Source organism: Taudactylus pleione, unplaced genomic scaffold (assembly GCF_031769625.1).
Source record: "Taudactylus pleione unplaced genomic scaffold, aTauple2 ptg000777l, whole genome shotgun sequence".
Taxonomy (NCBI): Eukaryota; Metazoa; Chordata; class Amphibia; order Anura; family Myobatrachidae; genus Taudactylus; species Taudactylus pleione.
This window is the reverse complement of record NW_028285179.1, coordinates 968,836-1,113,014: the sequence shown is the minus strand read 5'-3', so window position 1 is coordinate 1,113,014 and position 144,179 is coordinate 968,836. Positions and strand designations below refer to the sequence as shown.

The following is a 144,179-nucleotide window of genomic DNA, read 5'->3' as shown; positions in this document are numbered from 1 at the left end:
TCCCGCCTGTTCAAAAGATTGGTAAACAATGAGATAATCCGACGGATCTAACGCGTCATTGACCAACCCTCCATCCGGGTAAGAGAGATGCTGTATCAGCCTAAATTTACCCGATTCCTTCTTTGGCATGACCCCTAAAGGCAATATGCATAAACCCACCAAAGGGGAAGAAGAAAAAGGGCCGCACATCCGTCCCAACCAATCTTACCTCTAAAGACTTCTGGATGATCAGGTGCTGATTTAAGATTCCTCTTAGATACCACTGAGATCTCTGATGTCAAAGGAAAATGAAAGCCCTCACTAGAACCATGTAACAAAAGCGCTGCTTCCTCCCTGAGAGCATAACGTCCCAGCCATCTCTTCAAAACCCTTAAGTCAACTGGCAATGGTGTTTTACTTAACACCTCCATGCTGCTCATTGCACTGATCTCCTTGATCTGTCCGTGCACTGCAGATATATCTGTACCAACAGCCCATCCCTTTATTACACTATGCGTTTTTAAACACATGGCATTTGCCTCAGTCCACTCCTGCACCTTCGGGGTAGGCCAGAAAGGGCTGCTAATGTTCAGCTGGGGAGTCCGCAGGCACATGAGGCTGTTGGTTGACTTCAAGCCAAACCTCTACATCCTTGGACCTGAACTGAAATACCGCTTGCCCTTCCTGCTTTTTCCAAAATGTCTCATCATATTACCACCAAGCGGTACCCTTAGCTGACGAGTGCATGCTGTGTACCATGTGCATATATTTTAGCACATTCATATACTCCCCAGGCCTGGACTCAAGGTAGCATGCCGCAAACACATACATACCCACTAACCCAATTCTGGTACAAAATGTAGGCTTCCTCCACAACTACCCCAGCAGACTTAGCCTGATCCAAATCCTTTTTTGCATCGGCCGTAATCACAAACATATCCACAAATTTTCCATTCCTGGTCCGCTCCCTAACTTTAGATCTTAAACCCCTAAGGATGGCTGTATTCACACAGTGAACCATATATCCCACTGCATCTGGCACCTTATTTGCTGACACTGTGCTAGACCTCTTAGGGCTCCCCCACTGTCCCTTAGTTTTGTGTAATGCATGAGCTTGTGCAGCCTTTTAGATGAACTGGAAGAATCACTGGAATCATCAGAGGATGGGAAATGCTCCCTGCACGGGGTAACACCATGCTCAACAGATCCAGACACTGAAGGACCAGCCACTGCCTCCTGTGTGTCCACCAACTGTCCCTCGCTGTGTGGTGTGCCCACCATGACTTGACTCAACATCAGTAATGCACCTTCCACCCACGTGACCTTGAATTTGGTCCTGGAACAATCTGAAACTGTGACCTGGGGGCATGAAAAATGAACTGGTGAGTCAAGTGGAACAGAAAGTCCCTTAGCAGGAGGTGGAGCAGGGGATGCTGTAGACAGCGGAGGAAGGGAAGCAGGTGCTGGTGGCTGCAGGGGCAGAGGAAAGGAATGGGAAGAGGGTGTTGAAGCATGTGAGGGGATTGGAAATATGCAGATATGGAGGCGTGTGGCCAGTGGAGAGAAAGCTGATATGCCTGGTAGTAAGCCACCGACCCCTGTAAAAAAAAGGTCAGGGCCAGGGTACGTGGCAGGCTAAATGTACTGCACCAGAGTGGGGAGCGGTGGCTGGTGGTACAGGGGCGAAAAAGAAGGTACTGGGCAGAATGTGTGTGCGGCAGCCTGGTGGCAGAGAAATAAGGGGACCAGCCAGGCTGATGTTAAATTATAGAATTAAACAGGGCAGGATTAATCTGCTGTGCACTAAAGGCAAGGAGTTGTAACCCCCACTCATGGGTGCGGTGGAAACAGTGGGGTGAAAGTTGGGGCCCCGGTGATGCAGGAACCCCCAGAGGAGACTACACTAAGGGGGGAGTCCCTGGGGTTGAAAAGTAGTGGTGAGGACTGTGCAGGAAGTGGCCCTCCTGCTCGTAGAGCAGTGGGGTATGGGAGGGGTAAGCGGGGCTGTGCTGGGTGCCACAAGGTGGTTGAGGGACATCCAAAATGGCTGCAGCAACTATGTGGGCAGGGTTAACTGCTGATGCAGGGCACAGCCTGGCCTGGAGTGGTGGAAGCAGGGACGGGGAGCAAGGGCCATCTGGGCTGCTCGCTGCACCACCGGAGAGCCAGGCAGCCATGACAGAAGGGGAGCTGGTGGCAGGGGTGCCAGCAGGTGGGGAGTCAAGCCATGGAGGTAAGAGGCCTAGAAGCCTCTATCAAGCAGCGGGTGGGAGCTGAACGGTGGGGCTGGGGCATGCTGAAGGCACTGTTTATGGCACTGGCAGGGGAGAGCGGAGAAAGAGGAGCCGGGTGGTGAAGGGGGGCAATCAGAAAACAAGGAAGGCAGGAAAGGAAAAATAAAAGTCGACAGAAAGGATGAATGAAAGGGGAAAGAGATGATGAAGTGTGAAATTAGAATGAAAACAGACAGACAGATAAAGTAAAATGTTTCTGACACTTAGCCAGCCTGGTTGAATAAACTGGAAAGAGGAGGATGGCTCCTGTCACCAGGCTATTTATATGGGTACACTAAGCCCTCCCCTTGATGCCTACAATAAGCTTATACTCCTCAAGTGGCCAATACCTAACCACACATCCCCAGCTTTTAACCCTTAAACTACCTAACAAAATTACATATCATACAGGGTGTTTATCTATCCTCAAACTTATTCAAGTATTCAGATGCTTAATGTAGGCTTCAAAGATGCCTATATAACATTATAATGACCAGGCCATGGCAAAGATCTCAGAAGACACAACTCAATAATAAAAAGCCCAAAATAGGGCAACAATTACACTGAAATAACAGTAGGAAATGCATACATGCCCAAAGTTCAGGTAGGAGAAGCGTCCCAGTTTCGGGAGTGATGATGCATATCAGCAACAGCAAGCTTAAGTCTACTGTATGTACAGTAGCAGTTCTCTACCCTCCTCAGGGTCCGTCACCGACATAGAGCGATCTCCAACTTCCACACCCAGATGGAAGGGGAAGCCCCAGTAATATTTATAACCATTGTCATGTAGAGTCTTGGTAACCTCCCAAAGGTCACGGTGCTTAAGAATAGTAGAAAGTGCCAAGTCCTGAAAGGTCTGCTGGTGAGTGTTTAAAAAAAATATGAGGAGAATTTCTGCTAGCATTAACAATCAAATCTTTAGTGTAAAAGGATAAAAATTTCAAGACAACATCCCTAGGCGGGTCACTATCTTTTGGTTTGGGGGCATAGGGCTTTGTGGGCCCGGTCAATGAGCAGGGACTGTTCTGTAAGGGTGGGGACAAGCTTCATAAAAAGTCTCTGCAGATAAGGTTCCAATTGCCTGGGAGAAACAGAGTGCCTGATTCAGACCCGCTCGTGAGCGCTGAGCAAGTGGGTCGATGTTGGCCAAGGGCACATGCGCACGACGGAGGCTCCTCCGTCATGTGCATGCGCGAGACCCGGATAACGATGGCCAAGCCATCGTTAAGAGTCTCGCATCAAAGGGGGTGTGCTGTCGATGGTGATTGACAGCACGCCCCCTTTGGTGGGCGTGCCGGGGGTGTGGCTGCCCAGACGCAGGCATTCCCATGGGAATTCCTACCGTCTGGGTCCGGCCCCACTGACATCACTAGTGATGTCAGTGGGAGTGCTTTTGGCTCTGATAGAGCCAAAAGCACTCCTGGGCTTGCGGCAGCGAGACCCTACTGCAGGGTCTCGTCGCAAACCCGATGGTCGCGATGGTCTTGACCATTGCGACCATCATTTTGGCCGCTCGCTATAGCTGTGGGTGGTCACCCACAACTATGCAAGCGGCCAGGAGGCCGCTCCAAAAAGGAGCAGGGACGGCCCTGATTCAGAGCGAGCTCTCTGTCAGAGCGTCCGGCTCTGAATCAGGGCCTGATTCCGGAACATTACGGATCTGTAGGTTATTCCTCCATTCTCTATTCTCCAAGTCTTCATTCTTGTCGTGAAAGAAAGCAAGCTCTTTAAACAGAAAGTCTGTCTTGAGAGATCTCCCAAAGGCCTCTTGTATTGGATTCCAATGTAGTTTTCACTTCGGTAATGCGACCATTAAGTGTAGCAATCTAATTTTTAAGCTCAGCAGACAGATGTTGGAAGGTCGCAATAAGAGATTTATTAAGGTCAGCAATCATAGCTTGAATGTCTCCTTTAGTAGCAAAAGCATGGCCAGGGGAAAGTTATGGACAATTAGAACCCACTGGGGAGGCTGGCAGGAATCTGGATGAGAAAGATGTTGCATGAATGCCCTGTTGAGTTCTTTTTCTGCCTCCTCTAGCTGAGGATTTATGCATGGTAGAAAATTAAACATAATCTAATACAGTGCAGATATTTTCCGGGAGGGCAGGAGACTAAGAAAAAATAAAAACATGGTCTGGCATGCAGGCTCACTGAAAAAGTGTGTCAGGTGCATGTGAAATCCTGAGAATCCACAAGATGAAAGTATTACATCATAAAACTTAAAGAGCATTCGCTTAAAAAATATTTAGCCCTGTTATATCAAAGGCATAGGTCTGTCACCACAGTACCTCCAAAACCAATAAATATAAAAGTATTAAGCACCTAACTAAGGCTGAGGGTAGCAAGGGTTAGGAGCAGTTTATGCAGACCACAACCTGCTATTAGAGGGCAGCAGTAAAGCAGCGTACCTGGCATCCAGTCTGTGCTTAGTCCAGATATCAGCAGACAGGGTCAGCCAGGAAGGAAAGTCTCAAATTGCCAAAGCAGAACTGCACTTATGGGCATGAAGGAGAAAGGTCCCACACAGAAGTGCAGCATCAATGCACCATCGGAGAAGGTCGCTGTGCAGGGGCTCTAAATCGGCAATTAAGAAACCTCCACAGGGGAGTGTCATCGGTTGGGAGCCGCAGTAACAGAGCAACCCAGTTGGGAATCTCAGGCGCGGGCACCAATGGGAGCTGTGGTCAGCAGGTAAGGGACTGCTTGCGAACCAACAGCCTTGGAAAATGTAGAGACTGCGGAGTTCCGCTTGCATAGTAGGGAAGGAGGTGCCGCCAGTGACACTGCAGACCACCACAGCCAGTCCAGGGCAGAGCAGTAGGCCGTGAGCTGGGGGCCTGCCAGACAGGTACGAGGAGACCACCCAGGAATAGCACCACTGCGTGCAGGGATAGTTGACTAGTCCAAATATTGATAGGGGGGCCACAGGATCCAGGTAAAAAGCATTTTCTTAAAGGGTAGTGAGGCCGGAGTTAGCACGAGACATGTCCTCTCAAAATTGCTGCTATGCCATGCCCCCCATGGCAGGTATGGCCTCCTGCATGAGTGGATGCAGCCTCCTACAATGTCATGTCTGCATCTGCTTAGCCTCTTAACCTCTCAACAACACCAACTGAACTCCAGCACATGCTACACCCTCTGTGAAGACCACACTCCCACAATACTGGTTACACCTCCCAACAACTTATTACACCCCATGGCGATTGGTCAAACCTCTTGCAGCAGCACACAAAAGGCCCTTCATGAATTTCAGCTCCAGGTCCATATGGACCTTAATCTGGCACTGGAGCAATGGAAACTATAGGTTTAAGTGTGAACCAACATGTGTGTTCCATAATTTATAGGAGAGAGTCAACACATGACATTTGGATGGCCCTGAGAATACTACTGTAATTGAGTGAAATAGGGACATGAATGAGTATAAAAAATACATTTATTATACTACACATAAACAGAACTAAATGCTCCTGAGAGTAAATAAATATTAACACATAACAATCAGTAAAATTAGTGGTTTGAGAGCATAGTGACTGATACTAACTAGTAACAAAGAGCCTAGATTGTAACCTCAGTAATATTAATTGCAGAAATGATAAATAGGTAACAGTCTCAAATTTAAACTAGGTGGCCAGTTATTTGTAGCCAAAAAGTATGGTTTAAATCAGTCTTCCACAAGTATTGAATTGATAAAGCGCAGGTGAGCTGGAGTAATGATCCTTATTTATAGGTAAATGTAATACAACAGCGCATAGGAGAAATCCTTTGGTACTCACTGCAGTACAATCCTCTTGATCAGACTCCGGTCTGAGAGTTTAGCATGGTGGTGCACACTGCTGGGTGAAATGCCGTGCCGTGGATAGAGGACCAATGGAGCCAACTCAGGGCGATCGTTCCAAGCTTTTAACAAATTTTGGTTTGTTACAGTGTTCATGATGTTTTAAGCGCCTTTGCAGTATATCCCTGTTTAGCTCTCTTTTTGTATTGGAGACAGGCAATCTCCAATTCTGCAAGTTGGCAGCTACATCCTCTAAGCCACACTCACCACAGGCCCCCATCAGGCACCAAGGTTAATTTGTGATTACTCTACATGGATGAGTATATTGATAAGATGCTGTCCATATCTTAGCAATTGATATCTGTAGCAGTCCAAGTCAATGAAAGGGAAGTCACAATGGAGATGCTACAGAATTTAATGCCTGAATTTGGTTTCTTAGTAGTGGCTTTATAATCAAGTGTAACTAAGCTATCAACAGTGATAGCTTAGTGTTGCAGTTCCAGGAGCCCTTACCAGTTGAAACAAATGCTCAAAGTTCTGCATTACACTCAAGGAATACCAAGCCCAAAAGGCCAAGTACAGATGTTTCATATATCACAAAGTAGGACACAATGGGGTATATTTACTAAAGTTTTGTGGTTTTGGTAAATTTTCCATCAAAAATGACAAACTGACCAAAACTGCATATTTACTAAAGGCAAAACCAATGTAAAACTGACCAAAAACCTGACTATAGAACACTATAGAACATCGGACCAACAATTGATACTTTTACATATATATGACTATACAAACCGGAGATTTATTAAATGTAATTTTGTAAATTGACCGAAAAACCAACGGATAACCGGACCAAATAATAGACCATATCTATGGCAGGCAAGTTGGGGAGAAGCACTGTACAGATCAGTCATAAGATTGAATGGGGGAAAGTGCTGATTGGCTGAGAGCATCAGAGCACCGGTCTCAGCCAATTAGCACTTACCAGATTAACTCCTATGACAGTGACTGCACTGTACTGAGGACCTGATTCAGAGCTCGTTCTGAATCAGTGCCCTCCTCCCTGAAAATGGAGCGGCCTCCTGGCCGCTCGCATAGCTGTGGGTGACCACCCACAGCATATGCGAGCGGCCAAAAAGATGGTCGCGATGGTCTAGACCATCACGACCATCGGGCTTGCGACGAGACCCTGCGGTAGGGTCTCGCTGCCGCAAGCCCAGGAGTGATTTTGGCTCTATCAGAGCCAAAATCACTCCCACTGACATCATTACTGATGTCAGTGGGGCCGGCTTGAAACGGTAGGCGTTCCCATGGGAACGCCTCCGTCTGGCAGCCACGCCCCCGGCATGCCCACCAAAGGGGGCGTGCTGTCAATCAACATCGACAGCACGCCCCCTTTGGTGTGAGACCTGGAGCGACGGAGAGCCCGTCGTTATCCGGGTCTCGCGCATGCGCACGACGGAGCTCCCTCCGTCGTGCGCATGCGCAGTGGGGCAACATCGACCTGCTTGCGAGCGTCCTGCGCTCGCGAGCGGGTCTGAATGACCCCCTGAGTGTACTGTACAGTCTGCTTGGGCTTGGGATTTGAGATTTTATTTGTTTTCCGAAGACAAGTGGACTATTACATGGACCAAAGAGGAGCTGATGCAATAGGTTTGGTTATTATGAATTTTATTTTTTTTAAAGAACTTCCCCTTCATTGTGTGGGTACTGTCACTATTTTAATATATTCTTTACAGGCAGACTACAGGTGCCAGTGGGTCCTTATTGTCCAGTCATGCTGGCACTTGTTCCATGCCGAGGCAGGCTTGCTGGTACATGAAGTCTGCATGTGAAAAACAACATTATCTATTATTTCACCATTAACTCCACACCCACCGCCATCAGGGTTACAGGGAATATCCCTGGGCTTTCACATTGTGACCCCATACTTTGTGTCTTTTTGCTATGACATTAGTTCCCGGGTCCAGCCTGGTGCTTGTTATAAGGAAGAAGGGGGAACCCCACATCATTTTTCCCCCATTATCCCATACCAGCCCCTGTTGAGAGGCCATGGTTTTGGGGGAGACCCTATGCCTTTTTTTAACTTTTAACTTTCCTTTACATTATACACCTAAGAGATAATTCAGTACAGTGTTTCTGTTTGTTCAGGTTTGCTGTCATATTTGGACTTATAATTGCCATTGGTTTTGAACTGAAAAATCAAAACTGATGGCATATAAGCTGCTGCTTCCTGTTGGGTTGAAGTTGAAATTTTTAAACGCCACTTGCAGTCAGTGTAAAGCATGCCAGCTTTACACTGACTGCGGATGCCATTTTGACATCCTCTGACAGCCTCTGATTCAAAGAAATCTATGAAACTATGGCACAGGTGGCTATGCACCTCGGGAATGATAACATCTAAAAAAACTCCTTGATGGAATGGTGACAGGAACGAGCGATAGACAGACCGACTTTCAAAAGCTGTATAATGGGTAAGCAGGACCTTTGCACCTTTCCAAAATAAGCAACCAGAGCTGAAGCACCCTTATTATTAGTGTATACAAATGTGTGTGGCCCGATGGAGGTGAAATCCATAAATGGATACAGATACTTTCTAACATTCATCAATGAATTCACAAGAATGACACACATTTACTTAATCAAAGCAGCAAAGAAATAAAATTACAGATTATAATAGATCAGTAGAAGCTCAAACTTTTCAGAAGATAAAAGTCTTGAGATCTGACAATGGTGGAGAATATGAAAATAGGAGTATAACAACCTTTCTAAAGAAGTATGGAATTGAGCATCAACTAACAATTGCATACACGCCAATACAGAACAGAGTGTGTGCCAACCACACAATTGTGTAAAGAGCAGAAAATGCTTTGGGGCAGAAGCAGTGTCTACAGCAGTATATTAATTCTAATAAATTGTGCACACGCAGTTGCAGTACAGGGGATTAGACCATTAGATGTGTGGTCAGGAATAAGCAAAGCATCAATCATCTCAGAGTATTTGGATGGAAAGCATATGCCCAGAAACCTAAGGAGAAAAGAAGCAAACAAGCTGGATCTCAAATCAGTTGACTATATTATGCTTATATATTGAGAGCAAGAGATACAGATTTCAGACTTCACAAACAGAAAACACTATTCAAAGGTTTACTTATCAAGTACCCAGTGCCGGTACCTTACAGATTTTTCCACAGCATTCGCGCTATGGCCATGGCACAGTCTTGCTATACAAGCCAATCACTGCACAAATTGTAATTTGTGGCTCTGGGCACTTATCACAGAGCACTTTTGAATTTGCCACACATTTCATTGACTAATAGCCACTTCTAGCACCATACAAACCTTATTAAACTTCTAAATTAGAGCAGTGCCAGATCTAATAATCACACAGAGTGCTCCCCCTGTTGGAATATGTGTATACACATCTGGCAGTGGTTTGGCAGAATACACACCCTGACTCAACATACAGCCCAGTAAGGTATTTTATTGTACAGCAATGTAAATTGTACAGTCGTACAACCAGTGAATGTATGTGGGTAGCGGTGCAGGATGCAAGTGTTTCCAGTGTCTCTAGGTGTTGTGGATCAGTGCTAACACCAAGTCTCTCAGAGCTTAGTGGAAGATGTCCAACACAGTAACAAGATGGTGCCACATATGCACATAAGTAAGGTCAGTGGCCTTGTTGGTTAGGGACTTGAAGCCTCCCTGTAGGAACCAATATGATATATGTGCAGCTTAAACACCCTCCCTCAATACAATCTTCTTCATGTTACACAAACATTTACTTTCAGCTTCCTTGTAGCAACTTGTAAAATAAATTGGTTAGACAAGCAAGAAAATATTAACATTTCAAATGGTTCTAGTCCATTTTTCTTGGTACTGTAGATATATCAGCAAGGCTCTTCTCACTGAATACATGAACTATATAAACAGTCTCTTTCCTCATGAACTCAGGACTGCGGTCACTTCATGATTACTAATGTCTTCCACATTTATGACACTTGCACCAGTCCACTCAACGTTTGTTTTTGAGTCTTGAGGTTCACTGAATGGAATATTAATTCCTAATAACCTTTATACCCAAAATGTCGCTGTTTAGCGTAGCGTATGCATATGAAATAATCGCTTTCCAGACTTTGAGTATGGTTCCAAAGCACAAAAGTTATTATTCACATAAAAAGCATTTAGTTAAATGCTGTGATCTAAATACAATTAATGTAAAAGATGATACATTAACAGGGTACAAAACCAATACTTACACATGCGCACTGGCCCAGTATGCAGTATTTCAATCCTGAATCTGCGGTCACCGTCACCCAAGGATATGGAGGAAATGACTGCCTACTTCCCCAGCTCACAAGCCTATATTCGGTTTCAGAGACAACAAAGGCACAGAATAACAGATGCTCATTGGTTCTTGCTTCAGGTCACTCTGTTCATTGGTTAGTTCATATGGTGTCATCATAGCTATGGATCAGCTTTCCAACTGCTTCTTTGTGTAGGTTTCCCTCCGAAGAACTAATAAAGAAACACTACATACAGAGATATATTCTAACCTATAATTCATATCTTGTGAATGCCTGCTGCGTTCTCCTTGCCGATAGAACCAAAACTCTGCAAATAAACAGAGTTTTAGAATGGTACCAAACATGACATGTCTACTAGCTTCTATACCTTATATATCATATACATACATTTTACAACATAATTAGTCGCTAATAAAACCTCTAATGTTAAGCTTTTAATGTGGCAGAACCTTTTTATAAGTTTTGTTATGTGTAAGTGTGATAATATTGCGTAGTTTCGCTAAATTGTGTGGTGCGTTAATGTGTTTTGTGTTTTGATAAACATCGCAACTGTGCGCTGTGCGTCTTGTATATTTATATGTTTTATTTAATGTGTGTATGCATGTAAGTCTATGTGTGTGTTATGTAATTTAGGGTATTTGTGATGGATTAATATATATATATATATATATATATATATATATATATTATCAATTACTGACATATTTTAACATTTAAGCATTGCCTGGACCAATTCTAAGGTGTAAATGGAAGTTTATTTGTAAACAGGGGGGGAGAGACCCACAGCTGCTTGCAGGTGCCACATAGTCTGGTCAAGTAATTAAAATGTAGATGTTTGTTTCTATGGACCAAAGCAGCATTGAACAATTGATATACAACTGCTAATGATTTGCAGGTCCATGACAGTAATTCGTAACTTTACATTTAGACCACTTCCTTTGAGCATACTAGTCTCTGTGTACATTTTAATTAATTTGTTACAGACACAAATACACATTTGTGCTGCAATCAGACTGAGCTGAAGCAGAGCATCGTCCAACTCGCTCTTCAACAGACCATCGACGACCAGATCATCAGATAATAATTTGCACGATGATCATAACCAATTATTTGATTTTGACAGGAAAATTTCTAAACTCCTCATCATATCTTTTAGGAGGTTTTCCAAGTTATTTTCTGTCATTGTATTTTGCTAGCCTCTGGTTCAGATATGTCTCCAGCTGCTGGAAAACACAGTGACACATACTTTCTCTGCATTTAAAATACCAGATTTTCTGTAATTAATGTTGTTTCTTTAAATATAAGAGAAAAAAGTAGAAATAAGTTGTGCTGCTGTTACTGTGTAGTTAGGTGTGCCTGATTGATCTGCATAACAAGCTTCTCTGAATCATAAAAAACATTTATTGCACACACAATAAAAGTAAATAATGTCATAAAATGAAAGAGAATGTATTCAGCATATTGCTACAATTCCTGTAGCAACTTTTATTACTGACTGAAATGTTTCTATATAATGATATAATAGATCCCCATATATAAAGTCTTGGGTTGAGTCAAAATATAGACAATTGAGTTCAAATGCTCACCGCTTACTAACACATTTGATGTTCTGATATCCAGGTGACAGGCTGATGTATACCGGCGTTTTGCTGGTGCTTGTAGTGTGCCGGTAATTGTAGCAATGTGCTGAATACATTCTCTTCAGAGATCTATTTTATGACATTATGTATTTTATTGTGTGTGTAATAAATGTTTTTTATGATTCAGAGAAGCTTGTGATTTAGATCAATCAGGCACACAGTAAGAGCATTTCTTCTTTTTTCTCTTGTGTTTTCTGCTGTGCATGTCAGATTGGCAACTGACATTAAGTTCTGCAGTGCTGTGGACTGTGTAGGAGAACAGCAATTAGACATTTTCGATCTTTATATATATGTATTTTTTTCAAATCATCTCAATTGTGTTTCATGATGTGCCAGGTGTAAACTGAGGATTTCAGTTTCACTGATAAGCGTCAGTTTATTTATATAGAGTTTCTTTAAATATGACATATCCTGACTTGCCAAGCATTTTGGTATTTGAATTCCAGAGTTTATAGCCTTTACTTTCTTGGCAATAGCTAAGAATGATACATTTCAGGGACTTTGAATCCAGCATGCATCTTTTCTTTTATGTTATGTGCACATAGGCAGTACTCCCAAAAATACTAAAATGCTTTACATTTGGTGTTCTTCCTGACCACACTTCAATTGATGTTTTGTCTTGTAAGGCAACTGTAGGAGAATGATTATTCAGATAAACTGATGTATACACTGCTTCAGTTCAAAATTGCTTGTTTAAGCATGTGTCCTTTACCATGCATCTGGCTTTGTCCACTTGTATGCTGTTTGCTCATTCATTCATACCTTTTTGTTCAGAAATTCTGTATTTCTTTGGGATAAATGTTTGTTTAGATATTCTCCACCATTATCAGATCTCAGGGTTTTGAGTATGTGACCCACTTTATTCTCTACAAGTCTCTTGTAGTCTTCTATTTTCTTCACTACTTCAGGCTTCTCTTTGGAGATGTATATGTGTGTCAAGTTTTATTGCGAGTGTGTCTCCAACCCTGTGCCTGAGTCGTGTGGGGTAGGATTAGAGGAATGTGAGAAGCTGGATGGTCTAATATAGTTCCTTTGCATTAAATAAGATACTCTCAGCTGGGACCATTAAGGAGAATGCCAAGTAGATACAACAGAGTACTAAAACTAGCACCAAGGTGTTGGCAAAGATCCATAGCCTGAGCGTGGAATCTTACCCCACCAGTGGTCATTGCCAGGGATTTTCACAAGGGAATTTGGGCTCAGCTGTGGTCGTGGTCCCATGACTATGTTACCTGGGGTACCACTAGACAGATATGACTGAGGGGTATCGGCCTGGAACCAACAGCTATAGTATACTGGACTTGATCCTGATGGCTGAGGAATTCTGGACATTATCTGATGATTGTGGAATATCAGACTTGATCCAATGACTGTGGACTATCGGACTTGATATGATGGCTGCAGACTTTCGGACTTGATCCAATGACTATGGAATATCGGACTTGATCCAAGTACTGTGGACTATTGCACTTAATCAGATGACTGTGGACTATGGGACTTGGGAGCTGATTCCGACCTGCTCACTAGGATGTGTTCGCTCATAGCTGGCTGATTGTTGCTTTCTGCTCATGCATACGCATCACAGTGTACATGCGCGAACCAGGGCGAGAGATCGGGAATTGGTCGCTTGTTGCGTATAGACTGCCCACCAGAGTGAGTGACAGGATAAGCTGTTTATGTGTGGTGACAGGGGCTGGCCACTAGAAATGGGGGAGTGGAAGTGCGAACGAAGGTGTGCCTGAGCATCTCAAAGCAGTTTCAGAGGTGTCCATAATTAACAGGCAGCATCATAGTACACATCACCTGGTTGTATTTCACACTGAAGTGATTACAGTGCTTGCAGCAGGGTATAGTCAACCTCAAGCGCTGCGATCGTTTCCAATGGTGCTTGATGTACCAATGTTTTTATGCACTTCCAGGGATGATGTGCACAAGTGGGAGTCTTATGAATGGCTGGTGGGCACCTACATACACATAGTGATCACAATCCAAGACATAGTGGGCATGCTAATGCCTTTCCATGCGATTGCCTGCCTCACTGGGCGTGTGCTGGATTTGCATATGCTGGGTGCGAGTGAACGCATCTAGTGAGCGGGTCTGAATGAGCTCCTTGATCCTAAGAGTGTGAACTATCAAAGCTTGATCCGATGACTGTGGATTATCAGACTTGATCCGATGGTTGTAGCTAAGGAGCAAAGTCAGCATATACACCAGAGGGATCACTAAGAGATTCATGATGGCAGTCAGAACCCACTGGAACCATCTGGGAATATAGAGGAGCAAAAATTCAAAGCTTCTCTTCTCTTTGGAGATGTATATGTGTGTCAGGATTTCACACGCAGAGATGTGTGACTTATGGCACTGGCAACCAAGGCTCTGCTGACCTAGAAGCTTTATACCCATGGGAAGATCCAGATTGGCTGGGGATGTCAGCTGACTTCCTATCTGAACAGGATTGATCTGAATCCAATCACATGACACAAGGCAAGATGGTGCCATCTATGTTACTGATCCAGCTGGAACTATGCCATGAGGAACGCAAGCACTGCACCCCAAATCCTGCTCAGGGCTCACCTTCATGGCACTCATGGAGTCCGCCATGGGGACCACCATTTCCAATTTGGTCACGCATCCACTGACCACCAGACCAGTGTCTAACCAGTGGCCGAATAGGTAAGAATAGGGCCTGGTTTTGGCAACATTTCCCAGAGCCATAACAGTGTGCATCATTCATGTGAAGAAATCAATGAACGTTATGAAGTATCTGTAACCACTTATTGGTTTGATTTCTATTGGACCACACACTTCTGTATGTACTAACTCTAGTGGTGCTTCAGGTCTGCTTGCTGAATTTGGAAATGGCTGAAAGCTTTGTTTTTCTGTTGTACACCTTTTACATATGGGTTTCTCTGTATTAGTCACTGACATTTATGTGGCCATCCCATTCAGTATCTTTTGAACACTGTTATATCCAAGGTGACCAAATCTTCTGTGAGTTCTATAGGCTGTGACACAGTTGTCATCATTACGTAACACTGCTGTGTATCAAGGATGTACAATGTACTGCATCGGGTGCCTGTTGCTATTACAGTGCGTTTTCTGTTCCGTGCAATGCAATTTTCTTTTGCAATGTGAACTCTGTTATCGCTTTGTTCTAGGACACTGATGGCTATAAGATTTGATCCTGTCTCTGGTACATAAAACATATCTTGTATTTTTGTGACTTGTGGGCTGTAATTGTTCCAACTCTCATGGCTATAAGCAGTTTAGTCCCAATTTCTTTGGTTGTCATAGGATCACAGGCAGCTAATGTGGTGAACCACTCTTTATTGCAGCTGAAATGTCTGGTAGCACCTGAATCAATATACCAACAATCTTTATTGTGACTCATCTTTGTCACTGCATTTCTTGTTCTGCATAACATTTATGTTCTTTTGCTTACATCAAAATGCTTTGTGACCTATTTTCTGACATACAGTATATAACACTTGAACTTGAATTTATGAGCTTCTCACTTTTTGCTCTTTCTGTGCACATGAGTAACTTGGCTGTATTTGCTTCCAATGCTATGACTAGAAAGTCAAACTCATGCATTACATTTTGTAGCATTTCTGTGGTGATCTCTTTTATTATTACTATTATTCTTTATTTTTATATGGCACCACAAGTGTTCCACAGCACCTTGCAAAGTACATAAATAAGTGAACAAGAAACCTGAGACTTACAGTACAATACAATGCAGGACATGGTATATACACTTTGCTGCATTAGAGATTACAATACTCAAAATAAGAAGCAGGGAGTCAGCAACCAAGTGTTAGATGCACTGGTGAAGAGTAAGAGGTAGAAGAATGTACAAGTAAGGAAAAGCACATGAGGGAAGAGGGCCCTGCTGGAGAGCAAACATTCTAAAGGGGAGGGGCAGACAAACAGGCATGACACAGATGAGGTAGACAGGGAGGAAGGAGCATGTACTAGTGAGTAAGGATGAGAGCTGGAAGGCCATGATGAAGTAGTGGGCCTTGAGAGGTTTTTTTTGAAGATTTGTAGAGAGGTGGAGGGTCTGATAGGGAGAGGGATAGAGTTCCAGAGGTAGGAAGCAGCATGGGCAAAATCTTGAAGGTGGGATTGAGAGGAAGTAATCAGTTGGCAGGAGAGACAGTATGCATTTGTTGAGCAAAGTGGGCAGGCAGGAATGAAGGGAGATGAGGTCAGAGATGTAAATGAGGGAGGATTGGGTGAGGACTTTGTAAGTGTAAGAACCTTGAATTTGGTTCTAAAGGGAAGGGGGAGCCAGTGTAGGGCTTGAAGGAGAAGGGAGGCAGAAATAGAATGTTTGGAGAGGAAGATAAGCCGAGCAGCAGCATTGAGGAAAGATTGGAGTGGAGAGAGGTGAGAGTCCGGGAGCCAGATAGGAGAAGATTACAGTAGTCCAAACTGGAGATTAGCAGTGAGTGGATGAGGGTTTTAGTAGCATCCATGGTGAGAAAGGGCCTGATCCCAGAAATATTTTTTAGATTAACTCAAAGACAGCGTACTTTGGGGCTAGAGGAGAGAGTTGTGCCATCAAATGATAATTAAATTGTGGGAAGTGAGGTTATGCGGGAGGATGGGAAGATTATCAGTTTAGTCTTAGATATATTAAGTTTAACAAAGCACTGGGACATCCAGGAAGAGATAGCAGAGAAACAGTTGGAGATACAAATGAGGATAGACGGGGAGAAGTCATTGATCTGAGTATTATCAGCATATATATGATATTGGAGGTCAAAAGAGCTAAAGAGGACATATAGAAGGAGAAAAGGATAGGTCCAAGAAAATAACCTTGGAGAACAACTACTGTTAGTGGAAGTCGGGGGACTTTTCTGAGGGCAGTTATAGTGGAGTGGAGATAATGGAAGCCAGACTGAAATGATTCATGGAGAGATTTGGGAGAAAGAAAGGCAGTAAGGTGGTTGTAACCAACACACTCAAGGAGGTCCAAGATCCCCTGTCAAAGTAAGGGACTGGTGCCCCCTCCCCACATATTTCCGGAGAAGCAAAAAACTTAAAATAGATATTAATTTAATATTTAGAAAAGTATTTTAAGATGGATATAATTATTAATAATAAAAAACACTAACCCTTTTCCTGCTTTTCCCAGTTGGATTCCCCAGGGGCCTTTCTTCCAATACCAAGTTGCTGCTTCTGCTGTTGCCCCTCAGGATTCTCTTCTCTCCAGACTTCAGTGGGTATATTTACTAAAGGTCAATTTTAATCGATTTTGATTTATTTAAATTGATCAGATGCTACTGTACAAGACAAGAACATGCATGTGCATATGACAGAGTTGGAGGCACATGTTTGCACTCCAATAAAAAGCTACACTTGCAGCACATGATATACACAGCTCTCCTCACATGTTACCAGCTCCTCCTCTCTGTCAAGGCTGACAGCAGGAGGAGGACACAAATCATAGACTTCCCGGTGACGGACACTCACCTCTCAGGTTTACTGTCTGGTCCCCACTCACAGTCAGTCAGTGGTGTGTGAGGGAAAAGGGGCGATGCTGAGCTCTGGCTCTGCTGTTGCTAGACATCACACACTCTCACTTAATGGGAGTAAGAGGAGGGGCAGGACTGTACATGTGACTGGCACCTCTTCAATCCCACCAAATTCCATGAGTACAGCCAGCAACAGCAGCAACAGCATAGTGTGTACCTGGGCTTGCACCAGTGATGTGCGGTGAGGTAAATGGCTGGGGAGGCACTGGCTAGTATCAGAGCCAGCTTTACACATACATATATGATCCTGAGGTTATATGTGGGCATTATACAAAGCTGCAGCAGCACATAGTGCTGGAAATTTGGTGTGTTTTGATCAGGGATGTGCAGAAAAGGTGACCACCGCAATCATAGAACTACTTTGTGATTCTACCCTTGGCCAAGAATTGCATCGCAACCCATCATTGCCAGCCCCATAGCACCCCTGTGCCCTGTAATATCCACAACCTTTGCACTCCTCATAGTTATGCCACTGTTTTTACTAGAGATGAGTGGGTTCGGATCTCAGAGATCCGAACCCACTCAAACTTAGGGGATCTGAGTCAGATCCGAGCCAGCTCGGGTCTTCCTGCCTGACTTGGATCTGAAAACGAGGCAAAACGTCATCAGATTCTCGTGGGTTTTGGATAGTATAAAGGTCCCGCAATCACCACCATTATTCATTCCAGCTGTGGAGAGTGAAGAGGGGGGGGGCTGGGATCTGTGCTGCTCTGCATAATAGGGCTGGCTACAGTTGTGTTGTCATGCAGGGGCTGGCTGCTTAATGTCCATAGGGGCTGACTGTTTTCTATATAGGCGCTGGCTGTTGTGAGGTTGTCCTGTCCATATTGGCTGGCTGGCTGTTGTCCATAATCTATATAGGGGCTAGCTGGCTGTTTTGAGGTTGTCCTGTCCATAGGGCTGGCTGTTGTCCATAATCCATATAGGGGCTGGCTCTTGTCCTGTCCATAGGGGCTGGCTGTATTCCATAGGGCCTGGATGGCTGTTGTCCATAGGGGCTGGCTGGCTGTTCTACTATGTTGTCCAGGGGGTGCTCTGTCCATCAGGGGTACTCTTCTTCACCAACAGTGTGAAAAAAATAAAAACAATTTTTTGTGTGTGCATGTGAGAGACACTTATCAGCAATGTAGGTGCGCAGGGGTGCTGTGCTGCCTATGTCTCATTTATCAAGAGGCTACTGCCTCATTCAGGGATGCGCTTCCCCCCAGTTTGAAAAAAATAAAAACAATTATTTGTGTGTGCATGTTAGCCACACCCCCAGTGTGAAAATAAAAACAATTTTTTTGTGTGTGCGTGTTAGCCACACCACCAACATGAAAATAAAAGCAAGTTTTTGTGTATGTGTGTTAGCCACACCGCCAGTGTGAAAATAAAAACAATTTTTTTGTGTGTGTACATGTTAGCCACACCCCCAGTGTGAAAAAATAAAAACAATTTTTTTGTGTGCGCGTGTTAACCACACCACCAGTGTGCAAATAAAAATAATTTGTTTGTGTGTGCGTGTTAGCCACACTTGTCAGCAACATAGATGCACAGGGGTTCTGTGCTGCCTGTGTCTCCTTAATCAAGGGGCTGCTGCCTCATTCAGGGGTGTCCCCCCACAGTGTGAAAAAAATAAAAAAAAATTTTTGTGTGTGCGTGTTAGCCACACACCCAGTGTGAAAAAATAAAAACTATTTTTTTGTGTGCATGTTAGCCACACCCACAGTGTGAAAAAATAAAAACTATTTTTTTTGTGTGTGCGCGTTAGCCACACCACCAGTGTGAATATAAAAATATTTTTTTGTGTGTGCATGTTAGCCACATCCCCAGTGTGAAAATAAAAACTATTTTTGTGTGTGTTTTAGTGAAAATAAAAACTATTTTTGTGTGTGTTTTAGCCACACCCCCAGTGTGAAAAAAAAATTGTGTGCACTTGTTAACCACACCACCAGTGTGAAAATAAAAAAAAAAATTTGTGTGTGCGTGTTAGCCAGTGTGGCCAGTGTGAAAAAATAAAAACAACTTTTTTTAATGTGCATGTGTTAGTCACACCACCAGTATGAAAAAAAATAAAAATTTGAGTGTGCATGTTAGCCACTCCACCAGTGTAAAAATGAAAAAAAATTATTTTGTGTGTGCGTGTTAGCCACACCCCCAGTGTGAAAAAAGAAAAACTTTTTTTGTGTGTGTGGTTGGCTGTGTGCATTAGCCGCAACTTATCTGTACTATAATTGCTTGTTGACACTGCTGTAAAACCACAGTGAGTATGGAGGACAGTCACATGACAGGAGCGCAGGATCCACATAACAGTCTTGTAGCTGCCGGCAGCAGTCATGTTGATGGTGCAAGGCCGTCAACGTCATCTGTGAAGGCTAATGTACCAGGGCTTAAGTCTGGCCATGTAAAAAAATCTACTTTTACCCTGTTGAAGAAAATAAAATCTAAAGTGAAGTCAGCTTTAGAGAAACAAAGAATTGGCAATATGCCATTTACTATACAAAGTTGCAAGGAAAGGATAAGGCCTTGGCCTTTATTTATATCTGGCGGTTCTAATTTTGATGACTTCAGTCCTTCTACTTGTAGAAGAGGTACAAAGAAATGTAAATTGTCTCCGAAAAGTCACAGATCCCTGAGGAGAGTCTAAGTGTGTCCGCGGTTGCCATGTGTGAGCCTGACCTTTCTAATACTGTACTTGAAGAGGACCCTCCTTCCACCATTTGTGTGCCCTCTGCAAATGTGGGGATGAACAGCACAAGTCAACATGCTGATGTAGGAATCGAGAATGCTTCTGTGGAATTGCATGAGGAGAATGAGGATATTTATGTAGTTGGCGATAACAACAAGGATGATGATGATGAGGATGTTGATGCCGAGGGTGTTTGTGTAAAAAATGGGAATCAGCCAACAGTTGTTGCCCAAGGTGGGGAAAATCCCATTGTTGGCATGCCTGAGCAAAGGACCAAAAAATGCACATCTCATGTATGGAATCATTTCCACACAAATCCAGACAACCTTTGCCAAGCCATTTGTAACCATTGCCATGTAAAAGTGAGTAGAGGTAAGGACCTTAACCATCTTGGAATGTCCTCCCTGTTACATCACTTGCAGCGCATTCATCAAACTGGAAAGGGTATTGAAACTTTGGGGACAAAAAAACGAACAACAATCAGGCCAGTCTCACTTAGCTGCTCCCTTCTATCTGGATGCAAGCGCCTGCAATCTTCACCACCAACACTTGCATCATCATCAACATCCTCCTTCATGATCAGAAGTAGTCCTGCATGCAATTTCATAAGGACTGACTCCTCTCCTATCTGTTGTTCCTCAGAAGGATCCTTGAGTGCTATGCCTGCTGCTGTTGCTGTCCGTGGATCTTCATCCCAGAAGGGGAGCAGGAATAAGACAACTTTTAGTAGTTCAACCAAATCATTAACTGTCAAACAATCCTTTGCATTTGCGGGCAAGTATGACAGCAAACATCCAGTTGCACAGCAGATTACTGACACCATAACAGCTATGCTGGTATTAGATGTGCATCCAGTATCCGCCATTAATGCAGTGGGTTTTACCCAGTTAACGGAGGTCCTGTGTCCCCGCTACCATGTCCCTTCTAGATTCCACTTCTCTAGAATAGCAATTCCCAATCTGTACAAGGACATAAAAAAACATTATTCATTTCCTCTGGAATGCCATTGTGCCCACTGTCCACTTAACCACAGATATGTGGACAAGTGGAACAGGGCAAACTAAAGATTACATGACTGTGACAGCCCACTGGGTAGGTGCATTGCCTCCAACAGTGCACACAGCAGCAGCAGCATCTAACAAATGCCAGCTCATTCAGAGGCAGGCTACTCTGCATATCACCGGTTTCATTAAGAGGTATACCGCTGAGAACATTTTTGAAAAACTCAGGAAAATCATTATTTTTATTTATTTTTTATTAACAGTTTCTTATATAGCACAGCATATTCCATTGTGCTTTAAATCATTGCAAAATGGCTTACCCCACTTGGACTCCTCAGGATTTGTGATTTCTGACAATGCCAGCAATATTGTGTGAGCATTACATATGGGCCAATTTGAACACATCCCATGTTTTGCTCACACAATTAATTTGGTTGTGCAACATTTTTTTTAAAATGACAGGGGCATGTAGAAGATGCTCTCGGTGGCCTGTAAGATTTCTGGACATTTTTGCCATTCAGCAACTGTGTATCGAAGATTGCAGCACCAACAATAACTGTTGAATTTGCCCTGCCATCAGCTGATGCAAGAGGAAGTAACTAGGTGGAATTCTACCCTCTGTATGCTTCAGCGGATGGAGTAGCAGCAACACGCCATTCAAAGCTACACTATGGCCTATGACATAGAGAGAGGATCGAGAATGCACCTTAGTCAAGCGCAGTGGAGAATAGTTTCCATGTTGTGCAAGGTTCTCAAACCCTTTGAACTTGCCACATGAGAAGTTAGTTCAGACACTGCCAGCTTGAGTCAGGTCATTCCCCTAATCAGACTTTTGCAAAAGCAGCTGGAGAAACTGAAGGAGGAGCTGAAACTAGTGATTCCGCTAGGTATGCTGGACTGGTAGATCAAGCCCTTCACTCACTTTGCCAGGATCCAAGGGTCATCAATCTCTTGAAATCAGATCACTATATTTTGGCGACCATACTTGATCCTAGGTTTAAGTCATACCTTGTGTCTTTCTTTCCGACGGACATAAATCTGAAAAGATGCAAAGAGCTGTTGGTGAAAAAATTGTCAGCTCAAGCGGCACGTGACACAGCATCTGCTTCTCCTTTAGTTTCTGCAGTGGCCAGGAAAAAACTAAATTTTCCTAAGAGACCCACTTCTGGTGGTGATGCAGATCAGTCAGCAAAAACTAATGACATCTGGTTGGGTCTGAAAGAACTGCCTACAATGAGTGACATGTCTACGGTGACTTTGTCTGATACGGTCACCATTCAGAGAATGGTGGATGACTATATTAGGGATAGCATCCAAATAGTCATGTCAGACAGTCCGTTTCACTACTGGCAGGAAAAAGAGTCAATTTGGAGTCCCTTACACAACCTGGCTTTGCTGTACTTAAGTTGCCCACCCTCCAGTGTGTACTCTGAAAGAGTTTTCAGTGCAGCCGGGAACCTTGTCAGTGATCGGCGTAAGAGATTACATCCCCAGAATGTGGAAAAGATGTTATTCATCACAATGAATGACAAATTCCATGAGGAAGACCTTTACCAGCAATTAAGTAAAAAAACTACAGAAGTGTCTGTAATGGTGGATTCCAGCCAGGAAAAATTTATATTGTGTGAAGTAGAGGATGTACACACTGATGGGGATGATGATGACGATGATGACATCTGATCTTACCTATGTTGTAAAGCCAGATTGTGTATGGGATCATTGCCACCAATATCCACTGCGAATTGGCAGCTTGTTTTGTGGGGGGTCCAAACAAACTAAACATTGCAGCCACAAGTGGCGGTCCCTGTTGCTGAAGTGCTTAGTTTGTTAAACTGTGAATGTCCTGTTTCATATATACAACATAAGGGGGGGTTGGAGGGCCCAAGGACAATTCCATCTTGCACCTTTTTCCTTTCCATTATGTGCTGTTTGGGGCATTGCTGTCTGACATTTTTAATGTTATGGTTTATGAATGTCCAGAAATTGTAATGGCCAAAGATAGCATCTCCTGCATGCCCCTTCATTTTTTTTAAAGAAATTTTGAACCAACTGCTGCTTGTGTTAACCCGGCTGCACAAGTCGCACAATAGTGACATTCAACCAAGGGTTCTCAGCCCTCAAGGCTGCTACATGGCCCAAAGGCCACATCCTGCTGCACAGCAAGAAAAGGCCACCTGTCATCACTCCTCACCAGGCTGTACCGGTCGCAACTTGCCAAGTGTTCCAGCCCTCAAGGCTATTGCCGGACTGCTTCCTACTCATAGTTTTGTATTCCAGTACTACTCAGCCCAAAGGCTGCACCAACAATTAGCTGTCAACTATCAATTCTTACTTCAGCCAGTGGCTGCACCAATTATCAAGTATTAACTATTCTTACTTCAGCCAGTGGCTGCACCAATTATCAAGTATCAACTCTTCTTACTTCAGCCAGTGGCTGCGCCAACTATCAATTCTTCAGCCAGTGGCTGCACTAATTATCTAGTATCAACTCTTCTTACTTCAGCCAGTGGCTGCACCAATTATCAAGTATCAACTGTTCTTACTTAAGCCAGTGGCTGCGCCAACTATCAACTATCAATTCTTACTTCAACCAGTGGCTGCACCAATTATCAACTATCAATTCCTCCTTCAGTCAGTAACTGTATCAATTATCAATCCTTCAAACTCAAGGGGTACCCCAACCATAATCTTTGCACAGTCCTCAATTCTATTTATCAGTTTTGAGGAAGCTAGCTGGATGCAACCTTTTGGCCCTTAACTAGATGAAAAAAATCAATATTGGGAGCTGTGAGGTGGTCAAAATTGACTGGAAACGAGTGAAAATAAATGTTATTGAGGTTAATAATACTGTTGGAACAAAATCAGGCCAACTGTATGTGATTTTAGCTGTTTTTTTTATTTTTTAAGAAAAAATCCAGATCCAAAACCAAAGCCGAAAAAAAACCCACGGAAGTGAGGTTTTGGCAAAACCAATCCATATCAAAAACCAGGGGAGATCCAGATCCAAAACCAAAACCAAAACATGGGAGTCGGCGCACATCCCTAGTTTTTACCCTCTTCTGCACATGCTACAAAAAAGGTAATGTATAGATTTTTGAACAAGAGGTGGTGTCGATATAGATTTAGGGAGGTTTTAATCTTGTGAGTTTTTTCCCACAACACAGCTAAAACTGTTCATAAATAATCCAATACTTGTATTTGGAAATTGTATTGAAGTAATGCAAGAATTATTGTAAAGGGGGTAAAATAGAGCAAGAGAAAAAGAGAAAACACACAATGCAGTCTTGATTGAGAGGTCCCCATGATCACAGCTAAACTACCCTGCACAGACAGGGGCCATTTGAAAATGTCTGAGTTACCATCCAAAGTAGGAGATTAAAGTTCCCACTGCAAACTCCCAGGCCTTGATTTGCTAGCAACTGGATGGAAAAGAGGATGTCCCAGCTCACGGTTTTCCCAGCTAAGGCACATACCTGCCTGAACAATTGGAGGCAGACAGAGAATTGCACATCTTACAAACTGAGCACAACAGACTCATGAAAACTATACTCACAGAAACAGTCCAAATAAAATAGTAAACCCACTTTTCCTCCAAGGGAGTACCTGATGGTGTTGGGGAAATGGTATTGGAGAACTAGCTGTGACTGGGAACAGTGAACTGTGGGCCTGGACAGGACATAGCAAGACCTCTGGGGGCCCGATAGCAACATTTCTACAGTGCCACCCTCACCTTCGAGTCCTGTGTGCTACTGTAGGGAAGGACATCTGCTATATTGGGTCCAGCTGTTGTAATCTCAATCTCTACCCACTGATTTTTTTTTATTAGAAAAACTGTATTTATTTGCATAAAGATAGCAAAAAACACACACAAGACATTAACGTCAAGTGCACTTTGTCGCAGCACAGCTAGAACACAATACAGCACAAAGCTCAGTGGGTGTGGTGGGGGAAAAGGGTGAGGGAGTAAATCACATGCCCAAAGCTTTATGAAAGGACAGAAACATAATGTAAGAGTGCATAAATAGAAAATCACATCAACTAAACATCGAGCAATGTGAAATGGGTGTGGGATAGGAGATACAGACCCTGACCTTAGATTTGAAAAAAGTCACATATAGGGAGAAAGGAAGAAGAAGGGTGGTTTAAACTTCTTCTTCTTTAGGACTGTCTATAGTGGAAGAGTCTCTGAAGCAGGATGTTGATTAGCCTGCATCAATCCTGGATAGAAATCTTCTCCCTTTTCTTATTGAGATGATTCCTGGCAAGCCACAAAGCAACCTTAACACAGTTCATAAGTTGCCAGGCCTCCTGGATTGCCCCATGAGTATGGGTGCCAGTATATAGTCCATAAAATACAGAATGGTACGAAAGGATGTTCCTGGGCACACTGTCTCTGATTTCATGCTCCAGGGCATTAAACAATCCTTGTGCAGAGGGACAGAACCAAAAGAGGTGCATTGATATTTCCTCGTGGTGGATGCACATGGGGCACTGGCCCTGATTCAGAGCCAGACGCTCTGACAGAGCGCTCGCTCTGAATCAGGGCCGTCCCTCTGGTTTTTTTTGAGTGGCCTCTTGGCCACTTGCATAGCTGTGGGTGACAACCCACAGCTATAGCGAGCGGCCAAAAAGATGGTCGCGATGGTCAAGTCCATCGCGACCATCTGGTAGGGTCTCGTCTGCCGCAAGCCCTGAAGTGCTTTCGGCTCTATCAGTGGGGCCGGCCCCAGATGGTAGGCGTTCCCAGGGGAAAGCCTCCATCTGGCCAGCCACGCGTGCCGTCACTCACCATCGACAGCACGACCCCTTTGTAGCGAGACCCGGCTTGGCCGTCGCTATCCGGGTCTCAGTCATGCGCACGACGGAGCCGGCTCCCTCGTGCGCATGTGCATTGGGCCAACATCGACCCGATTGTGAGCGCTCAGCGCTTGTGAGCGGGTCTGAATCAGGCCCACTGTCTGTACCTGCACAGGTTATGGAACTAAATGAATGACCTGAGGGGCAAACCCTCCTGGATGGCCATCCAAGACAAGTCTTTGTGTTAATTTGTGAACCTCTTGGAGACCACATTCTCTCAAACTTGCTCTGCTGCTGCAGATGTGTGCCCTGGAATAGACTCCATCATATCCTTAGCAGTGATGAACTTAAAGTAAAGTCATAAAGTATAAAATCATTAAGTAAAAGCTTTAAAATTATTTGCATATATGCTAATTATTTTTCAGTTTATTAATTTTAACTGTAAACGATCTAATATTTGCACTATGTGCCTACTTAGCAAACAAGCAGGATTGAATGAATTGTGATTAAGTATTATAATGAGACTTACGGTGGGTGGCACATACAAAATGTGCCACATTTTAACTGATCTCCTCATTGGGCTGCTAAAATCCATTGCCATCCACCTGTTTTTAGTAGTTTGGTAGAGATCTCCCCACTTGGGACTGATCTCTGAAACATCTGGAGGGACACAGCCTGGCTTTGTAAAATGTTGGAGTTTGTTTACCCTCTTTTCCCCAGAGTCCGGCCCTCGTGGGGACCATCACATGGAGACAGCTGCATCTGACATAATGTGGGTATCCCTATTATAGCCTGCCTGTCTACCACTGGGGACCCGCTCCTGCTTGTGAGCCCACCCAAACACAGAGATACTCTGACTGGTGATAATCTGCCTACCCCAAAGGACTGGGAATGGTTGGTGTGCATTGGGCTATGTCGGTGATGCATCAGCGGGGCTCTGTGGGCTAGCTCTACCCTACAGTTACTCTCCTCCGCTTTCTCCTGGGCGTCCACCCCTTGAAGACCATCTGGTGGTGACACACTACGGAGGTGCCTCTGCCTGCTTGCTGCTGGATATCACTTGGAATTTGGGGAACCCCTCCATTAGTGAAACATCCTCCTGACGGAGAGAATTTGCCACTGGTTGGAGGGGCCGCCTGGTGCTGGATACCTTTTCTTTCTCTTTCTGGCTGTGACACCTGTGCAGGCAACCTTGGCAGTACTTGTCGCTGGAATGATTCCAGCATCCTAAATCAAGGATCAGAACACCCCTTTTGGTCACTGAAGATATCATATTGGAGTCTGCTGCCTGTGGTGGAGCTGATTTTCTGCAGGAAACAAGTAACCTAGGGGACTGTGGCCCTGATTCAGAGCCAGACGCTCTGACAGAGCGCTCGCTCTGAATCAGGGCGTCTTTTATTTTTTTATGGAGCTGCCTCCTACCACAAGGGTCTCATCGCAAGCCCGATGGTCGCGATGGTCTTGACCATCGTGACCACCATCCTGGCCACTCGCATTAATGCGAGCGGCCAGGATGATGGTCACGATAGTCAAGACCATCGCGTCCATCGGGCTTACGATGAGACCCTTGTGGTAGGGTCTTCTGGCCGCAAGCCCCAGAGAGCTTTCGGCTCTAACACTTGTGATGTCAGTGGGACCGCCCTCAGACGGTAGGCGTTTTCATGGGAACGCCTCTGGCTGGGCAGCCACCCCCCGGCACGCCCACCAAAGGGGGCGTGCTGTCACTCAACATCGACAGCATGCCCCCTTTGGTGCGAGACCCGGAGCGACGTATTGCCCGTCGCTATCTGGGTCTCGCGCATGCGCAGGAAGGAGCCGGCTCCGTCGTGTGCATGTGTTCTGGGCCACCATCGACCCGGTTGTGAGCGATCACAGCTTGCGGCCAGGTCTGAATCAGGCCCTGTTTCTATGGAGCATTCCTGCCTGGATAGCTGGACTCACCCATTGGAGCTGCTAGGGATCTCATTTAATTCACATCCAGGAATACTTTCTGCCTTTTGTATTTGCTCTGTTTGTGTCTACATCTATAGCAAGGGCATTCAATGGACTGCGGATTGGACACTTTGAGAGAATTACCTATTTTATTGTTGTGGGACTGGGACTTTCAATAGCTGTTTGCCCCATCTGTCATCTCATCTATATGTGGGACTCCAGTGGTTAACAGTGTGGTAACCTTTCGTATTTTATTAAATTTTTTTATGTTTCAAAATATGTCTGTATCTTTACATTGTTGGTTAATAAGGTGATTATCACATTTGTCATATGTGATACAGCTCTCATATTACTTTTTTGCTATAGCGTTTTCCATACTGCCTATTAGTTTGCATTTGCTGCCACCTAGTGGTGCTCTGTATTGTGGTACAAATGTTTCACTGATTATAAAAATGTTGCCATTCTTCAGAACTTTGGCCCTCATTCAGATCCACTCGCGAGCGGCTGTCCGCTCGCAAGTAGGTCGATGGTCTGCACTGCGCATGCGCACAACGGAGGGAGCTCCGTCGTGCGCATGCGCGAGACGCGACGAGCGAAGGACTTTCCTTCGCTCGTAGTGTCTGATCAAAGGGGGCGTGCTGTCGATGTTGACTGACAGCACGCCCCCTTTGGTGGGCGTGCCGGGGGCGTGCCTGCCAGACGGAGGCGTTCCCAAGGGAACGCCTACCGTCAGAAGCCGGCCCCACTGACATCACTAGTGATGTCAGTGGGAGTGATTTTGGCTCTGATAGAGCCAAAATCACTCCTGGCCTTGCGGTTGAGAAACTCAACCGCAGGCTTCTGCTCGCAGTGGCGATGGTCGCGATGGTCAAGACCATCGCGACCATCATCCTGCACGCTCATATATGCTGTGGGTGGTGACCCACAGCTATACGAGCATCCAGGAGGACGCTCCATATTTATGGTGGTGGGCCCTGATTCAGAGCGAGCGCTCTGGTCAGAGCGTCCGGCTCTGAATCAGGGCCTTTATCCAGTTTGAAGTGATTTGTTTGGTCATTGATAATATATTACTGAACTTTGCTATTAATGTGGTATATGATATTACCGTAAAATAATAATGTAAGTATCTTTAGTTATATGTGATATAATATTCACAGCACACTCTGGGCCTGATTTAGGCCCGGTCGCAGGCACTGAGCGCTCGCAACTGGGTCGATGGTGGCCCAGAGCGCATGCACACGACATCGTGCGCATGCGTGAGACTCGGATAGCGACTGGCAATCCATCGCTCCGGGTCTCGCACCAAAGGGGGCGTGCTGTCGATGAGAATGCCTACCGTCTGGGGGCGGCCCCACTGACATCACAAGTGATGTCAGTGGGAGAGCTTTCGGCTCTGTTAGAGCCGAAAGCTCTCTGGGGCTTGCAGCCATGAGACCCTACCACAAGGGTCTCGTCGCAAGCCCGATGGTCACGATGCTCTTGACCATCATCCTGGCCGCTCGCATTAGCTGTGGGTGGCAACCCACAGCAATGCGAGCGGCCAGGAGGCCGCTCCATAAAAAAAAAAAAGACTCCCTGATTCAGAGCAAGCGCTCTGTCAGAGCGTACGGCTCTGAATCAGGGCCTCTGTTCTTGTGTTTAAAACCACTTACAAGTTAGCTTGAATTTGCTGCCTCTTAGTGGTGTATTGGTTCATAACACAGATATAATTGGGTCAGGAGTGTCTTGCTTATTTTCTAATCGCTGATACTTATTGTATAATATTGTTTTTTAGTGGTAATTCAAATAATTTATATTGGTATCATATTAACATAACAGTTTGGTCACTTTTCTCCATTATGTAGCCCTCTATGTAACCTCCAGGAGAGTTCTCATTTTATTGGGGGTGTTACCTGTATTGAACTAGGACCAATTTTGATTGTTCCTTCCCCACAGTGTATGGATAAATTCCTTAGTAAATCTTTGCTGTCCTTACCATCCAGACTTATTACTCGCAATATGGTCACATCTAACACAACCCCTGCAAAAATGGGAATCTCCCGATCTTTGCCTCCAAGAGCCTCGTCATCAGAGGCATCTGACCTGGGAAAGGAATACCCCACTTCATCTAACCAATTTTTGCCCAAAATAGAAGAAACATTTGGCCAACTTGTGACCAAAATAGATTAAGAGATTAGCCAAGCTTCAATCCTCTATTGATTCCTAAGGTGCATACACGCACAACGATTTTGTTACCAACGATTTTATGAACGATTTTTTGTCAGATTATCTGTCAGATTTTTTAAAGTGTAATGAACGATTTTTTTTGAAGTACAAACGATTTTTGCATATTCCCTTAATGAAAATCGTTGAGTTGACAAGTCTGACTGAACTACAAACTACAAACGTGAACACGCATGAACGATTATCATTCATCGTTTGACTCAGAAAGTGAACGATTTTTTCAAATGATTATCGTTAAACTATATTATTTAACGATAATCGTTAAAAAAATAGTTGTGTGTGTATGCAGCTTTAGTGTTATTAAGGACAATCTGCATTCTGCAACAATGTCACATGCCTCTTCAGCAGCCTTTCATAAGTTGCTAGTCGACAAGATGGGTGATTGGGAAAATTGCCGCAGGCTTAATCATTTGCGATTTGTTGGCATTCCTGAGCAAAGCAAGGGGTCGGCCTTGTTTGACTATTTGGGAAAAACTCTTGTCTATATCCTCAATCTCCAAAGTGAATTGTGAATCCCACAAATTGAAAGGGCACATCGCCTGGGTCCAGAGAGGGAGGAAAGTAATGGCAGAACCTGTCCTGTTATAGCCAAGTTTTTGGACTATTAAGCTATAGAGAAACTCTTGACAACCGACAGTACAAGGACCAGAGAGAATAGATGGTTGATGACCATTGGATTCTCATTTTTCTGGACTTCACTGTGGAGGTAGCCCGAAAGCGTGAGGAGGTTTCCTCAATTTGTAAATTTCTGGTCGACAATAAAAGAGTTTTGCTTTATTGTATCCAACTAAACTGAAAGTTACTGACAGTAAGCAAACTCTTATTTTTGATAACCCAGATGATGCTCACATGAATTTCTTTCAAAATAGCCCATCTAGAGGGTCATCATCCTGAACACATATAAGCCCATTGTCTGGGTTATGACATAATATGGCTCTAGTTATATAACTGCTCTCCTGGTTATATTTATTTGCATTTGTATTTTGATATATGTACGCAAGGTTTCCATGTACCATTGTATTTTTGTTTCTTAACTTACTATGTTCTTTAATGAACCTGCAGATCCCTATGCTGCATACCAGGGCTCAGCTCTGTTTTTATTTAGAAGGAAAGAAATTTGAAAACATATTGAAGCATGTTTCTTTGTTATTATTTTCTTCATGTACATGTGACGGCATCAATACTAGAGATGAGCGGGCCTGGTTCTCAGTGAACCGAGCCCACTCGAACTTTGGGAATTCTAGGGGATCCAAGACACAGCTTGACTCTCCCCAGATCACAAATCGAAGCAAAACCTCGAGATCCCACTGCCGGATCTCGAGGTCTTGCCTCGAGCGGCCATTTTTAAAGTCCCATTGAATTTAATAGGCTTACCGCTGAATGGCAGAGAGAGACATCTGTCACAGCTCTCAGCCAATAAGCACTTGTCCATAGGCTTAAATAGGCACAGGAAAAGGAAGGAAGAAGCCACCCATCCACCCACACTGACACCGCTGCCCCCCAACTGCCGACACCACCGGCACCCAGCACTGAGGACACTGCCAGCCAGCGGCATAACCAGGGCAGGTCAGTCTGGGCTAGACGCGGGGGTTTGGCACAGCCGGCCGTGGTGCAGGTCCAGTAAAGTTAGTGTAGCGTGGACCGCAGTGAGTGCGGTCTGCACTACACAGTAACATACTACCGCCGGCACTGGGTAGTACACTCATACTACCCAGTGGTGGTGTGTGTGGGTTTCAGCAGCCAATGAGAATCTTGCAGTGGATGATGGAAAAGACATCATGATGTCTCTCCCATACTACTGAGCGGGAGTATGGAGGAGCTGACAGTGGCGGGTGCGGCAGGAACGGGGATTCAGGTAAGTGTTTTGTGTATGTATGTCATTTATGTGTGTTATATATGTAAGGGGCACTACTGGTCAGGGGCACTACTACTGGGGGCATTTTGGTGCATATGGAATGCAGATTGACGAGAAATGGGGGGGTGTCATATTGACACTCCCCCATTTTTCAGTGGCCATGCCCCTTGTGGCATGTGACCACGCCCACTTTTCAGCACATGCACATGGGGGGGGGCTCTGTTTTTCATCTTGGCCTGGGCTCTAAATACCCTAGTTATGCCACTGCTTCCAGCACCCTGCACTGCTGCCCCCGTACTGAGGACACCATCAGCACCCTCACACTGCCGGCACTCCTGCACGAAGGACACTCCGGGCACCCCCACACTGCCAGCACTCCCACACTGCTGACACTGCCAGCACCCCCTCACTTAGGGCACTGCTGGCACCCCCGCTCTGCTGACACTGCTGGCACCCCTGCACTGCCGACATCACCAGCACCCCTGCACTGAAGACACATCTGGCACCCCCACACTGCTGACACCAGTGGCACCCCCACACTGAGGACACCACTGGCACCCCCGCTCTGCCAACAATGTCGGCTTTCCCGCACTGAGGACACCGCTGGCACCCCCACACTGAGGACACCGCTGGCACCCCCACTCTGTTATCAACGCCAGCACCCCCACTTTGCTGACACCTGCCGGCACCCTGCTCTGAGGACACTGCCAGCACCCCCTAACTGCAAGCCCCTGTACTGAGGACACCGTCAGCCCCCCCTGCACTGCAGACGCTTCCACTCTGAGGACACCACCAACATCCCCACACTGTTGAAACAACCAGCACCCGCACATGAGGACGCTACTCACATTCTCTCTCTTAGGACACTGCCAGCATCCCCGCACTGATAACAACACTGTCAAAGTAAGTGCACTATTGGTATATCCAACCCTCTCTGTGTCCGATCTGCACTGTAACCTGCACTGTAACTGACCTGCACTGTATCCGACCCACACTGTATCCGACCTCCATTGTATCCAACCCACACTGTATCCAAACCATATTGTATCCGATCTGCACTGTATCCAACCACACTGTATCCTGGACTGTATCCAACCCGCACTGTATCCACCACTATATTTGATCTGCACTGTATCCAATTCATATTGTTTCCCACACTGTATCCAAACCACACTGTATCCAACCTACACTATAATCTGCACTTTATCAGACTTGCACTGTAACCGAATCACACTGTATCTGACCTGTACTGTATCCAACCCACAAAGTATACCACACTGTATCCGGCCTGTACTGTATCCAACCTGCACTGTAACCTGCACTGTGTCCGACCTGCACTGTGTCCAACCCACACTGTATACTGAACTGTGGAGGCGATTCAGACCCGAACGCAATGCAGCGCACTTTCGCCTCCGTCAGGGGCCGGGTATGCAAATTCCGCGATCGCACGGCCAGACTTAAGGAAGTCCTCTATGTCTTAGGGGCCTATTCATCAACACTAAAATAACATTTTTAAGGACATTTTCTTTAATTACTGTTATGTTAGTATTCATGAAGAGACATCACTGATATCTCATGGTTAAGTCCCCATGCGTTAATTTCCACACTCCCCATACATTAGTATGGGGATATGGAAATCATGGTATTCATCAAATTTCAAAAATTATGTATTTTCAGAATTTAATGGAGTTACTATCCGCCACTGTGAGGTGGCAAACAGCAGGTGACACTTACTTGTGTCAGCGTGTGCAGGTCCCCCGGCGTCTTCCTCCAGTGCTTTGTACCCTCCTCTGGCTCCGGTGTCTGCTTGGACACTGTGTTCTCCCAGCAGAACACAATAAAGTTCAGATAAAAAAAGTTTAAAAAAAAAAATTTTTTTAAACAGTACTGTGGTCTGCTGGGAGAACACGTGTGAGAGCAGACACCGGATCCAGAGGTGCTGCAAAGGCCAGGTAAGTGCGGGACAGGGGGGAGGTATGCGGAGGGGGCTGGGTGGTGTTGGGGACTCACACACACAAAATCACTGCAGTGTTGCGCATGCTCTGGTTTTATGAGTGTAACAGAGCATGTGCAGCACAGATTCCAGCTGCGGTAACTTAGAGTAGAGAGGGAAAACTATTTCCCGAAAAGCTGTCATTGCAAAAATGACAGCTTTTCGAAATAGTTAGGGAGAGGAGAAATTATGAATTTCTCCGGTAATTAGGTAGAACTCCATGTGAGTTCTAAACCTAATTACCTCCATCGAATTTTTAGTTATGATGAATAGGCCCCTTAGAGAGAGATGGCAGAGTGATCGCACGTCGGTGTAATGACGCCCACTTTTCTTTCTTAGCACACATCATCTCCAGGAAGTGTATGATTATTCAGTAACATCGAGAGCCATCGGAGCTGATCTCAGCCCTAGAGGTAGACCCTACCGCGTCACAAGCACTGCGATCCACTCCAAGCTGAAATACAACCTGGTGACGTTTACAGTGATGCCTCCATGCTAATTATGCACGCCCATGAAATGCTGTTAGAACACACCGGCATGCCTGCGTTCACACATCCACACCCCTGTTTCATAGACCATCCCCTGACACCACCCACAAATGGCACTGTCATTCAAATTAGCACTCAATCTGTGTACGATTCCCGATCGCAGTGACTGGCTCGCGCACTGTGACGCATACGCATGCACAGATGGGCAATTATCGGCCATACCGTGCGATCGCGGCTTTGCGTTCGGGTTTGAATCAGGCCCTGTATCCGATCTGCACTGTATCCAACTCACACTGTATCCCGGACTGTATGCAACCCACACTGTATCCAACACTATATCCGACCTGCACTGTATCTAACCAACAATTTATCCTCCACTGTATCCAACCCACACTGTATCCGACATGCACTATACAGTAAACTGCACAGTATCAGACATGCACTGTAACCAAATCACACTGTACCCCGCACTGTATCTGACCTGCACTGTATCCAACCCACAATGTATACCACACTGTATCCTGCCTGCTCAGATAAGTAAAGCACAGGAGGCGTGATGCCTCCTGCTGCATTACCATATCTGCAAGGATTGCAATTGCAAAGCTGTCTGCGTGCAGATTTGTAATTACGATCCTTGCAGAATCAGGACCTGTATCCGGCCTGCACTGTATCCAACCCACACTGTATGCCGCACTATATCAGACCCGCACTGTACCTGACTTGTACTGTATCCAACCCACACTGTATACCATACTGTATCTGTCCTGCACTGTATTAAACCCCAGCACCCCCACACTGAGGACACTGCTAACACCCCCGCTCTGCCGACACCACTGGCACTCTGCACACTGTATCCTGCCTTCTCGGATAAGTAATGAACATGAGGCGTGATGCCTCCTGCTGCATTACCATATCTGCAAGGATCGCAATTGCAAAGCTGCCTGTGTGCAGCTTTGCAATTACGATCCTTACAGAATCATACTGTATCCAATCCACACTGTATCCAACACTATCAGGGGTATTCAATACGGGAGCGATAACATCGTTTTTGCGTTAATATCGCACTTTTGACGTCATTATCGCAGGTTTGACTTTTACACCGTATTCAATTTCAAAGACTTATCGCAGTTTTGAAAAGTCTTTGATAAAAAAACAGGGATAACTTTTCACCATTGACTAGGTGTCGAAAAAAAGTGCAGAATTGGGGTTTAGGGGTGCGGGTTTAAAAAAAATAGCCTGCACCCCTGGGAATGACATTTAAAAAACGAACTGTGTCAAAAAAAGTTTAAAAAAAAAATAGGGACACCCCAAAAAATGTATTTAAAAATTGGGGTGAAAAAAAAAATGGGAAAAAATTGTTTAAGAATAGGGAAATAGGTTCAGGGCTATTCTGCAAGTATGCAGCAGGTGTTTTCTAGAATAGATTTATAGCGGCAGGTGCACAAATGCAGAATTTTTAAAAACTTACTTTAGGGACATTTTCATGTACCCCAAATTTGATGGGACCACTTAAAAAAATGAAAAAAATAACCTAAGTGCTCTTCTGCATCACTTCTTCAATGTCGGAAAAAAACACCTGCTGTGGCTATTTAAATCCCCGACTTTCAATTAAAGGCTAAAACGGGGGTACCCATAGTGATCCCCCATGTTTTTACAACTTTAGGGGGGTCTTACAATTTTTTTAAGGAAAAATTCGTAACTTTACGCAAATCCAACTTCGGAGTTTCCCGTTTTCGTTAATTTTATACTGAATACGGGTATAAGCGGGAGCGCGCCCGATACTTTAACGCAGGTAAAAACTCTGATATGAAACGTTAGCTTCAACAGTGAAGTTAACGTTTCATATTGAATACCCCTTTATATCTGACCTGCACTGTATCCAACCCACAATGTATCCTGCACTGTATCCAATGCACACAGTGCATGTATATCACCACGCACCAATCAAGTAGTACAATCACTACACTTGAATTTTAGAACCATCACAATCAGGCCAAGCGCTGCACCTACTTTAAATCTACTATATGCTATTCTGAGGCATACTTGCCTACTTTTGAAAAAGCATTTCAGGGAGATTGTGAAGGCAGCACCTATGAGCGCGTTACAGTGGGCGTGTACTGATAAATCTGAGAGGCGTGTCCTACACCTGACTTACATCCAAATGTAAACCAGCCCAAAAGCAGTTAGTAAGATCTGTTTGTTGATGAAAACACACTAATACTTTTCAGAAATTCATAGGGATCATTGGCCCTCATTCAGAGCCGTTCGCTATTTGTGGTCGCTCGTTTAAAAACAAGGGGTGGCTATTCAAATGATCCGTACGCACATTGCAGTCTGTTCACACCTCTAAGTCTGAACGAGCGAGCAAAACATACGCTCGTTTATTTGTTAAAAACGCCCCCTGGCCGCTCGCATCCTACGTCATGTCCGCTATTTATTAGATTAATCGAGTACATCGACCAGCGTATGAACTGCTCGCTATTCTTGTGGTTGGTGTTTGCTACCACAAATTTGCGAGCGGTTCTGGCTATAAAATAACCCAGTGACGTGGTCAATGACGCTGCTGTATTAATTATGCACACCCATAAAACGCCCGTTTTGACCTTTAAGCACGCCTGCGTTCGGATCTCCACTCCCCATTTTCAAGCACCTTCCCCTGTTACCACCCACATACGCCTCATTCTGTCACTCAAAATAGCAGGCCCTCGCTATATTGCGTACCAACGATTTTCGGCCGCACTGACTGGTTCGCGCATGCGTACTAAAAACCGTACGCATGCGCAGATGTGCAAACATCGCTCGGAACGAGCGTACTGCCGCTAACGAGCGGCTCTGAATGAGGGCCCTTGTGCCTTATAATAACCAATGCAAGGAAATGACACTAATGATCCCATTTGAATGTATATATCTCTGTTTTTTAATATAACAGCTTCATAATGGGGGTAAAGATTAAATGAGGGAGATTCCTAGAGTCTTCAGGGAGACAGGGAGATTGCTACTATTTCAGGGAGTCTCCCTGACAATGAGTGAGAGTTGGCAAGTATGTTCTGATGTTGTCTGGAAACCTTAAGGTTTGCTAGCAGGTGGCCATTAAACTACGAGCTCAGGAACTGATTCAGAGCCGCTCGCTCTGACAGAGCGCTCACTCTGAATCAGGGCCTGGATTTTTTTTTTTTTGGAGCAGCCTCTTGGCTGCTCGCATAGCTGTGGGTGACCACCCACAGCTATAGCGAGCGGCCATGAGGATGGTCACGATGGTCAAGACCATCGCGACCATCGGGCTTGCGATGAGACCCTTGTGGTAGGGTCTAATTTTTCGCAAGCCCCAGAGAGCTTTCGGCTCTGACAGAGCCGGAAGCTCTCCACTGACATCACTCGTGATGTCAGTGGGGTCGCCCCCAAACGGCAGGCGTTCTCATGGGAATGCCTCTGTTTGGGCAGCCACCCCCCTGGCCTGCCCACCAAAGGGGGCGAGCTGTCACTCAACATCGACAGCACGCCCCCTTTGGTGCGAGACCCAGAGCGACGGAGTGCCTATCACAAGCCGGGTCTCGCGCATGCGCACGACGGAGCCGGCTCTGTTGTGCGCATGCGCTGTGGGCCACCATTGACCCGGTTGCGAGCCCTCAGTACGCAGAAGATTTTCTACATTTTATATATTTCAATAGGATAACTGACCATGCAGAAATCATCACACCATGCGGTTATGGAATATGGGCCCTCATTCAGAGCCGCACGTTAACAACAGTACGCTCGTTGCGTTCCGATGTTGACTAACCGCGCATGCGTCGGTGTTACACTGCGCATGTGCGTACGGCAGATTGCGAGTTTTTTTTCTCTCGTTCCTAAAATAGCGTACAGGAAGTGACATGTCAAATGTGATTGACAGAACAGGGCGTTTTTGGGTGTTGACGGGGGTGGAGATGAAAAAACGCAGGCGTGGCGAGGCGTTTTTGGGGCGTACATACATTTGCAGATGCGAACGTCAAATGTGTTCGGACCGTCTCATACGTCACTGGAACATCCGCTTTCCCTTCAAAATGCTCGCACAGCTTAGGGTCAGGATTACTCGACCACATTGGCGATGGCCTTCTCCTCCGTCCCGGGACTCAAGGATGGTGCTGCGATTAATCGCGGCTGGTCAGTAAAGTAATTAGTGTTGGATTGAAAACTGGCTTGGTATGTGTTTGGAAAGCAGTTTATTGGGATAGCACAAAAGCGTACGCAGGTGGAAATCAGAGCTGCTAATGTCATGATTACACAATCAATTAGCGTACATTTTTGGTGTTTTCTTTTGGCCACAATTTGTTGGTTATGGCCTATTGTAACAATAATGTCATCATGTTTTAATTAGCTCCCCTTTTTTTTGGTTTACTGTGGAATTTGCATCGCTATGTGATTTTTTAAACGTTCCTTAAAGAGGCCTTTTTTTTTTTTTAAGAGGGTCAGTTTTTGCCTTTAGGGCCAGGATTAAATGTAACCCATTTGTACAATAATGTCACAATACAATGTCAGTTTTTTGTTTTAAATTTATTGTTTAAACACAAACAAATTGGCCTAATATTTTGTTGCCTTTTTTTTGTGGCAAAGACATTTGTTAAAAAAAAAAAAAAAAAGTCATAACTGGTAACATAAACGTAAATACCAAATTTAAAAAAATTTCACAAGAAAGGAGAGGGAAGTTTTGACCAGAAAGGAATATGAGCCAAGCACAGAAGGAGTGTGGGAAAAGTCGCCATTGCTGTCACCGTTTTCTCGCCCGTTTGGCTGGGTGAGGGTGGGCGCCAGACCGGGTCCGGGATGCCATCGGGCTGGCCTGTCCAGAGGCAGATGTTGTGGCCTCTGGACTAGGCACAGGGCTAGGCACATTTGGAGGATTGGCTGATGTTGTGCCAGAGGTGGAGGATCCGGATGTTCCGGCAGGAAGGGAGGTCGGCTCCACCATGTGCTGGCGAACGAGCTGCTCCAGGGCATCGGCGATGCGGATGTTGGCCCTGGTATTTTCCGCCAGGGCCTGAGCAATGGTCACGTTGGCCGCAGCATTTTGCTCCAGGGCCTCAGCCACCCGTATCAGACTGGCGTCCATCCTCTGCAGAATCTCCGTATGGAAATCCAATTTAAAATTGAGTTCTGTGAGGAGGCCCACTGCCTGCGAGGGGGCACGCCCTGGACTGGCTTCTGCAGGGTCCTCAGCCGGATGTACTGGTTCCTCCCCTGCAGAGCCAGCAGAAATTCTGCGGCCAAGGCTCCCCTCTGGAGCAGACTCATCCGCCTCTGTCTCTGTTAGGAAAAATGCGAAAAGACTCACATTAGAATCTACATATTGGCACAATAGCATTTCAGAGTTGGTGACATCACAAGACTTACCTTGGCCAACATGAGGAGCCGCAAAGTCTGGCATGTCCGTATCCATGTTGGACACGCCAAACACCTCCACAGCCTGCACACACCCCTGTGCCAGCTCTTCTAAGTCTGTCAACTCCAATGACACAGGGGTGGGACCCCCACCTGTCCCCCTTGCATGCCTAGCCCTGTCGGCAAGTTTTTGCTTGAGACGATATTTGAAGTCTGCCCATCTGTGGAATGAAATTGGAACCATTATCCTTTTTTTTACAATGGGGTTTGTTTATAGGATGGGAAAGTGTTTACTTACCGCCGTTTGACATCCCGGGCTAGACGGACATAATCACCCACCCTATTGACAGCAACGGCGACCTCCTCCCACATTCTCCACTTCTGGCTTTGACTCATATTCCTGGCTGCCTGGGGCAGGATGTCAACGCACTTCTGGATCAAAACCTCCATCTCCTTGCTTGTGAAATGTGGCTGCCTTTTTTTTTTGGCAGCTTTGGCGGGTTGACTGGGGCCAGCAGTCTCTTCCATGTCATCCTCCTCACCTATTTTTGTAAATATGCAGATTTAGCCACTTCACAACTTGCACAATATTATGTTTTAAAAGAATCATTGAGACAAAATGCATGAAGGCCTTACCGCCGGAATTTTGGCCATTGTTTCCCTGGTCTGAAGCCATGTCTCTGCTTCCAGAATGAAATCAACCAGAAATTAAATGTGATTTCGTGACGTATTTATACATGCGTCCTTAGTTTGCGGCCGCATCATTGATTGTGCGTCCCTATGATTCATCCTTAATTTGTGCGGGAAAATAAACACTATTTATGGCTTGGTGTGTGTGGAGTCGAGGTTGCGTTGTTGGATTGTTGGCGGTTAAGTTGGTTGGATTTGGTTGTTTGCGGTTGGAGGATTTGGCGGTGTTTGTATTTTTTTTGTTTTGCTACAGTTGTTTTGGTTTTCCGTTCGCATTTTTTTGGTTTATTTTTTGCCATCGTTTCCTGATTTGGTAAGTTTTGTGCAGTCTAATTTGTGGCCAATTGGTGTCTACTTCTGGTTTTTTGTTTTATATATTTTTTTTTACACTAATTTCATCTATTTTAGTTTGTTTTGGCTTTCGGACCCAAAGACCTTTTTGTTGGAAATCTTATATATTCGATTTTGGTAAGTCCATTATTTTTCTTGCATTTGCGAACTAATTAACGCATTTTTGACTGTTGGTGTAGTGACTTGCATTTGCGAACTAATTAACGCATTTTTGACTGTTGGTGTAGTGACTTGCATTTGCGAACTAATTAACGCATTTTTGACTGTTGGTGTAGTGACTTGCATTTGCGAACTAATTAACGCATTTTTGACTGTTGGTGTAGTGACTTGCATTTGCGAACTAATTAACGCATTTTTGACTGTTGGTGTAGTGACTTGCATTTGCGAACTAATTAACGCATTTTTGACTGTTGGTGTAGTGACTTGCATTTGCGAACTAATTAACGCATTTTTGACTGTTGGTGTAGTGACTTGCATTTGCGAACTAATTAACGCATTTTTCGAGGCTTATTCATCATGTAAACCAGTTTTGCTTTTCCCTTTTCCATTTTTGGGGTCCATTTGACCCCTATTTGACGTACGGTGTGCAATGTCGTTTTCATCGATGGCCAAATGTGTGTTTCACCTATTTTATGTGTTGGCTTGCACCAATTTGACAAACATAAAATCACCCTCTAAATTTTTGATGTCTCATTTTTGGCTTTTTTACAGTTTATACGTATCATGACAATACCCCGGCATGTAAGCAGCTATGGATGGTATCATAAAGCTAAGTTGTTTTATGTTACTTTTGGGGTGGCTCAAAAGCCTTACATTGTAAACTTTGAATTTCAGGTAGATCTGGGGTGAATTGTTCTGGCCCTGCTCCCGGAAGACGACCAACCTCAAACTCGTCCCAGGCGTAGGCATCGTAGGCATGCAAGGCCCCAGATATTTCGAACACGTGTCACCCTTTTTGGAATGCCCGATGATGAGGTTTTAAGACGCTACCGTCTACCTCCCAAAATCATCATAGACACTCTCTCATTAATAGAAAGTGATCTTGAGCGGCAAATTGACAGTCCAACAGCAATACCACCACTGACGCAATTTATGGCGGTGTTACATTTCTGTGCCTCAGGATCGTTTCAAACAACGGTGGGAATAGTGGCGGGCATCTCCCAATCCTCCTTTTCCCGGATCCTGAGGGCAGTGATGGAGGCACTTTTCAAGCACCTCCATCATTTTATTCAAATGCCTTTGGATATGGGTGCCCTTAGTGTGGCCAAGGCCAATTTTTACCAAATAGCTGGCTTCCCACACATCATAGGGGTTGTGGATGGTACTCACATACCACTTCAGCCTCCAGCACGGCTGGAGGCAATATTTAGAAACCGTAAACACTATCACTCCCTGAATGTAATGGTGATATGTGATGCCTCCCTCCAGATCCTGTCCCTGAATGCTAAATTACCAGGAAGTGCTCATGACTCCTTCGTCATCCGGCAATCAGGGATATGGCAGAAATTAACCAACCTACAAGCTGGTGATGCGTGGCTTCTGGGTAAGTGGAGACCTTTAGTACATAACAATGTTAAGCTTGATACACAGTGTTCCTGATGTTGTCTATTTTTTTTCACAGGAGACAGTGGATACCCTTGCATGTCCTGGCTGCTCACTCCTTATTTGGCTCCCACACCAGGGCCACAAAGTGCGTATAATTCCGCACTTACAGCCACCAGGCAAGTGGTGGAGCGCTGTATCGGCCTTTTAAAAGGCCGATTCAGATGCCTCCACCGCTCTGGTGGCAAGCTCATGTATGTGCCGGATATGGTGTCTAAAATTGTGGTCCTGTGTGGGATATTTCACAACATTGCCATAAGGAGTGGTGTCCCAATGCAGCCAGAGGATGCCTTACCTGAGGATGGCCCCCCCGAGGTTGGTCGGAGGTCAGTATGTGGGGGGGCCATACGCGATGATGTGGTGGCCAGATTTTTTAGGTAAGTTGTAACAAAACTAAAGTGTTTATACCTAATGTGTTTGTGTTTGTTTGCGAACATCTAATTTTGTGTTTTTTTTCTCACCATCTTCTGTTTGTTCACATAATCTTTGGCACTCCAACGCTCACTACTTCCTGCTACCCTTACCAAACCTGGATCTGGTCCTTTTGGGCATATATTCTGGAACCCATATTGCAACGCCATGTTTGTGGAATCATGTTGGCATGGTCCTTCGTCAACCAGTTCTTGATTTTTTGATTTTATTTAATTATTTCTTGGTATGTGTTGTATTTGAATTTATCACTGTGTTCTTTTTTTGGGAGTGACCACTTTGTTTTCTCTGTTATGTTGTGAATAAATGTTTGGAGAGTGAAATGGTCTTCCTTTTTTGGGACGTTAACAGCAAGTGTAACCAGGTTAACACAAGTTACATTTGACTAAGGGGTAATCCAGTACTGACGCCAGTTGAGCTAAACTGAAATATGTTTTCAGCTTCCCAACCCACACCAAAAGGAAGCCTGGCCCAACCTTGGGATTTGTAAGATTGGCCTAAGCAGCTTGCGCACCAACTAGGAACCTGTAAAATGTAGAAATATGTAATTGACACTACACCCAAAAAGGGAAATTACATTGTTACTGTTATGTGTTTCTTGTGTCTGTTTGACATACAAAGACAAAACACAATCTAACTTTTAAAAAAGGGAAATCCTTGCAGGAACAGTCTACTTATGTCATGCTAAACTATCTTGGTTTTGGATTTAAAAAATGAGCCAGAACGTATATTTGTCAGAAAAAATTTATTTTGAAAAGTGAACAAAAATAAAAAAACTACTGGGGAAGGAGGCCAGACAGCCGGTCGAGGGCCACCAGAATGCCAATTACATGTTGGCGCATCTGGCCAACACAATCCGCCACCTCTTGCCGACGCCTCTGTTCCTCTGTGGGTGAGAAAAGTGTGTGGGTTAATACAACAATAGGGAATCCACATTAAAAAAACAAAAACACAACGAAATCACTCCTAAACCTAAAAAAAAAAAAAAAAAGGGGGTGCTGCCAAAAATACAAGGCCTATGTACAAATTCCCACAGGTGTGATATGTGTATGTTGAAATCACCAGGAAGAGGTAAAGGCAAACTGCAAAATCACCAAAAGTCAAGCCACAAAAACACGAAGAAAGGCACGACACATGATTACATACAAACAGTTTGTGCTTTTAAAAAAAACAAAAAAAAAACATACCGGGAGCCAAAACGGGAGCTCCGGAAATGCCTCCATGATCCTCCTCGGAGGATCCGTCATTCCCCAAAGAATGGGGAGGAGTTATGATGGACTCCGGGGAGGGGGTAATTGGAAGAGGGGTGGGTGGAGGAGAGGGGGAAGTGGGACGGAGGGGAAGGAGGCCCGACATTTCCGGGAGAGGGTCTGGGAAGGATGGGGAGGAGTGGGGAATAGGGGAAAGATTTGGGGTGGAGTGTTGGCTGGGGGTTGGGGATAGTGGCCGGGAACGCCGTCTGGACGGACGGTGACGGCGGAGTCTTGGCTGTCCCCCTAAAATATGTCAAAGAAATTGCGGTTAGTTTATGGACAAATCCGGGGACCAAAACTAAAAAAAAAAAACAACCCAAAAAATAAGCCAAATAGGAGTAGAATGAATAAATCAGAAATAGAGGGAAAACATGCACACGCAGATATGAGTACAAATAATAAATAGGACAGACAGGAAAACATGCACACGCAGATATGAGTACAAATAATAAATAGGACAGACAGGAAAACATGCACACGCAGATATGAGTACAAATAATAAATAGGACAGACAGGAAAACATGCACACGCAGATATGAGTACAAATAATAAATAGGACAGACAGGAAAACATGCACACGCAGATATGAGTACAAATAATAAATAGGACAGACAGGAAAACATGCACACGCAGATATGAGTACAAATAATAAATAGGACAGACAGGAAAACATGCACACGCAGATATGAGTACAAATAATAAATAGGACAGACAGGAAAACATGCACACGCAGTTTGCCCCACAAACACAAACATTAAAACCACAATACATAACACTTACTTTCCTCGATCTGCATGCGAAAGCATGCCAGCAAGCGGGGCGTTCGCCGTTGCAGGTCGGACCACCTGCGCTCCAGCTGCCCGATGTTGCGGCGTGAGCCGAAGGACCGCAGGCGGGACCGTGCCTCCGCATACGCGGAGCGCTTCTGCCGGTTGGTGATGGGTTGAGGTTGGCTGGTGATCCGGCGATCCATGACCTCCGTAAGCACCAGCAGCTCGCGCCTGGTGAATGCGGAGGCTCTCATGATGGCAATGGTGTTTTTCTTAAAAATCATTTTTGATAAAGTGTGTAAAAATTTACTGATTGGCTAATGTATTTTGGAAATTAACAGGAGCAATTTTATTGGTTAGTGTATGAGTCATGTGTTCGACAGGGCCAGAAATCTCTGGAGAGTTATGATAGGCTTGATGCAGTGACATGCGTAAGCAAATTTAAATAAAGAAATGAACCCAGGGAAATATGCGGGGATCCACAGCAATAGAACAATTGTTTAATTGTGGTTCACATGTTTTTTGAACAATAAAAGCGAATGTTTCATCCGTACGTATTCTGCGGGTAAACACAAACACGGACAAGAGTAAAGTTTCTTGCATTGTGTTAAAAAAAACAAAACAATTAAGCTAATTGATACATTGATTGGCATGATACGATTGATGGAGGTAGGCAGAATAAAGGAGCAGGTAATCGACATCTGACAAGGCCACTTCCTGTTTATACTTGTGCGTGCGTTCCTTTCAAGCCATTTCGGGGATGTACGCTCGCTATTTCGTACGCTCGTTAGTTAGAGGAGGGGTCGTCATAGTTTAGGGAGGAATTTTAGATGCGAACGAAAATACGAGCGAGCCATTGAATTTAAATATTTTTGTACGTACGCCTAACGTACGTGCGCCCGCTTGCGAGTGGGTCTGAATGAGGGCCATGATTTGTACAAAGTTCTTACTTTAAATATAATTTAAGTGTAATTATAATTTTACATAACTGTGTAGTAATGTTTAGTCTTATTTTAATCAGCATTTATTATGTATTGCTTTATAGATATATACTGCATCTCTGTTGTAAATATAAATGTAATATTATTGATGTAATGTTTTAGATCCCTTTATTTGCAGTTAAGCAATGTAATGTGCTACCCTTAAAATTCAAATATTTCCTCTCACCCATGAGACTGTAAGACAAAGGAATTCCAGCATGGGATAGTCATCGGCGTGGCCCCCTGGCCTTATGAAGAACCGGCTGCACACACAAAGGAAAATGAACTGACCTATCCAACGCCGAGTATACACAGATCCCTGCCTGTACCCAATGATTTTATTTTCTAAGGACTATTTGAATGTGAACCTATAAATTGTACTGCAGTGACCGTTGGAAGTCAGTGCATTCAGAATTGAAGTCTTGTGTTGTGCCAACCGCGCATGCGCAGTGTAAGGGGCAGTACTCTATTTATTTCTTTGCAAATAAATATTTTGGACTTTGGAACTCCAAGTAAGCTGAGCGGACTTCACAATTATTTTAATTTAATACACTGTAACCGAATCACATTGTACCCTGCACTGTATCCACCCCACATTGTATCCGGCCTGCACTGTATCCAACCCACACTGTATACTGCACTGTACCTGGCCTGCACTGTATCCAACCCCAGGGCTGCCATCAGGGGGACTTCTGGGTCTGGAGTCCTGGGCCCGGCCAGAGAGAGGGCTTACCGGCGATGCAACAAGGGCCCCAGCGCATACCGGATCATGACTGTGTAATGCAGTGATTCCCAACCTCGGTCCTTAAGGCACACTAACAGTCCTGGTTTTAGTGATATCCAGGCTGGAGCACAGATGGTTAAATCAAAATAACTGAGGTACTAATTAAGTCACCTGTGCTCCAATATGGCTATCCTCAAAACCTGGACTGTTAGTGTGCCTTGAGGACCGAGGTTGGGAACCCCTGGTGTAATGGTTAGCATTACTGCCTCACAGCACTGAAGTCGTGGGTTCAATTCCCACCGCGACCCTACCTGTGTGGAGTTTGTATACTCCGGTTTTCTCCCACATTCCAAAAATATACTGGTAGGTTAATTGGCTCCCAACAAAAATTAACCCTAGTGTGTATGTGTGTTTGCATGTGATAAGGAATATAGATTGGAAGCTCCACTGGGGCAGGGACTGATGTGAATGGCCAACTATTCTCTGTAAAGCGCTGCGGAATATCTGTGCGCTATATAAATATCTGGTAATAATAATAATAATAATGACTGAAGATCCGAAGCGCTGGGCAGCAGTCACTGACAGCAGTCAGGTTTTCAGATAGTTCCCCTGCCTTTATACAGATCTACTTAGTGCTCAAAGTGTGCCGGTAAGACATACCAGCACTTTGGCACAGTGCAAATTAGAAGTGGACTGCACAGCAGTTTATAGTGTAGTCTCTGCCAGACATAAAATACTGAAACCGCTGACACTGATTCCCAAATCCTCACTGTGACAGCGCCGCTGTTCAGAGGAAAGGAGGCTTGTCAATGCTGCACCTCCCGAGGATCCATTTTGACTGTCTCTCTTTGCACTCCGATCCCCTCTGAGTAGTCCCTGTTCTCCTAGTACCTCACTCTCGTGTGTCACTGCATGCACTGCCCAGCATCTGTTTTCCCTCTGCATAATACCTGTCCTCCTAGTGACTCTCCCTCCTCATTATAATCCCTGTCCAATGTCCACAAAGTGCCTCTCTCCCCCGTGTGTGTCCCTGCACTGCCTGGCAGCTGTCTCCCCTCCTCCTTATAGTCCCTGTCTGTCCCTCAATTCCCTGTGTGTACCTACACTACCTTGGAGATGTCTCCTCTCCTCCTTATAGTCCCTGTCTGTCCCTCACTCCCCTGTGTGTACCTACACTACCTGGCAGCTGTCTCCTCTCCTCCTTATAGTCCCTGTCTGTCCCTCACTCCCCTGTGTACCTACACTGCCTGGCAGCTGTCTCCTCTCCTCCTTATAGTCCCCGTCTGTCCCTCACTCCACTGTGTGTACCTACACTGCCTGGCAGCTGTCTCCTCTCCTCCTTATAGTCCCCGTCTGTCCCTCACTCCCCTGTGTGTACCTACACTGCCTGGCAGCTGTCTCCTCTCCTCCTTATAGTCCCTGTCTGTCCCTCACTCCCCTGTGTGTACCTACACTGCCTAGCAGCTGTCTTCCCTCCTCCTTATAGTCCCCGTCTGTCCCTCACTCCCCTGTGTGTACACTGCCTGGCAGCTGTCTTCCCTCCTCCTTATAGTCCCCGTCTGTCCCTCACTCCCCTGTGTGTACACTGCCTGGCAGCTGTCTTCCCTCCTCCTTATAGTCCCTGTCTGTCCCTCACTCCCCTGTGTGTACCTACACTGCCTGGCAGCTGTCTTCCCTCCTCCTTATAGTCCCCGTCTGTCCCTCACTCCCCTGTGTGTACACTGCCTGGCAGATGTCTTCCCTCCTCCTTATAGTCCCTGTCTGTCCCTCACTCCCCTGTGTGTACCTACACTGCCTGGCAGCTGTCTCCTTTCCTCCTTATAGTCCCTGTCTGTCCCTCACTCCCCTGTGTGTACCTACACTGCCTGGCAGCTGTCTTCCCTCCTCCTTATAGTCCCCGTCTGTCCCTCACTCCCCTGTGTGTACCTACACTGCCAGGCAGCTGTCTCCCTCCTCCTCGTAGTCCCTGTCTGTCCCTCACTCCCCTGTGTGTACCTACCCTGCCTGGCAGCTGTCTCCTCTCCTCCTTATAGTCCCTGTCTGTCCCTCACTCCCCTGTGTGTACCTACACTGCCTGGCAGCTGTCTCCTCTCCTCCTTATAGTCCCCGTCTGTCCCTCACTCCCCTGTGTGTACACTGCCTGGCAGCTGTCTTCCCTCCTCCTTATAGTCCCCGTCTGTCCCTCACTCCCCTGTGTACCTACACTGCCTGGCAGCTGTCTCCCTCCCCCTCTTAGTTCCTGTCCACATAGTGCCCTCCACCCCACACCCTTGAAGTTCCTGTTTCCAAATTACCTCTCACCCCAGACTCCACTTGGAGGACACCTGAATACCACAGTCAAAGTAATTTTTCTTTTTCTTTTCATGTGAGGCCTTTTTAATTTTCTCTGGTGGGGGCTATTGCGTTTATTATTTTCTTATCAGTGCCAATGTGTATTTAGTTTTTCATTTTTTTATTCATGTTAAGCTAGGTGGTTTTATTTTTTAAGTACTGTGGGGGCCAATGTGTTTGGGGTTTTTTACCTGTCAGGAGCCATTGTGTTTGCTTTATTTTTTTTCATGTGAAGGCTATGTATTGTCATTTTTTTTGTGTGTGTATGGGGTTCACTGACAGGCAGAGGGGAATGTGTGTGGGGGGGTATCGCTGTGAGAGAGAGGTATGTGTAGGGGATCGCTGAGAGAGGGGAATGTGGATGGGATCGCTGAGAGAGAAGGGAATGTGGGTGGGTGATCGCCGAGAGAGAGAGGAGAATCTGGAGGGGATCGTTGAGACAGAGAGGGGAATGTATGGGGGTGTCTCTGAGACAAAGGGGAATTTGGGGGGAAAGCTGAGAGAGGGGAATGTAGGGGGGGATCACTGAGATAGAAATATGGGGGGGGATTGCGGCTGCCTGGTACAATCATTTTTTTTTCTTATTGAGACAAGGCGCACGTGACATCATGACATTAAGCGAGCAGAACCACCAACAAAGGAACCAGCTGCAGTGTGAAGAGGAGCAGCCAGAAGACACAGGAGGAGGTAAGTGTCTGTGGGCTGTATGGGGCTGGATGCAGGTGTTAGCTGGAGAGACGGAAGGGGTGCTGTCTAGAGAGAGAGAAGGGGTGCTGGTTTGAGAGACACTGTGGAGTTGGGGTTGCAGAAACACGGAGAGGGGGGCGCCTACCTATTTTGTCAGTCCCGGGCCCCACAATTTCTTATGGCAACCCTGTTTAACCCCACTGTATCCCGCATGATATCAGACCCGCACCGTATACCGCACTGTATCCGACCTGTACTGTATCCAACCCACACTGTATACCGCACTGTGGGCCTGAGAATACTGAACGCAGATTCCCCATGTTCAAGAATCTGCGCAGGCACAGGACACATTCTGCGAGTGTGCAGAATGGGTCCTGCTAACACGCTCGCAGACTGGCAGCAGACTGGCAGTGATTGACAGTCTGCTGCCGTTTGTGGGCGGGGGGGCGGGCGGCGATGCCCTCCGTTTCCAGAATGTAGGCGGGTCGCTGCCATTGTGGGGGAGGGAAGAAGCCAGGATCTCCGTCAGCTGATGGAGAATTTCTGGCCTCTTCCTCCAAACTGCGGCAGCTGGCTGCAGGACCCCATGGATCACTACAACCGGCAGCTGTTATGCAGATTATCCGATGCTGCGTTGGACAACGCAGCTCGGATAAGTAATGCACAGGTGTGCGCATATATTCTACTTCCTGTTTGGTCCAAACCACATCGTGAGGAAAAACAAATTGGTCTTGAACACGTAGATGTTGGTGGACCTGTTATTACTTGAGTGATCCTCCAGTTGTTTTGTCTGGCCGATATCTTTTTCCATCTGGATGTGTATAGCAACTTCATTTCCCAGGTAATTGGGGTTGCATCCTCTCTGCTGGCACACTGGATTGATGTTTTATCCATTTTTACATATTACTTTATGTGAACTCTCTGAATAAAAAACTTTTCATGAAACAAAACTCTACCTGTTTGAGGATTGAAGATTTCAGTGGAACAGAGGAGTTTAAAGAAACCTTTATGTGAACGAACCAAGGGGGACACTGGCGCGTACATGTCCATTTATTCATTGAAAAGGGGCTGATAGAAGTTATGCATGTTGGAGTGTAGGAATCAGTAGGAGTGTACGGGAAAGAAACCTTTCAATGAACCTTTACCTCTAATTTATGATGAGTGTGAACCATTATATAGATCGATGGTGAAAACCAAGAGGGAGGATCACTGACTGGAGAGAAGACTGTGTATTGGAGAAACTTTAATATCTATCTGTTGTGACAGCGCTTGTGGACTATTCCAAAAAACTTATTTTGTATAAATATGTTCAGATTTAAGATGCTAAATTACTTTGCGTAATGTACAGTATATGTGCCTAAAAGTGACTTGCAGACTCTCTATCAGAATAAATCCCAACTCTTACATAGTAGAGTGAATTATAATTTAATATTTGGTGGGGAATTTAACACAGTATAACTCCTCTATTGACAAGTTCCCAATACCGCCGAATACTACAGTGTCTTAGTGGAACTATATCTCCCAAGTATTTGTAAACAACTCTTGGTGGATCCCTGGAGACTTTTCAATCGCACTGATAGATCCTACACATTTCACTCGGGGGTCCATGGGTCCCTCTCTCTCTAATTGATTATATCCTGCTCTTTACACCACACCTATCAGATACTATAGCTACTTCCTTAGGTGACATAGCAGTATCTGATCACGCCCCAGTGTCGGTGACACTCACTATTCCTTCAGCTAGTTTATGCCCCTCTTTTTGGCAGGAGTTTCTCACAACAACCTTGAGCATTGTGACAAATCTGTCTTGATTTGGGAAACTTCTAAAGCTGTCATAAGGGGACATACAATGTTGTATGATGCAAAGTGAAATAATGAAATTAGGGCCCAGCATACTAAACTACTATGATCTTTGCAGGCTTGCTTGAGGGATTACATTTCAAACCCCAGTGATAGCACCCACACCATGTACAATCAATTTCGTATACTATTGGACAGTTTTCTCCTAGCACAGGCCCAATTGAAACTGGACTATACCAAACAAAAATATTTTCGTAGGCACCACATGACAGCCTTTCGGGACAGTCACTTCTCTACTTTTCTTACCAAAACTTCATACATTGCTAAGACATTTCAAATTATCATCATCTTATTTATGAAGCTACCCCGCATAAACATTTCTTATTGGCTATGCTGCTGGATGAGGCAAACCTCCCTTGTATCACCACCTCACAGAGGGAAGCATTGGTTGCTAAAATAACTGAAGAAGAAATTGCTGGTTCTATAGCGAATATGCATTTCAATAAATCACCAGGGCCCAATGGCTAGTCAGTAGAATATTACAAACTCCTAATGTACATCATTGTGCCAGCCTTTCAGATGCTTTTACGTAGCTTTAAAATAGCTGCCCCCTCCTATCCTAGGTTCAACCAAGCAACTTGGCCAAAATATTGGCAGACAGACTGCAGGTTTTCCATGCCTCTATACTTTCAGACCATTAGTTGTACCAGAGGTAGACACTCTGTGAAGGGCATTCGTACAGCCAATGCGGTGATGATGGTGGCTAGTCTCCAATCAGATGCTCCAGTTATTCTTTTGAGCATTGATTCCACAATGGCATTTTATAGTGGTATTGTCACCCTACTGTATCTTTATGACATTTAGATAGACAGGGATTTGGCCCTAGTTTTCAAGCTTTAATGATTTTTGTTTACACTATTCCTACCACTTCATCCTTATTTGATAGAACTGTGGGAGAAGACCTTGTGATGTCCAGGAGAACAAGACAGGGTTGTCCTTTTTCACCTTTGCTCTTTAATTTGGCTTTGGATCCCATGCTTAGAGTCTCACAAAATTAGTCACTGTTTCAATAAATAAACATTGGAAGGGAGGTTGTGAAGATATTGGCCTTTGTGGGTACCCTTGGGCCGTTAATGGTGTGAATCAAAGAATATGGATCGGTGTCAGTATTTGAGATTAATTTTGAAAAGTCTACTGCATTATACTTAAGACAGGGTTATGCATGTCCGGCATGGTTTAGAGAGATTCCTACCTATTTATGAGTGCTATCTTTCTTAACCTCATTTTTGCACCTATATGATAGTGAGATACCCAGTATTTTCTACCCATAATATAACATTTGGAATATTTGCACACATTGAACCCATATGTATCCCCATTTCTTTCAAAATTACATAATCTGAATTTTCAAAATGGGACTGCAGGCTGTCCTTTTACTTTACGGGACAGGCAGGGTATCACTTGTGTTCAACAACTTATTAATTGTGTGACGGGGAAGCCACTATTGTTTGCACAGACAGTGGAACAATATCCTATGCTTAGGCCTTTACCTCTAGCTTAGTTACAGGCCCAGCAATATGTGGCTGGTCTCTCAGGGTGTTCGCACCTGATTATTGCAACAACTCTTTAGATGACTTGTTAATGAAGGAAAACCCCTCATACAAAGTAATCTCACTAAATTATTCTTTCCTTCATACTCCTTTTCAGTATTATACACAGAAAACTGGGTTGGCACAATGGAGAGACCATTCCCATGTCTAACTACAGATAAGTTGTTATGAACACTTGAGACATCCATTAAACTAATCCATGCAGCATCCTATGCAGAACTATTCTTGAACATATTTCATAGGACATATCTTTCCCTTATCGTACACATACCTCATGGGGATGACGGACGGTCATTCATGCACTAGATGCAATTCTCAAAGGTCTGAATTATGGCACAGCTTATGGGAGTGTCCAGTAATACAGAGATTTTGGAATCAGGTACGGGGTTATCTCAATCATCATTAATTTAATTGCCTTCCCTTAGCTTCCAAATGGATGTCGGATTGCGGCCTAGGATCAGCCGTTGCTCACCTTTGCGTCGGCTTCCCTAGACGTCAGGTGCGGTGGAGGGTAACGCACTGAGAATTATACTTAGGGCCATGTGAACTGCCTTGGACTGCTCTGTGCCTTGTTTCTGCAGTTGCCGTCATGGATGCGGCCATGACAGTTTGCATCACCTGACGACTCCATACCCAATGGTAGAATGATGGTGGTCAGCTGACGCTGTCCACCAATGATCTGCTACTGCAAGGGATAAAGCCAGACTGCGGACCACAGGAAGTTGCATGAGTAATGATGTCATTTTCCACTGTCTGCTGAAGCTACTTCATTCCAGGTCTGTCCTTGTGTTACTCCTGTGATTACCAGTGCCGACTCGTGCTCCAGTGTGTTCAGAATATCTCTCCTGTGCTTGCAGCAATTACCAGATCATTGTGCTCCAGTGTGTTCAGAATATCTCTCCTGTGCTTGCAGCAATTACCAGATCATTGTGCTCCAGTGTGTTCAGAATATCTCTCCTGTGCTTGCAGCAATTACCAGATCATTGTGCTCCAGTGTGTTCAGAATATCTCTCCTGTGTTGCAGCAATTGCCAAATCATTGTGCTCCAGTGTGTTCAGAATCTCTCCTGTGTTGCAGCAATTACCTAATCATTGTGCTTCAGTGTGTTCAGAATCTCTCCTGTGTTGCAGCAATTACCTAATCATTGTGCTTCAGTGTGTTCAAAATCTCTCCTGTGTTGCAGCAATTACCTAATCATTGTGCTCCAGTGTGTTCAGAATCTCTCCTGTGTTGCAGCAATTACCTAATCATTGTGCTCCAGTGTGTTCAGAATATCTCTCATGTGTTGCAGCAATTACCTAATCATTGTGCTCCAGTGTGTTCAGAATATCTCTCCTGTGTTGCAGCAATTACCTAATCATTGTGCTCCAGTGTGTTCAGAATCTCTCCTGTGTTGCAGCAATTACCTAATCATTGTGCTCCAGTGTGTTCAGAATATCTCCTGTGTTGCAGCAATTACCTAATCATTGTGCTCCAGTGTGTTCAGAATATCTCTCCTGTGTTGCAGCAATTACCTAATCATTGTGCTCCAGTGTGTTCAGAATATCTCTCCTGTGTTGCAGCAATTACCTAATCATTGTGCTCCAGTGTGTTCAGAATCTCTCCTGTGTTGCAGCAATTACCAGATCATTGTGCTACAGTGTATTCAGAATCTCTCCTGTGTTTGCAGCAATTACCAGATCATTGTGCTCCAGTGTATTCAGAATTTCTCTCCTATGCTTACAGCAATTATCAAAGCATTGTGTGTTCAGAATCTCTCCTGTGTTGCAGCAAATTACCAAAGCATTGTTACTAGTGTGTCCAGCCTCAGTTCTGCTGTCATAACAGCATCCAGTCTCAGGACCACTGTCACTACAGCATCCAGCCTCTGTAACGCTGTCACCACAGCGTCCAGCCTCAGTACCGCTGTCACCACAGCCTCCAGCCTCAGTACCGCTGTCACCACAGCGTCCAGCCTCAGTACTACTGTCACCACAGCGTCCAGCCTCAGTACTGCTATCACCACAGCGTCCAGCCTCAGTACCGCTGTCACCACAGCGTCCAGTCCTCAGTACCATTGAGCTTCCTAGATCTTCCGGTGTATATATTGGAAGCTATACAAGGGTATAGCAAAAGTGCCAGATTAAAGTCCACATGGGCATGGAGCTGAAAGCTATGAAGGGCCTATTGTGTGCTGCTGCAGGGGGTGTGAACCAGCACAGCAACAGTGTGACTGGTGATGTGGAGTCATGACCAGTGTGGTGTAGGTGTGATTTACATAGGGGTGTGCAGGGGCGGAACTACCGCTGGTACAGCTGGTGCATTGCACTGGTGCCCACCGCAATAAAGTGGCCCGCAGCTGGCTGCATTATAATCAATCAGATTGACTCATTATACACCAACATGTGACGCCAACCCTTCCCAGTGGTAACACCATGGAATGATGCACTGCCTGTGGTCATGGATGTGATCCGACCTGCTTTTCCCCGACTGGCCTGGCTGTTACTCTCTGAGGTAGTCCTTGCAACTGGTGCCTGGGATCTGACGTCACAATCTCGTGACTGTCCCACTGTTAAGAGGAGGATCCACGAACTGCAGTTCTGGGGTCACGTAAGTAAATAGTAATAAGTAATGTATTTGTCACCCTCTCCCTGTTACACACTGCCTGTCGCCCACGTCACCCTCTACCTTTCCTTGTCACCCACGGCACTATGAACTTGGGGTGGGGCAGAGGAGGAGGCCGAAAACATTTCTGCACACGGGCCCACCAGTCACAAGTTCCGCCACTGGGGGTGTGGCCTGTGTTGTGGGTGTGTTTTTACTGTATACAGTGCCGTAACTACAGGCATGTAACTGGTGATGCTGCACAGAGCACAGGGCTCTGTTTGTAGCACCGTCGCTACCGCATGGCCCTTGTTATGGCTATCATGCTGTTTGCACCCTGCAGCCAGTTTCACTGCTGCAGTACTGCCCAGTCAGACACCCTGCAGTTTTTGCAGCATCCTCAGGATGCTCCAGGCAGTGTTGCAATTCCAGGCCCCTCTAAGTGACAGCATAACGTCATGCGCTTAGGGGGCAGTGCCGGCACAGGGCGGTCTGGAGCAAGCTGATTGTGTGTGTGTGTGTTGACCTCTTAAGCCAGCTGATTGTGTGTGTGTGTGTGTGTGTGTGTGTGTGTGAGACACTCTGAACGGCTTGTATAAAACACACTGACCCGTTTATGTAATCAACGTTTCAGAACTTGTATTTGTCCTTTTGATAATCCTGACTAAAGAATGAATGCAAGTTCTGTGACGTTGATTACTTAAATGGATTTTAGTGTGTTTTATACAAGCCGACAGTCATAATGTCAATATTCATCATGTTGACATGAAAATTAGTGAAAAAATTACTGTGTGTGAGTGTATGAGGGGGGAGGGGGGGTTAGGCCCTAGGGCAGTTGTGGGGAACTTTTTGATATATACTGTATATAATATTATTCATGGGCCCGATGCAGGCTACGCTCCCTTGATGTGACATCGCCGGTGATTACAGCAATGCCCGGAGCATCCTGAGGATTCTCTAGGGAGCTGTAAGGGCAGCAGTGTGACAGTCTGAAGCTCCTGGCGACACTGCTGCATAGATTCTGACTCCAGGGTGCCATTCTAGGCATCCTGTTAGCCAGATGAGGCTAGCAGAGAAAAGCTCAGAGGGCCAGACCAAATGACTGGGCGGGCCTTATATGGCCCGAGGCCTGAGGTTCTCCACCCCTGCCCTAGTGGAAGCTAGGCTGTGGGGGAGGGGGATAGGTTTAGACACTGCAGTGAGGATTAGGCGCTAGGGGAGGATAGTTAGATTGCGGAGGTTGGCTAGGGTTAGGCACTACAGGGAGGGTTAGAGGTAGGGATTAGGATTAGGCTGTGCAGGGAGGTTAGGTACAGGTCCAGCTCCAGGGGTAGCAGCCCCCTGTTCTACCCAGGTGACAGTTGCCACCTAATTACCATAGGCCATGCCCCCTAAACGACGTTATTTGGGGCGTGCCTGCATGGCACTCCTCCCATGTAACATCAGGCTGGGGGTAGCCCAGCACTTTGTAACAAGCTGGGCTTCCCCCAGCCCTCTCCCAGCACTGAATGGATGCTGCGTGCATGCGTACAGCATCCATTCAGAATATGGGGTCTGGCACAGCCGCACAGGTGCTGCAGTGGGTGTACCCGACCTCCAGACCATTCTACCCACGAGCCACTTCGGCCCACGGGTGGAACAGTGGGACAGTGCTGTCCCGCTGAAATTGGGATGTTGGGGAGGGGTGCGCCCTCTATGGGGTGGCTCCCCTATTCGACTGCACTGGTCGAACACCCCAAGAGCCGGCCCTGGTTAGGCACTAGGGGAAGGTTAGGGTTAGGCTGCAGGGGGAGGAGCAGGTTAGGCACTACAGGGAGGGGTAGGGCTTAGGTTTAGGGATAGGGGGCAATACTCAACGGAACGCAGGAGCAGCAGAGATCATAACTGTGCTGGAGCTGCCACAGCTGTCAGGAGCATGTAAGTGGGCCAACGCGGATGATAAGTCGGTACTCCATCACAGTCTACATGATGAATATCAACATATCATACCACACCCGCTTTAGTCCCCATAGTGTGCCTTCAGCTCCTGTACCCTCCCTATTTACCACTGTGTGTGTGTATATATATATATATATATATATATATATATATACATACACACACACACACTATATATTATATACACGCACACAGTGCATCCGTAAACTATTCACAACTCTTCACTTTCCACATTTGTTATTTTACAACCTTATTCGAAGATGGAATAATCTCATTTTTATCTTCAAAATTCTAAACACAATACCCCATGACGACAACGTGTAAAAAGTATTTTTTAGATTTTTGCAAATTTAATTAAAAAAAAACCTAAGAAATCACACATAGATAAGTATTCACAATGTTTGCTCAATACTTTGTTGATGCACCTTTGACAGCAATTACAGCCTCAAGTCTTTTTGAATATGATGCCACAAGCATGGCACACCTATCTTTGGGCAGTTTCACCCATTCCTCTTTGCAGCACATCTCAAGCGCCATCAGTTTGGATGAGAAGCGTTGGTGCACAGCCATTTTCAGATCTCTCCAGAGATGTTCAAATGGATTCAAGTCTGGGAACTGGCTGGGCCACTCAAGGACATTTACAGAGTTGTCTTGAAGTCACTCCTTTGATATCTTGGCTGTGTGCTTAGGGTCGTTGTCCTGCTGAAATATGAGCCATCACCCCAGTCTGAGGTCAAGAGCGCTCTGGAGCAGGTTTTCATCCAGGATGTCTCTGTACATTGCTGCATTCATCTTTCCCTCTATTCTGACTAGTCTCCCAGTTACTGCCGCTGAAAAACATCCCCACAGCATGATGCTGCCACCACCATGCTTCACTGTAGGGATGGTATTGGACTGGTGATGAGCGGTGCCTGGTTTTCTCCACACATAATGCCTGGCATTGACACCAAAGAGTTCAATTTTTGTCTCATCAGACCAGATAGTCCTTCAGGTGCATTTTGGCAAACTCCAGGTGGGCTGCCATGTGCTTTTTACTAAGGAGTGGCCACTTAATATACAGGCCTGATTGGTGGATTGCTGTACCCTTCCCCAGATTTGTGCATCGAGACAATCCTGTCTAGGAGGTCTACAGACAATTCCTTGGACTTCATGCTTGGTTTGTGCTCTGACAAGCACTGTCAAGTGTGGGACCTTATATAGACAGGTATATGCCTTTCACAATCATGTCCAATCAACTGAATTTACCACAGGTGGACTCCAGTTAAGCTGTAGGAACATCTGAAGGATGATCAGTGGAAACAGGATGCACCTAAGTTCAATTTTGAGCTTCAAGGCAAAGGACGTGAATACTTATGTACATGTGATTTCTTAGTGTTTTTTTTAATTAAATTTGCAAAAATCTCAAAAAACTTTTAACCATTGTCATTATGGGGTATTGTGTGAGGAATTTTGAGGACAAAAATAAAATTGTTCCATTTTGGAATAAGGCTGTAACAGAACAAAATGTGGAAAAAGTGAAGCGTTGTGAATACTTTCTGGATCCACTGTATATATATATGTTATATATATTACACAAGATACCAGAGGGCGAAACACAATCCAAATGGGTTTAATCGCACAAATATTTAATAAAATGTCCAAAGACAATGTTGTACTTTAGGGTCTGTATAAGGACTAAATTTGTAAAAATCCAACTGTATAGATAGGAAGTTCAGTCCATAATGTAGATTATAGAAAATTTGAGAATGGCGATCTCGTAGCTTCACTTCTCCAAGGAAGCCACTGGAATTGGAATTTTCTAAAGCAAAACCCTTCACCAAATAGACACTCAGAAAATGGCCAGTTGGCCAAACATTAGTAAATATCCAAAATTCGTATAACAAAATTTTTTTATTAAAAAGTTCTTAATACAAAATATTAAAATTCACTTACAGTATTTACATTGTATTCAGACATCCTGGATCATAACAGGAATGGAATGTTTTCCCTGCCTCCACTTTTAAAGTAGTTTGATCTTATTGACAGATCTTTAGAATATGATGGGTGACACCATCCTGACCAATACCCAATGCACTTTGTCAGTTAGGACTTCTTCAGGGGTAAAATATCTTAAACCTAAAACTTATGATAATCATAATATTAGTATTTTGGATTCATGTCTATAACATTAATTCGATGAGGGTTTGCAAAAAAATAAAGAATTACATACCCAGATTCTAAGTATATTCCAACATGGGGAGATTCAGATCAAACTTCAGATGGATAATTCACAGGAAATAAATGTCCTATGTATCCTAAAAACATAATACACTTTTTACCTCTACCTTTAATTGGTACCAGATTTTAAATAAAAATTTCCATTAATACTGCATGAGGTTTCATATAGTGGCTTCTTAGACGGAAAATACATTAATATAGGTTACATACCTAAATGAAGATGAATAACAGATTCAAATGATTCTGCAGAGAATTCAGTGGATCGCAAAACCTATATCATAAACATTACTTCAGTATTCACAAAATGCTAATAGACTTATTCATCTTAGAAACCAGTGTTCATACAATAATATTGCAAATAAACATATCGATCTTATAGTTGGTAATTTCCAATCAAAGTGTCCCCTAAACATATTAAACAAATTTATAACCACATGTTACAAAACATATACTTATAAAGTATCAGTAGTAAAACACGGTGGAAAAATTCCATATACATAGAACAGATGTTTCAAAAATAAAGGGCTAACATCAAAGAATCCCACAGACTTACTTAATCAGAAGAAATGGGATCATCACTTTGTGAGACTGCTGCCTGTTTCCAACTGCAATGTGAATGGATTCAATTCCCAACCCCCTCTTATACCCAGCGGTCATGACATCACATCCTCTTTGGGGAAAAAAAAATGGAACCTAAAAACCTCTTTCATTTTAGTTCCCCATTGGGATAAACATAATAGGGTGTGTTTAAAATAGCCATAGGAAGATATTAACTTAATTAAAACGAACACTCTCATTCCCACAATGCAATGGGGGTGGCCCAGTGTGTCATGGGATAACTCCCCTATATCCTAGCAACAGCTTTCTTGCGCTCCACTCGGAATGCAGCTTCCATGCTAAATAATTTCTGTTCCTAAAGTTACCATCTTTTCATTCCGCACTTCATTGTGCCTAGCCAATCCCGCAAGGTGATGCTGCCACTTCTCTCCAAACAAAAGAGACCCACCAGCTGCCCGATATAACTGGAAGTGAAACTAAAATGTGGTAGGAAGTGAAACTAAATGTGGTAGGAACACTAGCTAAGTGTTCCACCACATGCAGATGTCCTCATGTCTCAACACTGTCACGTCCTCTCTCCATCCTTAGCGGTGAATTGCTGGTCACATGTCTTCCCGGAAGATACTATAATTATGGTGGAACGCAAACCTAAGCATGCTTTCCAACCTATGATGGACAGCCCAACACAGATGTTTATACTAGTGGATTGCAAATCTATGCGTTCCAACCTATTTGACTCAGCAACCCATTTTTAATACCCATTGTGGTTAACTTTAATAATGTGATCTAACCTAAATCTTGTATTATCATATTTATATTAATAGTGTAGTGTATGTGCCCCAATTTAGATAATCAGGTGTTATTAACTTAATATTCTCAATTTACAATACATATACATTTCACATAACAAAATTTACATATGGTATATTTTCTCTAAAAAATATATACAGTATCTATACTTTCATTAAGACCATTGGGAACAAGGGAATTCAGGGTGTAAATCCAAAAAGTTTCTCTTTTAGAGAGAAGTAGCTCTCTATTTCCACCTCTAGGATAGCTTTTTTCCCATTCTAAAATTGTAAACGATAGCTCCTTAACATCTGACTAATACCCCTTTTCCACCTAAATTCCGGGTCTGACCTGGAGTTAGAACAAAGTTCCTATCCGGATCAGACCCGGAATTTTGCCGGCGCTGACTCGGGATATTCCCAAGTCAGCGCCGCTCACACCGCAGTCGGGTCTGCATAGACCCGGCTTTTGCGGAGTGAAAGTGGTCACTTGGAGACGACGTCATCTCCAAGCGCCACTGAAGCCGGACCAAGCGGCCGGCTAGCAGCGAACTCCAAGTCATCGTGACCCGGAGTGCACTGTTCTCACAGCAGAATTTCACGGGCTGCGCCCGTGTTAAACCCTGCTAGTTACCTGGGATGGATTGCCGAGTCACTCGACCCGGCGAGCCAACCCTCTCCCCTTTTACACCAGGGAGTTGCTCGGGTTAACCCTTCAAAAACCTGGGTTTTAGCTCCGGTGTAAAAGGGGTATTATGTACCTCAGAAAAATGTCTAGAGAGACTATGGGTTTTTATATTATGTTTAATATTACGCAAGTGTTCTTGAATGCGTATCTTCACACTTCTTTTGGTCTTCACTACATATATTAAATTGCAGCTACAAGTAATTCTATTACTACAAATTCTGAATTGCATGCGATGATATCTTTCAAGGTATAGGTGGTAGTATCCTCATTTCTCTAATTGAAACTCTTTTTTTCCATGTTTACAACAAATGCATTGGTTGCAAGGATAGCAACCAACTCTTTTACCCAAAATGCTACTAGTTTGTTGAACTAGTGGTTGTTTCCTTTTAGATTTCAATCTACTAGGGGCTAGGATACTCTTCAAATTAGTCGCCCCTTCGAAACACTAGATTAGGTTTCCTTGGCAAATGGGGGCATAAAATTGGGTCCTTTAAAAGGATTCCCCAATGTCGGTCCAGAATTTTTCTGATTAGAAAGCTCTCGATTGAATGGTGTTATAAAAGGTCTACTACGCCACTTGTTATCCCCTGTGGCCAACTTAAATTTATCTACTAATAGTTCTTCTCTATTCCTGGTTGATGCTTTAAAATCTAGCTTATCACTTGCAGCTATGGCTGATTGCTGTCTGATGCACAGCTGATTGAATCCCCGTATGGAGCTGCGTTCTCCCTGGTGGTAGGGGAGCCGGGTGCTGTGAGGGATTGATAGTTGCCGCAATGATCCTTAAGGAGTCTATTGCTAAGACTTTCATGCTACAGACCACTTGCTCTCACCGCTCCTGTATTGCAGTAGGGAAGTTACTTTGCCGCTCATCTCATCGCGGCTATTATCAATCCCTCACAGCACCTGGCTCCCCACCACCAGGGAGGACGCAGCTCCATATGGGGATTACATCAGCTGTGCATCAGACGGTAATCAGCCATAGCTGCAAGTGGTGATCACCGCAGCTCCCAACACACTGCGGAAGCCAGCCCGGCAAGCACACAACGCTGGATCTCTGCTGGGAACGGATCCCGGTGCTCCACAAGCACTGAGTGACTGTGCCTCTCATCAACACTGCAGCCACCCTCCGTCTCCCACAGCATTACAGTTTCTCCTGCAATCAGAGAAGAAAAAGCCCCACACGGAGATCACACAAGCTGTGCCCCTGAAGGTAAATATCTAAAGCCGCTTCATTTCAGCACGGCCTTCACCTCACTGTGTAAGTTAGCCTGGTAGTGCACAATGCCAGGTATCCATCGGGAATGGATCCAGGTGCCCGACAAGGTACGGGACTCTCATTTGTTACACAGTGACACATTTGAATTACAGCTCATAGGTGAATTACCATCTCCTCATTGTGGGTGCTACAGTGTATCAAATAGAACAGTAAAATAGAGAAAACACTGCAACTCACAATTTTTCATTAGCCTTAAGAATTGTGCAGATGGTATATTATTTTTCCAAGGTGGATAGTGACAGCTTTTAGATGGAATGAAACTATTAGCGTCGACTTCCTTAAAGAATGTATAAGTTTTTATCTCTTCATTTGATTTACTTTCCAAAACCAGGCCTGGATAATCAATCTTCCTATCTTTGTGATTATACGTAAATTTAAAATTAAAATTATTAGCATGGATATATTTAATAAACTGTTCAATTCTGAAGTCATCACCCTTCCAAATAAGTATTAAATCATTGATATAACGTCGATATAGTTGAATGTTTAACTCTTCATACATGGTGTTGTAATTGAAGAGCTCCTCCCATTCACCCATTAAGAGGTTGGCATACGATGGGGCAAATTTAGTCCCCATCGCAGTACCATGTTTTTGGAGGAAAAATTTATTTTCAAATTCAAAAAAATTGTGATCAAGTATGAACTTAATACTATTAATGATAAAACTTATCTCTGCTTGAGTTTTATCAGGGTCTCTTTCAAGTATGTTTCTCACTGACTCTATACCTTTAGAATGAGGAACGGATTAATACAGAGCCTGAACATTAATCGTGACCCAACTATATATAGGAGACCAAATATAACCCCTAAGGATTTTTAATAAACAAGAGGAGTCTTTCAAATTAGATTTTTGTTTTTTTGTGTATGGTTGAAGTTTTAAATTTATATAATGAGAGAGGTTTGCAGTGAGGGAGTTAATCTATGAAATTATGGGTCTTCCTGGGGGACTATTTTTGTCCTTGTGTACCTTCGGGATATGATAAAACACCAAAACTCCGGGGAACTTAACATATACATAATCATACTCTTCTTTACAGATTAGATTATCTTTTTTGGCATCATTTAAGAATTTAAATAACTTCCCGATATACTATAGTAGGGTCTTCAGCTAGCTTTACATATGTGGAAGTGTCATTCAATTCAATTCAGCTTTATTTGGCCAAGTATACATAAATATACAAGGAATTTGTTCCAGTATAACACACTCCCATAAAACTCACAACAAAAAATGCCATTCAACCATACCACAGTTACAGCCCACCCTACCACCTCAACTATTCAAATCAGCTATTTAACACCATAATAGACTGTGGGAAAAAGCTATTCAGATGTCTGGAAGTTCTCACCCGTTGTGACCTATACCGCCTACCAGAAGGTAACATTTGAAACAGATGACAGCCTGGATGTACATGATCTGCTACAATATTACCAGCTCACCTACTCATCCTGGCTAAATATAGATCTTGAGTCGGGGAGGTCAATACCAATGATTTTTTCGGCAGCCCTAACCACTCTCTGTAATCTGTTCTCCTCCCATTGTGTAATAGAGCTATACCAAACAATAATTGATGTACAAAGGACAGACTGTATTATTGTTGAATAAAAGAGGACTAACAATTCTTGTGTCAGATTAAATTTCCTAAGCTGCCGCAAGAAATACAGCCTCTGCTGAGCCTTCTTCACAATGGAGTCCACATTAGTTCCCCATTTTAGATCCTGTGAAAGCACTGACCCCAAAAACCTAAATGAATTCACCACAGACACCACCGTGTCACCAATAACAGGAGACATCGCAAGCAGCTGTCTTCTAAAGTCCACTATCATTTCCACTGTTTTCTGTGGGTTTAGCTCTAAATTATTGTCACCACACCAGATGGCCAACCGTTCAACCACTCTCCTTTAAGCGGACTCCTCACAATCACTAATAAGACCTACGATGGTAGTATCGTCCGCAAATTTCAATAGTTTTACAGACGGCTCACCAGAAGTGCAATCATTTGTGTACAATGAAAAGAGCAGTGGTGAAAGGACACATCCTTGAGGGGCACCTGTGCTGAATATTTGCCCACTAGATGTGAACCTACCCCACCTCACCTGCTGCTTCCTGTCCTATAAAAAATTAATGATCCAGCGACACATCGGACCAGGGACCCCCAAACTAACCAGCTTAGGGTAAAGTTTCCCCGGGACAATTGTGTTGAAAGCGGAGCTGAAATCAACAAATAAGACCCTTGCATATCTCCCTGGCAAGTCGAGATGTTACAGGATAAAATGCAGTCCTAAATTGACTGCATCCTTCACTGACCTATATGCCCCATAGGCAAACTGCATAGGGTCCAAAAAGGGGTACTACAGTATCCTTCAAATAGGTCAACACTAGTCATTCAAGTGTTTTCATGACCACCGAAGTCAAAGCGATTAGTCTATAGTCATTAAGACTCTTAACAGGGGATTTCTTAGGCACTGGGATAATTGTGGAACACTTAAAAACAGATGGAACTACACACAGTTCCAAAGATGCATTAAAAATCCCTGTAAAAACAGGGGCCAACTGTTCAGCACAGATCTTCAGACTAGTTGGTGACACCTCATCTGGGCCAGGTGCTTTACTGGTCCTCAGCCTCTTGAACTGTTTGGCCACCTCAATCTCCTCCACCCTCACAACAGGTGAACTATCTGTACCGCATGGCGGAGGAATACCAAAAGACCGCCTATTTGACCTCGATCAAAATTAGGGCGACACATTAAATCCAGTTTTTCAAACCTACAATAAAAATTATTTAGTTAGTCTGCCAATTCCTGGCTCATAGCAGAGTGGGGAGATATCTTCCTGTAGTTATTTTGTATGCTTCCTCCAACAAAGATCCCCTGTCCTGTATTACCACCCCCTTGTCTGCTGTCTTAATAATCAGACTGTCATCTTTTTAAAGTTGCTTCACTGCCTGTTTCTCACAGCCACTTAGATTACAATTACATTTATTAATTTGTGTTTTGATCTTTCTAAAGTCATCTCTAAAAGACTAATAAAAGATGTCTAAATGACTACCCCAGGATTCCACCGGATAGAATTTGAGGGGGGTGCTATTAAAGCTTTATTTTGTGAAGTATATGATAACTGGTATTGGATATTTAAAAAAATGTCTCTGGCCAGTCAAATTACGTATGTACTTATTGAGATCAACAAACAGACAAAATTTATCCAGATGTTGATCGGGTGCAAATTTAAGACCCTTACTTAGAACCACTGTCTGTGCAGTGGATAATTCCTTCTTAGTGTTGTTGATAATCCCTGTTTGGGTTTTACCTGAACAAACATCTTTGGTCTTTTTTTGGGGGACCTTTCTCCCACCTCTTTTTCCTCTTACATACAACTCCTCTTCTTCCTACTCTGTGTAAATGGGAGAGTATCTCCCTTTTTTTCCTCTAAAAAATTATTAGAGCGGTAAGCATTAGGGGAAGGGGACCTCATTACCTCATATCTATTATGGTGTGAGAGGTATCTTTCCCTTTTTGGTGAAACATTTGTTTATTGTAATGGGGTGATATTGTTTGAACTGCCCCTCTACCCCCCCTGAGACATCTGTCACGCATTATGTCATGCAGTTTGGAGAGAAGATGCAAACCTTGACAGGGTTTGCCTAGAGCAACCTTGAGGCTGACAGAAGCTCTGGGATGCCTGTAATGCCAGGGAGTGCTCTTTCACAGTGGGAAAAAAAAGTCCTGGTACTGATTCTAATGAGGCAGAACAAACTGCAGGTTGCGTGGGAAGGCCTGTACATGGTAGCCCAATGCATAAGAGACATGAACTAAGTCATTGCCAGAGAGGAGGGCAGAAAGACAGTATATCACATAAATATGCTCAAGGCCTACCAGGACAGGGACCCACGCGTACTAGCAGTTTGTAGCCTCCCGGAAGAGGAAAAGTAACCGGACCCACTGCTGGACCTCACTCAAGCAGCTGCGTCAGGTGGCACCCTGGCAGATGCCCAGTATGGGGAAGAATTAACAGAGGTGCAGTGGAGTCAGTTATCTGACACCATGCACCTCTACCAGGCCCACTTCACAGGAAAACCAGGGAGAACACACCTAGTCAAACATCACGTAGACACAGGCAACCAGACTCCCCTTAGACAGCCAGCATACAGATGCACCTTGGAAGTGTTGCAGGCAGAGGCGGGAGGTGTATGAGATGCTGAGTTTAGGGATAATACAGAAATCCTGTAGTTCATGGGCTGCGTCTGTAATGCTGGTCCCAAAGAAGTGTGGGGGCACTCAGTTCTGCATGGACTACCGAAGGCTAAACGAGGCCACGGTATTTGATGCATATCCCATGCCCAGGATGGATGACCTGTTAAGTCAGCTGGCCTCGGCATCACCATTATGGATCTCAGCTGAGTGTACTGGCAGATCCCTTTGTCACACGAGGCCCATGAGTGGTCTGCCTTTATCACTCAATTTGGGCTGTATTAATTCTTAGTCATGCCCTTTGGGATGAAAAATGCCACAGGCTCGTTCCAGTGCCTGGTTAATGACCTGCTGAAAGGCCGGGAAGGGCACGCGGTTGCATACCTGGATGACACTGCAGTGTTCAGTCAGACCTGGGAGGAACATTTGATCCATTTGGACGACGTATTAAAACAGATCACTGGGGCCAGCCTTACCATTAAGCCAGAGAAGTGCCAGCTGGGCATGCGAGAGGTGCAGTACCTAGGTCACAGAGTATGGGGCGGCAACCTCCGCACAGAGCCAGGGAAGGTGGAAACAATTGCTACCTGGCCTACCCTGAAAACCAAGAAACAGGTCATGTCTTTTTTGGGAACTGCAAGGTACTATCGCAAATTTGTGCCCCAGTACAGCACTATTGCGAAGCTTCTTACAGATCTCACAAAAAAGAAGCTTCCCCAATTGATACACTGGTCGGAGGCTTGTGAACAGGCCTTTTGCACCTTGAAAACAGCCCTATCAGAAGCACCAGTGCTACAGGCACCTGACTTCAGAAGCAGGTTCATAGTGCAAACAGACACCTCTAGGTTTGGGCTAGGGGCCATACTCAGTCAGGTTGATGACCAAGGTGGGGGAACACCCAGTTATGTTTCTGAGCCAGAAGCGGCTTCCTCGCAGGGTGGCATACGCAACCATGGAAAAGGAGTGCATCGCCACCGTCTGGGCCCTCCAGAAATTGCAGTTTTACCTGTACGGACATGATTTCACTGTGATAACGGACCACAATCTGTTAAGCTGGTTACAGCGCATCGCCGGTGACAACAGAAAGCTGCTCCGGTGGAGTATGCTGCTGCAGCAGTACAATTTCACCATCCAGCACCGAAAGGGGTCCCAGCATGGCAGCTGCAATGGTCTGTCTTAACAAGGAGATGACAGCAGCCCATCCAGGAAGGGTACGGACAGTCAGGTTACACCACGGGAGACCGAGGCATGCGGTCTCTGCCTCCATGCTGATCTTAAAGAGGGACTTGTAGCAAAAACTTATATTTTGCATCTGCATGGGCATAACTGTGTAGGATATTTTATTGGTATAAACATGTAACTTGCCTTTTTTTAACTATATATGTAATGTCCTTTGTATGTGGATAAGTGACAAAACTCCTCTGAACTAATTCCCTTTTGAAGATGAGCAAATAAGGTCAAAGGAAGGTCTGTCTTCCTGGGCAAGCCAAAGAACTGTCTGGATGTTTAGGGCATAAAGAGAAATGTTTGTGCAAAATCTAGCCAGGCCAGTGATAAGCCATCATTAAGAGCCCTGTGTCCTGTTCCTGAACAGAGATCAAAGCAGGACTGCTTATACAGAAGACAGAGTCTTCAAAAGGTGTGGATTCCCTCACCTAAGTCCAGGGGTATATTTAAGTCTTGGAGCTCAACTTCTAACAGAACTGAAGGAATAATAAAATAACCCCTGCCAAAATGACAGAGAAACCCTGTAGTCCAGCTAGAGGAACAATACACTCTGAGCTGAGAAGGGTTAAAATTACCCCAGGGAGGGGGGATGATGAGGGATGCTGGAAAAGCAGCATAAAGATGTGACACTCTGGTAGTTCAGTGTTCATTTCTGAGAGGCTATCGACCAGGTACAGATTGATCCAGAAGTTCGTCATAGAGACTGCCTCGTCTCACACCACTGACAGATAAACGTGGTTTGTTTATTCCCTTTTATTTTATTTCTGAAATTGTAAGTAACTTGTAAAAATCACGGGCGGGGATTCTCAGATTGGTGTATCTGGAGAGATCGGCCGGTGCTCCATGATAATTGGTTTGCAGCGGTGGGATAAGAGTTTTCTTTTTATAAAAATTTAAGTGAAGGAGGGAGTACTCAGAGAGAATCCCAAGTTCACCAGTTACCAGAACTCAAAGCTTATATTATTAAAAGATCACAATGTGAAAAAAAATTCTGTTTTCCCACCCCTGTTCTATTATTTTTATTTTGGAGATTAATGGTAAAATACAGAGAGCTCAAGAAGGAAGAGCTTGAGGCATGGTGTAGGCAGAAGGGTCTGCCCACTAAAGACCAATCCAGGCAACAGATAATCAAAGCCCTCATGGACGCAGCCCTGCAGCAAGAAGCTGAAGGGGATCAGGTGGATTCTGTGGCTATTGTTGAGGAGCAGATGACACTGGAAATTATGGGGCCCATTCGTCATAGATCGGACTCCCCTGATAATTCCAGTGGGGTTACTGCCCTGGAGTACCTGCAGGCAGCTCTGAAGTATGTGAAAGAGCCTGACCCAGCTATGGTACTGCAGCTTGTGGAGAAGTTTCATACTACAGAGACTGCAGAGTGTAAAGCTGCCATGGACCTGGAGGCTGCGGAACGCAAAGCTGCCATGGACCTAGAGGCTGCAGAACGCAAAGCTGCCATGGACCGAGAAGAAAAGGAGGCTGATTGCAGGCTCCAGTTGGAGTTAGCTAAATTCGCTCATCAGCCTGTAGCTGGCGATGCAAATGCCCATCGACCGCATCAAGATCAATTTCCAGTGATGGAAAAGGATGGTGAACTTGACACCTTTTTCAGGACTTTCTAAAAGACTTGCTGTCAATTTCAATTGGACTCAGATCTGTGGGCCAGTTATTTAACCCCTGGCATAAGAGGGCGAGCGCTCGATGTGTTTACTGACCTTCCGCGGGAGATGGATCGGAACTATGCCAAAATCAAAAAGGCATTGTTGGCCCAATTCAACATTACTTTGGAGGCTTACAGGCAGAAGTTCAGAGATCTAACCCGCAATGCCTCTGATACTTATGCAGAACTGTCTGCACAGCCAACAACCTTCCTGCAGCAATGGCTGGATGGAGTGCAGGTGAGCCATTAAGGACCTCATTCTGCAGGAGCAGTTCATCTCCCTGTGCCTAGCCGAAGCGGAGTGGGTCCTGGATCACGAACCAAAGACAACAAAAGAAGAGGCCAGCCAGGCAGATAATACGCTGCTACCCAGAATACCACCGCAAAGAAAAGCTGGGGGTCACCCAGGCAACCCACCTGGAAAAAGAAGCGACCCGGAGGAGCCATTCCATTGCCTTCCAACTGCGACTCCTGTTTCAGCACCAGTGAAGCGGGTGGGGGGAAAATCGGTTTGGGCCATGGGCTGCCGGTGTTATGTATGTGATGATCCTGGGTACCGCAGTGCCAGTTGTCCAGTAAAGAAGATGACAACCTCTCCTGCAGGGGCCTCACCAACAAAACCTGTGCACGCCATTTTTTATGCACAAGGGTCCCAGGAGGGTGCCAGTGAGAATCTGCAAGCCATGGTCATAGGAAAGCAGGTAACTGTGGGGCTACGTGACATTGGGGCAGATGTGACTTTAGAGCATCCCACAATAGTGGACCTGGAGAACTTTTTTCCCGAAAAGAAAATTGCAGTAGGAGGTGTCAGAGGAATCCACTCTGAAGTAGCCTTGGCCCGGGTATACTTGGACTGGGGGGTGGGCAGAGGTTTACGGGAGGTGGGTGCTTTACCTCATTTACCCACAAATGTGTTATTGTGGACTGACCTAGGTCATTTAAGAGCTACCTATGTGACAATCTGATGTATCAAATACAATGTTGTCAGTTTCCCCCACTAACATCATTCCTCCTCAAGTGGCAAGTGAGCCGGATAACGTACCAATGCCCAGGTGTAACACTGGGATGATGGTATCATGTAATGATGAAAATGCTTGTGTTTATTTGCAGGTACCCAAGGAGAATGCACTAAGCCAGGTTAATGTGGTTAATGCTGATACTGTAATTTTTTGCAACTGTAGCCAGTAACTTTACCAATGCATGCACTGGTGTGAAAAAAAGTGTCTATAATGTGGGAGTGACCAGGGAAAGGCTGTAGGGGTTACTAATGTCTGCTGAGGATGGTGCCATACATGTGTGCGCGATCACTATCCGCTCACAGAAAGTCCAGGCTGAGGAAGAGGAGAGACATGCTGCAGCATTTTGCCCCCCTGTGACAGTAATTCACACACACCAGAACACCCTCCCCATACTGTGAGTACACTAGGGAGTTTAGCCTTTCAAACAGAGCAGAGGACTGACCCCGCCTTCCTCCCCCTCAGAGCAGCAGCTGATAATTCTAACACTGCAAACGACACACACAGGGTATACTGGGAGGATGGTAACATATAGAAAATCCCCTAACCCTGATACCACACCAGGGCAAGTCACTGAGCAGCAGCTTGTAGAACCCCAAACTTATCAGGAGTCTGCTCAGGGTAGCCCATGAAATACCCCTGGCATGACATCTTGGCATTAAACGAACAAAGGCGTGCCTGATATCGAAGTTCTACTGGCCTGGCATGAGGAAGGACATATCACAGTACTGTCGGTCTTGTCATCCCTGCCAGTTAGTGGGGAAATCCCGGGATATAGGAAAAGCCCCCCCTTATTTCAGAACGATTTTAGCGAGTGGCCGTAGACCTTGTAGGGCCCCTTGTGAGACCCAGTAGCTCAGGGAAGGAAGACATCCCGATACCCATAAGCTGTGGCCCTCTCCTCAGTTAGAGCAGACACAGTAGCGGATGTCCTCATCACCATCTTCTCCCGGGTAGGGTTCCCAAAGGAGATGCTGACCAACCAGGGCCTGCAGTTCATGTCCAGCCTCATGCAGAGCTTCTGTAAAAGGATGCAGATGGATCACATGATTGCCTCCCCTTATCACCTGGCTGGGAATGGATTGGTGGAGAGGTTGAACAGTACCTTGAAGCAAATGCTCCATACATTTGTGGAGTCCCAGGGAAGAGACTGGGAGCAATTCCTGCTGCACCTCCTCTGCATACCGCGAGGTACCGTAGGAATCCACTGGCTTCTCACCCTTCGAACTCTTGTGTGGACACAAGGTGTGCGGTCCCTTGGATTTCATCCAAGAGGGCTGGGAAGGGACACTGCCCCCACCCTACCCAGAGACAGCTGTTGTGCATTATGTCATGCAGTTTAGGGAGAAGATGCAAACCTTGACAGAGTTGGTCTAGAGCAACCTTAAGGCTGCACAAACCAGACAGAAGCTCTGGTATGACCACAACGCCAGGGAACGCTCTTTTAAAGTGGGGACAAAAAGTCCTGGTACTGATTCCAAAGAGGCAGAACAAACTGCAGGTTGCATGGGAAGGCCCATACATGGTAGTCCAACGCATAAGAGATGTGAACTATGTCGTTGCCAGAGAGGAGGGCAGAAAGAGACAGTATATCACGTAAATATGCTCAAGGCCTACCAGGACAGGGGACCCACGCGTGCTAGCAGTTTGCAGCCTCCCGGAAGAGGAAAAGGAACCGGACCCACAGTTGGACCTCACTGCAGCAGCTGCGTCAGGTGGCACCCTGGCAGATGCCCAGTATGGGGAAGAATTAACAGAGGTGCAGTGGAGTCAGTTATCTGACACCATGCACCCCTATCAGGCCTAAGCCAGGTAGAACACACCTAGCCATGCATCATGTAGACACAGTCAACCAGACCCCACTTAGACAGCCAGCATACAGAAGCACCTTGGAAGTGTTGCAGGCAATGAGGAGGGAGGTGGATGAGATGCTGAGTTTAGGGATAATACAGAAATCCTGTAGTTCATGGGCTGCGCCCGTAGTGCTGGTCCCAAAGAAGTGTGGGGGCACTCTGTTCTACGTTGGCTACCGAAGGCTGAATGAGGTCACGGTATTTGACGCACATCCCATGCCCAGGATGGATGACCTGTTAAGTCAGGTGGCCTCGGCACGATATATCACCATTATGGATCTCAGATCCCTTTGTCCCTGACAGATCCCTTTGTCACCCGAGGCCCGTGAGCGTTCTGCATTTATCACTCCATTTAGGCTGTATGAATTCTTAGTCATGCCCTTTGCAATGAAAAATGCCCCAGTCTGGAAGGCTGGGAAGGGCACACAGTCGCATACCTGGATGACATTGCGGTTTTAAGTCAGACCTGAGAGGAACATTTGATCCATTTGGAAAATGTATTAAAACAGATCACTGGGGCCGCCCTTACCATTAAGCCAGAGAAGTGCCAGCTGGGCATGTGAGAGGTGCAGTACCTAGGGCACAGAGTAGGGGGTGGCAACCTCCGCCCAGAGCCAGGGAAGGTGGAAGCAATTGCTACCTTACCTACCCCGATAACCAAGAAACAGGTCATGTCTTTTATGGGAACTGCAGGGTATAATCGCAAATTTGTGACCCAGTACAGCACTATTGCGAAGCCCCAGACAGATCTTACAAAAAAGAAGCTTCCCCAATTGGTACACTGGTCGGAGGCTTGTGAACAGGCCTTTTGCACCTTGAAAACAGCCCTGTGAGAAGCACCGCTGCTACAGGCACCGGACTTCAGACGCAGGTACATAGTGCAAACAGACGCCTCTAACTTTGGGCTAGGGTCCGTATTCAGGTCAGGTTGATGACCAAGGCGAGGAACACCCCATTATGTTCCTGAGCCAGAAGCTGCTTCCTCGGGAGGTGGCATACGCAACCATCGAAAAGGAGTGCCTCGCCATCTTCTGGGCCCTCCAGAAACTGCAGTCCTACCTGTATGGAGGTGATTTCACGGTGATAACAGACCACAATCCATTAAGCTGGTTACATCGCGTCTCCAATGACAACAGAGAGCTGCTTTGGTGGAGTTTGCTGCTGCAGCAGTACAATTTCACCATCCAGCACCGAAAGGGGTCCCAGCATGGCAAATTCGATGGTCTGTCTCGACAAGATGACAGCAGCCCATGCAGGCAGGGTACAGACAGTCAGGTTACAGCACGGGAGACTGAGGCATGCTGTGCCTCCATGCTGATCTTAAAGGGGGAGGTGTAGCGAAAATGCATATTTTGCATCTGCATGGGCATAACTGCGCAGGATATTTTATTGGTATAAACATGTAACTTGCCTTTTTTAACTATATATGTAATGTATCTTGTATGTGGATAGGTTACAAAACTCTTCTGAACTAATTCCCTTTTGATCATGAGCAAATAAAGTCATAGGAAGGTCTGTCTTCCTGGGCCAGCCATAAAACTGTCTGGATGTTTAGGGCATAAAGACAAATGTTTGCACAACATCTAGCCAGGCCATTGATAAGCCATCATTAAGAGCCCTGTGTCCTGTTCCTGAACAGAGATCAAAGCAGGACTGCTTATACAGAAGACAGAGGGCCTGATTCAGACCCGCTCACAAGCGGGTCGATGTTGGCCAAGTGCGCATGCGCACGAGGGAGCCGGCTCCGTCGTGCCAAGTGCGCATGCGCACGAGGGAGCCGGCTCCGTCGTGCGTATGCGGGAGACCCGCATAAAGGGCAAGCCGTCGCTATGGGTCTCGCTACAAAGGGGGCATGCTGTCGATGTTGAGTGATAGCACGCCCCCTTTGGTGGGCGAGCCAGGGGCGTTGCTGCCCAGACGGTTGTATTCCCATGGGAATGCCTACCGTCTGGGGCCGGCCCCACTGACATCACAAATGATGTCAGTGGGAGTGCTTTTGGCTCTGATAGAGCCAAAAGCAGTCCAGGGCTTGCGGCAGATGAGACCCTACCACAAGGGTCTCATCGCATGCCCGATGGTCGCGATGGTCTTGACCATCGCGACCATCTTTTTGGCCGCTCTCTAAAGCTGTGGGTGGTCGCTCTAAAAAAAAAGACGGAGGGCACGGATTCAGAGGGAGCGCTCTGAAAGAGCATCCGGCTCTGAATCAGGCCCAGAGTCTTCAAAAGGTGTGGATTCCCTCACCTAAGTCCAGGGGTATATTTATTGAATTAAGTCTTGGACCTCAACTTCTAACAGAACTGAAGGTATAATAAAATAACCCCTGCCAATATGACAGAGAAACTCTGTAGTCCAGCTAGAGAAACAATACACTCTGAGCTGAGAAGGGTTAAAATTACCCCAGGGAGACGGGTTAACAAGGGATGCTGGAAAAGCAGCATAAAGATGTGACACTGGTAGTTCAGGGTTCATTTCTGAGATTGATCCAGAAGATTGTCAGAGACTGCCTCATCCCACACCACTGCCAGATAATGTGGTTTGTTTATTCCCTTTTATTTTATTTCAGAAATTGTAAGGGCCAGATCTTCATAGACTAACCTACAATTAGGACCAGATTTAGTTTTAGAGGCCTGGCTTTTCCCCTCTAACTCAAGCTCCACTCCCTGCACATCCTCTCCTGCTTCTGGCTCCCTATCTCCTTCTCTGCTTATTCTCCTCAATAAAAGTTAAGAAAGACAAGACAACACTAATGGTGCGTACACACGGTACAATATCTATGAACGATAACATTCAACGATATACAGGTTGAGTCTCCCATATCCAAATATTCCGAAATACGGAATAATTTCGGCATGACAGATAATGAAACCTTTGATTTTTGATGGTTAAATGTACACAAACTTTGTCTAAGGCACAAATTATTAAAGATATTGTATAATATTACCTTCAGGCTGTGTGTATAAGGTGTATATGAAACATAAATGAATTTCATGTATGGACACAAACTTTGCTTGAGCCACAATAATATTGAAAATATTGTATAAAATGACCTGCAGGCTTTGTGTATAAGGTGTATATAACACAAATTCATTCTGTGTGTATATTGGGGTCCCATTCCCAAGATATTTCATTATGAAATGTAATTATTCCAAAATACGGAATATTCCGTTATCCAAAATACCACTGGTCCCAAGCATTTTGGACATGGGAGACTCAACCTGTATATCATTCATTTTTATGCAGTGAATGACCAACGATGGAGCGTTCCTGCATGAACGATAACGATATATATGATCGTCCATACATGCAGGCCGACTTACACAATATCGTCAACTTTGCCTGTTCAGAGATGTGGCAGGATGACTTCACTGAAAGATATATTTCAAGTCGTTGGTGGTACAGATCGTACCGCGTGTATGCAGCTAAAAAAAGAAAACTTGCCCTAACACTCCACACAAATAAATACGGACAAGTCTAATATAATAACAGCAGACAAAAAAAAATATACAAACTTTTAAATGACACAAGACTACACAAAAAAAACACAACACAGTTTACAGCAGTCGTTGCTAATTTACACAGAAATCTTCTCCAAACTCCTTATTGACCAAAGTTAAAGGAAGTGCTCGCTTAGGTCAGAACTTTGGTTTATTACGTAGGATTTTCTGGTTCATTTGACAGAAAACAGTAACTGACAATATTTTAGGCTTCAATAACTGCTGGGCATCAACAGCAGATCTCTACTGATGGTCAATACAGAAGCTTAGTAAATTCAGATTTTTTTTTAGACACCAAACTGCCGCGAATGCTCATCGGTTTCCATATGACAGCAAATCCGACACATAGTTTAACGTCTTTCTCCATGGTACAGCTACAGAGTGCTTGTGTGCCATGCTGTGTTTGAGGACCATGCTGTTGGTGGAATGCCGGGTACGGAAGATGATCACATAGGTCACTGGAGCGGCGGCGTTCCTTCCATGGCATACTCACCAGCATCAGAAACACATGTCTTGAGAGAAGTAACAAATACCGAAGAAAGAAATATCGATCAGGGTGGCCACCCCAACAACCGTAATATCTGACATTTGCAGTGGAATTGAGAGATCTGTTTATTTTACACTCAATTACAATACATCACAAAACAGCAAAGTGCTGTTATAATCTAATGGACAAGGCTAAATACTTAAAGTGGTTCATACACCTGTGCAGGGCGCAAATTGAAAGACCTTTTTTACTAAACATTCTCAGCATTTTATCAGGGATATTGGACATGATCTTTATATGCTGAAGCTATTTTATCATAATAGGAAACAGGTCACCTTCTTGTGTTGAGGTTTGGTTATATCCTCACCAGTTTAACTACAATCACACTTTACTAGCACAAGGCTACATTGAACAACTCGGTTTCAAAGTAAAGGATACAAACTTACCATTGGAATCTTGCTCAGCATCATTTATTTCTACAGTGGTTGATGAAGATTACAGCTACTTCACTGACCACAATTTTAACTTTCATTGGTATACATCAGTGGTTCTCAAACTCAGTCCTCGGGACCCCACACAGGTCACGTTTTCCAGGTCACCGAGCAGGTGCAAAGGTGTATTAATTACTCACTGACACATTTTAAAAGATTTAGCTAATTATTTAATTTGCAATTCTGTGATGAGACCTGGAAAACATGCACTGTTTGGGGTCCTGAGCACAGAGTTTGAGAACCTGTGGTATACAGTACATTATCACATCCCTTTATCCGAAGAAAGTCCCTTTATTCATGTTTACTTTTAAAAGGTTTTTAGACTGTTTTTAATTTTTATTTTTTGTCATTTATATGAATAAATTCCAATGTGGTAACACATGCAGCACAATGTGTAATATTACTTTTAAACACTACACGTCAACGCTTATATTCTTTTGCTATTTATGGCAATAAGAAATTATAAGTACCACCATCATCGATCACATCCAGAGACGGGCTCTGATAGAAACCAATCCCTGTGATGTGTAAAAGGTTTAAAATGTATAATTAATTTGATCATAAGAGCCCTTTACAATATTATTTAATAGATTGTTAAAAACATCTGCCTAAAACTATGAACTTTTTAAGAGCTATCACAAGATTTTTCTGTGTGTCCATGTTTAAATAGATGTATATATATATATATATATATATATATATATATATATACATACACACACACAAAGCTATTAAACATATGTATATTTTTTACTATAATTGGCTCTTTTTTAGGCCTGTTACCATGCATATTAAGTTATTTGCCTAACAGGGTTCCTTTGTGGTAAATACACCATATGCACTTTTAGCACTTGCACTTTATATTGGTATACTGCACGGTATGGCACCACAGGCACTCTGATCCAATTCCATTTTTTCCATAATTTTCTTTAAGGGGCTTACCACCCCATTTTATTATTGGATTACGCGGACACCCCGATTATATCGGGGGGTGCCCTGCCTATAGTCTGATGCACTATTTTTAATTCTTTTTGCACTTGTGAATATATATAACTTAACACTAATAAGGACATAATATTAACTTTTATACACTTTATTGGTACATCACGTAGACCTGGCGCTCTAAGAATTCACTAGTTATATATATATATATATATATAATAATTTTTTTTTTTTAGAAATTCCAAATAGGTTTGAGTCATAGACAAATGGTAAAGGTGTAATGCTCTCAGCAGCAGAAAATGGGAGGATATATGTCAATCTCCAAAATACTACAAAAAGATAGCTGCACTCAAGCTAGTTTGAAGTAATAAAGTGCTCTTTCTGAACAACTAATGTAATAATAAATGGATATTCATAGAATTTAGAAGTTGTTCTCAAATTTAAATTTTTCGCTATTCACTTCTGACTATCTTCAGCACAGCTATAGTGTTTTGTTTGCATCATACTATAAAATAATTCTTCGTTAATAGATTTTAGAGGATGATAACCTTAAAAGGTGACTTCTAACAAAAGATAATATTCATGTTACAATGTACCAAAGTTCGTACCTTCACAATAGATATAATTCTTAAAAAGGAATGTCAAATAAACTCTCAATTGTTAGCACCGGCGGCGGTCAGTGCCAGGTGCCCGATGGAGCAATTAAATTTTTGCTCCAATCGTATGCAATCATCGGTCGGAGCCGGCATTTCTACTCGCCCCCCTCCTAAGGAGGTGAGTAGAAATGTGCCAGTCCTGATTATGGGCACTTTAGATGGGTCTAGTTGAGTCTAGCTGGTTTACACGGCTAAAGCCAGTGTAATTCGTCGCAACAAGCGTGATAATTATAAATAATAGAAAAAAAAATTGCAACATTGGGTGCCCATTAATTTGAGTGCATAAAAGACAATTGATTCGCCCCCTCAGAATCTCTAATTGTAACAAGGAAACCTGGTCTTTTAAGCTGTAGTTTCCAATGTAAGCGAAATGGACAGGGTATTGCTACAAAAATGTCAATTCTAGATATGGACTAATGTGCGCAAGTAAAATCCTTACCATCAAGCAAATTCTACCGTCAAAATCCATGTTATTTTGGGTCCTACTCTGTATAAATCTATATTACATAACTCATATCTCCCCTAAAATATTTTCTTAATATTTTTGTATGAGAGAAAAGATTATATGTTCCAAAAGTATTTCTAATTTATATGGTTACAACCATACAACCTATTAATATGAAAAGTGTAACATAATAGCTCAGTTTTGACAAACCTGCCACGTATTTATCCATTTACCCATATGCCTCTCTCTTTTTTCTAATGGCTAGAGAAATTTAAAAAAAAAAAAATGTACAAAAGTTTTTATAATTTTCTCTCATTAAGATGTGCGTCTAAAGGAAGGCAAATTTTGTTTAAGGGTTCAAAAGGTTTTAAAATATTTGTTCTCTAACAAATGGAATTTAGAACATTTACATTTCAAGAGGAAAAGTACCACCAATAAAATCTGGGATTGGGCACAGCAATAACTAATCACTTGTTGTATAAGATCAGAATAGAAAGACAGAAAAAAAGAAAGAAGCATAGAATACATCTGATTTCCACTCTTCATCAATAAAACATCATTTATTACACAATATACTAAACAGTAAAAACAGCAATCCCAGCTGAAATTATAGGACTACTGTAAGAAAAAAAAAACCAAGACACTTAAGAGAGAAATCCTAATAAAATGTATACAAGTGCCCAAGTCCCAATAAACAATTAAAAAAAATAAGGTGCAAAGTTCAAATGCCACATTTATTTGAGAATGCCATTTCATTATATTTTTGTCTATACATTGTGTTTCCTGAAGAGTATCTAGCCAATTATTATTTGTTAGCTGCAGAACAACAGTTATATACTATACATATTTTTTACATATCTTTTAAGCATTATCTTTTTTTTTTTTTTACTTCTAATGTGCAAGTTGGTTTTCTACAATTCGCCAACAATGGCTTTTAAAAAGTGCCTTAAGTTAGCTAGCGATGAAACAATTTAAAAGCTTGCACAGTTTGTGTGTGGCCATTTTGGGAATACATATCTGGAATATAGTGCGTTATTTGACAACACAAAGACATATTGGATTTAAAAATAATGAATGTAGTCATCGACCTCAACACAGGATCTATAGAGGTAGTCAGATGACATGGCTACAGAAATGACTGGAATTATGGGGTGAAAGGTTTAATATGTCATTTAGCCATTAACAAGTAAGACACCAAGTGGCAAATGTACTGAACAGCCATTGAACAAAATCGCAGATGTTTTTCAGCAATTTTTGCAGCTGGATTTAAAACATTTTTTTTTTTTAAATGCAAAAATCTGTTCTTAACATTCCCTCACCCCTCCATAGTGCACTTCTAATCTTAACATATGTATACCATAAAACACAAAACTACCTTTCAAAAGTCTGGGCAGTAACATACAATAAAAATTGACAGCTGTAAAATCATGAGAAAAAGTTTAAAAAAACAAAAGTAAGTCAGTTAATTAGCTCTGGAAGAAACGAAAAATGGCAAATCATGACACAATCATTACTTTGTATAAAGAATTCTAAAATACAAATCTTCTGTGTGTGTATATAGGTGCAATAAGTACCATACAATCACATAATAAAGATTGTATAAGTAATATGAATTAAGAATCATTTACAATTATAAATTGCAGAAACTGAACAAGTCAAGATGAGAGTGCATAAAAACAATACTTGCATGATGAAATAGTCATTAACATCCAAAACAAATAATCACATTTTCATTAAGATCATCAGAATTAAAAATGTCACTGTCTCTTTACCTCTTCATCCAATTACATGTAACTTGTCTCAATTAATTTACATTAAAGTGGAAAATCCAGTGATTCGGCAATAATAAGTGAGAAAAGATTTTGTTTTCCTTGTTAATCCAACTTTAGATTATATGAAATTACACATAATTTTTACAAATAAATTAATAGTAAATACGAGTTTATGTACATCCTGTAGATTTGACAATGTAATAATAAATTAGCCAATTGTATAACATACTTAATTATATGAGAGATTTTATATTGTGCAGCTCTCAGTCCGTGTTGGTACCCAGTATTATACTAATTTGTGGTAATTTCTCAAAGCCAGTACAAATTCACTAGATCTAATATTTACTTTTCCAGTTGTTTCTTGTTTTCTAAACACAGGAAAAGATATGATAATTGTGCTGCTCTGCCAATATGTCCACAGCATCAAATTCAGTTTGAATGAAATAGAGCAAAATGGAAGACTCAGATGCATCCTAATCCTTGGTGCATTCATTCCCATTTTACTACATACAGTTCACTGTCTAGTGCGTATGTCTGGGGGACGGAGCTGGCGTTCCCCTTCAGCCAGGAAGATTTGCATTGCTCTGTGAAGCATATGTACCCCAAGACTCCGTCGACGTGTGGGGGCCCAGTTCAGAGCTTGTCCATAGTATACCCCCTTCTTTTGATTGGTTAACATTTTTAAACCTACACAATAGAATCAGATACACAAATACACAGATTATTTTAACAATGAACAGAATTGCAAATTGCAACCAGGGGCCAGATTCAAACTATATCATACAATCCACAAATTCTATTTATGAGGCGCTAAATATGATGTGATTTATCTTTTTCATTTATTTAAATGTCCAAAGTGTGCATGTTAAGCAGAGAAATGAAGTGGAAACATGTAAAATAGAGCAATGACGCCTAAATACAGCTTTTATTTTGAAAAAAAAAGTTTTTTTTATTAGAAACAGATTTTGTTTTTTTAGATGTAATGTACTTTTTTGCCCAACTCCTTGAGAATTCAGATCCAAAGAAGTGTCTTTCTTTATTTGCTTTTTGAGAAATAAATATATATATATATATATATATATATATATATATATATATATATATATATATTCTCCACACAAGGAGAACCACACACACTTAATTGAGTTAGTGGGTGCTAAGGTCACATACTGTGATATATATCATCATATTCAATCCCAAAGAGATCAAATAAACGAGACCAGTACACCATTAGCTTAATGCAAAAAAAAAAAAAAAATAGAATATATTAAAAACACAGCCATGCTTCATCGGGTATACAAAATGCATGTCACATCTGCTATGCAATAAAGTTCCTGTAGTACTTATTAGTGCCTGGTGACCATATGCACGTATTCGATCAAGAGCCCGACGGCCATCATGATGGTGGTGGTTCACCACTGAAACGGCCGCCAGGCTCTTGATGGTGTGTTGATCATGTTTATTTGATGTTTTTGGGATTGAATATGATGAGATAGATATATCTATCTATGAAAAAATATACAGCAGCACTCCGGGTTTTGATAAAGTAAAAAATTATTATATTTAAAATCAAGTGGATAATAGCCAACATTTCGGGAACACAACGCCCATTTGTCAAGGTGTACAAAAGTGTAAATAAGACTAAGCTTACCTTAAAATAAGTGAAAGAGCCCGCGAAAAGTGTGGAGAACATCCGGATCACCACCCACCCATCAGTAATGATGCAGCGGCACCAATGGTCTCCCGGTAGCTATGTCAACACTCACTGTGGGGGAGGGAAGAAAAAGATGAATGTGCAAAATGGAAAAATCCAAACTCACCAGAGTCCTCAGGAAACAGATTGGGAGAAAGAAAAAAAAAAAACTAAACATCCCATCGATTCTTATATTAGTGCTGTCGAAATGTGTAATACAAATTACACAATGATACATGTAACAAAAACCAGAATACACATTTAAATTGACAACTGGAAGTCAGATGTCAACACTTATTAAAAAAAAAGGGGCATAAAAAAAAAAAAAGTGCTGCATTCATGCCTTAAATGGAAAAAAGCAGCAGTTGGTAAGGACATTACAAAAATTTGAATACAGGTTATTTCTCCCATATCCAAAATGCTTGGGATATCGGAATATTCCGTATTTTGGAATATTTGTATATCATATTGAAATGTCTTAGGAATAGGGCTCAAATCTAAACACAGAAAGTATTTATGTATTATATACACTTTATACACACAGCCTGCATGTAATTTTATATAATACTTTCAATAATTTTGTGGCTCAAAGTTTGAGTACATACATGAAATACGTTTATGTTTCATATACACCTTATACACACACAGCCTATAAGTCATTTTATACTTTAATTTTAATAATTTTGGCGCCTTTAACAGTTTGTGTACATTGAACCATCAAAAATCAAATATTTCACTATCTCAGTCATGCTAAAAATATTCCGTATTTCAGAATATTTGGATAAGGGAGACTCAACCTGTATAATAGAGGTCCAATAGACGCATATAATAAACCAGCACTTGGACATAGTGTAGAGCACTAAGCCAGAGGGAGCAACAATTTCATTGTATGGGGACTAATTGAAAGCGCTCCATACTATTTTTCTTTGAGGCCCTCAGGATTGATGGTTCTGAGCTTATAAATCCACTTTGCCTCCAGTTGTAGGAATCTGTTGACCCTATCGCAGCCTCTGAGAGATTTGGGGATGTAGTCAATGGCGATGTGCCTGAGGCTAGATAGATCGTGTCTCTTCTCTACGAAATGACGGGCTACTGGTTGTTCCAAAACGTATCCAGACAGGGCAGTCTTTAAACTGCCATCCTTTCTCTCATTTCTCTCATTTCGGAACAACCAGTAGCCCATCATTTCGCAGAGAAGGGACACAATGTATCTAGCCTCAGGCACATCGCCATCGACCACAAATCCCTCAGAGGCGGCGATAGGGACCACAGACTCCAACAACTGGAGGCAAAGTGGCTCAGAACTATCAATGCTGAGGGCCTCAATAACAAAAAAATACTTTCAACTAGTCCCCATATATTGACATTGTTGCTCCCTCTGGCGTAGCGCTCTACACTATCTTCAAGTGCTAGTTTATTATAGGCATCTACTGGACCTCTAATATATTCAAATCTTTGTGATGTCCTTACCAACTGCTTTTTTTTTTTCCATTTAGGGCATAAATGCGGCACTTTTGTTTATGCCCGTTTTTGTTACTAAGTGTTGGCAACTGACTTCCAGTTGTCAATTTAAATGTGTATTCTAGTTTATTTGTTACATGTATCCATATGTAATTTGTATTACACATTACAACAGCACTATTCTAAGTATCGATGGGACGTTTAGTATTTTTCTTTTTTCTTTCTCCCAACCTGTTTCCTGAGGACTTAGGTGAGTTTGGATTTTTCTATTTTGCACATTCATCTTTTTCTTCCCTCCACCACAGTGAGCATTTCCTGCGCAGTCAGGCTTCCCCGGTTGCCATAGCTACCAAGAGACCATTGGTGCCGCTGTGTCATCACGGATGGCTGGGATGTGATCTGGGTGTTCTCCTCCTCCACACTTTTCGCAGGCTCTTCCACTTATTTAAAAGGTAAGCTTAGTCTTATTTACAAATTTGTATACCTTGACAAAGGGGCGTTGTGTCCCCGACACGTTGGCTATTATCCACTTGATTTATATGCTATAAAAATGTTTTGCTTTATCAAAACCCGGAGTGCCGCAGTATATTTTATCATCTATCCACACATGCATCAGAGGGCACCCGAGTAAGGAGTACCAACAGCGTAGATGAGTGCCGGGTTATTGTTCCAGTGTGTGTGTCTATGTCTATATCTATATTCATTGACCTTCAACCATTAACTCAGGTAAAGGAACTTTGAACTCAGAATTAAATTACTTGCACATTTTGTTACATAACCATTAACTTATTACAGTAAGAATATTCCTTGTAAGTTGTGTTTTTTTTTTAACCCCCACAACTGACAGAATGTGTGCAGAGAAATCAAATTCCTGACAAGCGTAGGGAATCAGAGACCGGTAGCAAATACAAGGCGAGTTTTGGGAACTATATAAAAAAAAAAAAGGCGGCGTATTTATTGATATCCACTGAAAATCACTAATTTATCATTAAAATCTTTCCGGGATCAGTATAGATTAATTTACAGCCTCGCCGGGTAAGTCTGAGGATATGCCAATGTGTGCCCCGACTAATTGGTTCATACATGTATAGTAGAACTAAAAACTCCAGACTTGACCAGATATCTTATTTGATCTTGGCAAGCAACCCTCAGTTGACATTTAACAGAATATTATGTATGTAATGCAGAACTGACAGAACCCCGGTTCATGTAACAGCCCCTGAGGCTCCAGTGAGGAGGGTCTCCTGCAAGGTGTAGTGCAGAATTAAGGCCAAAATGCAGACTAAAGTAGAATAATGCCAAAAGATGACTGATATTTAAAATATTCTTTAATTATCCTAAAAATCAACCACATTATTGGTAACTTTATTGTACCTGCGTCCTTAAGTGTTAAAAGCTGCACTATTAAAATAATATGCAACTTTGACAGATATAAAGATCACAGTGTAACAAAGATGACACAAGCAAATGTTTAATTTTTCCAATTCCACAACACCAATCAATCATGGCAAGGAGATTACATTCATGATCTACTCAGTACCTAACCAGGGTTGTAATCCTGAGTGTGTGCAGAACGGTTTCTGTTAATTTAGATGTGATATGAGCGAAAGATTGAAGCTACACTATTCTTACAGTTAGTACAGGAAAACGATTGGACAACATATTTATAATCATATATCATATTATCAGGAATCTACAGAGATCTGCATTAGCTGGGTGTAAAAATAGAAGCTTAGCGCAGTATATTGTGGGATAGTTTATCAAATAAATAAGACACACAAACCACTCAGCCTTAAAGAAATAATGTACAGATATGGGAAGGATTATGCAGGACAATATTTGAAATACTATATTAGGGAGGTTTTTTTTAACATGGAAAATGCAAAATGATTCAATAGACCTAGAAATGCTACAAGTATGAACGAGCTATGCACATATTAGTAAAGTGATCTATGCTACAAAAGTAAACCGCTTGTTCATGAGAATAGCCATTGGCTAGGGTTGGACTGGCCTACAGGGAAAATTCTGGTGGGTCTTACTGTCTGAGGGCCCATCCTCTCCTCCAATGTGTATTAATGCAGAGTGTGTGTATATATATATATATATATATATATATATATATATATATATATACATAGACACACACATATACACATACTGTACATACACACACATATATACACAGGATCATCATTATGTGATTAATATACATATGTTATATTATACAGCATTGCCAGGACTATGGTGTATTCACTATGGAGAAATGATGTTGTCAAATGGTACATTATAATGCTAGCAGTATCAGCATTTACTATTTATATTTATTAAGGGGCCTAGACCATGCACTCACTAATAGTTAGCCAAGTCTCTGTGTTAAGGATTCATGTTTAAGAGATGTGAGCAGCCATCTCTTCTTTACCCCACTGAGCCTTTCATGCCCCAGTCCAGCATTTCCATTTGCCATATGATTGCAGCACTACTGACTAAATACTCCTGAACAGATCATAGATAGAGATCAATGCCTGAATAGCCAATTAAAACAGTCTTACCTATGGCATCCACCATACAAGCTTCTCTTGTATACGCTTCCACCGGAATGGTGTTTTGAAAACAATGAAGAGAGAGCACTCCCTGGCCACTTCTCCAGATATCTATAATGTGCTGGACTTTAGGACATGGCTGGAATTACAGTTTAACACAAAATGAGAGGAGAAAAAAAAAATCTCTTAACAGCCAAGCAAATTCACATATTTATGTGAAGGTTTTCCTGGGAATACATATTTTGGGGACATGACAGAAGTTTTTATTGTATTAGGCCAAATAGGGTTTTCATTTGGCAAACAATTGGAATCAAGTTTTATTTTATGACCTTGTATAGGATGATGATAGATAAAAAAAAACACATGACAATAAAACAAAATTACTCCCAATGTTAGTTTTATGTAGTTTGTGTCACTCTGTATATCTGCTACCACAAGGTTTTATTTCACAGATTTCCAAATAACAGCAAATTAGAATGCGTAGATACCCTTCTAGGTTAGAGGGACAGGTAGCTAACTCCCTTCCCCTTCTCCCAGATGGTATAAAATGCAGTTCCTAGTTTTTCCCCGGGTCTTTGAATGACTCCCCAAGTGGTTTCTAAAAAGTATACAGTATATAATTGGAAGATATTCTCAACACATTTGGATCCTCTATTGGAAATATCAGTATAAGTCAGAATCATTGTTAATTTTTGATATTTCCAATTGAGGATCCAAAAGTGCTGGGAAACTTCCAATACTAGACTTTGCGTAGGATCCAACTTGAAAGAGCCGCTTGTTTCCTGGCTGCAATAATTTATCCTCACATACTTGTGCATTGACGCTAGACATTATCGCTGACGCCATCTGAAGTAGAATATCTGAAACATTGGAGGGGAATCTGGACTGCTACGGAGGAGTAATTCTCTTTTAATATTGGATGGCAGTCATTATAATGGAATGTAGCCAAGCAACAATATATGGTGAGGAGACACATTATAGTAGCTAAACATCTATGGGGTGCAAGGAAAACTCTGCTATGTTTGTGGTCATGAGATGCTGGAGAAATGGTTGGCCATAACCACAAATTGAATTGCTCCCCAAAAGTTGTTTGTATGCACTGCTAATTCTATTTTGAATGTGAATAAGGCAAGACCTTTATTGAGTCCATTCCATAGAAAGTCAAGTATGTGTAGGATTGCTTTAGATTAACATGTTCTCTCTGTGGCCATATATGCATCTTGTGTTTTCTTTTTGAGGAGGTAAGCTTCCTCAACTTGTTGCACTAGAATCACATCAGTATTAGCCTGTATAGGTGTAAAGGTGCATACACACAAACGTTTTTTTGAACGATTATCGTTAACGATATCGTTTATCGTTCAATCATTGAAAAAATCGTTCACTTTCGGAGTTAAAACGATGAACGATTATCGTTCATGCGCGTTCACGTTTGTAGTTCAGTCAGACTGACCAACTCAACGATTTTCAGTAAGGGAATAAGCAAAAATCGTTTGTAGTTAAAAAAAAAAAAATCAGTCATTCATTACATGTAGTAAATGAACGATTTTAGTAAACGATTTTCGTTCATTTTTCCCTTGAAAAAATGAATTAAAAAAGTTTACTAAAATTGTTCATTTACTAAATCGTTGTGTGTATGCGCACCATAAGAGGTACATTCTTTGTGTCTTTAGTCTTGGGTTCTGCCACCAGGAGGAAGACTTCAAGGTGGTTCTTGTGGTCCCACATGGAGCTGGTCTGTTTTGTGCCATCTTACAAAAGGGAACTACCCCTACAATGGAGAAATACATTCACAACAGCGCTTTCCTTACTGGCGTCTGCTGATGGATCAGTATTGATGTGCCAAGTGCTGTATTTTGAGACAACTTACTCTGATATTTTCCAGTATCTTACAAAACAGGTTAATGTTATCTAGATTTAAGTAGGTATTTAACATTGTACATAATCAAACTCCAGGTGCTTCATCAATTTCCTCAAATTCATTACATTAACATTCTACATCCATAATCATCTTGGACCGTACCCTTTTAACTCATTGCTTAGCGTAGAGATCCACCTTATTTTATCCAAACGATAACTGCTCTGGAGGCTGACTTTCCGCTTTAGTCTGAGAGCTGCATCTTCATTTCCAGCACAAAATTAATGATGTTGTAATTTCAAGAGTTTATAAAAAAGTACTTTAAAAAAGACTCCTCACTAATTTAACTATCCAGTATAGAAGCACCATAAGAAAACATTTCTAACTATTAGGGCTTACTACAAGCAGGTGTCTTTCAGCTCTATGGAGTCAGGCTTAGGCTCCATCCTGCCTCCAGATGCCATTTCTATCATGGGTGCATTCAATTAACTGTGGTGCTTCCGATGAGGTACACGAAGAGCTTCTCTGGTCCTTTCGTAGCCTGCCTGGCATTACTTCAATCATGCCAGTATACGCAGAAGACCATTTTCCTTACATACGCATGTTTTTTATTTTTACAACCAGACCTTCTCCCAGAGGTAACAAATAGTCAGCCTATGCCTCAATTTGATTCATTCAGACAGTTTGTTGCCAGACCAATGAGAAGGTAAACTTGGCATCTCAGAAACTCTCTGATCTATTTATGCTTCAAGACAGGAAGCAGACAAAATTAAAAAGAGAAAGAGCCACATTATATACCATCGGGGAGATGCTTTTATACACTGTCTCTACCTAACTTAGAAGGGAATCTACCAATTCAAATGGTTGACATGAAAAACAAAACCAAAAAAAATAAATAAATCTATATTTTAATCAAGGTCTAAAGTACTACTAAAGTCGAGGATCACATTAACTTTTAAAACTAGGAGTAGACAGTATTTATTATTATTATTTTCTTCACCACCATGGGAACCAGATGAGAGGATATGGATTTGTTCCATTTCCCCTGCACCATAGGTAAGATTGTGTAGATTACTTATGACTGCTATCTAACATTACTTGTCATTGCAGCTAACTTTTATAAGTGACCCATTGCTACTAAGGTGCAAGACTGACCCTCCTCTTGCCATATCTTGGCTTCTCCTGGCTTCAGACATTTCTGGAGGTCATCGCAATGAAATAATGATTATAAAGTGTGCAGGTACCAAACAGGTTACAGGGCACAAACTAAATCACGACAATCTGCACCAGGGCGTAATGCAAGGAAAAAAAACTGATGCCAACCCACAAGTTGATAAACTGCAATCATTCAGATTAGTGTAGAAAAATGCTGTAATTAATTTTACATCTTTCCAACTAAGCTGATAAATGAGTAAAGTCAGGGTTAAAGAGGGCTGAAACTGGGTGGAACTGCTTGCAGTCAGTTCTATTTGGAGGTGGAAGCAGTTAAGTCTCCTCCAGCCCACCTTACCTGGCCAGTCAGCCCTGCAACACAGGGTGTTGCTGGGCGCCCATTGAGATTTTGTTACCAGCGGGCTCATTCGAACGGATGTAAGGTATAGGGGTTAATCTAGGACAAGAAAACTTCCACTTCCTACTGGGGGCACTACTACAGGGTGCACTACTAATGGTCACACTGCATAAGGGGCACCACTACATTGGTCATTGCATAAGAGGCACTTCTGCTGTAGGCATTGTATAAGAGGCACTACTGCTGTAGGCATTGTATAAGAGGCACTACTGCTGTAGGCATTGTGTATTAGGGGCACTACTACTGTGGCGATTGTGTATAAGGGGCACTACTGCATGTCAAAACATGAATAAGGGACACTACTATGTTGTGTAATGTGAATCAGGGACACTATTTGCGGTGTAATGTGAATAAGATTGTGCTACTGTGTGATTTAATTTGAATTGGGGATACTATTGTGTGACCATGTGCTGTCCCTTTATTAGAAATACACAGAGGACGGGGGGCAAGTTCCACCACGTCTCTAGGACCACTTTAAGCACCAAGTAAAGCAATAACATCCAAAATGCAAGGATGTAAGGTATAGGGGTTAATCTAGGACAAGAAAACTTCCACTTATATAGTTTTATTTTTCTACAGGTCTGTTTGCAAATAACCTCTATCCTAGTTTTAATAATTTTCAATCTCTCTCAAGTAGAACCTATAGAGACTAGTATTAAGACTGGCACTCTAATAATTCAAGAACAAATGTCCCCTGCCAGGTTAGTTTCAGCAGTAAGAATGAAAAATCAATGCATATATTTCAGTTTCAGGCATCGTCAACCAGACCTCTAAGCAACAGTTTGTAAGCATGTGATGCCCCGCTCCAGTTAGTCTGGCTCCTCGTGGTCTTATCTCCTGACTGGCATTAAATGTAACCGATTCTCAGCTGGTTAATTCTTCCTTCTTTCTTGGACAGAGGGGCAAGGACCCCACTCCTTCCGACTTGGTAAATAACACAACCAAAGCTCTAATATTTTAGCTATAAATTAGTTATTAATTGCAGAATAAAATGCTTTCTTTTCTTTACTAAATGTAAAGATTCTTACAATTATGAAGATAAACAATCCGTAACAACAATATAAGTTATATAACCATTATAGTCAATGTATTATAACAAAGAAAACACATTTCTATAAATTATAATTTCTTATGTCAAATACGAACAATACTCCAAACAATTACTTACTATTCAGACAGATTATTTTTCACAAAAAATATGTGGTGTTTAAACCAATGTACAATTCTCTCACTATCCTGTACACTAATCCAGTGCGACTGGAACCTGCTCTCCTCCATTCAGTCCAACTCTAGAGCCACTCAGTGAGCAAGTGCATAACCAGTGGTCTGCAGATGGTGAGAAATTCCACCTTCTCGCCTTCCATGACCGAGGGAGCTGTCCAATTGGGTTCCTCTCAGGACACCAGTTGGGCCATACTCAGGGCCTCATTCAGCATTGATCACTATGGGGATCGCAGTTCCGTAATCACATGGGAAATATGCTAATGAATTCAATCATAAAAGTCATCGCACAGCCAGCATAGAGACGCCCACTACAGATATCTCACATACCTTGCAGTCCAGTGTATACATCGGGAACATCGAGTAACATCGCCCCCTCAAGCAGAATTATAGCAGGTTGAAACTGCAAGTCTTGTTGAACGCAGCGAGTACTCAAGCCGTGTATGCCGTCTCAGCGGCTAATTTATGCACGCCCAAGAAATGGCGTTCAAACGGACAGACATGCCTGCGTTGCTCTGACCACTCCCCCAAACGATCACAGCCTGTCACTCACTCTGCAGGATATTTTAATCAGCTGTGACATAGGCGGACAGTGACTGCCGACATTGCATGCTTTGTTGTGCGCCTCAGAATCCCTTGCATTCCTCGGTGGTTGTTCAGGAGAACGGCTGGAGATTGACTGGAGTTCCCCTCTGATCACCAACAGACAGGGCATGCTGCGCTCTGCATATCATATTTTATATTATATTTATCATTTTGTGACAAGAACACTGGAATAGTGCAGGTATACTTGACCTAGGTTTCTGACTTACACATTTTAAAACCCCAGGAAGTGTTTGGGTAGGGCTTGTACCCTTAGAGAAGGCTAATCAGTGTATTTCACTTGCATGAGGGTGTTAAAAGGCTGTCAGCCTGGACATGCCTTGGGAAAGGGACTGCAGACTCTGGGAAAAAAAAACCTGCTACTGGATAAGTGAGCTTGACTTATGTTTAGTTAGGGCCAGACAGGCAGGGTAATTATTTTGATGTTTTAGTTTATTTTCCTGCTTAATAAAATTGGCTGAGGTCAGTTGCAACATAAACCTTGGACTCTCGGCTGCTGTGCACTACCATCTACCCCAGGAGATGATACCTGTTCCCCTACAAAGTAGTGGATCTGCACATAGTGAGAGAAGCAGCAGCTGTGTTTGCCTGGAAAGAAGCCAGACTACAGATACAGTGCAGAGTAAAGTCTCAGGAGTGATACTCTGCAGAGACTTTATACAGCATGACACATGCTGGGAGTTGTGGTGCCTCATATATAAAGGCAAGTCCAAGTGGTGTTTTGTCTGCACAGTCATGGAAACTGTTACAGTTAAAGGACCAGACACTCCTTTTTGGAAAAAAAAGTGCTGATAGATGTCCTGGGTAAAAGCAGCTACAATGCTACCTGTAAAACCTGATAATATTTAAGACTTAATTAAGGCCTTGCTACAGGCAACTTCCAGGCAACTTCCATGCAACAGGAAGCCATAAGGATACAGCAAATGGATGTCGAGGAGATACGGCAGCAACAATAGCTAGACTGTGAGGCCATAAAAAAGAGGTGGTGCAGCATCTCACAGCTCGGCCTGGAAATGCATCCTCTGATTTCTCAACCATCTCCAGCTTTATACGAGCTAGTTAGTTTCTTCAAAAAAGGACTATGGCTGATGACGTGGAGGCGTATCTGACCACATCTGAGAGATCCGGAAGGGTGAAAGTTGGCCTATAGAGCAGTGGGCCGGCCTGTTGGCACCTTTTTTCAGGACAATCCCAAAAAGATTTTTTATCGATTTAAGCACTGCAGATGCTCTAGACTATGAAAAGCTAAAATCCGAAATTCTGACTTGCCCGGGAGTTACACTGTCAGTTCGAGCGCAACGAGTGCACCGCTCGTTCTTTGCCAGGGTAGCCTGTACTGCACTACCTCCGGCTGAGCCGGAAAAACAAATGTTTTTATATACATGCATACATGGCGACACCCGGCTTAACACTTCTGAAGTGAATATTGAGACCCCTTGTGGATCTGTTATTGTTAAAAGTGGGATTTGTCCCTTCCTTGGTACATGAAACTATAACAGGTGTGAACGGTATAGAGCCGGTTGACAATGCTGGTGGTTCGCTGGCAGTGGGTGTGTCCTCTGAACTCGCAGACCCATTACTTTTTGCTAGTATGGCTGGGAAAGCTGAAAATGATGAGAATCAAAATGAGGCACTTCCTACGGGAGAAGGAGAAACTGTGGACAGATATGAAAGTATGCCTATCCTTGAAGTGAGGAAGGAAATGTTTGCGTCAGAACAGTTAAAAGACCCCACCCTATAAAAGCCAGAGAAGATGTTAAAGTTATGTTTGAGAAATTGTAGTTGTTCCGCACAGAATCTTATTTTATTGGTTGATATTCCACTAATTATTTGTCAAAACCCTTTTATTTCCATCTACTTCCCATCCAAAAACTGATTGCATTCCTACTCAGTATTGGTCCCGAAACGTAGGATTAAAGGACTTTTTACTACAATTACTCAGTCTCATGAGTGCCTCCGCCTATGGATGTATAATATATATCTTAGTTTTTTTGATGGAAAGATGGTGCTACCAATCGCATCATTATGAACTAGCAAAAAATATGAGATATGGTAAGAACTTACCCTTGTTATCTCTATTTCTACGAAGTCCATAGGGTTCCACAGGATACCTTGGGGTATAGGTGTGACGTCAGTCGCAGGGCACCAAAGAGTTAAGCTTTCAGCCTCCCAGGATGCACTAGGTCCCCCTCCTATACCCCGCCCCCGGGCCAAGGCACCTCAGTTAGTTACCAAGCCATAGGCCGGAGGAGGAGAAGGAAGAGAGAGAACAAAGATCTGGACACATACAAGAATCACAGTCTCACCAGAGGGAGACGGAAAACCGGTGACCAGAGCAAAGCCCATCTGCAGCACAGGTGCGACAGGGCGGGAGTCCTGTGGAACCCTATGGACTTCGTAGAAATAGAGATAACAAGGGTAAGATCTTACCATATCTCATATTTTCTACTTCAGGGTCCATAGGGTATCCACAGGATACCTTGGGGATGTCCCAAAGCAGTATCCTTTAAGGGTGGGGAGGCTCCTGTGCAGAAAGGAGAATCCGCCGCCCGAAGGAAGCATCCTGAGAGGCGAAGGTGTCAAACCTGTAATACCTCACGAAGGTATGGACAGAAGACCACGTAGCAGCCTTGCAGATCTGAACTGCCGAGGCACCACGTCGAGCTGCCCACGAAGGACCCACAGACCTAGTGGAATGAGCCTTCAGAGAAGGAGGGACCGGTAGGCCTTCATGAAGATAAGCTTCAGAAATAGCCATACGGATCCAGGCTGCCAAAGTTTGCTTTGAAGCAGGCCAACCCTTTTTACAGAAGCCATAGAGGACAACAAAGCGTCCGACTTCCTAAACAAAGAAGTGCGGTCAACATAAGTCCTTAAGGCCCGCACAACATCCAAAGAGGCCTCACCCACGGAAAGACCCGGTGAGTTAAAGGCCGGAACAACTATTTCCTCGTTAACATGAAACTGGGAAACAACTTTGGGAAGAAACTCGGGCCGAGTGCGGAGCACTGCTCTGTTCCCATGAAAAACCAAGAAAGGGGGTCTACAAGAAAGAGCCCCTAACTCAGAAACACGTCTGGCTGAAGCAACGGCCAGAAGGAAAACAGTCTTAGCTGTTAGCCATTTAATATCCACTGAGCCCAGTGGTTCAAACGGCGGTCCTTGGAGAGCCCTCAGGACCACAGCCAAATCCCAAGGCGCCACAGGTGGAACAAAGGGCGGCTGAATACGGAGAACACCTTGCATAAAGGTGCGCACATCCGGGATTGTAGCAATCCTACGGTGAAACCAGACAGATAGGGCCGAAACCTGTACCTTCAAAGAAGCAAGGCGAAGCCCATGATCTAGTCCCGCTTGCAGGAAGGCGAGAATCCGAGACAGACGAAACTCCCGCGGTGCATAACCTCTCGGTCGACACCACTGGAAGAACGTATGCCACACGCGATGGTATATCCTCGCGGAAGACGGTTTCCGAGCTCGTAACATGGTACGCACCACAGAGCTGGAAAACCCCCAGGACCTCAGCATGGCCGTCTCAACAGCCACGCCGCCAAAGACAGCCGAGTCAGGTCCGGGTGAAGACAAGGACCCTGAGACAGAAGGTCCGGTCGTAGCGGCAACCGCAGAGGACTGTCCACGGACAGACCCTGAAGGTCTGAGAACCAGTGCCGTCTGGGCCACGCGGGAGCTATCAACAGGAGCGTCCCTCCTTCCTGTTTGAATTTCCGGATTACCCGTGGAAGAAGGGAGACCGGAGGGAACAGGTATGCGAACCTGAACGTCCACCGGACGGACAGAGCATCCACCAGAGACGCCCCTTCGTCTCTTGTGCGAGACCCGTACACCGGCAACTTGTTGTTGTGCCGGGACGCCATGAGGTCGATTTCTGGAAGACCCCACCTGTCCACCAGTAGTTGAAAAACGTCCGGGTGCAGGGACCATTCCCCTGGATGAACGTCCTGGCGACTTAGAAAGTCCGCCTCCCAATTTAGCACTCCCGGGATGAAGACCGCTGATATGGCCGGAAGATTGCGCTCCGCCCAAACCAGGATCCGAGAGACCTCTACGAGAGCCGCCCGACTGCGAGTTCCTCCTTGCCTGTTTATGTAGGCCACGGTGGTAGCATTGTCCGACTGGACCTGCACCGGGTGACCCTGGAGAAACCGCTGTGCCTGCAGGAGAGCATTGAAGACCGCACGGAGTTCCAAGATATTTATTGGAAGCTCCGCTTCTGTCGGTGTCCACCTGCCCTGGAACAAGTGTGGACCCGAAACTGCTCCCCAGCCCCGAAGACTGGCGTCCGTTGTCAACAGGACCCAATTTGGAACCCAGAACGGACGTCCCTTGTTGAGGTGGGTCGTCTTTAACCACCACGCAAGGGACAGGCGAACCTCTGGGGTGAGCACAATCGTCTGGAACTTCAGAGACTGAGGCAGCCCGTTCCACTTGGACAGGATCAGGTGCTGCAGAGGTCTGGAGTGAAACTGGGCGTATTCCACCATGTCGAACACAGACACCATGGAGCCCAGTAACCTCATCGCCGAGTGTAAGGACACCCGGCGGCTGTGCAGACAACTGCGCACCCTTGACTGTAAAGCAGAGATCTTGTCCTCCGTCACGAAGATCCTTTGCTGTCCCGAGTCCAATAAGGCTCCAAGATGCAGAATCCTCCGAGACGGGATTAGAGTGGACTTCTGCCAGTTGATTAGCCAGCCGTGCCGTTGCAGCAGTGCAATGGTCAGGTCCAAGTGGTGTAACAGGAGCTCTGGAGATCCTGCCACCAATAACAGGTCGTCCAAGTACGGCAACATGCGGACTCCTTGCAGCCGCAGAGAAGCCGCCATGACCGCCAATAGGGACATGCAGGTAAGCGTCCTGTATGTCCAATGACACCATGTAGTCCCCAGGTTCCAGCGCCAGAATGATGGACCGTAGGGTCTCCATCCGAAACTTCGGTACCCGCAAAGACCTGTTGAGTGCTTTGAGGTTGAGAATCGGACGATATGACCCATTGGGTTTCTGTACCAAAAATAGATTTGAATAGAAACCCTGGCCCCTCTGGGAGAATGGAACAGGCACTATAACTCCAGCCTGGAGCATAGTGTGCAATACCTTCCGCAGCTCCGTAGCCTTGTTCCGGTCTGATGGTAGACCCGTGGTGAAGAATCGAGCCGGGGGTCTGTGCCGGAAGGAGAGGGCGTACCCGTGAGAGACCACCTCCAGAACCCAAGTGTCTGTCGTAGTGAACGACCAACACCGGGAGAACTGCAGCAGGCGGCCTCCCACCCTGGGATCCCCCAAGGGGAGACCCGGACCGTCAGGCCGCAGGCTTGTCATCTGGCTTGGGGGCCGGACGTCTGGTACTCCATGCCTGTTTCCGGGGCTTGACCGATTTCTTAGGGCCAGCCTGTCGAGGAAACGACTGTGGTTTGGGCCTGCCCTGGGCCCTAGATGACCGAAAGGACGATGGTCCAGAACCAGAAGGAGCAGCGGCCGACGGGAGACAAGCAGATTTGGCTGCCGCCAGCGTGGCCACAATCTTATCCAGATCCGGACCGAAGAGAACTTCTCCGGTAAACGGCAACGCTTCCAGACCTTTCTTGGATCTGCGTCCGCCTTCCAGGATCGCAGCCACAAGGTGCGACGAGCAGCTACCGCTGCTGAAGAAATTCTAGACACCAGAGTACTAATGTCTAGAGCCGCCTCGTTGATGTAGGTGGCCGAATCACGGAGATTGCCAATCAACTCCGCCTGTTCGGCCGGACAGTCGGATTCAAAAGAAGCCTCTAATGAATCCGCCCAGCGCTCCATCGCTCTGGCAACCCAGCAAATGGCCATAGCCGGCCGTGCTGCCCCCCCTGCAAGGGAATAAGCGGACTTCAGGCAGATTTCTACCTTGCAGTCCGTAGCATCCTTAAGGGAGGACATGGATGGCATCGGCAATGTGGCACTACGGACAAGACGGGTCACGTGAGAATCCACCTGTGGAGGGGATTCACACTTAGCAAAATAATTATCCGCGAAAGGATAAGCCACCGCCAGGCGTCTCTGCGGCTGGTATCTTTTGCCAGGTTGTTTCCACGCCTCCTCTAAATGGTCCACCAACTGACCCGAAAGAGGAAAGACTGTGGCATCGCCCTTCACATCTTTGAAAAAGGCATACTTAGATTTAGCCGCTGGGGGAACTTGGTCCTCAATCACCAAGGCTGTGCGGACCGCCCGAATAAGTCCAGGAATATATACTTTGGACTTAGCATCAGCGTCCTTAGTATGGAAAGGTTCCTGATCGTAAGGATCCAGAATCTCCCCATCATCAGACGTCCCTTCGTCATCCTCATAAGGAGCGGACAGAGACGCCACCGGCCTTTTATGAGGCCGCATCACAGACTCCCCTTGCAACACATCCGACAAGTGCTGTACAGAACTCGTCAGGGAGTTAACCCACGCTGGCTCCTGAGAACCAGGGAGCGGGGAAATAGGGAGACTGTGGGGTACCACCAATTGTCATGGGAACCCCTGCATGGGTGACGACACCACAGACTGCTGGGACAAACCCATCGGAGTAAACGCGGGCTGCGGAGCTAACTGTTAACGCCTGAGCGAAACAAGCCCAGGGCGGCTCCTGTACCGGTGCTGTAACCGTAATAGGCCGCGCCATGGACAAACACTGCCGGCAAAGGCCCTCCGCGCTACCCTCCCCCTCCGCTAACGGTACTTTGCACGTGGTACACTGTAGCCGAAGGGGAAAATCACTTTCAGACATTATGGCACCACGTATGTGACCTCTCTCACCAATTAAGTATTAAATAGGCGAGAGACCACCCTGCAGCACCGCACCGCAAGGGCTTTAGCAGAAAGAACAGGGACAGTAATAAAGCTGACAGTTTAGAGAAGAAAAGTTACAGGCAGCGCTAGCACAGTCACATACAATGCAGAGAAATAACAATTCCTGCACTAACAGCGCTGATCACTCAACTACACAGACACAGGGCCTGGTAGGACACAGCGCTGCATACACAGACCTGAGCCACAGCGGAGGAGAGGTATGCGGGGGGACCCAGACCACGATGCTTCCTTCCAGACTTCCAGCAGCGTTCACCATGCGTTGCAGAGAAGATGGCCGCCGAGGAGCAGAGAGAAGCTGGCCTGGGGGAGGAGCGCTGACACAGGACCAGTCAGCACAGTGCAGAGAGGGCTGTGTGCAGCGGGGGAGGCGCCGGCTGTGAGACAGGGAAGGCGCGCTCCCATGGCATGCATTTAACCCCTGGGATGCCGCAGCGCTACCGCTCTGCTGCGGTCCGCTGTCCCAGGGGGGTAGTGGAAGCGCAGGTTGGTCGCCTGGCTCCACGCTGCAGCCAGTCCCCAGGGAGCCCCCTGCCTGGGGACTTAGGACCATGTGATCAGCGGGGACCCACCGCGGGACCCCGCTGCTTACCTCTGTCCCCCTTGAATCCGGCCATGGTCCGGAGCATCTGGGGTCACCGCTAGCTGTGACCCCAGACGCCCACCAGCATCCCCGGATCAGTACCGGCGTTCTGGTACCGGCGGGGTGTAGGGAAGACAGCATGGACGTCAGGACTGACTGTCCATGCTGTTCATCCAGATGTGCAGCCACAGCTGCATGAAGAAAAAGCTTCAGGGGCTCTTCTAGCCCCCACTCCAACAGGTGCACCCGACTCCGGCCGGGCACCAAACTAAACTGAGGTGCCTTGGCCCGGGGGCGGGGTATAGGAGGGGGACCTAGTGCATCCTGGGAGGCTGAAAGCTTAACTCTTTGGTGCCCTGCGACTGACGTCACACCTATACCCCAAGGTATCCTGTGGATACCCTATGGACCCTGAAGTAGAAAATAATATTTCATAAAAGAAAAAAAAAGGATGAGAGCCGTAGGTGCTCTCCGTGGATTATTGATAGACCGCTTATTTAAGATTTATGTCCATTTTCTAAAATATAACCTTTATAGGGTATTATTAAAACCGTATGCAATTATTGCATAACTAAAGCATTCAAGTAATAATAGAAATATGTGACACAAAGTAAAGAAATAAAGTGATGGTTTAAAATCAATGATCACTGTGTCCTGTCTTATTATTTAATTGTATATCAATTTCTATGTAATCCTGGTGTCTTGTACTCACATTTTAATAATCCAGGAAAAAAAAAAGATAGGTCAATTCTTACTTATTTAGTTGAGCAGTGTGGTATGTATCTTAATTTATATCGCAACAAAGTGGTCTTTTCTTTTCACAGACTATATATTGTTTAATTTGTGTCTATATATTGGTATCAGGCAAATGGCAGCATTATCAGAGAGTATCTCTTTTGTATCTGTTTAACGTTTGTTATGTGGTCAGGTTGATACTGCTATAGCAGCTGGAAGTAATGCACTGCTTATATATAGTATTCTTATTTTTGTTTATATCTGCAGGTCAGGTTTTGTTTGTTAAATAACTGCATGTTAAAGTCCTACTAAGCTGTACTGTTACCTCTATCGCCCTTTGCCACTTAGACCCGTGGCTTAGATACTGATCCCTGCATACGGACGGGCGCACTATGCTGCTGCTATATGTACATACTCTGGCCAGGATACCCTGGCAGTATTATCTGAGAGTATATCTCCTTTGTGACTGATAGACGTTTATTCTGTTGTCAAGTTAATTGGGCTGTGGCAGCTGGGGATAGTATGCTGCTTACGTATAGTATTTTTGTTTTTATATTTATTTATGTAGATCAGGTTTTATTCATTAAAATAAATGCCTGTTGTTCTCCTACTAGGCTGTATTGTCCCCACTGCCGCTCGTTATCACTTAGACCCGTGGTTTCGATGCTAATTCCTGCAGAAGGACAGGTGCGCTATACTGCTGCCGTGTGTCCGTGCTGTTATTTATCTCACACTGCATACTATTAATTTATTTGACATGACAGTCTGATCTTTAGCCTATGCACATTTCACCGGATGTCCGGCTTCCTCAGGGCAAACCGAGCCACCCACTATGCTGAGTTTAAATTGTTTGTTCCCAGGCAACAGTTGCTAGGTGTGTCTAGGGATACGTTTTGAAAGTATATGGTATAAAGATTATTCTCTCTGTTCTAATTATTCATCATTATATCTGTTCAGATAATTAGTGCTATTATATCAAAGGACCTTTTAGTTTATTATTTAGCTTGTCCTATTATATTAAATAGTTTGAATATTGCATCCCAAGTCTAATATTCTTAGGGATACTATTCTAGTTCTTTTTTCTCTCTTTTTTTTCCCATACAGATTTAAATCTTTAAAAAAAAAAAAAAAATAGGAGGGAAGTATTTTATATTTGTGAAATGTGTGTTTTGTTAACAGGCTTGCTTACCCACACATGGCTATTCGTAATGAGCTGTTGTACTAAGTGGTGAAAAGAGGTGAGGATGCGGTAGAACAGCTGATAGTTCCCCAGCCATACAGGAGAACAGTATTAGATCTAGCTCATGGTCACATCACAGCAGGACACTTAGGAACAGAAAAGACCACAGAGAATTTTACAGCGCATCTTTTGTCTAGGGGTGCAAAAAGAGGTATCTGAATATTGTTCTTCCTGTCCTGAGTGACAGTATCATGCCTCCAGACCCCATGCCTATTATAGAGGTCCCGTTTAACAAGGGCCCCACAAGATCCATGGCTATTCTGTCAAAGTTTGCTCGAGGTCATTAGTATATCCTAGTAATAATGGATTGTGCTACCCCTTTGCACAATATATCAACCAAGGCGATAGCTAGAGAGCTGGTGCATGTCTTTAGCAGAGTGGGAATACCTAAAGAAATCCTAATTGGCCAAGGTGCCCCCCTTTATGTCTTGGATCATGAAGGAAATATGCAAGTTAAGGTCACTCACCTCAGGACATCGGTTTACCACCCCCAGACTGTTGGGTTGGTAGAAAGGTTTAATAAAACATTAGAAAGCATGCTAAAAAAGTTGTAGATAGGATGGGAAAAACTGGGATTATTTGTTGCCATATTTGTTGTTGTCTATTAGAGAAGTTCCTCAGTCCTCTGCAGGGTTCTCTCAGTCCGATTTGTTGTACGGGAGACACCTCAGAAGGTTGTTTGACATTGCCAATGAGACACGGGAAGTGCAGTCCACTCCTTATAAAAGTGTTATTGAACACGTATCACAAATGAAGGTCACAATTGCGGCTGTGGTGCCTATTGTCAAAGAGCACATGGAACAGGCCCAACAAGCTCAACAGAGGATGTATAATTGGACCGCCCGGGTACGAGTATTTGCCCCTGGGGACAGTGTTTTTATTTTAGTACCCACAGTGGAAACAAGTTTTTGGCTATATGGCAGGGTTCAATTGAGATCAGAGAGAAAGTCAATGAATGAGGTTAACTATAGAAGTATACCAACCAGGAGAGAGGAAACCCGAACAAATTTACCATGTTAACCTAATAAAACCCTGGAATGATAGGTTAGCCCTGTTAACTGAACCTTGTCCACCAGTAAGTTCATTCTCCTCTGTTCTTAGAAGTAAAAGGTATCAGATATACTGTCAGCTGTTCAAAAGAACAAGGCTAAAGAGTTCCTCATAAGGAACAGGGATGTGTTCTCAGAGCTACCCAGCTGCATGGCCATAATAAAGCATTACATTGTCACAGAACTAGGGTCAAAATCAACTTAAAGTCATATAGAATTCCTGAAACCCAGCGAGAAGCTGTCTCTAAAGAAGTTAAAAATATGTTAGACTCTTCTATAGCATCAAGTTCTAACAGTGAGTGGTCAAGCCCCATAGTTCTAATTCCAAAACCAGATGACAGCATAAGCTTCTGTAACGATTTCAATAAGTAGAATGCAGTATCCAAGTTTGATGCATACCCCATGCCCCGTGTGGATGAGCTGATAGAAAGGCTAGGAACAGCCAGATCTCTCCCCACACTGGACCTGACAAAAAGTTATTGGCAAATACCATTAACTGACAATGCAAAAGACAAAACAACCTTCTCAGTTCCAGAATGGTCGTGTTTCAGTAGATGATGTTACCTTTTGAGTTGCATGGGGCCCCAGCAACCTTCCAACATGCAATGGATATGATTTGTAAGCCCCACAGGCAGTATGCAGTTGCCCATCTGGACGATGTTGTAATTCACAGTCCGGACTGGGAGTCTCACCTGGTTAGAATACAAGCAGTGTTTGACTCAAAGAGGCAGGGCTAACTGCCAACCCAAAGAAATGCTGCTTAGCAATAAAAGAGATAAAATACTTGGAGTTCACCATAAGTAGAGGTGTGATTAAGCTCCAATGGAAAAAAAATTGAGGCTATTCAAAACTGGCCTGTCCAGTAAATAAAAAACAAACAACAGCCTTTTTGGAGATTACATGAAATTACAGATTGTTCATTCCTAATTTCGCTACGACAGCAGTTTTCTTTGTCAGACCTTACCAAAAGGGAAGCAGTCAAATATGGTGAAATGGAACCCTGAGGCAGAAAAAGCATTTCATGCATTAAAAGTGGAATTATGTGACTTCCGGATACGGCTTCATGGAGTGAGGACGCAGTACCTCAGCTCCGTTTGCTCACTGCCAGGACAAAACTTTTCAAGGCTTTTACAGCCTCCATTTCACCCTCCAGTTACCCAGAAACTATCCTGTGGCTGGACATGGACCACTACATGGACCCCACCACACAGCAGGGAGCTTTGACTGCAAGACAGGAGAAGAAGCGCGGCAATATGGTGCCAGACGCCGGAACAGACAGCGTGTCCCCGGCTCCAAAGAAGTCTGTGACAGAGAAAAACCCTATCATTCCGCAGGTATGCCGCCCCCCCTGAATCCCCCTGTCACATATGGGGAGATGGTGGAAGCCATTAAATCCAGTATGACCCCCCCTTCTAACACAACCGGTGGCAGATATATCCCAACAACTCCAGCAACTCTCTCAGAGTTACCCATGCTGAGAATCAAGTAGGAGCTGCCTTGCATGAAATTGATGGACTGAAGCACTCTGTCAAACATGATGGTTACCAGATTTGGAACAAATTGGATGATATAGAAAACCGATCTAGAAGAAATATTAGATTAGTGGGTCTCCCGAGTCGGTCAAAGGTCCAGCATTAGCACACTGTGCGCAACACATTACCCTCCATCCTAGGGATTGAACAGGAATGCCGTGACTTAGTAATTGAAAGGGTGCATAGAGTCAGTCCTCCCACTCAAAAGCATTATTTTCCGCAAACTATTCTATGCAAATGATGCCTATTAGTCTTAGTCGGGAGGCAATGGGATTCCTGACTACTCTGCCTACACACTCTCCGTTCTCTTTAGATACGTTGCTGATTGGCTGTTAGAAAGAGAAGTTTTTACAAACAAAAAGATTGGACAGAGCTCTATTCTGGCCATACTCTCCAGGTGCATTGTTACATTCAAAACCCTCTGATAGTCCCTCTCACATACATCAAAATCCCATATTCCGTGATATTTATTATGCCTGGCTAGCTCTGAACCATAAACTCAAGAGGATCCATTTATCGTCCCCCTATAACCCACAATGGGGAGCCCCGCCTTCTTCCCATCACTCTCAAATATAAATTTTTGCTCGTGGAAAGAAAAAGGTCTGTCAAATTCTTAAAAAGTTTTTGATCCTAGAGGCAGATTAATGAAACTTAAAATGACTTACGCTCTCCCACAGGCAAACTACTATATGGATCTGCAGATGCGACACTATTAGCAAGCTTTACCCCCTCCTATGGATTCCAATTTAGATTCAGGTTCGGATCCAATAAAAACAGTGCTCACCATATGCGACCGCTCCACATTCCATATAAAAGTATATATACACACTCTTTAATAATAGACACTTCCTTTGAATTCTAACTGGGGCAAGTTGTTGACACAGTGGCGGAGGGATATACCCTCCCTCTCCGACGCATCTCAAATACTAAAACACTATGATTAGACTATGAAAACGTTTAAATCTTCCTATTTACAGGAATTCCACCTCCACTCGATAAAGAGGGCATATATCTCTCCCGCACAACATACCAGTTTTAATTCCACACAAACTGGAGCATGCTACAAATGTCATTATAGTACTGCTTCGTTTTTTTCACTGTATGTGGGAGTGCAGGAAAATTAGATATTTCTGGAATAAGGTCATAGCATTCATTAATAAGATCTTTCTATAAGGGTACTCCCAGATACACTGGTATGTTCTCTGGTTGGGATTTGGGATCTTATCGAAACTCCCTAATACCTATTCTCACTATGTTAATAACTGTTTCAAAAAAAAATATTTTAATGCACTGGATTTCCTGTTCGTCCCCTTCCCTTGCAGGAGTAAAAGGGAAAATGCTTCAAACTCTATATTTTGATCGGAAAACTGCCCAGTCTGATCCAGAGAAAGGAGTCATGGGCTTTTACAAAAAGTGGGGCCTTTATATAGAAAAATTGGAACACAACACTGAAACCCAACTATTTAAAGTATTTGAAGAGTGAGTGGTATCTCCACGTGTGTGGTATAAGAGATAGTAATTAGTTAGACAATGTCTAGATAGACACCAGATATTAGACAGTCAATAGTTAGACACTAACAAAAGTCAGACACATTAAAGTTAGACATGTAAAACATTCGACAGGTGCACAAGGTCGACAGGGTCAAAAGTTAAACATGAAAATGGTCGACAATTTTTTTTATATTTTTTTTTAGCCCTAATCTTCGCCCTAACCCTCCCCTTGGTGCCTAACCCCAACCCTCCCTCCTGGTGCCTAACCCTAACCATCTGGGTGATTGCCTAACCCTAACCTTAATACAAAAAAAAAGTGTCTACCATTTTTGTGTCAATCTTTTTCATGTCGAATTTTTGACCCTGTCAATCATTTTTACATGTCTAACTTTAGTGTGTCTGACTTATCTGTGTCGAACTTTTATCCTTGTCTAAATATTAACTGTCTAACATCTGGTGTCTATCTAGACATTGTCTAACTAAATACTGTCTGTCTATGGTCCGGAACCCATCTCCACAGGCAGCTATTACAGGATTCCTAGCCTAGCTTATTTGGTTGAAATGGTTACATGATATGCAGGCCTTGACAAAAAGATTTAAGTATAAGAGGTTTCTTCCTCTCAACTACCTGGTCTCCCCCCCCCCCCCCCATCCTCTTATGTGACCCCTACCCCCCACCCCCCCTCCCCTTTTCTGTTTATTATTTCATTGGTAATGTTTTAATAATTGTAATTGTCAATGGTGGAGTGTATTGATAGGATTGCTACGTTGTACCATAAGCATTGTTTCAATCATCGATCACAGGCTATGGAAGCCAACTGTTTACTGTCTCAAATGCTATTTTTACTTGACTGGAATATTTGCAATCTCTGATTCACACTGCTCTATTTTGTTATTACTCTGAAAATTATAATAAAACAGATTTAAAAAAAAATTGAATTATATTATTAAAACAAATTGTATACATAAGACTTTTCTAAAGGATTTGTGGTACAGACCGATGCCTCAGCGGTAGGGGTAGGTGCCGTGTTGTCCCAAAACAGAGATGGGGAGGAGGACCAAATCATTTTTTTCAGTAGAAAACTTTATGAACATGAAAAGAGGTATGCCATTGTGGAAAAGAAAGCATTGGGCATTACACACTTAGATATTACCTCTTGGGCATAAAACTTAAGGTGGTGACAGAATACGCCACTTTAAAAATGGATGAGTGTAAATAAAGGTCAGAATGCCTGAGTTTTTAGCATTGCAAGATTTTAAGTTTACTGTTGACAACAGACACAGCACACAACAAGCAAATGCAGATGCTTTGTCTCGCATCTTCTGTTTAGGGGCTACAAGTGTTCCGCCCCCTAGGTCAAAACAGGGGGAAGGGGGGAGGGTGGGGCTGGGGGGGATTTGTGACAAGAACACTAGAATAGTGTTTGAGGGCAGCTATATTTGTCCTAGGTTTCTGACCTACACATTTTAAAACCCTAAAAAGATGTTTGTGATTGTTCTGAGAGCTTTTGGGCTTTGGTAAAAGCTAGTCAAGGGTTCCTGTGGTTATGGATTTTCATTCTATGGCCACTGGGATGGGGGTGGGGGGTATAAGGTTATGGGCTTTTATCATTGACAATACATGCCACATGGTGGTGCTAGACACCCCGTAATTAGGACTTTTTTTTAAATAGATTAAAATACATGATTTTGACCTAATAATGTAAAAAAAAAAAAAAAAAAAAACTATTTCTGAAGCAATTTTGGAAAACAAGCTGGTTAAGCAGCATTTACAATGTCACATTTAAATAGTATCTTTGGTGATATTAAGAGCTTATAAAGTCGGTACCTGTTTGCTATTGCCTTTGCAGTAAGTCAATGCCTCATACAGATGGCAATATGGACGAGATCTCTTTCCTTTTCCCACGTAAAACACAGCTCTGACAAAAATGCGGAAGCAGTCATGTTTGGAAATGCTATGATAACGAGATGGCAGATTCCGAGTAACCCTTAAGAAAGAACATGGATAGAGTTATTATAAGGCACTTATTGTTAATGTCTATATTACAGGACTAACATGCAGCATAAATTTACTTTTAATATTTTAAGTTTGATCTTGTTGGTTACTAACATTTCAGATAAAAGGCTCCATTTATTGTAGCTTACCATTTTCAGTGAAAGAAGTGTAGGACGTTTAATCTTGCCAATATTTTATTAATTACAATATTATTTAGGTAGCATGCACACTGCACGATTCCCCTGAATAGACACTATGGGCCAAAATAGTAAGCATAATAAATATGTCAAATATATGCAATTTGCTTAGTGTGCAGGATTACAAGTATATTAATACCTGCAATATAGAATTTGCCCCTCATACGCCACCATAGTGACCACCTCCTGCAAGTCAGCATCATGCATTAGACCATGATAATCTTTGAATTGAATCACTGCAAAATTATACTTAAAGCAACATTAAAAGTTAGAAAAATTTAAGAGATTAGACTCCCTAGACATAAATGTGCACCAGGTCAATAGAGAAATTGCAATAGTTCTGATAAAAGGAGAAGGCATCTTGTTTCCTACCTGGGATCCAGCAATAGGTAGTTAAAGCTAGACTTCAAAACACCCTCTCGCCACTTGCGTGTCTTATCAGGCTGGTCAAACTCTAGAGAAAGTGCTGCCTCATTACTGTTGCACTCTGGAATGTTAAAGGTGCGGAGGGCTAAACAGAGCTCTGGGCTATATTCAGAGGACACACCTAACAAAGAATAACACTGGGTAATTTGCAAAGTATACAACAATTCAGCAGCAACCAATCAATTATTGTCTTTAATCATCTAAAATCAGCAACCAATCAAATATTGCTAATCATCAAAACCAGTGTTTCCCAAACTCATTCCCTAGGGACAGTAACAGTGCATGGTTTCCATTTTCCTAGTTGGTGCACAGGCGTATTTATTACTGGCTGGCACAGGTGGCGCTAATTATTTCACTTGTGATTCCGTGACGAGACCTGGAGCACATGCACTGTTAGTGCTCCCTAAGGAATGAGTTTGGGAAACACTGATCTAAAAAGGAAAGATTTAAAAATTTATAAATAAAATATATGATGTTACTACTGGTTTAAAATTTTCTAATTTGCCCCCATAAATCATAAAAACACACATAAAAGTTTTATAGCAATCCATAAAAATTAGAAATGAAATAAATGGGTGGCCTAGAATAGTAAATTTGGGGGTATCATTTAAAATAAATTTTATAATAATAATTACAAGTCCAAACTTGGCACATAACAGATTATCATGTCCACACCCTAATAATGCCACGTATACTGGGCTAACAAACTGTACTATTCTATTAGATTAGTGTTGATTTATAATATTTTCATAACTGATTCATTAAACATTTTTGCAAAAATTTTTAAATTACACACACACACACACACACACACACACACACACACACACACACACACCTTCATCCAGTATCTTACCTGCTCGGCCACTAGTTGCTTGTTTCTTCAAATGCTTGTCTAAGAGCAGGATGCAAGTCTTCCTGTTTTGGGTGGTAACTTGAATAGAGTCCTCCCCTAGCTCCCTCAGTCTTTTAGCAAGTTCAGCATTAGATAGTCTGTAGAGCTCCACTGCTACCCGATTAGGTGAATGTGCCGAAGACACTTTGTTTATTATTTGATTGCTACTGTTATAGTTTCTCCAGTCATATAATATTGTATCATCTGCATTTTCTGAGATCTCGGTGCTAGACTGATCTTTGCATGGTATATGCCTTTCAATAAGTGCATGTCCTTTTTCATTGTCCATATATAGATATTCTACAGGTTCATCTTCACTTACGTTTACTGGGCGACCACCTGGCGATAAAGGTACTTCCTGGCTACCAGAATCACAGAAGCTGTTTGGTTGGCTTAATATTACTGCACGGTCACCTATTTTCGGAACACAGGAGAGTCTACTAAAGCTGTAACGTGGCAGTTTAAAACAATTCCCAGCTGAGTTTTCTGTTATTGTACTGTGAAGGAAAGATCCATTTACTAAAGATTCAGACAATGGTTTCCCTTCTATAGCAGAACTAATGACTGTGGTTTTATGATCAGAGTCTCCAATACTCTCACCATCCTCTGTTAGCCATTCGCTTTCAAAAATACCACAATCTGCAAAGTTGTTCTTTTTAAATTGCAAACAAGATTTGACTTGTGTATCTGAGGAAGACATGTCATCGGTTAGAAAGTTACTTATGTTGATAGTGTTCTCTTGCTCAGAAATGTTTCCTCCAACATTCTCTGGCATTTGGTTTGTGGAAACTAACTGTAATGCATTCTGTTCCTCTATATTATGCTGTCTTGGAGAGATGTCTAAAATATGCCCAAGTTTATATGGTTGCAATAGAAATGCTGACTTGCCATCTGGACTCCTGACTCGCCTATCTCTTCTAGGCATTTCCACAGAGTCATCAAAAAGAGAAACATTTTTATGGCGAGACTTCGAAGAAAGAACCCTACTTTTTGAGCGTGGCGTAAAGAAACAGGGACTTTTTTCTCCATTCAAGGATGGGGACTGAAAGGCTTTAGTTGCCAACATCATTTTCCTCAATTCCTCACACAGTTCATCGTCAACTTTTTCTTTTACATTAAGCTCATCCAATTCAGAAATCAACGTGTCTGCAGAGGTATCAGAAAAGGATGAACTCCCATCTTTGAAATTCTGGTTAATTGCCAGGTCATGTTCAACATGTGTTTTTGTTTCAATAAGAACAGAAACTGGAACAGTGTCAAAACAAGAGGCTTCTGCTTCAGCCAGGGGAACAGTGTGCACAGTCTGCCTGTCCTGCTGAGGCATGTTTAATCTGCAGCCCTTAGTCAACAGCATTAGGTTCCTTAAATTAATTTTCAAATCCTGACTTTCACTTTCATAGTAACTAGTGTCCTCTACAGAAAGAGTAGGAGATTGTGACGTGTACAATATTCCTGAGTTTCTAGCCATTTTATTTTCATAATCAACTGTCAATGTTTCACTTTCAATGGATGCATCAAAGTGTTCTTTGCCTGGCATTCCCTTAAATCCTTTGTCCATTGTGATGTCTTCTGTCCTTTCTGGCAATGTCTCAATAGCTACTAGTACTGTGGGTTTGCATAAATGTTTTTGAGAACATGAAAGCGCACCTTTGCTAATTTGGTTGCAAAACTGATTACTGTGCGAGACCAACAAAGGTTTGTCTATCACTTCTGAGACCCATGCTCTTTTGTCACTACAATAGGAATTTTCCCAAGGGCTGGTATAGCACTCAGTCTGGCAACTGTTATACCTACTGCTTGAACTCACTTCCTGCTCTATAAAATTCTCACCCCCAGCAACTTCACCATCACTGCACAGGTCCAAAGTCTTTTCCATGTCTTTATCGCTATGTCCCTTGTTGTAAGTGTAAGCGTGATCTGGAGAAGTTACATCCAATCCTTCCAATCTATCTAGAATCAGAACCTGTGATAAATTCCTTGTGTGGTTTAAAACCAACCGTTCATTGTTCTCCATCTTAACTACTGAATCCACCTGGTTGTGGGAATTAGTGCTGAAAGGTATTGCTTTTACTATTTTGTTTCCAAAGCAATTATATTCTGTGGAGTCATCAATGGGCACTGTTCCTTGCTGAATTTCTGTGTTTAAAGGTCGATTATTTAAACCAATTAGGTTAGATTGCCAGCGACTGGACAGATGTCCATAACAATAATCCAATTCACAGTTACTATCATTCAGGGCTTTATTATTAGAATATTCTATACCACTACTTATTTCATGTATATTTTTTGAAGGAACCTTTGTATCCAGTCTGGACAGTTCTATCTGACTTGATATAGCTGCATCGTTCAGGCCCTTTCCTGGAGTTACACTTCTTGGAGGAGACATGAAAGGAGAGATCTTTGTGCTGTTAAATGGAGATTTGTGGTAGGAAGACTCAAGAAGGTGAGTGATGCTACTCATTTCAGTAATATCAGCCGGACAGGAGTCATTTCTGCTATATCCTATAGAGAGAATTGAGGGATGTGAATAGAACGTTCGATGTGTTATCTTTCTGAAAATGCTTTTAAAAAGGAAAATCTTAGCTAAACCTTGCATTTAAAAGACAAAAACAGAAAAGCTCTCAATACACAACAAGAAGATGAAATGATAATATGCTACTACAATTTTGGAACACAAACTTCTGGGCACACCACTTAAATGGCAGTATTCTAAGTTAATGTTTTGCTCAGTGGGAATGCAGAGTATGTTACATGATGTCACCTACAGTCAGACTTGTTTCCTTTATTTAAAATAGAGGCCTATCAACCAAGCTTGTGATACAAAACACCTCAACCCACATTTGTGTGTGAAATGAAAGTTTCACTATTCGCTATATGGGTGTTTCTGTAATGTGTCCATCAGTGCCACTGCTGACCACATACACCAACAGGCCTGACAACACAACATTCAGTTGCTGGAGTCCCTAAAGGAAAGGTGGGTCTGAAAGGCTCACATAGGACAACCATTACTCAAATACAACTGTCAGATTCCTTGGAGCAGGGCTGGTGTAGGGTATGGATCCCTGAGAAGTATGTTTAGAGCTGTACAAAAGGTAGGCTAAAAAAAATTTGGTGAAAAATTAACAAAAATTCATCACCCAGGATTTTGTGCTCCGGTAGTGGTTTAGCTTAATTGAATATTTTTATCCCTAGGAAGACGATAAAGGACCCGATTCAGAGGTGGACGCTAATGGCACCGCGACTTTTGTGTGACTTAGTCTTTATGCTAATTCTGCAGGCAATGGAATTTTTATAGAGACGTCCATCAGCTACAGGGCTAATCCATCGAACGTCGCCCCAGGGCTATTGAGGCACAGCATGTTCATCTGAACATGGCCGCTGGAATCAGTGCAACTCCTGAAAAAGTTCTGGTTGTTGATGTCTGCCCATTTGTCCCCGTTACTTACCAGAAACGCCCACTGAAATGCCACCTCTCTGAGTCCAAATTTGCCCTGGATCTCCCGACAGGAATCACTGGTGCATGCTGAAATCATTGGGCATTTGCGTCTGACGTAGACACTGACAGACACTGCATCCACCTCTAAATCAGTCCCAAAGTCTAACTTTTTTGTATATATAGTTTAATATACACATTTTTGTGTAAATGTAAATTTACCGTGGATTTGATCTGAACTTCTATCATCATATTCTTGAAGCGCAACAACGCACCTCCTATTATTTTCCATCAACGCCAAGTCTAGTGCTGTATTCCCCTCCTATGACAAATACACATAATAAAAATTAAAGTAAAAGTGCTTCAGTGAATTTTAAAATGTATTTTACAGAGGAGAAGAGAACCAAACCTGATCTTGAAGAGTAGGGTCACCACCTTTACGCAGCAAAAATATAAGGGCCTTACAACAGCCCCACGAAGCAGCTACATGTACCGGGGTCAGGGCTTCTATGGACCTGAATGGAATAGCAAAGTAGTCAGGGAAGAGAACATTCAGACAAGACACTATATAAAACACAAATAACTAAAATGTGTGTCAGACACACGTTGTGCAAATAACATGGCCAATATAATGGCCATATTTTACTTATTGTTTGTAGGGTGTAGATTACAGTCCAAAAGCAAAAAAGGAATTCATTATAGATGGTGTATATATTAAATAAGGCTTAACAATAGGCGAGACTGCAGATAGAGTATGTACCATTAATAAGTAATTTTTTGCTCCTAAATACTTAATCAGTTTGATAGGCCATTTAGTATCAGATTTATATCTAGATATATTCTGATTGACTGCATTGTTGAACCTGTTTCTTACTTTCATGGTGATTATCAAGTGAGCATTAATGTTTTACACTCTCTGCATAGCTATTTTTAGTGTATCAGTGTATGGTTTCAGTAATATAAATGGTTCTTTTTATTAATAGCAAATGATCACTTCCAAGTACTGTTTTTCTGTCTTTCAGATGGACACAAAGGGCCGTATTCAATTTGAGGCGAAATGTCGGAATCAGCGATAAATTATCGCCGATTCCGACATTTCGCCACAAATTGAACGTCATTTTCACCTATTTCAATTATCCCCACATGAAATGACATTGACTTTTCGCCGGTGTGAAAAGTCAATGTAAAAAAAAAAAAAAAGGGGATAAGTTTTCACCAGCCTTTTGCTGGCGAAAAAAAGTGCAGAATTGGGGTTTAGGGATGCAGGCTTAAAAAAAAAAAAAGCCTGCACCCCCGGGAATGTCCCCTAAAGAAGATGTGTGTAAAAAAAAAAAAAAAATCCCAAAAAAATGACATTTAAATTTGGAGTGAAAATTTTTACAAAATAACACAGAACACACTTCTAAAAAAGCCAAATTAAATCCAGAGGGGTTCCCTTATATGCGGCAGGTGTTTTCTTCATTGCCGGAGTAGCGGCAGGTGCATTTTTGAGGATTTTTTAAAAAATAATTTCAGGGACTTTAAAATATGCTTGCAACCATTTTCATGTACCCCAAATTTGATGGAACAAGTTGTTTTTCCCAAAAAAAAACTTAAGTGCTATTCTTCACCACTTCTTCAATTTATGCACCTGCCGCGGCTATTACAATCCCCGACTTCCTTCAGCAGGCTAAAATGGGGGTACCCATAGTGAACCCCCATGTCTGGACATCTTTAGGGGGGACCCAGGGACATTTCCTGAATTTTTTGCGATACTTACCTTTCCGCCGGCACCCATTTTCGCTGCTTCCTAATTGAATGCGGGAATAAAGTGGGCACGGGCCCAATACTTTATCCCCAGAAATCCTGCAATGTGGAACGAAAAGTCCAGAACGGACTTTTCGCTCCCAAATTGAATATGGCCCAAAGGAGTAGCCGTGCACTACAGCATTAGGTACTTCAATTTTACTTTTCAAATATACATTATTAGTGCACTACAGCATTAGGTACTTCAATTTTATTTTTCAAATATACATTATTAGAGCCAAGTAAAAGTATATTACACTTGAAGGCCAAATATAAACAGAGTATAGGTGGAAACACTGTGCATGCATATAACCATAGATACCAACAATCATAAATCATTCCCGTGACATTTCACTGCTAAGCAGGTGCATCCAAGCTCATCATGCATGACACTATCGATTCTTAGAATGATAGATTTAATTATATAAGTTATAATGTATTTTATTTGCATTGTAAACACTCCATTAAATATGAAATAATAAACTCCACAACAGAGTTTGGAAAGTCAGTGAGAATTGCTAAATAAAAAAAAAATAAAAAAATGGGTTGGGTACGGGATGCCAGCAATCGGGGTCCCGACATTCAGAATCCAGACGCCGGCATGCTGACAGGGTTAGGAGACCGACCCTAACCCTACTTTCCTGGTGCCTAAATCTAACCTCCCCCTCCCTGCACCCTAAACCTCCCCCTACTGCCTAACCCCAAGCCTCCTCCTAACCCGCTACTTACCTTCGGGATGCTGGCAGTCGGAAGAGAGAGATGGTGACAGGAGAGCGAGGACAGAGGGAGAGGGAGGAGACAGGGAGATGCACACAAAATAACTTGTAATGAAGTCACTTGTTCTGTAATTCTGGGGGTAAATCACATTTGTATTTCAAATCAAAACAAAATAAGTGATAAAGTTGATGACAAGCGTTACTGATCGTAATGCAAAACAATGCTTGGCACACATTATGGTTATGCTATAAAGCATTTTGTCTTGAAAGAAGCATCAGGAAAGGTTTGAGCTTTTACTCAGAGCTTCTCTAGATTGAGAATGAATGAAACATATCTGATGACAGTTCACCAGAAAAGAGTCAGAGTTCACTCTTGGTCAGACTTCCTCTGGGAAGTCTGACCACCCGACGTGGTGCGACATGTGGGCCGCGCAACCCCTGATGCTGGGATTTATTTGGGGTACAGTGTCATTATGTTTGTATATTATGTGTTGTTATGGTGATACCTGTTCTTCCTGCCTCGGAGGTGGCCGTTGCTTATTGGTGCACCAAACGAGTGGGCGTTTCTTTGACGTGCTCCGGTTTGTTGTTGCGCCGTGACGACGTCATCAATGGGGGCTGGTTTGATGCAGTGATACACAAGGGTGTTGCGGGTATATAAGGTGCGTTATTCAGTGTGTTTTGTATTCTTGACAAAGGTTGAATAAACCAAAATGTTGAAGCTAGACATTGTCCTTGGTTGATTTGTTTACATGACCTGTGAGTACCGCCATCATCTGGATATTTATTTGGGCTTGAAACATGGACCCTGGAGGGCACCTGGGCAAGTAATTTAATATGAATGGAGTGCCGGCCGTTCTTTTTTGATAGAGATAGAGATATATATATATATATCTATATATTAGGGATGTGCAGGCTCGGATAGGTTCGAGTTTGCACGTTGAGTTCGGATTTTTCCCTCCAAAAAAACGGAACTCAGAAAGAGGCAAAACGTCATCTTGCATGGATGAACATCATCATTCCTGGACAAAAGTCCAGGAATGATGATGTTCGTCCATGCAAGATGACGTTTTGCCTCTTTCTGAGTTCCGTTTTTTTGGAGGGAAAATTCCGAACTCAACGTGCAAACTCGAACCTATCCGAGCCTGCACATTCCTACTATATATATATATCTCGCGTGGTTAGGTAAATAGCTGGGGAGGCACTGGCTAGCATCAGAGCCAGATTTACAGATACATATATATATATATACCTGAGGGTTGATGTAAGCATTATACAAAGGTGTAGCAGTATACAGAGCTGAAAATTTGTTGTGTTTTGATCAGGGATTTATAAAACTTTCTATTATCAAGCACTGTGAAATAAAGCATGCATAGGGCCTCCTCCCTATATACCCCCAGCCACAGGCATTCAGTTTGTAAAGAAGCCTAACGGCAAGAGACGGAAAGTGGAGAAGGATGTACAATGTACACAAGAAACACACTTAAACAAAAAACTGAAGAGGGAATCAGTGATACAAAAAGAAAAGAAAAGATCCCAACTGAGGCCAGATGAGTCAGGGTGGGTGCCCTGTGGACCCTATGGACCTCAAAAGAAAAAGTTAACTGAGGTATGTTATACCATAACTTTATCTACCTGGAGGCATCCAAAAGCAGTTCCCTTAAGGGTGGAGACGCTACTGAGCAGAGGAGAATCCGCCGCCCAAAGGAAGCATCCTGGGAGGCAAAAGTATCAAATGCATAGAATTTGATAAAGGCATGGACGGAAGATGAAGTGGCTGCCTTGCACAGCTGTTCAGCTGAGGCGCCATGTCTAACCACCCACGATGGTCCCACAAACCGTCTGCTGTCACCTTGTTCGGGACAGGGAGGTCAGCCTGTGTATACCATAGATCTGAGAAATAGTCATACGCAACCAGCGACCCAAAGTCTGTTTGTAAGCTGGCCAGCTTCGTTTGTGAAACCTATATAACACAAAGAGCGCATCTGATTTCCTGATGGAGTTTGTATGATTCACGTAGATACGCAGTGCTCGAACCACATCCAGGGAAGCTTCACCCTTAGAATGGTCTGAAGACTGAAAGGTTAGGACTACAATTTCCTCATTCATATGAAAATGGGATACCACCTTTGGAAGGTAACCCGCTACAGTACGAAGGACAGCTCTATTTTGATGAAAAATCAAACATGGGGAGCGACCTGACAGTGCTGCCAAATCAGAAACTCTGCGAGCTGAGGAAATAGCGAGGAGAAAAACAGTCTTTGCTGTCAACCATCTAAATTCCACCTTATCCAAGGGTTCAATAGAAAGAAAAAATCCTAGGACTGCCTAAGCAGTCTTGCTGTTATAACTAGTGCGTCTGAATTTGCCGAGCACCAAACAAAAAATATGAGATATGGTAAGAACTTACCCATGTTATCTCTATTTCTACGAAGTCCATAGGGTTCCACAGGATACCTTGGGGTATAGGTGTGACGTCAGTCATCGGGCACCAAAGAGTTAAGCTTTCAGCCTCCCAGGATGCACTAGGTCCCCCTCCTATACCCCGCCCCCGAGCCAAGGCATCTCAGTTAGTTACCAAGCCATAGGCCGGAGGAGGAGAAGGAAGAGAGAGAACAAAGATCTGGACACATACAAGAATCACATTCTCACCAGAGGGAGACGGAAAACCGGTGACCAGAGCAAAGCCCATCTGCAGCACAGGTGCAACAGGGCGGGAGTCCTGTGGAACCCTATGGACTTCGTAGAAATAGAGATAACAAGGGTAAGTTCTTACCATATCTCATATTTTCTACTTCAGGGTCCATAGGGTATCCACAGGATACCCTGGGGATGTCCCAAAGCAGTATCCTTTAAGGGTGGGGACGCTCCTGTGCAGAAAGGAGAATCCGCCGCCCGAAGGAAGCATCCTGAGAGGCGAAGGTGTCAAACCTGTAATACCTCACGAAGGTATGGACAGAGGACCACGTAGCAGCCTTGCAGATCTGGACTGCAGAGGCACCACGTCGAGCTGCCCACGAAGGACCCACAGACCTAGTGGAATGAGCCTTCACAGAAGGAGGAACCGGCAGGCCTTCATGAAGATAAGCTTCAGAAATAGCCATACGGATCCAGGCTGCCAAAGTTTGCTTTGAAGCAGGCCAACCCTTTCTACGGAAGCCATAGAGGACAAACAAAGCGTACGACTTCCTAAACGAAGGAGTGCGGTCAACATAAGTCCTTTAGGCCCGCACAACATCCAAAGAGGCCTCACCCACGGAAAGACCTGGTGAGTTAAAGGCCGGAACAACGATTTCCTCGTTAACATGAAACTGGGAAACAACTTTGGGAAGAAACTCCGGCCAAGTGCGGAGCACTGCCCTGTTCCCATGAAAAACCAAGAAAGGGGGTCTACAAGAAAGAGCCCCTAACTCAGAAACACGTCTGGCCGAAGCAATAGCCAGAAGGAAAACAGTCTTAGCTGTTAGCCATTTAAGATCCACTGAGCCCAGTGGTTCAAACGGCGGTCCTTGGAGAGCCCTCAGGACCACAGCCAAACCCCAAGGCGCCACAGGTGGAACAAAGGGCGGCTGAATGCGGACAACACCTTGCATAAAGGTGCGCACATCCGGGATTGTAGCAATCCTACGGTGAAACCAGACAGACAGGGCCGAAACCTGTACCTTCAAAGAAGCAAGGCGAAGCCCATGATCTAGTCCCGCTTGTAGGAAGGCGAGAATCCGAGACAGACGAAACTCCCGCGGTGCATAACCTCTCGGTCGACACCACTGGAAGAACGTATGCCACACGCGATGGTATATCCTCGCGGAAGACGGTTTCCGAGCTCGCAACATGGTATGCACCACAGAGCTGGAAAACTCCCGGGACCTCAGCATGGCCGTCTCAACAGCCACGCCGTCAAAGACAGCAGAGTCAGGTCCGGGTGAAGACAAGGACCCTGAGACAGAAGGTCCGGTCGTAGCGGCAACCGCAGAGGACTGACCACGGACAGACCCTGAAGGTCTGAGAACCAGTGCCGTCTGGGCCACGCGGGAGCTATCAACAGGAGCATCCCTCCTTCCTGTTTGAATTTCCGGATTACCCGTGGAAGAAGGGAGACCGGAGGGAACAGGTATGCGAACCGGAACGTCCACCGGACGGACAGAGCATCCACCAGAGACGCCCCTTCGTCTCTTGTGCGAGACCCGTACACCGGCAACTTGTTGTTGTGCCGGGACACCATGAGGTCGATCTCTGGAAGACCCCACCTGTCCACCAGCAGTTGAAAAACGTCCGGGTGCAGGGACCATTCCCCCGGATGAACGTCCTGGCGACTGAGAAAGTCCGCCTCCCAATTTAGCACTCCCAGGATGAAGACCGCTGATATGGCCGGAAGATTGCGCTCCGCCCAAACCAGGATCCGAGAGACCTCTACGAGAGCCGCCCAACTGCGGGTTCCTCCTTGCCTGTTTATGTAGGCCACGGTGGTAGCGTTGTCCGACTGGACCTGTACCGGGTGACCCTGGAGAAACCGATGTGCCTGCTGGAGAGCATTGAAGACCGCGCGGATTTCCAAGATATTTAGGGGAAGCTCCGCTTCTGTCGGCGTCCACCTGCCCTGGAACAAGTGTGGACCCAAAACCGCTCCCAAGCCCCGAAGACTGGCGTCCGTTGTCAACTGGACCCAATTTGGAACCCAGAACGGACGTCCCTTGTTGAGGTGGGTCGTCTGTAACCACCAAGCAAGGGACAGGCGAACTTCCGGGGTGAGCACAATCGTCTGGGACTTCAGAGACTGAGGCAGCCCGTTCCACTTGGACAGGATCAGGTGCTGCAGAGGTCTGGAGTGAAACTGGGTGTATTCCACCATGTCGAACACCGACACCATGGAGCCCAGTAACCTCATCGCCGAGTGTAGGGATACCCAGCGAATGTGCAGACAACTGCGCACCCTTGACTGTAAAGCAGAGATCTTGTCCTCCGTCACGAAGATCCTTTGCTGTCCCGAGTCCAATAAGGCTCCAAGATGCAGAATCCTCCGAGACGGGATTAGAGTGGACTTCTGCCAGTTGATTAGCCAGCCGTGCCGTTGCAGCAGTGCAATGGTCAGGTCCAAGTGGCGTAACAGGAGCTCTGGAGATCCTGCCACCAATAACAGGTCATCCAAGTAGGGCAACATGCGGACTCCCTGCAGCCACAGAGAAGCCGCCATGACAGCCATCACCTTGGTGAAAACCCGTGGTGCTGTCGCCAGGCCAAAAGGTAACGCCCGAAACTGGAAGTGGTCGCTGCGGATTGCAAACCTGAGGAACTGTTGATGGCGCAAAAGAATAGGGACATGCAGGTAAGCGTCCTGTATGTCCAATGACACCATGTAGTCCCCAGGTTCCAGCGCCAGAATGATGGACCGTAGGGTCTCCATCCGAAACTTCGGTACCCGCAAAGACCTGTTGAGTGCTTTGAGGTTGAGAATCGGACGATACGACCCATTGGGTTTCTGTACCAAAAAAAGATTTGAATAGAAACCCTGGCCCCTCTGGGAGAATGGAACAGGCACTATAACTCCAGCCTGGAGCATAGTGTGCAATACCTTCTGCAGCTCCGTAGCCTTGTTCCGGTCTGATGGTAGACCCGTGGTGAAGAATCGAGCCGGGGGTCTGTGCCGGAAGGAGAGGGCGTACCCGTGGGAGACCACCTCCAGAACCCAAGTGTCTGTCGTAGTGGTCGACCAACACTGGGCGAACTGCAGCAGGCGGCCTCCCACCCTGGGATCCCCCAAAGGGAGGCCGGACCGTCAGGCCGCAGGCTTGTCATCAGGCTTGGGGGCCGGACGTCTGGTACTCCATGTCTGCTTCCGGGGCTTGACCGATTTCTTAGGGCCAGCCTGTCGAGGAAACGACTGTGGTTTGGGCCTGCCCTGGGCCCTAGATGACCGAAAGGACGATGGTCCAGAACCAGAAGGAGCAGCGGCCGACGGGAGACAAGCCGATTTGGCTGCCGCCAGCGTGGCCACAATCTTATCCAGATCCGGACCGAAGAGAACTTCTCCGGTTAACGGCAACGCCTCCAGACCCTTTTTTGAATCTGCGTCCGCCTTCCAGGAAATCCTAGACACCAGAGTACTAATGTCTAGGGCCACCTCGTTGATGTAGGTGGCCGAATCACGGAGATTGCCAATCAACTCTGCCTGTTCGGCCGGACAGTCGGAATCAAAAGAAGCCTCTAATGAATCCGCCCAGCGCTCCATCGCTCTGGCAACCCATAGCCGGCCGTGCTGCCCCCCCCCGCAAGGGAATAAGCGGACTTCAGGCAGATCTCCACCTTACGGTCCGTAGCATCCTTAAGGGAGGACATGGATGGCATCGGCAATGTGGCACTACGGACAAGACGGGTCACGTGAGAATCCACCTGTGGAGGGGATTCCCACTTTGCAAAATAATTATCCGCGAACGGATAAGCCACCGCCAGGCGTCTCTGCGGCTGGTATCTTTTGCCAGGCTGTTTCCACGCCTCCTCTAAATGGTCCACCAACTGACCCGAAAGAGGAAAGACTGTGGCATCGCCCTTCACATCTTTGAAAAAGGCATACTTAGATTTAGCCGCTGGGGGAACTTCGTCCTCAATCACCAAGGCTGTGCGGACCGCTCGAATAAGTCCAGGAATATATACTTTGGACTTAGCATCAGCGTCCTTAGCATGGAGAGGTTCCTGATCATAAGGATCCAGAATCTCCCCATCATCAGACGTCCCCTCGTCATCCTCATAAGGAGCCGACAGAGACGCCACCGGCCGTTTATGCGGCCGCATCACAGACTCCCCTTGCAACACATCCGACAAGTGCTGTACAGAACTCGTCAGGGAGTTAACCCACGCTGGCTCCTGAGAAACCGGGAGCGGGGAAATAGGGAGACTGTGGGGTACCACCAATTGTCGTGGGAAACCCTGCATGGGTGACGATACCACTGACTGCTGGGACAAACCCATCGGCGTAAACGCGGGCTGCGGAGCTAACTGGCCCACTAAGGCTGTAAGCGCTTGAGCGAAACAAGCCCAGGGCGGCTCCTGTACCGGTGCAGTAACCGTAAGAGGCCGCGCCATAGACAAACACTGCCGGCAGAGGCCCTCCGCGCTACCCTCCCCCTCCGCTAACGGTACTTTACACGTAGTACACTGTAGCCGGAGGGGAAAATCACTTTCAGACATGATGGCACCACGTATGTGACCCCTCTCACCAATTATATATTTAAGAGGCGAGAGACCACCCTGCAGCACCGCACCGCAAGGGCTTAGCAGAAAAAACAGGGACAGTATAAAGCTGACAGTTTAGAAAAAAAGTTACAGGCAGCAGCGCTAACACAGTCACATACAATGCAGAGAAATAACAATTCCTGCACTAACAGCGCTGATCACTCAACTACACAGACACAGGGCCTGGTAGGAAACAGCGCTGCATACACAGACCTGACCACAGCAGAGGAGAGGTATGCGGGGGGACCCAGACCACGATGCTTCCAATGCAGGCTTCCAGCAGCGTTCACCATGCTTCAGAAAAGATGGCCACCGAGGAGCAGAGAGAAGGCTGGCCTGGGGGAGGAGCACTGAAACAGGGCCAGTCAGCACAGTGCAGAGAGGGCTGTGTGCAGCGGGGGAGGCGCCGGCTGTGAGACAGGGAAGGCGCGCTCCCCTGGCATGCATTTAACCCCTGGGACTCCGCAGCGCTACCGCTCTGCTGCGGTCCGCTGTCCCAGGGGGTAGTGGAAGCGCAGGTTGGTCGTCTGGCTCCACGCTGCAGCCAGTCCCCAGGGAGCCCCCTGCCTGGGGACTTAGGACCATGTGATCAGCGGGGACCCCCCGCGGGACCCCGCTGCTTACCTGTCCCCCTTGAATCCGGCCATGGTCCCGAACATCTGGGGTCACCGCTAGCTGTGACCCCAGATGTCCACCAGCATCCCCGGATCAGTACCGGCGTTCTGGTACCGGCGGGGTGTAGGGAAGACAGCATGGACGTCAGGACTGACTGTCCATGCTGTTCATCCAGATGTGCAGCCACAGCTGCATGAAGAAAAAGCTTCAGGGGCTCTTCTAAGCCCCCCTCTAGCAGGTGCCTCCGACTACGGCCGGGCACCAAACGAAACTGGGATGCCTTGGCTCGGGGGCGGGGTATAGGAGGGGGACCTAGTGCATCCTGGGAGGCTGAAAGCTTAACTCTTTGGTGCCCGATGGCTGACGTCACACCTATACCCCAAGGTATCCTGTGGATACCCTATGGACCCTGAAGTAGAAAAACTGAATTCCTGTGGCTGGGGGCGGGGTATATAGGGAGGCAGCCCTATGCATTCTGGGAGCTTGAAAGCTGTAGCTGTTTGGTGCAATGGATTACTCCAACTACATACCCCACGGTAGATCCTGTGGACCCTATGGACCCGAAGAAGAAATATTGAGTAATTTTGCAAGAAACTTGTAATAAAATCGCAATTGTTAGTCTATTTGTTTTTAACTGATTGGGCTACTGTGCTTGTGCTTAGAAACAACCTGGAGATATAACAGGCCCCCAAATAATACTTACCATCACACTAATTTAGCAAAACACTTCTCATTATTTACAGCCTCTTTATTTGACTTCTGAAAGGGACAGGAAAGAGCTTCTTCCCTCACAGGAGAAAGTGAATGGCTGAGATTTTATTATTAGTAATAGAGCATATCACAAGTCTTCCATTACTAGTCCATTATTACAACAATTGCTCACAGGCTCTCTCCTGAGTGTGTACAAAACACTCTGGCCCTGATTCAGAGCCGGAAGCTCTGACAGAGCGCTAGCTCTGAATCAGGGCCGTCCCTCTTACTTTTTGGAGCGGCCTCCAGGCCGCTCGCATAGCTGTGGGTGACCACCCACAGCTATAGCGAGCTGCCAAAATGATGGTCGCGATGGTCAAGACCATCGCGACCATCGGGCTTGCGATGAGACCCTTGTGGTAGGGTCTCGTCTGCCGCAAGCCCAGGAGTGCTTTTGGCTCTATCAGAGCCAAAAGCACTCCCACTGACATCACTAGTGATGTCAGTGGGGCCGGCCCCAGATGGTAGGCGTTCCCATGGGAACGCCTCCGTCTGGGCAGCCATGCCCCCGGCACGCCCACCAAAAGGGGGCGTGCTGTCAATCACCATCGACAGCACGCCCCCTTTGGTGCGAGACCCAAAACGACGGCTTGGCCGTCGTTATTCGGGTCTCGCGCATGCGCACGACGGAGCCGCCTCCGTCGTGCACATGCGCACTTGGGCAACATCGACCCGCTCGCGAGCGGGTCTGAATCAGGCCCTCTGTTCCCATGTAGTTAGTGTTCTATTTAAATATAGCACATATTAATCCTAGTCTATACAGATGAGTTTTAATTGAGGCATACCTGACATTGGGATCTCCACCGTGCTGCAAGATTACATTCAAACATCTGAGGGCACTCTCGCTCTCCTTCCCTGAAGCCAGGTGAATCGCTGCAATTCCATTGGGGAGTATCAGGTTTGGATCGGCTTCGCATTTTAAGAGATTTTCTACCTCCCTGAAGGAGAAAAAAAAAAAAAAAAGTCTAAAAATGTGTGTGTGTGTATACAGAGCCGGTCCTAGCTAAATTAGCGCCCTAGGCAAGATTTTGGGTGGTGCCCCCCTCCCCGTGAGATCCTGAAAAGAAGTGTGGCCTCACAGAAGGGGACCTCACCCAGCACCCCCCTATCCCAGCACAGCGTCAGCATCCACCTTCCCCAACCACCCCTATCCCAGCAGAGCACACCTCTCCCAGCAGTGAGCACTACAGCACCCTGGCCCTCTCCAAGTTCCAAACTTACTTTGCTTGAGCACAGCCTGCAGAGCCGTCCAACTCAAGGTACAGCAAGTCGCGGGTGGCAGACCCGCTTTTCCCGTCTCAGGCTAGCAGGCTGCAGCTACGTGTGATAATTGCTGGAAGTGGAGCCCAGAGCCGTGAGGTGTGACTCACTACTCCAAGCTCCGCAAAGGCCCATTCGCAGAAGCTCATTCTAATTGTGTGACACCCCTGAGCCAACCCGGCGCTGACCACTAGCTTCCGTCTAGTTACTCCGCCCCCGCAAATTGCTGCCAGCTGTTCCACCGCTGCCCATTCACTGTTTACTGCTGCCAGGCCCGATCAGAGCTGTTAGGTGATCTCCGATCGTGGACACTGTGCAGTAGCAGCTGCCAGAGTATCTGCCCGGCAGCAGATGGCCCCGGACATGCCTGCACTAAACCTCCACCGGCCCTAGGTGGGCTTGGATGCCCCAAGGCTTTCCAATGCCCTAGGCATTTGCTTAGTTTGTCTATGCCTAGGGCCGGGTGTGTGTGTGTGTAATCATTTATGTACAAGAAGAATTGGCATACACAAGTATGCCACAACGTATATTAGTGAGCATATCAATTGGGAATAAGAGGTGGTGCAGCACCTGGCAGCCCTGTCTGGAAATGCTTCCATGGATGTCACAACTAGCTACACCTCCAAATGGGCTAGTAATTTTTTGTAAACAATTACTGAGTGATGATGTTGAAGCTATCTAACAACTTCAAAATAACAACGGGGAGAGAGATTTGGCCTAAAAATCAGTGAGAAGGCTTTTTGGCACCCTTCCTGTCAGGGGAATCGCAAAAGGCATATTTTGACTTAAGTCTTACAGATGCCAAGGACCACTGATTAAAAACTGAGATTTTGACTCATTTGGGTGTCACAATGCCTATTTAAGCACAATGATTTCATTGCTGGGGATACTAAATGGATAAGCTTACCTGCTCTCAAATGCATGCCCACTTCCAAGAAGTGGCTACAACTAAAGACAAAGCCCTGACATCTGGCGGAAGGAGACGGACAGGGGCGGATGGATCTGTAAGGATCCCTCTTCGCAACCCTGGACTCCTTCCTATAGTGGGTGTCCAATAAAATATTAGGTAGTTCATATATGGCAGGAACAAAAGATCCCAAATTGTTCTAAGTGAACTTGATGTATGAATTACTCTTATGTTTATTTATACGGTATAGTATTGAGGAGTTTACAGTTTTGAAACTGTGAAACTCTGGTCCGTGAGTTGAGCTTCTTTGCCATCTTCCATCTGAAATTACTGCCCTTGAAATGCAAGTAGGAGCCTAATCTTATTCATTCCCAGGAGCTTATTAATGCAGCTGTCACCTGTTTAGATGGCACTGTGGCCAGGAATAGGTATCAACTGGCTCAGAGCTTAAGCTGCTCCAGTAGCCTGGTAATTTCACAGTCATCTGTTTGGAGGGCACTGTGGTCAGGAATAGGTGGTTTTCAACTGGCTCACCGCTTAAGCTGCTCCGAAAGCTGCTGCATCTAGTGAATCCATATTTGCTTCAGCAGCGGCGGCCCGATTTCTCACTGTCGGGTAACGCAAGTCTACGTCTGGCTGCAGATACCATACACAGCACGCGGCTCCTTTCTTTATTCAGGAAAGTGGAAGCATCAAGTTGTCAGCATGAATTAAACCGGCTGTATTGGGAATCTGGTATATAATGAGGACAGCAACGCATTTCGTCCATTAGTGGACTTTCTAAAGCTGTGGAGGAGCTAGAATATCTTTAGCAAACTGGGAATACCTAAGGAAATCCTAAATGATCAGGGCACCCCCATTTATGTCAAGAATCATGAAAGAGTTGTGCCACCTGTTTAAGGTTACTCAGCTAAGGATTTCCGTGTATCAGCCTTAGACTTATTGTTTAGTGGAGAGATTTAAGAAAATGTTAAAGAATATGCTAAAGAAAGTGGTAGATAAAGATGGGAAAAATTAGGATTATTTGTTACCCTATTTATTGCTGGCTATTAGAGGGGTTCCACAATCTACCACAGGGTTCTCACCTTTTGATTTGCTATATGGGAGACACCCAAGGGGATTGCTGGATATTGCAAAAGAGACACGGGAGGGGCAACACTGTCCCTATAATAAGGTTATTGAGCATGTTTCTCAGATGCAGGAAATAGCTGTGTGGCGACATCCATGCCGCACATGCGCATTGCAGTTGATATGCCAGTACCTAAAAAGTAAGTCTGGAACTGCTTACCACAGAACTTTGGAATAGAGTAGTTGCGCGCAGTAAAAGCCACAATGTTTGTAACTAATATTACTGTAAACGTCACTAATGTTACAGGAATTTAAAGATGCGGTTTATTTTAAATAGAAAGTACAGCAATATTCAGCCGATGGTTCGGTCCTTTGAAGAACCTTGACCATGGCACAACCTTATCCATCCAATATCAAAGACTGAAACGTCAGCTGAATATTACTGCACTATGACATTTTTTATTTAAAATAAACTGCATCTTTAAATTACTATAAAGACTGGTAAGCGCCCTGCTCTGTGATTATATTAGAAAACGAATGTTGGGTATACACCAGGCAGACTTATCCACTACCCACAAATCCGCTGTCTGAGTGGCCGATTGACATGTCTGTGATTTAAATTTGCCCGCCCAGTTGAGATGTGTCAGCGGTCAGCAGGTCTCCTGTACACACAGCCAGATGCACCAATCAGGGCCGTAACTAGGGTGGTGTGGCCAGTGCTGCCGCACAAAGCGCAGGTGCCCTGTGGGTGGACCTGGCCGCCACCACCACGGTACTAAGTGCCCCCAATGCTTACCGCCCGCTGCAATGCACATTAGTAGGATGCACCTTACCCCTTCACTGCCGGGTGCACCGCTATATATTTATATTGGAGTGAGCGGTGCCGGCAACTGTCTTCTGTAAAAGTCTCCCACAGTGTCTGCAGGAAGAGACAGAAGGACGTCATAATGTCACATCTCTCCCGCAGGAGAGCTGCATGGCTGGCGGCGTGCGGGGAACCAGGCAGCGGAAGGTAAGTGATGTTAGGGCTGGAAGTGCCACTGGGGGCTGGGGCTAAAAGTGCCACTGGGAGCTTGGGCTGGAAAGAACACTGGGGACTGGGGCTGGAATAAATGTAATCATGATTTACTAATCGAGGCATAGGGAGGGGATTGGGGGGGTTGATAATTTGTTCTGTAATATGTTAGGGGCATTACTGTGGCATAATGTATATAAGTCCACTACTAATATGTTGAATAATGTGTATGGGGCATTATAGTGTGGCATAATATGTGAGGGGCAATACTGTGGCATAATGTGCACGGACACTACTGTGTGACATAATGTGTATAAAGGGCTCTACTGTGTGGCATAATGTGTAAGGGGCTCTACTGTATGGCATAATGTGTATACAGGGCTCTACTGTGTGGCGTAATGTGAATAAGGGACACTACTGTGCGGTGTAATGTGTAAGAGGCACCACTGTATGGCATAATGAGTAGAAGGGGCTCTACTAAGTGGTATAATGTAAATAAGGTTGCACTACTGTAAGGCGTAATTTGAATCAGGGATATTATTGTGGGGTCACGCCCCCCCCCACAAGACCATGCCCCTTTTTGGCGTGCCGTCCCTATTTAAAATATGGGGTGGTGGGGGGTACCAATGCTTTTTCTGGCACAGGGCACCAAAATATCTGCAAGATATTTCGGCATCAGCTGTGCTGCAGGGCCGACGTGATATATATATCTGTGAACAACGTCATTTACAGACATATCGTTGCACTATGCGATAAGTGTTTGTCTGCTTAATGAACAGCATATTGCATAGCGTGCACCCAGCATTACGCAGCATATGAAATTGCATGTTCTGCAATATTGTGGAAAAATTTGCAAATTAGAGTAAAGTCGCATACACACTACACGATGTGTGTATGCAGCGATATCGTCATCAGCGGAACCTACAGGGGTGCCAGCATTAGCAAGTGTATACACACTTGCCGATGCTGACCAGCGACAGACGCTGGCGGGGGTTGGGGGAGCAGGACCATGCTGCATTCAGCAGCATGGCATTGCTCACGAAAACACCAGATTGAGCTGCATGAATAGCTGACTGGGGCTATCGTAAACGACCAGCGGGAGCGCGCATTGCTGGTCGTTTTTCACATACACACTAGCCGATGTTTTGAACGATTACGTTCAAACTATCGTCTAGTGTGTATGTGGCATTCATTTTTATAAATAATGCAATGTTGTTTACAAATATCTTAATATGGAAAATAAAAGATAAAGGAATACAAATTAACATCTACATTACGTGGTGATGAGGAAAGATTTATGACTGAGCTTTCTGCTAAAAATTCCAGTACAAAGATCAAAGTTACATTATGCTTAAAGTGCTGGGCAGTACTTTGCTTTTTCAGTCACACCCATCTTTACATGCACAAAACATAAAAACTTCATCAATAATTTCACACAGTGCAGGAATATTTCCTCCATTCTCATAGCATTCTAATAAAGGTTAGTGAATATTTCGTTTAAAGGAACCAATGTAAACGGCAGGTTTGTATGTCTGTAGACACTTATATAAAAGTAATATATATTATATATATATACACACATACATATTTGTCCTCATGCATCTAGCATCATTACGACGTGCAGCACAACTTGCTTGGCGTGAGTGAGCCGTCAGGTACCATGCTACTCTGCTAGCGTCACACATCCACCAGCAGACTGACTATTAATTTGACATGCGACACTTGTATATCTGTGTGCACCTGACTCTGTATATGAACCAGGGCCTGTAGCCGTGCGTGTAGCGCTGACCAGACGGAGTTCGGTCAGCACTACACAGTGAAACACACAGCCGCCGTCAGCTGTGTGTTTGTTTTGATTAGCAGCCAATGAGAGTCAGTCAGAATCTCATTGGCTACTGCGCCCACTGCCGAAGCCGGGCTGGAGCTTTCCGGCTCCCACAGTGGGTAATAGGAGAGACATCATGACGTCTCTCCCATAATGCAGAGCGGCCCGAGAGGACGGACTGAGGAGCGAATGGCAGCGGCCGGAGCGGGAGCGGGGATTCAGGTAAGTGTTTTTTATTTTTATTACATGTGTGTCTACTCGGGGAAGGGGGGGGGGGGGAAGACTACTACAAGGGGGTGGCTACTACTGGGGCACTGCATAGGAGGGGGAAGCTCCACTGGGGGCACAACAAGGGGGGGGGGGGGGACTACTGTAAAGAGGGCACTACTACAAGGGGGTGGCTACAACTGAGGCATTGCATAGGGGGGGAACCTCCACTGTGGGCACAACAAGGGGGGGAGGGGTATTACTACAAGGGGTGACTACTACTGGGGGCACTACCCGGTGGGACCACCACTGGGGGCACTACAAGGGGGGGTGACCACCACTGGGGGCACTATATAAAGTGCAATACTGGGGCACTACATAGGGGGGGAACCTCCACTGGGGGCACAACAAGGGGGGGATGGGGGACTACTACAAGGGGGTGACTACTACTGGGGCCTTGCATGGGGGGGAAGCCTCCACTGGGGTACCACAATGGGGGGGACTACTACTAGGGGCACTACAAGGAAGGGACCACTACAAGGGGCGGGAATGGGATTACCACTGGGGGCACTACAAAGAAAGGGGGGGGGGAGGAGTATCACAGGGGGCACTCTTTAAAGGGCACTGCATAAGGGGTACAACTACTGGGAGCACTGCATAGGGGGCTTACAACTGGGGGCACTATATAAGGGGCACTGCACAGGGGGGGGACCAATACTGGGGGCACTGTAAAAGAGGCACTGCATAGGGGGGCGCCAAAAAATATACTCGCTTACCAAAAAATTGGGGCTAGGGACGGCCCTGATATGAACCATAACAGAATTAGGGGCCCATTTATTATTGAATATTTAAGGTGATATGACCCATTTTTCGGTGTTTACCTCAAGTATTAAGTATCCCTCTGATGTATTAAAGGAGGGACTGCAGCAGGTATCTCAGATACCTGCTGTGATCCCTCCATTCCCACTGACAGCCGCATCCCCCATCGGTTTCTATGGGGGATGCGATGCTGCCAGATTTACCAATATCCGGAATGCAATGCATTCCAGATATTGGCCCCCGCAGCCAACGCCATCTAAAGAAGACGCCATCCAAATATTGGCCCCCAAAGCTAGCACCATCTAATGCTGGGCATACACAGCCAGATAAAATGTCTGTCAGACCGACAGACATTTTATCTGGCCGGCTGCCAGCCGCAGATGTCGCCGGCATACACTGAGAGAAATCTCACAGTGTATAGCCCGACATCCGCGCTCCGCCCCCGGGGGAAGGAACACAGGAAATGTCTGTCTGTCGGCCGCGCTGGCCATACACTGCCCGATGCGGGCGACAGTTTCCGGGTAAATATCGCATCGGACGGGCATGCTGGACAATCCTGCATGCCCGACCGAGCAATATTTAACCCTCAGTGCCCCGCACACACGCTACAATTATCGGGGCGATCCGCCGATATCAGGCGGATCGCCCCGATAATTGTAGCGTGTATGGCCCGCATTAAGATTGCAATTACATGCCCTTATGTCTGATTTGGGCATGTACTGACATGCCCTGATCGCATTGCAAATTCAATTATTATTAAATGGGGGCCGTAGAATGAAAAAAGCTGCACCTGCTACATTGTAGCACTTCATAGCCAAGGACTCACACGCACACAGATATACAAGTGTCGCTCACAATCTGCTGCCAGGTGCGGCTTAGACGCATTTATGTCTAAAAATAAAGACGCCCAGCACTAGCAGAGTCTCACGGGACCTGGTGCGTTGGGAGGGACTTTTTATCACGACTGCAAAAATGTATAAGGGCACACACACACTAATATATATATATATATATATATATATATATATATATATATATACACACACACACATTGATTAACTGGATTATAAAAAACAAATCAACTTTGCCTCTTTACCTTCTGTTTCATGTCAGCTGTGTCATGATCACCTAAATGAACGTACAGTGCTGTGTACTATGCCAGCGTTTTATAAATAAGGGATAATATAATACTATGTTAAACATGTCCCATAAATAAATCAAAGTAAGGAACACAGACAGCTGCTCATTTAGAATAACATTCTTGCTCTGTATTGTCTCACTTACTGAGCATCTTCATTCTCCACCGCCTCACACAGCTTGTTGGCCATTGCCGCCATCCCCCGGCTGGACAGATGGGTGCTCCACGTTGACCTCAACTAGAGGGATGCCAGGTGAGGGCACACTCGGGGTGGCATGGTGGAGGGGAGCTCATGCATACACCATATTTATTTTAATTATATGTCCCATGGCAAATAACCCTGGGCTCTCATCGTATGCTAACAGCGGAAGAAGTACACGGCTGGCGATTCAAACTTCCCTCCTTGAGGACAAATCAATTGTGTCCCTCCATCCATGCCACTGCTGCTGATTCCGCCCAATCCGGCCCCCGACACACCCCCTCCGCATTATCATCATTGCTCCAGTAGGCCGGAACTGCATCCACGGCCTTGCCTACACTGGCACCCCGACCACTCGGAGGAGCTGGTCGCTGCTCACAGCCCCTTTATGTGTGACCTGAAGAAGTGTAACCGCAGCCTTATCGGCCGCCCATAAAAGACTATAGAAAAATGAACAGCAGACATGTAGTAATTGCCTGTGGAGCCCCATGAGAAGCAGACAGTATATCCATCACTCTGTACCCCCATAGGTTGCCATGAATAACTTACTCTAGATAAATGTAAAGGAGACATTTAAATAGAAACAACAGTACACAAATCATACACATTGTGAATAACGAATTAAGGGCCTGATGCAGGACGCAAACCCAATATTCTCAAGTTGGCCGATGTTTTAATTACTGCGCATGCATTCTGATGGATTACCATTGTCGCTCGCAGAGAGGATTTAAGGCACACATCCACTTAGCGATAATACTGAGTGATTGCACGAGTACGACTCAGTATTCGTGCACTTTTGTGTCGGAAACGACCAGCGATGCGTGCTCCCACTGGTCGTTTCCAACCTCAATCATCGCCTGAAAATGCTGTACAACCTGACTATAACGTCAGGTTGAGCATGGTAGGGGATGATTGATGTGCCTACACCGAACGAGTGAATGCACAGACTTAAACGACTGCACGATTACAATGTTGAGGCCTGCTAGTGGATGTGTGCCTTAACACGCAGGGTTTTTGACAGGTAGGAATTGTTTGTGGGAGGTGGTTAGAGAAATGTGGGTGTTGTAACTGTTTTGTAGGCTGTTGCAGCAAGCGAATGATTCACTGGCTCCAGCGTATTAGTTTCTAGTTAACATAGGGTTGCTAATAAGTTCAATAATCGTCTGATCTGAGTCTGATGGTAAGTCTTTGTACGCAATTGCTTGGATTTGCGTAGACTTCGGTGGGCATCTCAATACAAATCTAGGCCGCTATGGCATTTGCATATTTTCACACAGTTGAGTACAAAGATAGAATCGCGACAGGCAGGGGCGTTTCTAGAGAGGAGGGGGCCCGCGTGCAGTCTCCGACACGGGCCTCCTCCTCTCTGTCCAGTGGCTGGCAGCGCACTGAGCTGTGCGCAGCCAATGCCGGAGTTATAGACTCTGGGCACTAGAGTGTGCCCAGAGTCTATAGAGGATGCGCTGGTCACCGGGAAAATGGCCGCGGTGGCCATTTTCCCTGTACTGCACATGCGAAAACGACAGGACATTTTCCAGTCGTTTTAACAGCGCCGGACCCCTGCGCTAACGTGGGACTCCGGAGAGGTAAGTCATTCTATGGGTGCAGGGTGTGCAGTGCGGGATCCCCCTGGACCCAGGGGCCCGTGTTCCCCGTACACCCTGCACCGATTATAGATACGCCCCTGGCGACAGGATTTGCGTCCATCTCTGAATCAGGCCCTATGACATATTTATTAAGTAAAAGGAAATTAAAACAAGGTGCAAAGACAAAATTCTTATATTAATTTAGAATCAGTGCACACATCCATCACCTTTCCATTTTGAAGATCGTATGGAAATGTGTTTTATTGCAGCAAGCAATTGTAAATATCATTATAAAAAATTGTAGTATTAGCTTAAGTGGAGAGATTCAGGCACATGGGGTGTATTTACTTGGTGGCAATAACTGCCGACAGGTGCTGAATTTGATAAACCACTGATTAGTAAATATACTTCAGTAATCCAGAATTATCCACTGATCGTCATTATATTTCACTTGGGTCGAGCACCAACAAGTGATCTGCCTCCAGAAAGACTCATATGCATTTTTCTTATGGTCAGTATAGGATTAGTTTTACACAAACATGACCTTTCTTTTCTCCCACGGTGCATACTCCAACCCCCATTCTGTACCCCTTAGTACAAGGTGTCCTAGCATGGAAAGGGATGCATTAATCTCAGATGCAAAAAGAGGCCTAATTTAACAATGAGACATAACCTCTTTATCACACACTAAAGGGGCTATGTTCTCCTTTCAGTACTTAACAAACAACGGTAAATTGAGATCACTGCTGTTTGTCTCTGTATCGCTTACGCCATCTACAGATGGCGAGAACGATACGGTCCACTTTGCTGGCAATAGGTATGCAACAACAGCTTTTCCAGCTTCAGCAAAGCTCTCTAGGCATTGCCGAGTCCCTGCCTGGTGAAAGTGTCATGCATATGTGCACGCTGGCCATCACACATCGCATGACACCGCAGCCAGTGGTAGGTTGCCAGCAGCAGAGCGGAGGATGCCGTTGAGGTGTGTGACGTCGCTGGACATTGCATGTAATGTAAATACCACTGGCATATTCGATAGTATCACTGCATTGCTAAACGACATATGCCGCCGGTAAAAAAATTTATTATTAAATGGGGCCCATAGTATTTAAAATTATATAAAACTGAATTAACTTTGTCTAGCAAACATTTCACAAAGGGGATTGTTGAGTACCAAAGGCTACAAACTAGAAGTGCAAATAATATACTTGTAGGCACCTTCTAAAGGTGGGTACACACTATAGCGATATATCTGCAGATTGAGTGATCTGCAGATGATTGTCGTTCATACACACTGAATGACCATCATCTGCATGCTGCAGCGGGTCGGGCCGGCCTAGGGGCGGGTAGGGAATGTGGCCTATTCGCGGATGGCGTGGCCACGCCCCCTTCAGAAAAAAAAATTTGCGGCGCTGAGGAGGGGGGCGCTGTGTGCCCCTCAGCCCGGCGCACAGCCCATTGTGGGCGCGAACAGCCTGATCGCTCCACCCCTTTGGCATAGGAGACTGCTCCGGCTGCTGTTTTAGCAGCCTCGGACAGTCTCCCAGTGCAGCCCAGCACACAGCAGCATGTGCAGGGCTGCTGTGGCCTAAGAGGGAGGGGGAGTGGTGCCGGACCCGGGCAATTAGTACCTGCTCCCCCCCTCTCGGCGCCCCTGTGTATGGACGATTGGCTGATCGCCCGTACACACTTGTCGATGGACAGATATGTCTGCAGATATGTCTGTTCATCGGCTGTGCAGCACAGCCAATGCGATACGTCTGTGAACGATGTCATTCACAGACATATCGTCTGTTCACAGTGGCCGACAGGGGCACGATATATTGGCCGATCAACTGATCAGCCAATATATTGGCCAGTGTGTACCCATGTGTAGTTTTTACATGTTATTTTAATAAGAGGTGAACCATATATTTAGGTGTTTATTTTATTAATAAGCTATTGTTCTGTATGTTTCATTATCAAATACGTTTAAAATGAGTGATGTACCTTAAATGGTTGGTGCTTGTTATGTGGGGTATAGTATTGTACATTTGTGTTATTGTTATGATCAATTGTTTTCCCTATGAAAGTCAATTGAAAGAAAAGAAAATACAATTTTATTTTCAATTAGAGGATAGAGTACATCTCTCTTTTAAAGAAATAACCATATTTTAAATGTATTTAAGAACTTGTCAAAAAAGGTATAGAAATATAGATCTGGATAAGCTTATCAGGTATTGAGATAATTTTGAGATCATACCCACTGTGATATCAGTCAAAGTGTCCTGGATAGTTGCATGTAATGTATGGAACTTATAATAACAGTATCATAACATAGCAGTATCAAATTAGTTTATCGCTATCTCCTCACTCATTTCCCACTGGTTTCTTTACATTATTACTAAATCATGCAGTTATTTTCAAAGTAAAATTCTCTCAGATGTCCCATAACTGTACATTTGCATCACTTGGTTTCTTCTTTCATTATACAACCTATTGCATTCGACTCTGTTATCCACTCTCTTATATAAATGCTACAGTCTCTATGTTTTTGTGACTTTTGTGTGCTGGGCATCATAAAATAAAGTTTTAGACCATTTGCCATCACCTCTTGCTAATACTGAGGTCACATTGAATATACAGTAGTGTACAGTATAGTATGCTTTATAAGGTTATCACAGTTTTTAAATGTCATCAGATGGGTCCTTTATGTACAACTTGGTAATTTATCATGTCCCCAAACGCAGCTGACCAGAAACCCACTAGATAGCTGCGCCAAAAGCTGACAGTGTCTTTGCTGGACCTTTTACAGTGTTGTGCCAGAGGCCACATTGTAGATTACTACATGGGTATAAAATTGGGATGTACCTCAAGATACCCAGTTGGTAAATATGATTTATGATCCATTTAATGGTCTAGGTACTGCCTGGGCAAAGTCTTGACACCTTTCCAGGTGGTGATCCACTATTCACTGGAAAATGTTTTGTGCGTCCTTCATAATGCATGGCATGACAGAAAACTAAAACAGCCCAAAGAGAGTAATGAAAGCAAGGGGCATCAGCCAGTACCTCTTGCTTATGTCCAATGTGGACACATATTTGTCTCAGTCAAGTCTAAAAGCTCATCTAGATAAGAAAGACATCTTATCTCTCATTCTAAGGCTGACCACACCCATGCGGGTGGTCTAATCATTGTTGGGCACTAATATTGTACTCAACGCCAGGGGAATCCGGGCTCGATTCAGAGTTTTACGCTATATCGATGTTCACCAAATTGAATGATATTTTGCTACTGCGCAATCTGTAATTTTATGAGGTATTCGCAATGATCACATTAATCCATGGGCCTTCCTAGGTGGAGTCGGGGAAGTGGCCAAAAGTGTTCCTAAATAGGAGGCCAGACTGTGGTGGAATTCCATTTGTAGCTCTATTGTGTCTGTGATCGCGACTGCATCCAAATTTCTGAACCACAGTCCCAGAGGCCATTTTTAGTAAGAAAGTTCACCTGGAAACTGCGCAGCCCATGACTTACTCGAGAAGTCAAAGTGCGGCCGATGTTGCATCGATGGTGATGTGTTGGTCGGTGTAGCAACATTTGCTCAGTCCAACGCACACTGGGGCTGATTCAGAGATGGACACAGTTTATATCGCTACTGCATCTTTGGATGCAGCATCGATGTGTAAATATGTTAATACAGCATGAGGCGTCTGCGGAGAGCAGACGCCTCCTGGCAACATTGCTGACCCGAATGCTGCATTCAAAGATGCAGCATCAGATCCGTCGCGATTGTTGCAGCATTGCCCATCTGGGAAAGCCAAAGGCTTCTCAGAATGGCCGTCTTAACTGCATAACCAAGGCCAGGAAAGCTGCATCTTCCGATGCAGACCCTGGCCTCAGCACTCCCATAAAGCAGGTCGATGCTCCTAGTAACGCAGGTTGACTCCACCTCTCCCCCCCCACCGCCACCCCCCTACACATTCTGCACATGCACAGTCTTCCCACCATTGGAGATGTACGCATACCACTGGGTTTGTGTACATCTCTGAATGAGACCCACTATTTAAGGTGGGGAGTCTGTTAGCAGGTATTAGCATATTTTTGCATAAAATAAGATGCAAATGCAGTAGTGTACAACTCTAAATCAGGTCCAATGAAACACCTCTATATACATCTTCTCATCCATATTTTTCTTGATCCTTGATTTTGTGCAAAAATGTATGTGTGCAATTTTACGAATGATGCATGATTAGGATCCTTTTTACATTTTTAATACATGTCGATGCATTGTATGAGTGAGAGAAAAACAGATTTGAACACAGCATGACCTCTGATGGGGGAAAAAAAACCTTTATGTGAACTGCTGCCAGAATATAAATGTAAGTGTGTTTCCATTTGGGGATAAAAGTGAAAGAAGTTACTTTTCCTGACACATTTGTGTGGAGGAGGAAGAAAAGAAACCTTTACATGCACATAGGGCGACATATAAATGTGAGTCGTTTTATTTGTGATTTACCATAACAGAAGTAAAATCTAAGCTGAAGACTTCAGACATGTTAATCAATCTGTGTATATATATATATATATATATATATATATATATATATAGTTGTGTTTCAGATAAAGTGGCAGTTGATGCTGTAATCTTCAGCATCTATAGATTAGATATTATTATATTATTATATATTCACATAGAATTGTGGATCTCATAACCATTTAACATAAAATTATTCTAAGTGAAATGATATTAAGTGACAGTATATCACATATCTAATGTACGAAATTCCTGTACAAATAACTGCACTTGTTTAACATGCTCATGTCATCAACCTATTGAGTAAAGAGCCACAGAACTCTCAATGGTGAAGAATTACAATAGCTACTTTGTATTTTGCAACATTTACACCTGTTACAATTTAGTTGCACTTGTGTGCAACATGAGGAACAAGCTGTTCTGGTATGATATCATGATATAAAAGACTAACTACGTGGACTTAAGATATTGTTCCAATTAGTTGGGGATAATTATATCTGAGTGATTACACAATAGAGTGATCAATACATGCAGGATTCCATTGATATATAGGGTACAGTAATAACAAGATCAGACATTAACACTAGAATATGGTATTAATCCTTTATTTATAGATGTCTGAACAAGGCAATCGGCAACATAAGAGAATATATATTCTTTTATTTTGAATCACTGTTTCATTCTATACACACACACTCTTTGTCTATATTTTTAACTCAATATTTCGCTTTGCTGTAATTATTTTATATAAATTTAATAAAGGTTACATTTTATTACTCTGTGCACAATAATTATATATGGTAAGCTAAGACAGATAAATGACAAGTAGGGATAAACCAAAAGGAATAACCCTACATATTCACAGTGGTGCGTAATTTAGTTATTTATTGGACATACCGTAATAGCCAAATTCTCCCTAACTAAACCATGGAGTTTGTTAAAGTCAGAAATAAATGAAGACAATAATTTAATCATATTATGGATCCATACACAGTTTAAATGAAGCTAAGCAAACAAGACAAAAACAAAAAAAAAGAGTGAAAGCTACCAGGCTATCCAGTTAAACAGAAAGATAAGAAGAGAGGCTACTCGGTAAACGATCTAGTCAATTTACTGGAACCAGTCATTGGGGTATTAAATTAGCACATTACGAGAAAATTCCTGTCAATATTAATATGTATCGATTTCTATAGTTTCATTGAGTCCCTCGGGACCGAGGTTCCTCAAATTATGAATCCAGAAATTTTTTCTGAGGCATAATTTCCCAAACCTGTCCCCACCTCTAGTGGTGAGTATAATGGCTTCAACTCCTGTCAATTTTTAACCTGATGCATCTCTGTTATGCACTGATAAAAAGTGTTTAGAGACACTATACGTAGTAAGTCCATTAAGGATGTTTCTATGATGTTCTAAAAACCTAGCCTTCCGAGTCCATGTGGTTCTCCCCACATATTGAAGATGACACATGCATTCTATTAAATAAATGACATGTCGTATTACAATTAAAGGAGTTTATCTGAAAAGTTTCCCCTGATGTACTAGAGCAGATGTATTTGCTCTTAAACGTAATATAAGGGCATGTCAGACATTTCATAGCTCCACATTTATGGCAGCCTTTGGGTTATTTAACCAGTATACCTCTTTCTTCAGACCAGCGGCTGCTGCTGAACCTTTAAAATGACTAGGAACTCTCCAATGTCAAGAGAATTAGGTTCCACCCTCCCATATGAAATATTTATGGCTTCTCACCAGATTTACTAGCCAGACATAAAGTGCCCATACACGGTGCAATTTGCATAAGATGCAATCTCGTGTATGATTTCCCTTGAAAAGTCTTCCCTTGAAATTCTTTACGATTTGTGCCAACATGATTGTACAAATACAGTTAGATGTGTCATACAGCATTTCCAAATCGTTTAAGATATATAAAATGCAGCAAACAACCTCACAATGCATCTGCTAGAATCTCAATAGGGGAGGCAGTGGCAAATGCAGGATTTCTAGAGGGGGGTTTCCAAATGCTTGATTTTAGAGTGAGTATGGCCAGTCCATGAAGAGTGCATAATTAGTACTTATCCAGCTTTAATATGTTACATATAAAGTATATTGTGTTGCATAATTCCAGCATATACAGGACCAGCGATCACACTAATGCTGCCCATCCATTACACAATGCAGGGACGACGGCACGATTACGACGTCATCATCTCCCGCAGGCTGAACTGCATACACTAAACATTCAGACGTTCAGTGTATGCAGATCAATTATCACTGAACATGGCAACCTGACGGCGGTCGTCAGGTTGACCGTCATGTTCGGGCGATGATTGATGTTAAAAATGACCAGCAGGCGTGCGCATCGCTGGTTGTTTTTAACCTTTTACTGCCCGATTTGCGGGCGATTACCAAGCGATGGAGCAATAACGACCGTCGTTATCGCTCCATCGCTAGGTTTAATCGCCTAGTGGATATATATATGTACATATTGGTCTCCTTATGTACTGGATAGTGTATTATTATAAAGTATTAATAATTAACCCTATTGATGGTCTATAGCAGTGCACCCCTAACAGTGCATGTTTTTGACATGTTCTAGTTGGTGCACAGGTATATTTATTATTAGCTGACACATTTTAAAAGATCCACAGGTGGTGCTAATCATTTCATTTGTGATACTGAGAAGAACATGCAGCGCTAGTAACATTCTATTATATTACTATTTCTGTTGTGGTCATGGTGTGTGCTGGGGAGGGGGGTTTCCTGCATTTGCCTATGGGAGGGCTTATCTAGGGGGTAAAAAGGCAGCATCCATTTTAGATCTGGGCACACTCTGCTCTGTGACTAATGAGGCTTGGTTTTATACCATGCTGAATGCTGTACATTGCTATTGTGCTTTGTTTTGTTTTGGGCTTGCCTTTAACAAAGTGTGTTCTATACTAAATACATTTTGTGGTGATGGATTCCTATCGCTATTAGCTTCTGCTAACTATGGCTATCTGAAGCTGAAAGGTGATGGAGCTGAGGAGAGGAGGTGGATGAGGTCTAGCTGGACTAAGGAGTGGCTGATGAGGGAGACTCGCTCCCATATTCCCCTGTTGATGCAGATTAGGGAGAACAACCCAGACGATTACCACAAGTACCTGCATATGGTTGATGCCACCTTCCAGGAGTTGCTGCGACTGGTGACCCCCTATATCCAGAGGCAGGACACCAGCATGAGGTGGGCCATCCTGGCTGAGGAGAGGCTCTTGCTACCCTGAGGTACCTGGCTACAGAAAGGTCCTTTGAAGACCAGAAGTTTGGGACCCTCATTTCCCCCCAGACTTTGGGGCGCATCATCCCGGATACCTCAATGCCCTGAAGTTCCACTACTTTAAGGTGAGTAAAACCACTACACATTTTTTTTCTGGTGAAAGAACATTTTTTTTTTTCACAGTGAGGGAAAAAAACTCAACCAACAATTTCCACACGAGTAGCTACCTGGTCTTAATAAAAACAAATCTGAAATTTCACTCTTTTTGTCCGGGTATAAGGTGGGCCTCATTAGCACCTGCCTTAAGTTCGGTCCTCTTCGATATGCCATCATAGGTGGTGCCATATGTTGAAAGGGTAGTGTTCTATCACTTTGCAAGATGAGCCAAAACTTCTTAATGGATTTCTGTGTATATTTTGCTTTTCCGTCATAAGTACTGGTGTAGATCAAATACGAGTACTTCCTTCTGTTGGGAATTTCTTTCTCTAGAGGAGTTGTGAAAATTTGTTTAGCTCTCCAGAGACATGTATGTAGGGTGGCTTGTTGGTAACCCCTATCACGGAATCTCATTGTCATCTCCTTCAACTGGAGCTCTCTCATTTCAGTTGTGGTAATAATTCGCATAACTCTTAGGTACTGCGATACCGGTAGATTTTCTTTTAAGGCCACTGGATGGTGGCTGGTTGGTAGCAATGCCAGATTCCTATCCGTATGCTTTCTAAATAATGAAGTTGAGAGTTTCCTACCAGACAGACAAATGGAGACATCCAAAAAATGTATAGAACTACTATTAATCTCAGACGTGAACCGTATCGGTGTATTGAGTGTGTTCAAGTTGATGACCATTTGTTTAAAATCTTCAATAGTGCCCTGCCAGATCAGAAAAATATCTTCTATGAAATGAACATAGAACTTGATGCTATCACCATATTTAGAGGTGATGTGCTCTGTCTCGTAGCCTGCCATGAACAGATTTCCATAGGATGGTGCCAGGTTGGAACCCATGGCCTTGCCGAATGTTTGAAGATAAAATTTATCCTTATATTGAAAGTAGTTCTTGCAGAGTACCAGTGTCACTAGCTCAATCAGAAACTCTGTGGGGATTCGCTTAGATGTCCTGGTCATTTGAGCTGTTCTCAAGGATTCCAGGCCTTCCAGATGCAGAATGACAGTGTAAAGTGACTTCACATCCAGAGTTGCTAGAAGGACATCATTTAAATCGCCAATTTCACTCAATAATTGTAACAAATAGCTAGTGTCCCTTATATAGCTTTCTTGTTGACACACCAATGGTTGTAGTTCATGATCTATGAATATCGCCAGTGGTTCATGAACCGATCCTTGTGAGGAAATAATTGGTCTGCCTGGCGGTTTTACTGTTGTTTTGTGTATTTTCGGTAGTGCATACAAAATTGGGCATTGTGGGTTATCCACCATCAGAAATAGAAATTCATCTTGATCGATCCATCCCTGAGTTAAGGCATTATTGAGCACAACATCGACAAGAGCTTTAATCCCATCTACTGGTCTCTGGGTAACATAATATAGGTGTTTTTATCAGCCAGCTGCGACATGATTTCTGCATCGTAGTCAGCCCAATCCTGCACAACCACTGCTCCTCCCTTGTTAGCAGATCTAATAACCAAATGAGGATTCTTTATTAAAGACTGTACTGCCTTTTCTTCAAGGGTGGTTAGATTATTATATATTTTGGATGCAACTTTGGACCTGATGTCATTATTGACCAGCCTACAGAAGGTTTTAAGGCTGGCATTGTTAGTAGATGGGTCAAAGGTAGATGGCCTTTTAAACTTTTTATTGCTGATAGTATCACTTTTATTGGAAAAAAAATCTTTTAATCTTAGTGATCTGCCAAATTTGTACAGATCAATAGAGCTCTTAAAATTACTGTGTCTGTAAATTGGAATGAATGAAAGGCCTTTGGCTAATACCTTCAACTGAATTTCATCTAGGGTGATGCTTGAAAGATTAAATACAGCATTCAAATCCGCCTTCCCCAACGTCGTCTCCTTGTGCCCACCCCGCCTCGGGTGTGGTCTGCGGCTCTTTCTTCACTAAAATCGGGTGGAATATGTTCTTGGTTTGGTCCTACTTCCAAAAAATGACTGCTGGATCTCTGCAACTCATAGTTAACTTCAGTATCGGAGGTAGACAAAGAGCATCCTGATTCCAACGGGATCTGCAGGGGTCGTCTTCATCTAGGAATATTGCTCAACTGTCTAGATCTAGACTGTGATTTGTCACCTAAAAGCCAGCGGTAAACTATATGTTTCTGATAATCGGATGTAACAAAATTGAGTTTCTTCCACTTAAATGAGGTTAAATCCCTTTTATATGTCTCTACCTGTGTCTATACTATAATCTCTCTAGCCAGTTGGTTCCCTTGTCATCACGTAATGTGGGTACTGTAACAATTTTTACTTGCTCTATCTCAATCTTAACTTTCTGGAGTTCACAACCGACCTCTTCAATTACAAGCACCAACAGATCCAACGAACATTTATTCAAAATCGCACACCACCTACTGCAGAACACAGGGTTATTTCTCCCTAGAGTGGGAACATTATGTATCCTGAAT

General features: G+C 44.3%; 1 protein-coding gene across 4 annotated transcripts; it reads right to left on the bottom strand.

Moving 5' to 3' along the window:
• Positions 1 to 76,971: 76,971 nt before the first annotated feature.
• ANKLE1 (ankyrin repeat and LEM domain containing 1) lies at positions 76,972 to 132,482 on the bottom strand. 4 transcript variants are annotated; one of them, XR_015872779.1, is made up of 10 exons: positions 132,179 to 132,482; positions 124,579 to 124,731; positions 113,110 to 113,215; positions 112,923 to 113,022; positions 109,229 to 111,769; positions 108,319 to 108,493; positions 107,582 to 107,741; positions 87,041 to 87,170; positions 82,989 to 83,102; positions 81,945 to 82,024 (listed from the first exon to the last, which is right to left on the bottom strand). XR_015872779.1 is itself a non-coding variant. In XM_088457711.1 (9 exons), exons 1-9 carry the CDS (start codon positions 132,229 to 132,231, stop codon positions 77,043 to 77,045), a joined length of 3,432 nt encoding a protein of 1,143 aa, XP_088313837.1. In that variant the 5' UTR covers positions 132,232 to 132,482; the 3' UTR covers positions 76,972 to 77,042. The 4 variants fall into 4 exon arrangements, 3 of the variants coding, with proteins under 3 accessions (XP_088313837.1, XP_088313835.1, XP_088313836.1); XM_088457711.1 differs by lacking the exons at positions 81,945 to 82,024; positions 82,989 to 83,102 and adding an exon at positions 76,972 to 77,056; XM_088457709.1 differs by lacking the exon at positions 82,989 to 83,102 and having other exon boundaries at positions 80,197 to 82,024.
• Between the last annotated feature and the right edge of the window lie 11,697 nt (positions 132,483 to 144,179).

Excerpts from the sequence above, each read along its gene's own strand:
- ANKLE1 (XM_088457709.1), bottom strand. The coding sequence starts at position 132,231 with ATGGCGGCAATGGCCAACAAGCTGTGTGAGGCGGTGGAGAATGAAGAT. Across the intron at positions 107,742-108,318 it reads TACCTATTGCTGGATCCCAG|GGTTACTCGGAATCTGCCAT; the intron begins GTAGGAAACAAG and ends TTCTTTCTTAAG. Across the intron at positions 87,171-107,581 it reads GCAAAGGCAATAGCAAACAG|CCATGTCCTAAAGTCCAGCA; the intron begins GTACCGACTTTA and ends CTGTAATTCCAG.